General features: G+C 38.4%; 12 protein-coding genes and 3 non-coding genes across 20 annotated transcripts in view; 8 read left to right on the forward strand and 7 right to left on the reverse strand.

Annotated features, from left to right (window-relative positions):
* Nucleotides 1-2,382: 2,382 nt before the first annotated feature.
* On the forward strand, nucleotides 2,383-7,824 carry tbrg4 (transforming growth factor beta regulator 4). The gene is made up of 12 exons (XM_056763484.1): nucleotides 2,383-2,459; nucleotides 2,883-3,329; nucleotides 3,418-3,599; nucleotides 3,933-4,077; nucleotides 4,255-4,429; nucleotides 4,582-4,739; nucleotides 4,892-5,002; nucleotides 5,096-5,240; nucleotides 5,379-5,621; nucleotides 5,951-6,062; nucleotides 6,156-6,270; nucleotides 6,904-7,824. The coding sequence occupies exons 2-12, from the start codon at nucleotides 2,940-2,942 to the stop codon at nucleotides 7,003-7,005; spliced, it is 1,878 nt and encodes a 625-aa protein (XP_056619462.1). The 5' UTR covers nucleotides 2,383-2,459; nucleotides 2,883-2,939; the 3' UTR covers nucleotides 7,006-7,824.
* A 2,698-nt stretch (nucleotides 7,825-10,522) lies between these two features.
* Nucleotides 10,523-22,855, forward strand: nacad (NAC alpha domain containing). Its single transcript, XM_056762526.1, has 9 exons — nucleotides 10,523-10,881; nucleotides 15,824-20,425; nucleotides 20,533-20,787; nucleotides 21,004-21,092; nucleotides 21,249-21,320; nucleotides 21,431-21,577; nucleotides 21,841-21,972; nucleotides 22,058-22,180; nucleotides 22,257-22,855. The coding sequence occupies exons 1-9, from the start codon at nucleotides 10,797-10,799 to the stop codon at nucleotides 22,269-22,271; spliced, it is 5,520 nt and encodes a 1,839-aa protein (XP_056618504.1). The 5' UTR covers nucleotides 10,523-10,796; the 3' UTR covers nucleotides 22,272-22,855.
* Nucleotides 22,856-23,454: 599 nt separating this feature from the next.
* glipr2l (GLI pathogenesis-related 2, like) lies at nucleotides 23,455-26,971 on the reverse strand. Its single transcript, XM_056762527.1, has 5 exons — nucleotides 26,638-26,971; nucleotides 25,660-25,768; nucleotides 25,463-25,566; nucleotides 24,981-25,058; nucleotides 23,455-24,174 (listed from the first exon to the last, which is right to left on the reverse strand). Exons 1-5 carry the CDS (start codon nucleotides 26,648-26,650, stop codon nucleotides 24,014-24,016), a joined length of 465 nt encoding a protein of 154 aa, XP_056618505.1. The 5' UTR covers nucleotides 26,651-26,971; the 3' UTR covers nucleotides 23,455-24,013.
* A 1,183-nt stretch (nucleotides 26,972-28,154) lies between these two features.
* LOC130432965 (uncharacterized) lies at nucleotides 28,155-31,590 on the reverse strand. Of its 2 annotated transcripts, XM_056762591.1 has the most exons (3): nucleotides 31,330-31,590; nucleotides 30,928-31,055; nucleotides 28,155-30,292 (listed from the first exon to the last, which is right to left on the reverse strand). In XM_056762591.1, the coding sequence occupies exon 3, from the start codon at nucleotides 30,286-30,288 to the stop codon at nucleotides 29,398-29,400; it is 891 nt and encodes a 296-aa protein (XP_056618569.1). In that variant the 5' UTR covers nucleotides 30,289-30,292; nucleotides 30,928-31,055; nucleotides 31,330-31,590; the 3' UTR covers nucleotides 28,155-29,397. The 2 variants fall into 2 exon arrangements, with proteins under 2 accessions (XP_056618569.1, XP_056618567.1); XM_056762589.1 differs by lacking the exon at nucleotides 30,928-31,055.
* A 3,986-nt stretch (nucleotides 31,591-35,576) lies between these two features.
* Nucleotides 35,577-40,559, reverse strand: LOC130432330 (uncharacterized). Of its 2 annotated transcripts, none has more exons than XM_056761643.1 (2): nucleotides 40,472-40,559; nucleotides 35,577-37,173 (listed from the first exon to the last, which is right to left on the reverse strand). In XM_056761643.1, the coding sequence occupies exon 2, from the start codon at nucleotides 37,167-37,169 to the stop codon at nucleotides 36,273-36,275; it is 897 nt and encodes a 298-aa protein (XP_056617621.1). In that variant the 5' UTR covers nucleotides 37,170-37,173; nucleotides 40,472-40,559; the 3' UTR covers nucleotides 35,577-36,272. The 2 variants fall into 2 exon arrangements, with proteins under 2 accessions (XP_056617621.1, XP_056617622.1); XM_056761644.1 differs by lacking the exon at nucleotides 35,577-37,173 and adding an exon at nucleotides 38,479-39,891.
* A 1,887-nt stretch (nucleotides 40,560-42,446) lies between these two features.
* trnat-cgu (transfer RNA threonine (anticodon CGU)) lies at nucleotides 42,447-42,519 on the forward strand. Its single transcript has one exon. It is a non-coding gene; the product is annotated as a tRNA-Thr (tRNA).
* An 833-nt stretch (nucleotides 42,520-43,352) lies between these two features.
* trnat-ugu (transfer RNA threonine (anticodon UGU)) lies at nucleotides 43,353-43,425 on the forward strand. The gene has a single exon. It is a non-coding gene; the product is annotated as a tRNA-Thr (tRNA).
* A 2,187-nt stretch (nucleotides 43,426-45,612) lies between these two features.
* On the forward strand, nucleotides 45,613-45,685 carry trnat-ugu (transfer RNA threonine (anticodon UGU)). The gene has a single exon. It is a non-coding gene; the product is annotated as a tRNA-Thr (tRNA).
* Nucleotides 45,686-45,809: 124 nt separating this feature from the next.
* tmem67 (transmembrane protein 67) lies at nucleotides 45,810-61,466 on the reverse strand. Of its 2 annotated transcripts, XM_056763154.1 has the most exons (28): nucleotides 61,268-61,466; nucleotides 56,669-56,757; nucleotides 56,418-56,508; nucleotides 56,208-56,307; nucleotides 56,046-56,115; nucleotides 55,875-55,946; nucleotides 54,911-54,973; nucleotides 54,489-54,643; nucleotides 53,806-53,914; nucleotides 53,632-53,718; nucleotides 53,381-53,446; nucleotides 53,141-53,297; nucleotides 52,933-53,056; nucleotides 52,748-52,853; nucleotides 52,520-52,576; nucleotides 52,345-52,443; nucleotides 52,164-52,262; nucleotides 51,284-51,370; nucleotides 51,083-51,182; nucleotides 50,870-51,009; nucleotides 50,490-50,630; nucleotides 47,582-47,662; nucleotides 47,366-47,482; nucleotides 47,165-47,281; nucleotides 46,619-46,723; nucleotides 46,377-46,479; nucleotides 46,120-46,262; nucleotides 45,810-46,033 (listed from the first exon to the last, which is right to left on the reverse strand). In XM_056763154.1, exons 1-28 carry the CDS (start codon nucleotides 61,464-61,466, stop codon nucleotides 45,953-45,955), a joined length of 2,958 nt encoding a protein of 985 aa, XP_056619132.1. In that variant the 3' UTR covers nucleotides 45,810-45,952. The 2 variants fall into 2 exon arrangements, with proteins under 2 accessions (XP_056619132.1, XP_056619131.1); XM_056763153.1 differs by having other exon boundaries at nucleotides 52,933-53,297.
* A 17-nt stretch (nucleotides 61,467-61,483) lies between these two features.
* On the forward strand, nucleotides 61,484-64,400 carry rbm12ba (RNA binding motif protein 12Ba). The gene is made up of 2 exons (XM_056763155.1): nucleotides 61,484-61,662; nucleotides 61,832-64,400. The coding sequence occupies exons 1-2, from the start codon at nucleotides 61,484-61,486 to the stop codon at nucleotides 63,420-63,422; spliced, it is 1,770 nt and encodes a 589-aa protein (XP_056619133.1). The 3' UTR covers nucleotides 63,423-64,400.
* A 161-nt stretch (nucleotides 64,401-64,561) lies between these two features.
* si:ch211-197h24.6 (uncharacterized) lies at nucleotides 64,562-72,405 on the reverse strand. Its single transcript, XM_056763173.1, has 12 exons — nucleotides 72,344-72,405; nucleotides 72,010-72,058; nucleotides 69,751-69,781; nucleotides 68,207-68,287; nucleotides 67,361-67,500; nucleotides 66,466-66,591; nucleotides 66,336-66,381; nucleotides 66,192-66,266; nucleotides 65,663-65,979; nucleotides 65,464-65,565; nucleotides 64,985-65,081; nucleotides 64,562-64,871 (listed from the first exon to the last, which is right to left on the reverse strand). Exons 2-12 carry the CDS (start codon nucleotides 72,055-72,057, stop codon nucleotides 64,849-64,851), a joined length of 1,086 nt encoding a protein of 361 aa, XP_056619151.1. The 5' UTR covers nucleotide 72,058; nucleotides 72,344-72,405; the 3' UTR covers nucleotides 64,562-64,848.
* A 354-nt stretch (nucleotides 72,406-72,759) lies between these two features.
* tex10 (testis expressed 10) lies at nucleotides 72,760-87,635 on the forward strand. Of its 2 annotated transcripts, none has more exons than XM_056762106.1 (16): nucleotides 72,760-72,893; nucleotides 73,339-73,540; nucleotides 73,616-74,118; nucleotides 74,248-74,457; nucleotides 74,557-74,803; nucleotides 74,897-75,009; nucleotides 76,427-76,686; nucleotides 76,794-76,932; nucleotides 77,060-77,229; nucleotides 79,290-79,467; nucleotides 83,264-83,352; nucleotides 83,441-83,574; nucleotides 86,289-86,369; nucleotides 86,630-86,799; nucleotides 87,020-87,230; nucleotides 87,428-87,635. In XM_056762106.1, exons 2-16 carry the CDS (start codon nucleotides 73,361-73,363, stop codon nucleotides 87,536-87,538), a joined length of 2,796 nt encoding a protein of 931 aa, XP_056618084.1. In that variant the 5' UTR covers nucleotides 72,760-72,893; nucleotides 73,339-73,360; the 3' UTR covers nucleotides 87,539-87,635. The 2 variants fall into 2 exon arrangements, with proteins under 2 accessions (XP_056618084.1, XP_056618085.1); XM_056762107.1 differs by lacking the exon at nucleotides 72,760-72,893 and adding an exon at nucleotides 72,910-73,037.
* A 302-nt stretch (nucleotides 87,636-87,937) lies between these two features.
* On the reverse strand, nucleotides 87,938-108,697 carry invs (inversin). Its single transcript, XM_056762105.1, has 18 exons — nucleotides 108,542-108,697; nucleotides 107,700-107,811; nucleotides 101,731-101,815; nucleotides 101,456-101,622; nucleotides 99,433-99,606; nucleotides 97,904-98,071; nucleotides 97,018-97,198; nucleotides 96,835-96,944; nucleotides 96,539-96,710; nucleotides 96,053-96,208; nucleotides 95,733-95,962; nucleotides 95,546-95,652; nucleotides 95,262-95,471; nucleotides 93,088-93,323; nucleotides 92,312-92,993; nucleotides 90,911-91,116; nucleotides 89,912-90,016; nucleotides 87,938-89,055 (listed from the first exon to the last, which is right to left on the reverse strand). The coding sequence occupies exons 2-18, from the start codon at nucleotides 107,700-107,702 to the stop codon at nucleotides 88,937-88,939; spliced, it is 3,111 nt and encodes a 1,036-aa protein (XP_056618083.1). The 5' UTR covers nucleotides 107,703-107,811; nucleotides 108,542-108,697; the 3' UTR covers nucleotides 87,938-88,936.
* A 184-nt stretch (nucleotides 108,698-108,881) lies between these two features.
* erp44 (endoplasmic reticulum protein 44) lies at nucleotides 108,882-119,105 on the forward strand. Its single transcript, XM_056763272.1, has 11 exons — nucleotides 108,882-109,047; nucleotides 112,542-112,614; nucleotides 112,777-112,816; nucleotides 113,213-113,328; nucleotides 114,299-114,483; nucleotides 114,575-114,690; nucleotides 115,247-115,421; nucleotides 115,845-115,956; nucleotides 116,384-116,527; nucleotides 117,203-117,303; nucleotides 118,375-119,105. The coding sequence occupies exons 1-11, from the start codon at nucleotides 108,991-108,993 to the stop codon at nucleotides 118,477-118,479; spliced, it is 1,224 nt and encodes a 407-aa protein (XP_056619250.1). The 5' UTR covers nucleotides 108,882-108,990; the 3' UTR covers nucleotides 118,480-119,105.
* Nucleotides 119,106-122,221: 3,116 nt separating this feature from the next.
* Nucleotides 122,222-133,216, reverse strand: part of stx17 (syntaxin 17) — an 11,853-nt gene continuing 858 nt past the window's right edge. The window contains exons 2-8 of one of the 2 annotated variants that reach the window (XM_056763292.1): nucleotides 132,040-132,232; nucleotides 131,655-131,720; nucleotides 129,239-129,449; nucleotides 129,045-129,154; nucleotides 128,760-128,810; nucleotides 124,903-124,989; nucleotides 122,222-122,767 (exon numbers count right to left, since the gene is read on the reverse strand). In XM_056763292.1, the coding sequence (XP_056619270.1) occupies nucleotides 122,522-122,767; nucleotides 124,903-124,989; nucleotides 128,760-128,810; nucleotides 129,045-129,154; nucleotides 129,239-129,449; nucleotides 131,655-131,720; nucleotides 132,040-132,165 (897 nt within the window). In that variant the 5' untranslated portion in view covers nucleotides 132,166-132,232 and the 3' untranslated portion in view covers nucleotides 122,222-122,521. Of the gene's footprint in view, nucleotides 122,768-124,902; nucleotides 124,990-128,759; nucleotides 128,811-129,044; nucleotides 129,155-129,238; nucleotides 129,453-131,654; nucleotides 131,721-132,039; nucleotides 132,233-133,216 lie in introns of both variants that reach the window. The other variant, XM_056763291.1, reaches the window with a different exon arrangement.

Consider the following 133,216-nt stretch of genomic DNA (forward strand, 5'->3'; position numbering starts at 1 on the left):
AGAATCCTAACGCTTAACCCACTCAAATTCTGTCGTATCAATTTTCTTAAAAAAAAGATACTAAGAGATGTCATGAACTCTTGGCTTCTGGTGATTGAATCATTACCAGTGTAACTGACAGATACTTAACTTCACTTAACCTGTCCGACTAACTACCCCTCCTCTCTAATTAAAAGACATTCAACGCTCCTAAATTTTACAAGAGGGTAAGATCGAGTTTTAAAATGTCATTTAATGTGACTTTCTTCAAACGACATAATTGTATCTCAAGGATAACTATGTTTTAAAGCACCTAGAGGGACATTTCGGAAGATGATAGTTACAAATGACATCTGACTTGACTTACCATGAAGCATGTCAAAGTTCTGATGCTTGCATTTAAGATCGTAAAAAAGGGAGCAGCTGCTCTTCGTGTCTTATAATCTAAAACAGACCATTAACCAGGTAGGTACGTAAACTAAGGAGACCTTACAGAACGGAGCATAAATGATGGGATAAAGGTTCAGTCTGCGACTGTATCTCTCTTTTGCCTTCTCACTTGCTCTCTCGCTTTGTGAACAAAGTGCCACTTGATTGAGGTAGTTATTGAAACTGCTCTTTGACAAACTAGCAATAAGTGTTTACACTCTACATTCACATCTGGTCAAGCCTTCTTATTTATGAAAAAATGTTTCACTTGCACCTTTCTGTCTCTTAATCCAACACGGAAAGCAACAACCTTGTACCAAGTTGAACTTTTCCTTTGCTGTTGTCTGTCAATGTTATGCTGGGAGGAAAAAGATAGCAAGATTTACTGTACTCTTACGATTCTTTTAGGATGAAACTCAAAATGGCTCTCTTTACAAACCTGTGTATAATCTCCAGTCATAACATTCTCCCAAATGATCCAGTTCAATTTGACCTTTTACTACAGCAATATTTCAAAGGATTTGAACACCATATGATGTTACTACAAAAATATCTACAGTAAAGGAATATCTCAAGAAACAGTGTTGATTTTTTTCCGATTATACAACAATTAAAATAACTTAATGCTCTATTTATTTGTTTTTTATTTTTCTGTTACACCACACTACTATAGACACAGCATGTAGGTTGATTTAGACAATATCAATCTCTAAAAATGATGATGCAAAATCTCCATGTCAATGTTGTTCTGTTTTCGTCCTATTACGGAGTCCAAAAAAGACCATTATTGTTCATGTGAACACCCTGTTCCCATTAGGATATAACACCGCTGGGGTGGTTGATAAAAGATTGGATCAGTTCAATCAGTTACATTGTTTAGTGCACAAAAACTGGAGCTTTATGGCTGAGCTTCCCAATCACTAGATTCGCCCAAATATGATCTTAATCAAGACAGCCTTTTGAGAACGTAATAAGTCTGTGTCTTTTTTCATCATTCGAGATTATGTCTGATCAATAGGGATATCAAAGAAAAACTGACAATTCAAAATACAGATGATTTCTATCAATTTTTCCAAATAATAGCCTCCGCTATGCAAAATTCTGCATTATTAAACATAACACTGGAGTTCACCTTGTCTTCCAAATACTATATATGAACAAATCAATGTCGCCATCTTTTGGTGTTCTTGATGAACAGCTACCACTCGGTTTTCAGCTGTATTATATCAATACACTTTATATAATGTAATGTATAGGTACACTCTGAATAATGCTGTTTGTTAAGTATGTGTGTTAAAAGATTGCACTTATTTTCTGTTCTAACAAGACATAACCCTTATTACAACATGGAACAACCTTGATAAGGCGTCATTCATTCTACAGCACCTCATTGGTCGACACAAATGTTATATTATATATAATATATACTGTATTATATATAATATATATATAGTACAAATAACAGTTACCAGTATGTTTATGACCCACGGCCACGAACTACTTACACAATAACGTTTTTTTGTTCCTTGCCACAGGCTTGCTCACTGGGGGGTCTAAAGAAAAAAAACAATAGTTTAATTTAATTAATCCTAATCTACTTTGAATGTTGTGAAACGAACTATACAAATAAAAAAATCCTATGCATGATAAGAATACGTTTACGTGTACAGAAACTCGTTATCTACCTCTTTACAAAAGTATTCAACGTGATCGTATCAGCTTTTCTTGTTTATCGTGTCGGTCAAATTTAACTACCGACGTTTTTCTAGTTTATTCGACTGCGCAGAGCAGACCAACGTCAACGTATCGCGAGAGCGATTTGAATCCATAAGGAGCATTCTTTTCTCGAACTGCTATCGCGATATGTAATATCATACACTAACCGGTCTGCGCAGCTCCCCATGAAGTTCAATACACACTACGGAGACGAATGGCGACGCGCGGTTGAAATCACATGATACAGGTTCAATGACGCAAAATTTACGCGACTCCTGCTGGTTCTTCCTCCATGTGAATGTCGTCGCCGCTCTTATAAAAGCGTTTTTGACAAGGTAAGAAAGCGATGCTTGATTAATCGGTGCTATCAGCACAAGCAGCCTTAGCCATTATACATAATATGTGCGTTTAGCTGTGTACATTTATATTGAGGTGCAAGATATTATTGCTAATGTTGACAGTCACGTAACCAAAAGCCTCCCGCACGTCGGCAAGGTCAGAATAACGTTAGTCCTTAATTCAATGTAAGGCAGTTAGATCATTTTTAAATGGTAATCTTATTACCATATGACTATTAATAACTGATCTTAATGTGTTTTTCATGCAGTATAGTTTGTGCATGCTCAGTATTGTTAAAGGGGAAAGTGTTAATAAATAAGAAGTATTTAAATGGAATTAACTTTAATATCTTTCTGGTAATATTAATATTCTGTGATGTTCTATTCGCACAACTGAGACTTTTATTTTTCCATTTTTAGGTACTGGGGTCAGATTTTGAAATGCTTTGATAAGCTGTTGAAAACTAAGAGTTCAAAATGACTACCAGGCTGCTGAGCAGATGTGCACGACTGTTTGCTCGCTGCCCTCACGCCCGCATACAAGCCGCCACAATCCACCCCACAGAACCAGTGGGCCCGATGTCCTTGTCCTGGCATCAGCTTTCTGCCAGGAATCTCTGTCAGGGCAATGAACTGGCCAAGATGGAGGAGACACCAGTTCTTTATGAACGCACAGAACTAGTTGGGCTCGTTGAAAAGGCAGAAACGCCACAGGAAGTGCTTCAGTTGTGGGCAGAGCAGGGTAGCTCTGCAAGTGATGCGGCCAGATGTCTGGTGCAGCTGAGTCTGCGAGTCACAGAGAAGGGCGGGGAAGGAATTCTGCGGGATCCACGCTTTGAAAACATGCTGGAGACAGTAAACTCTCAGGTAACAATGACAACCAGTTGGGAATTTGATATTAGATTTTGATTGTCACTGATGCAGATGTTGAGATCTGTCTCTCTTTCTCTCTTAGGTGTCTTCGGTATGGAACGGATCTCTGGTAGCTCTTCTGCGTGCTCTCACTATGCTGGGTCTCCCCTCTGATGCCCCGCTATTCGGCTCGCTCCAGAACGAAGTGCTTTGGCGAATACGACGCCTCACTTACCGTCAGCTGACCTACCTGGTGGACTGGGTGGCATTTCAGCGCAGCAGAGGGTGGGGTTTACTTACTGACTTTTACAATAAGTTATCTTTTGAAAATCATAGACTGTAATAGGATTAAAATACTGAAATTTGTTAGAAATGGCTTTTTCCAAACTTCCACAACTCTCTCGGTGTACTTCTTTGAGATGACAATATTTCTGTGGAACTGTCTGATTTTAATAAGGGTAATCATGTTACATTTTTGTTTAGGCAGCGATACTTGGAATTTTTATACAAAATCATCCTTCAGATGTACATTTACTAATCATCTAGATCTTTATAACTAGCCAAAGCAGGCTTGTAGTTGCCAGTATCGTTTTGTAAAATTGCTTGTTTTTTTGAAAGGCAGGAAAATGAAGCTCTCACCACAACCGTGCTGAAACAACTAGAGCTGCGCTGGACAGAGCTGTGTGAGCCTCGTACCATCAGCATCCTCATGAGCCGTGCTTCATTTCTTACCCCCTCGTTCATGGACAAACTAGAGGATAAGGTAAACTGAAATTACTAAACATGCACACTTAATATGTGCTTTATTATAAGACCTTTCCCTGTCGTTTGCAGCTTTCCATTTTTACAATCTCACAAACCAACTACAGATTCAAACTCAGCATGTTGTATTAGGCTTGTTTTGCGTATCTAACACCGAACTCTATCTTCTGCTGTCCAGGCCCTGGAATTGGCTGAGAACTTCAATGCAGAGGATATTCGCAGGGTAACATTTGCACTGGCCTCCCAGAACAGGAGGGCCGTTCCTCTTTTACGTGCTCTCTCATATCACCTTAACCAGAAACCCTCCTCAGAACTGAAAACACCACTGCTGCTTGACATCGCATACGCTTATGGTCAGCGATACTTTTTCTTTCAAACACATTAAACAATCTTTAAGGAGTTTTGACTAAAAAGTGTAAAAATGAAAAAGAATTGATGTACGAAGTGTAGTTTTTTTTTAAATGTATGAAGTACATGCCTAATTGTGTCCTTTTTTTTTCTAAAGGTAAGCTTAATTTTCACCAGACGCATGTGCTCCAGAGAATAGCTGCAGAGCTGTTGCCTAGGTTATCAGAAATGAGCTCTTTCGATGTCACGCGATGTGCCAAGTCTCTTGCCTTTCTCAAGTGGCTCCACCTGCCTCTCTTTGAAGGATTTGCACAGGTTAGAAAACATGGCACCTCAGCTTTCTCACAGCTTGTATTCCTGTTGCATTGAATAAAAAAGCATTTTCCTTTTGATTAAAGACAACAAACGTTTTGTCTGGTTTTACATACAATCTTTGAATTTATATTTTCCTCCTCTGTTTATTTTAGCACTATGAGAGCAATAGTGTGAAGTACAGCACTCTGCAGGTCTGTAACCTCCTCATGTCTTTCGCCAAACTCAACTTTCAGCCCAGCAAAGTGGAGGAGTTTTACCCAAAGGTGACCCATAACAGACGTAACATTGTATTGGTATTATATGTGGCACGTGTTGTCTGAATTATATAAAAAAATGATGTCTTTGTTTGGTTGTAGGTACACAAAGCTTTGGAAGGTTCATTTCAGACTTTGGAGCCTTTTCTGAAAATGGATGTGGTTTGGTCACTCTGTGTGCTAAACCAAGCCTTACCTGATCACATTAGCTCTGTTACAAAGCCTGCCTTTCAAAAGAAACTTACAGGTTTGTAGAACTAACCAAAAATATTCTCTGGAACAAGAATCTGTATTTCCAATGTTCACCGAGATGCAACTTTAACATACGCTTTTGAAACAATTGATGGCAGTATAATCTCACTCTTTACTTCTATTCGGTCAACAGGTGGCAGTGTGGGTCGGATAGAGAACTATCGTCTTAAATTGCTTCATATCTCAGCCTATGCGCAGCTGGAGCCTCTAGGAGTCGCCGATGTCCCCACTGCTGTTCTGCTGCCAGCACCTCAGAACAAAGCGGGTTCCATCACCCCTCTGCAAAGTGGTATTCACACAGCTCTCCAGAGTCTGACCAACAGCAGGACGCAGGCTCTCCGCACTTCTGTCAAAACAGTGTACGGCTGGAAAATAGGTGAGTGTGAGCGATTCATTTTATTATATAGATGATAGTGTGTTGTATGACTTCCGAAAAAAATTATCTTCAGCACATTTTGTCTTAAATATCACTATTATATTTATAAAAAAATTACTTTGCAAGGAGCTGCTTTGCAGCAATAAAAAATTGTGAAAAGCTCCGTTGAAAAAAAATATATTTAAAAAAACAAAATGTAATGCTGAATGTCGAAATCATAGGTTTGATTCCATTTTATTGTCATTAGGAACTACACATATCATTGTGTATATGAACACATATAGTATTTAATGAATTAATCCGTGTTGGCTGATCCCCATATTCTCCAGATGGAGAGCTTGTGGTAGATTCAGAAAATAAGCCGATTGATCTGGAGAACCTGAAAGCCCCTCATTTACCAGGAGGTGGTGGTCCTGATGTATTGCCAACAGGTGCACGCCGGTGAGTGAAAGCACATCTGTGTATTATATGAACTGTGTTTTTACTGTTTCAGTAGCGTTACTGACAGTTTGAATATGTTTGTGTGTATTGCAGGATAGCATTCGTGGCTTGGGAGTATACAAACTTTTGTCTCAGGAGTAAGGATCTTTTGGGACGCTTTGCCATGCAAAAACGCCAACTACTGCTGGCTGGTTTTATAGTAGTTGAGGTGAGACTTCGAGGATGATGAGTAGTGAAAACATATTTTTGATATTAAAGCTGACAAATTGCCATTGTTTAAAACATACGACTTAAAAATCTCTTTGTTGCCTTTGATGCTGTTTTTTATATTTCACTGCAAGCAACTAAATGGCTCAAAAGACATCAATAATAATTTGAATGCATTAAATTAAAATATTGAAAAGAGTTCAAATTAGACCCAGTGAGTCATGAAATATTTTACTGTTTTCTAACTGGCAAAAACAACTTCTGTGTTAACGCTACCAGTGTAGTTAGCCTGATCAGCTCTATTCCTATTGTCGTACCAATTACCCGGCAGGCAGTCCCCTTTGGCTTTAGGTTATAAATAGCCACAGTTAGACAGAACTACAGAACAGAACAAAATCTCTGCCTGCTGCATGTAGGGCAATCCTGTTAGACTTTTGTCAGATGGAGATGGCTGGACTCACCTTGACTTCCAACTGAGCTCAAAGCAGTTGTCTATTTTCTGCCATTTAATACCAGCCAATTTAACAGCACAGAAATATTTGAAAAACAGAAAAACATTCTTGTTCCTTGGTTTTATATGCGTCTTGATTTTGGACTGTTGTGGTTCTTATTCTTCTCATGTGTCCCCCTGCAGGTGCCGTACTTCGAATGGGTGGATCTGAAATCTGATTGGCAGAAAGTGGCGTACCTGAAGGACAAGTTAGGGAAAGCCGTGGCTGAGGACATGGCTAAGTGAACCAAACCATCAAACCATCATTACCTTTTATGGCTTTTACGCTAACAGCACAGGCTGCTGAAGTCATCAGACCCGGGGCAAATAAACACGACTTGCAGATGAGGGAAAGACATTGAGTAATATATATATATTTATGCACGCATGCATAACAGAGCAACCACTACAGCACCATGCTCCAAACATCATGGTGGAATAAAAGAGTCAAAGTGCCTGGGAGCTGTGATTGATGTCGGTTTGAAAAGAGAACTGAACCTCCAGATATGCTCAGCAGATGCTTTGAAGCAACATAAAGTTGTGCATCCACTGCATTTCCGAATGGGAAATTAAGTGAAGGTGTGACGATATGACATGATGTTTACCACACTGGAGATCATATTTTATATTTATTTGTCATCATGAACAACATAATAAATTCACCATCCGCAGTACATAATAATAATAATGGCAGGCACCTTCTGTTTTTTTGATGCGTTGCTTAGACGACACTTAGGGCTTTCCTTGTTTCCAAGGAGACAGTTTTTAAGGTTAAACATATTTATGGAGAAGGTATTGCTCAGAAACTCCGAGATTTAGTACTTAAAATATACTTTCATTACAGCAGAAAGTACAACTTTGCAGTTACTGTTTATTAGTAAAGCTTGACATTGAAAACTGTTATATGATACCAACTCTACCTGCCTCACCTGATGTTTGTAAAATAGTGAATATGTTGTGATTTCACAAAAAATGTAACATGTAAACATATTTATCAGAAAAAAATATTTGAGAAATACAAAAGACATACTACGAAATAATAAAATGTTTTATCTGGATATTGTAGCGCTGTAGTCAGTATTCGGTTATTTGCTGTCAAGCTAAATTGAGGTTCTTTATATGTAGTAAGTCATTAAGAGAACATGAATTGAAAGAATTGAAGGTTATATCATATACCAAAGGCTGTACAGAAAGTATATTTTCATTTACCTCAAGCACCTCAGTGTGCGCATGGTGTATCATATTCATCATAGATCGCAGTGACTCATTGCTGTATTTTGGTGAAGATGTTTTCTCATAGTGGCTGTTTGTCAGCAGTCATGCTGTGGTGTTCTGTGACTCAGAGATGTTTTGAATGAGTGTAGCATTTTACAGAAAGATGAAACTGATCTTAATTTATCTGTATAATGTTTTGAGACGTCATGAACAGATGCTGAAATCTTTTGGTTTGCCGTGGTGCTGAGCTGATGTTGTGATTTAGACCAATCTGATGAACACATTTTAAAACAAGCATCTGTTTTATCAATAAATAAAAGAAAACATACAGAAGTTTCTGTGATGTAAGCTTAAATATACGGTGCCATTTACTTTCTCGCTAACATAATGCACCGGGTTTCGTGGTAATTTAGTACTCTTTGGAGAACAGTGGTTGGTGATGGTAATCATTCAGTATAGTATCCCCACCTTAAAACAATCACACTATACCGTGGTAATGCCACAGTATATTGTGCAAAAGCAAGCAGACTGGCTGAGTGTTCTGTTTTGGTGCTTCTGTGCCATTCGGACTCTCTAACCTGAAGGACTGGTTGACCCCAGCTTCGGTAAACTCAGTGAGATTCTATTATGCAGGGACCATTCTGAAGAGCCTTTGAGAATGAATGAGAGCTGAACTCTCTTCAGGCTCATCTTACTAGTACATGGGGAGGTGATGGGCAGTTAGACATATTTGTCACTTTGTTTGTATCATTTATTAAACTGTGACAGATGAACAAAATGCAAATGATTTTTCACAAAAAAATAAAAAATGTTATCTTTTGTTCACTCTCATGTGGTTTAAAACCTGTAAATGACTCTTTCTTCTGTGGAATATTTTGAGAAATGCCGTAGTGTTTTTTTTTGTCCAGACAATGCAAGTCAGTGGAACATTGTTGTTCTTCAAAATATCTTTTGTGTTTTAGAGAGAAAAGAAAATCAAATGGGTTTGGTGAGTAAATAATGAAATAGTTTTCACTAGTTGGAACTATCCTATTAATTAAGGGCAGACTTTACTCTTTTAAAAAAGAACACACCAACTTTGTTTTTTATTTTCAGATGCAAATTTTCTGTAATGATTTGAATATTTCTCTAAAATATCCATAAACCAAGTATTCTTTTGAAAACATTCATAGTTAACCCCCAAAAATATCGTCATCATTTACTCACCATGAAATCAAAACCGACTATACTTTTTATTGAAATTTTAATGTGTTTATTTTAAAAAGTTGATCTGTTCTGGCTAGTTTTAATGTGAAAAAAATGAATATTATCTGAAGGGCTCGCCGCTATATCTTCATGCCGTTTAAGGATCAAGAATTATGTGTTCATTCGTTTTGAAATCATTCCCCTTAATGGACAGTTTTGAGGGTTTCAGTTTGGAACAAGCACTCAGTACATTGTTCTCAACCCAAAATGCAGCAAATTTATCCTGTTGTGCAGCTATAATACCTATGCAAATGTCATGTTTACATTCTGTGCTTTTTCATTTTATTCCACAAAAAAACATCTATGGCATGTAGGTACATTTGATAATTATACATATGAATTTGACATAATGAATTACCCGATTAGATGCAAAGTCCGGCATGACTTTCTCTTTCTGTATATGGTGTGTAAACATTTGCAGTCCAATTGATAGCTAAGTTCTTTAAAATTCCAGCAAAAGTCCAGATTGTTTGAAAAAGAAACTGAGAGTAAAAAGACGTAGGAAATTCCCAAAGTCTTGCCACTACCGGAACCTGCTGAATATTGGATTCCCTTTCTGAAAACATCCATGAGTTCTCCCCCACAGTTGCCGTGGAAACATAGGCCTGTGTGCTGAAGCTAAATTTACTGCAGTGTCCCTCACTCTGACTTTTGCGAAGCTCGGTTTCATTGATTTTCAAAGCTGTTATGCGGTTCTTTTCGTGCACACCTGCAACAATTCCATAGGAATTATATTTCTACAACCTGCCATTTTTACAAAAACAGTACCACAATGTTTTCATGTTCCTTAAAATACATTATGAGTTTTATAGGTTATTTAGCATAAATATTTGCTTAATTATATAAAACATGTCTTTCCATAACAACCTGTCTGGTGGGACAAGCCCTTCTTAAACCCATGATGCTAAAATGGATGTCGGATGTTGTACTTTCTGGGAAGCAACGGCGTACCTATCGCTTCTAATAAAGAGAGCGATATGAACACTAAGATCTTATTCTGTTCCTCTGCAGTATGATCATATAGCTGCTTATTAAATTAGATACATCTCTCTTTTTCCTGTCTAACATCTCTCTCTGTCTTTTTGTATGCAGTGTTTTGTGTTACTCTCATCCAGCCTCCAAGAGATAGAGAAATCTGCTGACATCATTGTCCAAGACCCACTTACCGAAGAGAGAGGAGGATGGAGGGAGTGAGAGAGGGAGGGAGGAAGAGAGAGGACGACGGAGGGAGGGAGAGCGAGAGAGGTTACGAAGCAGCAGTGTGGAAGGGAGGGGTGAAAAGAGAGAGAGAGAGAGAGAGCGTCAGATTGGGACGGGCTCTCTCGTAATCAGATAGAATACTGCAGCTCACGCTCAGATATCCCATGCTGTTACCGGTGTGGCTTTGCAGCCCCCTCTCTCTCACACGCACGTATCCTCACTGGCATAAATGCAGACGCACTGAACACGGATCTTCTTGCGCACGCACTGGAAGGCATCTGAGGAGGCAACAGCCTACTCTCATTTCTCTCTACTGCGTTCGCTGGCTCCTGTTGGCTGGTTTTTAGGGAGTGCGTCAGAGGCTGTGGCACACGGATATGCCTGGTGAGACCGCACATCGGAGCGGCCCCTCGCAGGGCCTTGTGGACTCCGGAGATACACAGTCAGAGCTACTGGGACCAGGTGAGCAAACACTTACACATTATCATAGCATGTAACATCAGCGACAAGAACAGGGATAGAGTGAAATATTGGATTTGTGCATGAAGGATGCATGATTGACAGAAGGACAGCAAGATGGGAAGAGAGGAATCAGAAAGAGATCCAGCCGCACCCTGAAGCATCGTTCAGCATAGTCTAAAAAGCATTGTGTGCATTATGTGGTTGTAGTACACACACGCACACACACACACACACACAAACACTCCTTCTGCAATAACAGGAGCATGACACAGCATCACTCTCAGGACCCCAAGTTACAGCATCAGTTCAAATCAAGGCCGTAGAACAAGTGCATAGGTGTCCATAGCACGCCTGCATGAAAATGGCACTGATCTGATTTTGAATAAGATCGTAATGCTGCAAGTATGTGTCTGTTTGTTGTGAAAAAAGGACGAACTATGCCCACTAGTCACGACACTGCGTTATAACTGAGCGTAACAGTGTTACATCAGCTGTGTTGCAGTGTGTGCAAACACGCAGCTTTTGTTATGCTGTTGAAATGATCTAGGCATATGGTTTAATATATGTCACCAGTCAGTGATGGAGGTAATAGTCTTGTTGCAATGGAGAACGAAATATTTTCAAAATGACGATGCTGGGATGAGTGTTAGACACAATCAACATTGATTAGTTATAAATAATAAATGAATCAACTGGAGAATGAACCACAATTTGCGAAAAGTCATGGAAATTTCTAGTAACCGTACGGACGTGAATGTGTGTTTGATTGAGTGGAAAGATCGCCCTAAAAATTAGAACCCCCACGTGTGATAGTTTGTGTGCCATCTTTAGATGGCTGAGCTAATAAAGAAAAGGTAATAAGACCTAGGACACAGGCCCTCTGTGGAGTTGCTCAGTCCACCATGTTTCTGAAACACAACACTGTATAAGGCATGATGGGACAGTAACAGTTGGGGTAAATGATGATAAGGGTGTGGTGAATCACTGCTTTGTGGAATATTACACAATTCCTTACAAACCGGGTGATAATGTGTTTTATTGTCAGTATTAAAATGTTTGTCAAATGTAATGTAACATATTTTTGGATGGATGGATGGATTTTTGATAAATACAGCTCATTCACTGAAACATGCAATACAAGTCCTTTCAAGCTGTATTGAAAAAAGATGAATAATAAATTAGAAATAAAAAGATTTTCGTTCCTTTCATCTACATCTAATTATTTGCAATTTGTTGAGATTACTGTGCTTTTTAAAAAGTGAAGTCATTGCGTAAAGTACCAGAAATTGAATAGCTTGTTGGTACTTTGCAGTATAAGAGTAAGATAAGCTAAGTGGATGTTGATCGGGTTTGCTTGGCCAGATTCCATTCAGTCCTTGACGATTACGTCACACACAACAAGGGATCAGACAGGTCAGGCATTAGATGATCAGACTATTAGGGTCAATTTGTCTGAGATGAAGGCTTGTCTCTTTGACTCCTATGAACCATGAATTAACACTGACAATTTTAGAAATATATCTGATTTACAAACTGTATTTCTAAAGTCATACTGCAGCCTGCACCTGCCATTCGGGAGCCTCTTTTTAATGTTTCTTTTGATCAGAGCTCAAAGTTGCTGTCTTCATCATTTTATTTCTAAATCTTTAGTAATGCATGTTTCTTAGCATTGTAGTGACTACACACAGAGAATAGGAAATAAGTAAAGTGGTAAAGTCTCGTTCATACAAGAATGATAACTATAACCAAAAATATTGATCTTACTCTGAGAACAGTGCAATGACAAAAGTGACACAGAAAACCAATGTCATTGGGATTACATTGTATGTTTCCCAGCGTATGCTAATCAAAACAAATCCTTTAATGAATGAACAGAATGTCATCATTCATTGATGTGGACAGCCATAAGACTTTTTCTTATTAAGTGCATCTGTTACATGCAAAAGGAGACCTAGCCCTACCTACTGAGATTGGTTTCTGCCGAGGTTTTTCTCCATTAATTCATTATTGGAGTTTGTGCTCCTCACCACTGGGCCGTGTTGGCTTGTTCACCGGGAAACTGCTGATATTAGATTAGTTCAGGCCTCTGTAAATTCCATTAACATTGCCTTATTAAAATGGTATTAATCTTAATTTATTTCAACCTTCTTCTGTTTTTTGCTGTTATTGTTTTGTTTTTCTTCCTGTAAAGCTTCTTGGAAAACCATGCAACATTATAAAAAGCTCCCATTGAAATTAAAGACTCCCAAATTTATACCTCAAGAAACTTCATGGAGTTTCTCAGTTGTGTTTTTATATAAGCATCATTTATTTTCAGCTTTTTTCCCTAAAATTGCATTGGAGAAATGAAAAAAGAAACAAATGAGACAATTGTTAATAGGAAGATGATTAAAATGTAAAATGAAGGTAGATTATAGAAGTAACATAATCTGGATATGGGTAAATTTGATAAGAAATTATATCAGTTTGAGATGTCGAGATTTCTTCTTAAGCTCTAATGGAGACGTATGTGAGATTTCTGTCTCTAATTAAAATATCAAAGAGATCTTTTCTGTGCTTTATCTTATGAGAGAAAAAACACTGTGCTGTCAAAGTTCACAAGCACTTTAAATTCTTTTTTATTTGTTTAATATTTGCAAAACCCAGTGACAAACGTAAAAAGTGACTAATAATAATCATTTTTGGCAACAAAAAGAAGTGTTTTTGCTATGTTGTTATGATCACCGGATGAGAGTTGAATAACAGTTTTAGATTTTGCATCCAAATGAGGTGATAACTCTGGCAACATCTGCTCATCGTAGCAGGCAAACAGTAGGGGTCTGAACGAAGGGTACTTAAGAAAGAGGTCAGAAACACAAAAACAAACAAACAGTACTGCAACTTCTGTTAGAGAGATGCCCTGAGCAACCTGAAACAAAGTGTGCAAAAGACTCTTTCACACACATACATAAACAGAACAAACATATTTCTAGTTGTTGTTTCGTCCCATTACAATTTGGTTTTGCAGATGATGTTTTGAGGCAACAAAGGCCATTCTTACTCCTGCACGCACACACACAGCTTTGCATACAGCTCAAAAACAGTGCTGCCTTGTGCAGAAAACAGAAGGAGTTATGACGTTATGCATTCGAATCATGACTAAGCAGAACAATCAACCTACAGTCACACATACACGAACTGTTAAGCACCCACATGCACAATGTAGCCAAATGTTTTGGAAAATAGACACTGATATACACTGTTATGTAACAGTAATGTGCATTGGATTTCTAGGACACACAAAGAGGATACAGATAGTGATATATATGATGAGAAAGCCAAAGAATGTAAAAGAGTGAGAGAAAAACACAAATAGAGGTTAAGAGGATGCGTAAAGTGGTTTCGTAAATGCATGAAAGGTATGTTTGCTATCCAACTTTACATTACATGATATGTGGCTGTTTTAGGGGGCTCTGCTTGCCAGATTTTAAAAACAAACTTAGAAAACCTTTATTTACCTTAATTTTAAAATCTTTTTTTGAAAATGATTATACATAATACGTATCAGTTTTCTTGACACATCATTACGTAATGAAACTGAGAACATTAATAGAACAGTATGAGTCAATGTCAACAAGGAGAGGATGATAATTCACACACCGAGTCTTTTGGAAGGTCATTGGGACACAGGGAGAATTAGTGAAAGGGAAGTGAACAGAATAAAGAATCTAACAGCTCTTTATTTTGCCGCAGACGTACCTGTCGAGCTTGTAATCATTGAGGTGTGTTAATAGCTGAGAGGAACTATGCCCCACAAATCATATTAGAAAAACATGAACACACAAATACTGCTTTCATGCATCTATTGAGCATAATGAGCTGTCAGCGCCTCATAAAATAAAATCCCTCTGCAGCAGTTATCTCCCACAAGTACTTCCCGTTCTGAAATAAATATCTCTTAATTTTAGGACAAACTGATTCTATTTTCCTTAAATAGGAACATCATTCATTTCAACTAAATAATGGCTAAAAAAAATCTCTTCATAGATTGTCCGTTTATGAGGCTATCACTTCAAGAAGGTAGCGTGCACATATAAAAAAATAATAGCAATGCAATTGTCCTTGCAAGTCTTGGATATATGTCTTAAAGAGTTCCAAGCTTACACAAATTGTATACCACTGTAATACCATGCTCCCTTCAAAGTGAACTTCAAATGACACTTAAATAAAGGTATTAAAATCCAACTCAAGTGCTCTACCCTTCAAAGTGTATAGTCACATTCAAATGGAATACATCCATATTGTGTGTGCATGCAGATGTGTTAGAAAACCAGAGATTTCTGCTGACAGTGCTGCTTATTCTGCTTCCTTTAAAATCCATGCTGTCACTCTGAGATTGCCATGCAGGCAGAAAAGCCTTGTTTTCCAAAGACATTCAATTGCTCTGTGGACATTAAAATTCTCCCCACAGGGCTGACAATTCAGGCCTCATCACATACCAAACATCACCTCTTTTCTATTTATGTTACTGACAGTATTAGGCTTTAATATTATTATCATATAATACCATGTTTTACTGCCTGCTCAGTTTGGTTGTACCAATTGTGTGTAAACTATTTATACATTTATCTGCATGCAGATGACCTTTTGTGGTATTGATTTGAAGTACAGCATTTAATATTTCATACACCAAGAGATTAAAATGACACAATATAGAGGGATAAAAGGAGATCTATCTTTGAGGGGACTTTATCAGTAAATTTCTATTTCCATTCCAAAGAAAGAAAAGTTTAATAAATGTATAATAAGCTATATGTTGCTGTTATCATGTATTATCATGGAGGATTATATTTGTTATAATGGTAATCTTTTTTGGCCATGATTTATAAACATAGTTTCTTTAGTTTTTTTAGTTTTTTTTATAAACAACCACTAAATGCAATATTTTTCCCTAACCTTTCAGATCTGTCTGGTCAAACATCCAGCTCTTCAGCCTCAACTCCAACTGACAGCGCCTCCAGTCCTTCTCCTAGCAGCCCTCCCAAAGTCTCCCCACTCTATACACCATTTGGTCCCCGTCTGGTAATGGCCAAACCAGCCACTTCTCCTCGTCCACAGCCTGAGGGTGCAAGCTTTGAATTAGAAGGGTGGTCTGGAACCATCAGCCGATCAACAGGCCGGTTCGGTAGAGGAGCCTGCAGACGAGGTCCTGTGAAAATGGAACGGATTAAAGTCCTAACTGGAGCAGAAATAGAAAGTGACTTTCAGGAACCAGAGACCATGGACACAAGGGTAGTAATGGGGCAAGAGGCGCTACTGAAAAATATGGAAACACAGGGTGGAATGCCACTAGGAAAACAAAGAGTCCAAGAAACAATTTCAGGTGACCAGACCTCAGAACCTTCTAAAAAAGGTCAAATGGGACTTGATGAGAAAGCAAAACTTGACACTGGTCAACTGAATCCCATTGTGAACCAGGTCATAAGTTTGCCTTCAGCCTCAGAATCTGAGAGAATTATTGGTCAGCTACTTGAATTTCCAGTCCTAGAGCCCAAAGTAAAAGGTGCAGATTTGATCGACAACAGCATCCTTTTCACAGACAATGAGGGAGAGCCTCTGTCTTTATCTCAGGGTGAAGTGCCTTCCTTGTCATTTTCAGAGCCTACCTATGTTGTTGACCCACAACGCATTGGTCTCCTCCCAGGACTTGATCCTGACCGCTATTATACAGCACCTTCTACTCCTATTAAGATGGCTTACTGCTCACATCTCAAACAACAATGGCGACCAGGCAGCCCGAGCCAAAGTCCCGGTTCCCCAACTGATGAGTCTGACCTGTGCTCTCCTCCTACCTCCCCCTCCGGCTCCTACATCACAGCTGAGGGCGGCAGCTGGACCTCCTACACCTCTAGCACCTCCCACTCCTGCTCCCCGAATCTAACAGCAGAGGCAGAGCTACAAGAAGCTCCTGCTTGCTATGTCGGGTCCCTCTCAGAGATTGGAGACGAATTTGGGGATGAGCGAACTGGGACTGAGAGAGAAACTTGCCTGTGTAAACCAAACATACCAGAATTGTTAGAAGATGTTGCCTGTGAGGTGGAGATGCTTACAAGAGAAACATCCAAGCCTTGTTGGGTAACAGAACATGACAACACACATGCCAACAGGACCAGACACACAGAGTGCCATGAGGAGGCAAGGCTGCCTGGAGGCTCTCGGGGGTCAACAGAGATCCAGAAACCCCCTGATGTAACCCAAGCTTTTAATGATCCAGATCATAGTCTGAAACTGGTTTTTAATGCATGTGTGTCAGATCCCCTTGAAGGCCTGAACCCCACTTTGACAACAGAGGATAATGAAACAACTGCAACTGCACTCGACACTGGCAGAACAACCCCTGTCTCCCTCTCGTCAGAGACAGCAGATATAGACAGTAACAGCTTTAACCTTGACACAGGTTCCTTTGCTCCTCTGTTCCATGGGTACTCTATGGAGGATGGACCTGGGGGTGATCCAATGATTCCTGCTTCTATGCTGCCTTTCCATGGAAGCCTCATATTCCAGGCAGATTCCGTGGAAATAACCCTGTTCCCTACAGAAGATGACACTGGCAATGAAGAAGATGCATATGCTGCTGGAGAGGAGGAAGCAGATGTAGATGAGTATGATGATGAAGAGGATGAAGACTGTGGTTGTGATGAGGATGACAAAGATAAAGACAATGCTGCACAACAGCAAGAGGCACCTTGGAGGGGTGAAAGGACAGTGGAAGACCCCAATGAGGATGACACATCAGCATCTTTCCTCAACTCACTTTCAGAGAACTCAATAAATGAGGGAGTAGATGAGTCCTTTGCTTATAAGGATGACACTGAGGAGTCAATTGATTCCACATCTTACAATGAAGATGAAGATGACCATCTGTATAGCACAGAGAAGCACGCTGAACTTGCCCAAGCATTTCCTGGACCAGATGAAGCAGTGCAGTCAGTAAGCCATGCCAAACCAGAATCCATTGGCAGTGAGAGTGAAATGGAGATATCCTCTGGATCACCTGAGCCTCTGAATGTAGATTTGCAGGGACATGTACCAGACTGCAGTGTTCATGATGAAAGTGTTATAAAATCACAAAGCACAGAAACAGAATCACTGAAGGGTGTGCTTTTAGAGGAAGTGACAGCAAAGAATAAAGTACACAAGGAAGGCAACCAGAGTACAGATGCTTCAACAGTCAAAGTCACTGAAGAGAAAGGACAGCTGACCATCAGTGATCCAACATCGTCAGTTGATCAAGACAAAGCAATGGAACAATATAGTAGAGCAAATTTCTGTGTGGCAGGTGCCAAAGTAGCTGATAAGTGTAATGAAACTAACGCAGAAGATAAGCAGGAACTAGATCAGAAAAATGGAAATAGCATTGAGTTTATGGATACATCTTCACAGCTGGCTGAAACAGCAACCAATGACCTAAACAAGGGAGTTCCTCAACTGACATATCTTGATGAATGTAGTCCCACAAACATTCCAGTCTGCGCTTATCCTGAACTGTCCGATGTACCAGATAATTTAACTTCAACCGATGTTTTACCATTTGAAAGATCCATAAATCAAGATAATCTGACAGAGAATCAGCCTGGCAATGATGATCTTATCCCAGGCTCTCAAAATATGTCCTGTTTCACATACAGCACACTTGTTATTTCACCAAAGAAAGAGAACTCACAAAACAGCATGATCGAAAATGAGCTTTACTCTGAGGGTTGGACACCTCTCTCAAGAGATTCCTTGTCCTTGGGCGAATGCTGTGACTTTGAGGCTGAGAATCTGCTTATGTGTGAGTTGGCCAGATCAGTGCACAGTAAGGGTGTGTCTGTAGCTCATAACATTGCTGCTGGGGATGACATCATGGGTGATGATGAGGACAACAATACTTATTGTGACCTCCAAGAGAAGATGGCAGACATTGACGTTGGTGGTGTTGAGTCAAACATTGCCAGTTGGAGATCCATCCAGGATCTTTCAGAGGCAGGAGGTGGTGAGGATGATGCAAATAACCTTCAAAATCCAGACAACAATCAACTTATTCATTGCAGTTCTGAAAGGAGTCTGGTGGCATCGTGGAATGATCCAGAAACTGGTTCATCCAAACTTATGATGAATATGCTTTCAGATAATGGAAAGGAGGTGAAAGATCCGACTCAGAACACAGACTTTAACATTCCAGAGGACACACACAGAGATGAAAGTGATGAAATATCTTCCAAGCAGATGCCCCAGGATGTACAGTCTTGTCAAAGACCTGAGAAAGTTTCATCATCAGACATTTCCAAAGTAGATATTTCTGAAACTACTACACCAATGACTAAGACAGTAATTTCAGAAAATCTTGGTCCTGTTTTAGATCAATATCATGCAAACTTAGCAAACACTAACTCTGTCAATGAAAACAAGCTCATATTCAACTTACAAGGAGGATCATTCGGCACATTTACCCCCAGAAAGAAATCAACTGAATTAAAGATTCCTGGTTCATCAGAAGCTACAAAACAACATAAAGAGACACCTTTACGTTCCAATGACAAGACTCCTGAAGCTGTAGGAGAAAAAGTAAAGCAACCAGAGGCAAAAATAAAAAACGAAGAGCTTAATGATGAAGGTAAAACAGCTGTGAAACAACTCCATGGGCAAGAAACTATAACGGACCCCAAAGATCAGAAGAGAGCTGAAATTGTCTCGCATATTGTAGATGACAAGGAAATAAAAACATTTCAGAAGACAGAGGTACAAGACTTTACAGACAATGTTCCTTTTCTGGAGAGCAACAAACAACTTTCTGATGCTGAAAGAGATGATGGAACGCAAAAAACAACTATGCAAAATGCTAATTCAAGTCATGGCACCAAACCAAAGGTATTGTGTGCCCTTGAAAACAACAAAGCAGATTCAGGCTCAAAGGATAAAAAAGCGATCCAGCGCAAAGAGAGGGAAACTAAAGCTACAGCGAGTCAGTCAAAAGAGATGATGCAAAAAGTGGATGTCTCTATAGCAGAGAAACCTGAATCTCTTCAAACCCAAAAACAATCAATTTTTCACTCCTCTGACTCTAGCTTTATTGATCGAAGAGAGTCTGTGGTCTCAACAAAAACAACAGTCCTTACAAAGCCTGATGCTCAAGATCTTTCAGACAGTGTAGCTGGTTTGAGAGAAAGCACAAGAGACATCAATGACAATCATGTAGGGCGCTGTCCATCACTCAAGGTGGAGGTCTCCCCAAAACGTGCATCCTCAGATGTCCAGGAGGAGGACCTTTCTACCCCTATACAGGAGTCACAGCCTACACAGAACGCGTTTGAAACATCTGCTGTCTTCTCTCACATTCAGCAAGCTTCAGACAAACCCATTCAGCCTGACCCTCGTCCTCTTCAACCCACAAGAATTAGCAGAAGGGAATTCTCAGCTTGGGAATCAGAACAACCACCAACTTTGCTTCCTATTCAAGACACATACCATCATGAGGGTAACAGAACAAGCCATGCCAAGACATGCAGACATGAAAACCCTCTAGGTAAAGTTTAGTTTGTTGGATAATTTTTTGTATTAAATGCATGTTGGATGTTTTTGACCAGGAATGGTTGTCGTTAAATTACATACGTTATCGTTTTTTTAAAATAGTGTGTAAAGGACACCTGAAAGAGCCGTCCCAACCTACAACATCTATTGGACAAAGAGGCAGTACTGAGACAGCTCAGAGAACGTTGAATCAGTCAGATGAAAGGGAGCTCCTACCGTACATCAGTCCAAGACCAGACTACTTGGCAAAAACTCAACAGGCCCATGCAGAGCGCCACAGTAAAGAGCAAGATTTGTGTCCAATTAGCTACAGATCAAAAGGCTGTGATGACGTGGGTCTCTCCTTCAAAAACAACAGTAAGTGCATCATCTGCTTTAGCCATTAAGCATCAGCAAATTTCAGAAGTGTTTTCTTTATGGCCTTCAGAAAAAAAAAAATCTGCTGCTTGTATATATATTACACACATCAGAAAGTCTTGCTAAATCTCTGCAATCGTGCACAAAACAAGTATACTGCACAATAAAGACGTATTGTTCTACACCTTGGTTTATTTTCTCTATTGTCTCATTTAGTATGTTTAGGTAATGAAACGGATAGTGACGGTTCAGTTCCCGCGCTAGAGGAACCCAGTGGACCCATGCTAAGACCCTCAAACCCACAGGTGGGCTGAAGATTTACGAGCTTTAAAAACTGCATTACGTGTATACAGTAACCCACGATACAGTACACAAGCAAGACTCCAAACCTCAAACAAGTGTGTCAGTTTACATTTCCCTCTCTGTTGTGTACTCATCATCCTGCTTTATTTATTTCTCAGTTACCACATTCTCCTGCGGATGAATCAGTGAGCAAGGCTAAGCAGAGTCGAAGTGAGAAAAAAGCACGGAAGGTGGGACTGTTGTCTACAGTATATACCATATAAATGAAAAATACTGTATTGTGGATATAACCTCTTACTTACTCATGTTTTCCTCCATGTTGTTGTCTTGTCATAACAAGGCGATGTCAAAGCTCGGGCTGAAACAGATCCATGGAGTGACACGCATCACAATTCGGAAATCCAAGAACATTCTCTTTGTTATCAGCCGTCCAGATGTGTTCAAAAGTCCTGCATCAGATATTTATATAGTGTTTGGAGAAGCCAAGGTTGGAATTATTTTTACATTTTTACAGTAGGTTTTCCAAATGTGCCATGTGATCAGCAAAATATTTTTTTTAACAAAAACATGACAGAATTTTTTTATATTAAAATATCTATAAATTTATCCTACAAAAGAACAGTTTATCATAAAAGTCATAAAAATTAAATGAATATAGCAAAAACCTACAACATAACTTTAAACTCAAATTTTCAGAAAATGTTCATATGTTTAGTGTTCATTGATTTATCAGTGTTTTTTCTTTATCAGATCGAAGACCTGTCACAGCAGGTACACAAAGCAGCGGCAGAGAAATTTAAGGTTCCCCTCGACCCCTCACCTCTGCCGTCTGACATCACACCAAGTCTGACCATAAAGGAAGAGAGTGAGGAAGAAGAGGAGGTACAAACATCTATTTCTGTATTGCGACTGATGGAATGATGTAAATGAATTCTCCTTAACCTGATTCTCTTTCTGTGTTACTAAGCTCGACGAGGGAGGGCTTGAGCAGAGAGATATCGAGTTGGTTATGGCACAGGCTAATGTGTCTCGAGCTAAAGCTGTCCGTGCATTGCGCCACAATAAGAACGACATTGTCAACGCCATCATGGTGAGAGATTGTTTAACTTTCGGTATTAAGTGTTTTAACAGCCTGTGTAAATTATTACATCTTATGTCTTTTTTAGGAGCTGACCATGTAGAAGAGGATTAGACATCTTCTCCCTTTTCGTGTTTTCCCTTAAAGGGACAGTTCACCCAAAAAAAGAAAATTCTATCATCTTTTACTTACCCTATAGCGGTTTCAAACCTGTATAAATTTCATTGTTTTGCTGAACACAAAGAAAGATATTTGGAAGATTGTCAGTAATCAAAACGGATCTGACCCTGTTTACTTTTCATAGTAGCGAACATAAATACTATGGGAGTCAAAAAAGGATGAGATTGGTTTGGTAACTAACATTCTTCCAGATATCTTTCTTCATGTTTAGCAGAACAAAGACATTTATACAGTTTTGGAACAATCTTTGGGTGATGATAGAATTTACATTTTTGGGTGAACTGTCCCTTTAAGTAATGCTGCTATGTTGCACCGCTCAAATTCCTGCTGAAATAAATCTGTCTCAACCAGAGCTGCTCGTTTCCCAACCTTATCTCGTCTCATCCATGCACCTTATTGAAAAATTGGCAAACTATACAATCGTCATGTGTTTTAAACATTTAATATTGCAAAATTGGCTCAGTTGGTAGAGCAAATGATTGTAGAAATAAAAGCTGATATCCTCAAGATTGTTGGTTTGAATTTGATTTAAATATATTTAGAATATCCACAGGTTATCTCCTATTTTTCAAACACAATTGCTAAATTGTACACACACCAGATGACGCTGTATATACATTCAAATGAATAGACTTGTGATTTAAAAAGAAGCTTTGTTTTTGTGTGGGTGTAGTGATTATAATCAGCATATTAGTGATTTTCTCATTAAGTGAATTTAAAGGGATAGTTCCCCCCAAAATGTAAATGTTGTCATCATTTACTCTTTCTCAAGTTGTTCCAAATCTATATAAATATATTTGTTCTGCTGAAAACAAAGAAAGATATTTGGAAGAATGTTAGCAACTGACATTTCTGGGGCATGAAAGACTACCATGGTAGGAAAAATACTTATACATTTTTTGTTCTGTGTTGACACAAAAGAAGATATTCTGAGGAATTTAGGAAAGCAACAAGTTCTGGGGTACCTTTGAATACCAGTTTCAAATAATCTACTATGGTAGTCAAGGATGTCCCAGAAACATTAGTTCATATGTCTCTCTTTGTGTTTAACCAAACAAAGATTTTCATCTAAGTTTGGAAAAATTTGAGAGTGAGTAAATTCATGAGAGAATTTTTATGGTTGGGTGACCTATTCCTATAATTTGACTTCTGAAGAAAACAGGACATTTGTTAGAGCGTTTTGACAGTTGGCATTTTAATTCATATCAATATAAAAATACATGAGCACAAATAAATTCATTAAAATAAATTCATACATGTTTGAGAAATTATGAGTAAATGGATAAAGTAATGACCATTATTGAATCCCACTAATTCTGTAACAAATAATTGGATTCATGCTTTAATACTGTTTTAATCTACACATTCTCCTGTGAGTTGCATTGAAATGTTAATACATACACTGGTTATAGCATTACTGAGTTTATTACTGGACCTGACTCTCGGGTCCATAGGCTATGAAAATATTTTGGAACTAGCACTAATATTAGCATTTGTTTTCAAGTTATTAAAGGTCTCTGAAGTTAAATTCTTATTCAAGTCCTGTGTATCCAAACCCACCAAACCTTTTCTCATGCAATCAACTGCGTTGGATAGTATTTGACCCTCCAGGTAACGTTCAATCCAATTTTGGGAAAGAAAAATTAGTATCCAGCTACATTTGGATCAGCTTTTAGGGGGTAAGACATTGGCCTGGAAGTGGCCCTGATTGGTGATGTTGCCGGCGGGGAAATAACGTGCCACCACAAAGGTCGAGCCATCTGTTGCCACAGCTTTGCCCACGCCAAGTTTCTTTGAACCCTTCCACACCATTGCAGTGAAATGACCTAAAAGAGATTCTTGCATTATGCTTGTGTATTTCAGAGAAGATTGCAGTGTGCAGTTGTGAAATGTTTTACTCTTCAGCTACATGGTATTGATGTTAGTGGCGAGTTAAATATTTATAACCTGCTATGCCAGAGTGCTGGAACATATAAACAGTATTCCTATCCTTGTTTTACAGATTTTTTTACGGTTAGAAATGGATGTAAAATAAGAAATCTCTTATATGTGACCCTGGACAACAAAACCAGTCTTATGGGTCAATTTTTCGAATTTTATGTTTTTGCATAATCTGAAAAATGATTAAATATGCTTTCTGTCTATGCATGAGTTGTTAGAAAAGTAAAATATCTCGCTGAGATACAGCTGTTTAAAACTCTAAAAAATCTAAATATTGAGAAAATGGCATTTGAAGCTGTTAATCAGGGTCACTGTAGCAGGCCATCAACTCACAATTTTTTTTCCCCATATATTTAAGGTAGGAAATGTACAAAATATCTTCTTGGAACATGATCATTACTTAATATCCTAATGATTTTTGGCATAAAATAAAAATCGATAATTTCGACCCATACAATGTATTTTTTGCCTTTTACTAAAAATCTTCTTGTGCTACTTAAGACTGATTTTGTGATCCAGGGTCACATATGTGTTCTGCCACCTTGAGGTGGTCGATGGTTAAATGTTTAAAAAACACCTCCCCACATCTAGAGTACACTGTTAAAAGAAATATAATCTACAGATAAAACAGAGCATAGATGGGAGGCAATTGTGTCACTTCCTTGTGCGTTGTGCAGTAATTGGTTCTTACCAGTTGCAGATGAAAATCCCGCCTGGTTAAAGTTATACTGATTCACTTCATTATACCACCGATCAGACACATCTTTACCTGTTGGCACATGTACACAAACACAAAATGATTCTTAGCCTTAAACTTTAGGATTTATCCAAACTGAACATTTTTCTGGTCTGGTTGTAAGTATGCCATTTCAAGTAGGAGATCAGAAATATGCTTTCTGAGTTATGTTTCTATGAACTTAAAATGACCCACAATACTTTACATTTTGTGACACATTACAAATCTCCCTGGATTGGCCAGACATTCCATTGCACTTAGTAATCAACTTCAGGCCGAACATGGAGGTAGTCAATACATAATGAATCCCAGCTGCTGACCAGAGAACTCCTGCTTACAGAAGGATCAGTGGAAAGCAAGAGTCCAAATGGAGGGAAAAAAGACTGAAATCATACTGGACAATTCAAGTCAGAAAACACAAAGAATTGGTTTAATACCCGTTTGATCATAAGATGCCCAAGCTAAATTTTCTCCACAGTTTCCTCGACTTGACTCAACGCTGTGCTTCAGAATTCTGGTGCTGGCCAGGCTCTCCGCATATCTACAAGACATTATGTGTTTATGTGAACTTGTGCATTAAACTGTGGTGAAGTACAGAGCTATATTGATTCAAAAGATAGGAAACAGGTCTCACCTTGCTGCCTCACGGCTCAGTTTATTGCTGAGTTTTAATGATGGTGCCTGATGCTTTCTTCTGTACTCATTATGAGTTTTTAATACATCCTCAGAAAAAAGCTTGGAGGCTATAAAGTGAAGAGGATATCAATAGAAAGAGATTGAAATTAAGTGCAATTTCTGTTTTTGCTAGAATCTTCCACAACAGATTCAAGGCAAACATCTTTAATTACTATAAACAGAACTGAGAAGAATAGACTATACTAAGCTAGAAGATTAGTACAGGAACAAATACACAGGTTTTTTATTATATTTATTACCATTAATGTTTAATATTAGGATTATATTGTTTGTTCACGAATTTGCTTTGGCTTACAGCATGCTCTTGAGCTGGAATGGACCATTTTGTTGGTGATCTTTCTTTTCGGTATAATTTGGCAATGTTTGAAAGAGTATCTATCTTTCAAAGAATAGAAATCTGACCTTTGGTACAAAGGCATTAAGAATAAGATAAATTTGATTAATGAGTTACAAATTGGTATAACCACACCTTTACACAATTGAAGTCCTTTCATATGAAAAATTCCATTCATAACACCTTTGGCTGTTTTAAAATAAAGCCACACAGTGACAAAACATTTACATGTAATGTCCTGACTGCAGACAATGTTAGCTCCCTTTACAAAAGCTATTAAACTAAACAAATGTTGCCAGACAATTGTGCTTGTGACTATTGCAGGGATATTCACACAACTGCATGATGCTATTCTTTCAAACAAAGCAAGAATTGAGTATCTAACAATCCCGAGTACACATAGCAACTGACCAGCATACACACAGAAACAAACAAGCACTCAGTGTGGTAAAGCTGGCAATCTGTTCTGATAAAACATCTTTTTGAACGACAGATGAAATCGATGGATATTATATCTATTTGACTATAAGATCTATAAGATCACAGATGTTAAGAGACAATCATTTAGCAGTGTGCACTTACCTGACTTTCCCATTGTAAACAGAAGACTCCTCTGAGCTAGGCTAACGCTTGTGTGTACAATTCCCTCACTGTCAGTGTCTAACAGCTGTTACAGCTTTTCACCACAACCCCTCTCTTTCTATATTTTTCTTCAGCTTTTGTTCATATAGCACTAGTTAAACTAGTCTATTGTTTCATCTTCTACGATCCATAAACCTCAACACATTCCTAAAAATCATACAAATAAGCTTCCTTTTCCAACATTCCTTTATATAAAAATGTATCTTTTTCCCTGTTCTCTTTCTCCTAACACACCATACCTCCCTCACTTTCTTTCTCTTTACACTGTGTAAGGGCAGAAGGGATTCTCTACTCAGGACATGTGGCGATGACATCATCTAAATGAGCCATGTGACCTTATAGGGTGTTGTCATTTCTGCATGCAGCTGGAAACACTGAGCTTAAAGTCACCATGGAGTCAAACAGGATAAAGTGTTTTACTGTGTTGCAGTGACTATTATAAATTATTTATCCGTGCACACCATTCTTTTAGTTCATTTGCACTTGTAATCTTTAATCAAAAACACTAAGCTCCTCTCTCACCAACAACTCTTCACCACATGACGTCAGCAACAAAAAAGACGTAGGAGTATACAGACTGTCCAATGGCCAGGCATTTTTTTCAAATTTCAGAAGCCGTTTCACTAGGATACAAGTCATGATATGGAAAAGAAGTCAATCGCAACTTTTGTTTAATGGTGACTTTAAAGGGGTCATATGGAGTGAACACATGTTTTTCTGTGTCTTTGGTGTTTATAGGTTGCCCACGCGTGTACTTAACACGTAAAATTGCAAAAATGAAAGTGTCGGAACAAAAGATGCAATCTACCTAAAAGTGAATGCTCACCCAGACCTGCCTGAAACGCCTTGTGTAACCACACCCCCACTAATCTACATCAGTTCGTGGTATGATTTGACTAAGACCGCCCAAATTAATACGCAAGTAAGGTGGGCGTACCTTCCAGTACAATTGCTTTGGAATGTGAAATAACATTGTAAGAGTGTTACTCATCCGTCACATGCTTGCTGTATTTGACCAATCACTAAGCACTGGTTAACTGGCCAATCATACCACACCTCGCTTTTCAGAGCAATGAGCTTTGTAAAAAATCTGTGCATTTCAATGAGGTGATGCAAACATGCACGGTATGTGGAATATACAGCGTTTTAAAACCTTAAATCGTGTATATATTGCATTACATCTAAAACAAACAATAATATTTGTTTTAGCCATGTCATATGACCCCTTTAAACTGTCAAACATGGAGAATGTGAATTGCAAAAGCACAAGCGCTTGTAAGAAAACAGTTTGTTTTAAAGGGGTTTATAGCCAATTATATTTGAGAAAAGATAAGCCAATGGAATTTTAAAGTTTATTTAAAGGCACATGGTTATAGTTTATCAATTTAGGTAAATGATTATTAGCTTAATTTTGTTTCAGATGAGAAGGAAACAGAGGAAGGAGAGAAGGGGTAGGGTTTACATATTCATTACATTTACATTTATTCATTTAGCAGACATTTCATGAGAATTTTTTCAATGAGCTAACAATAAGTATACTCTACAAAGCCTTGTTTACAGATAAGACCAGAGTTTAAGGAATGAACAACACAGAAGTTTTTAAGTAGAAAAAGGGAAAATGTGGGTGAAGAACTATGCCATTAAGATAACTGCTTGAAACAGAGAAACACTTATAGTCACAATATTTGTTGGCTTTGGAATAGAATTAGGCATATATGACATAAAGTATGTTACATCATTGATCAAAGCCAAGCAAGATCAATCGATTAAAAAAATAATGCAGGATAATTTTTTGCAACAACCCATATGTGACATTTTATTGTCTATATAGCATTATTAAACACAATAAAAGAGACTTAAGGAACAAAAAATTACTTAATGTACAAGTGAATTTAATATTATTGATCGGGACAATCTACTATGGAGTTTGTATCACTGCAGATAAGACAAGCCAACAATACTAGAGATCCAACACAGACCTCTAGTGGACAGTTAAAAAAGTAAAGACCCACGAAATAAATAAATAAACCTAACCTAACCTTAATAAACCTAAGAGAGCTACAAGGCTTTTAAGCTTATTTAAAATAAATTAACTTAATTTAAAAGGTAATCATCAAGGTATATATGTTTTTCATTACGAATGCTGATTTTTCATTCAATCAGTTTTATACATTTATTGATACACTTGATACGTATGATTATCCTTTTTTTAACGGGATCTGTGATCCGTCAATAATTATCTTGGACAACAGGGTGCACTGGGGTCAAATATGTTGAGAAGGCCAAAAGTCTGATCAGTTCATCGCCCGATTTATCATGATTAAGTAAATATAACAGATACCACAATCTCTATATTTAACAATATGTATATTTAACAAATGAATAACATTACTTTAAATGTATTTCCCAAGCTGTTTTGTTATGGTCTTTACCTGTTTTCAATGGTTTACCCTTGTAAACTTATCAAACTTATCATTTGGATCAACATGTTTTTGCCTGGTTTTGTCCCCCTTGCGGAAAGATTTTGGTTTGATTCCTTTTTTTGAGTTTGTACTGTGTTTTCCTCATGGTGGGTTTTGTGTTCGTTTGAATTATTTTATAAAAGTCTTTAAATTTACAGTTTCCTGCCCACGCTTGGGTTCTGTCTCAAGCCTTTCCGTGACAGACAACATCTTTTTATCTGAAGACTGCACAGTCTGCCTAATCCCTAACCCCAGCGTAGCCCTTCCCAGCTTTAAGATTGGTAAGAATATTGTCAGCCTCATATAAACTCAGTGGAGTCTCCGGGGGTTTTATAAGATGGCGCTGAGACACTTCACACACATTCACTCTTTTAAATAGCCTGTCCTGATCCATATGCAACACCCAACCGGGCTCCATGTGAAGGGCTAAACACACATGATCCCAAACATAATACTGTTTGTTCCAGTTTACGTTCAAACTATGCAAGTAGCTTTCAGAGGGGGACTGACAGCGCCACCATATCAGCCCATCAGCATACCCACACACCCCTTCACCAAAATTAGGAAGTCGAGGATAATCGTCATAACAATGAATGTTACGAGGATGTACTACAATGGTATAGAGAATCTCTTGCTGGTACAACACAGTCTCATAAACACGTAGAACTGGACTATTGCCGGGACAGAACTGATTACCATAGTGATACAGGAGCTCTCTTATTGATAATGTGAAGCGGAAATTTCCATAGGGAGACTCTTTCTGGAAGGCCTTTGAGGTGAAGTACTGAAGAAAGGGTAACTGGTTGTGGGTAAGAGGAAGTAATGGCGTCGGAAACCGTTGTTCAGCAGAGCAGATCTCATCAGTTGTGATTGACAGTTCCCACCAGAGGAAGTGGGATGTGTCTGATGTCTGTCTAAATCCCAAATCCATAAAAATACCCTCAAGGCCACCTCTCCCAGTGACATGACACACCTTCTCTCCATGCAATTCCACAGATTCGGGATAAGCAGCAATGTTGCTGTTAAACAAGTACTTGTGCTCTATTTTCTCCCTTTTTAGGTCAGATAAGGTCAGATGCTGTCCATCAAAGTATGTCTCCTCAAATCCTCGGACATTTATGCGCTTCATCTTTCTGAAACAGAAAGTTCACATGTCCTTTCGTTACACTTCAACTCATGCCTGGCTCTCCAGCGAAAAAAGCAATTCACAAAAGCAGGTTAGATTGAAGCATAACCATCAGTTCGGTGACTTTATTCTGCTCTTCAGTTATTTCAAAGAATAGCACAATAAAATAATCCAACAGAACACATGAGACATTGGTTAAATGTAACTGAGTAGGTGATTTAATAATGACAAGATATGAACGAACAATTATAAATAACAATAAATAGTATGGTATTTTATTAAGTTATTATGAAAAGAGTATTTGGAGACAAGTTTCAAGCAAGCATTGACAAAAACAGCGAATTTACTATATGAGAACTGTTCCCTTCAAAACCAAGTCCAGGAGGATATTTTAAAAGAAATTGAAGAAAGTGCCATTTATTGTGAAATTGACTTTAACTTCAGTCTGTTAAGAACAGTCATCACTGTCCACATGACGTTAATGCTTTACACGCTTTTCACCATTGACACAGCAAACTTAAGTTTCGGTTTACAGCATCATACGGTTACAATTTCCGCCAAATTACTGCGGTCAGCATAAAACGATAGCTAAAGATTTAACCATATTGCGCCTATAAACACTATAGTGTTGTAAGACATTACTTTTGTCTAGGTTGAAAGTCGTTTTCAGTCGACGGAACACCCAGAAGCTCTGGATCCAGGGAAATGAGGACAGGTCCAATATATAGGTATAAATTAGGAAATTATGTAATGCTCTGACACAAGCACCTCTGTAGATTGAAAACCATGAAACATAAATGTTAGTACTTTTTGTTAAGGTTAGCATTATGTGAGTTCCGTGTTTTTTGACGTTACATCTGGCACATCCTGATACTGCTACAGCAATTCTCAGTGACACTTATAAGTGTCAATAATATAAACACAGGATATGGCATAAAACTATGTGGAATACCATGTGTGGGACACAAAACATATAATCTCACACATATACATAGTCAATTCTAATAAAATTAAGATTTACTAGTTTATTAAAAGTATTATTACCTTCTTCCAAGTCCTTTGACACTTTACTCTGCGTACAGTTATCTCCAGTTTTGGAGAAACCCGCGAAAAATGTGGGTCAATATTGCGTAAACGTGTACGGTTTCATCGACAAAAAACGTGTTTAAGAGATTGAATTTAGCAATATTAACGTCGATAAAAATCCCTTTACATTAAGTACGAAATCTAAACCTAAAATAATCTTCAACAAACCGGTTGTAGGTCAGACGTTATTGACTGTTGTTTGAACAAGTAACCAAAACAGAGCAGAGTTCCCAAAGAGCAATCAAACCACGCCCATTCGCGCGCGCTTCGTGGCAAAACGCGGCAATATTGGGAGTGGCACATGACTTACAATTTCTTAAATCAAAAATTGTTCTTTCTGTACAGCAAGGGAACAATGGATAAGATGACTTCTAAAGGATTCAGTACAATAAACCGGCCAGGGTGATTTTATCTCTCTTTTAGCAGATGTTAGTTTCACTTTCAAACGAAAAAAAGATCATTCGCAAACATGGGTTAAAGTTCATGTGCATATGTCTCAGTTTGGGTACAGAGCAACTGATCACAGCCCTTCGAAGCAACTTCACATTGGGGAAGAGTTGCATGTGTGTGTTTCTCTTCTCTCATACTTTTCCTTTGTCCTTTGCTATAGAATGCAGACTCGGGGATGGTCTACTGTGAGAATTTGGGTTTTGCCTGTGTCCCGCACATTGTAGCGCATATTGTTTTTGAGCAATATGTCCTGCTCATTGTTTTTAATACGGTGGCCGCTAGGTGTAACTGCCCTGCAAATACTCGAAACACAAACAAACACAGAAACACGCTGCAAATACTCGAAACACAAACAAACACAGAAACGCGCTGCAAATACTCGAAACACAAACAAACACAGAAACGCGCTGCAAATACTCGCAACACAAACAAACACAGAAACGCGCTACAAATACTCGCAACACAGACAAACACAGAAACGCCCTGCAAGCTGCACGGACGACAACGGAAGTGTTTCCGGGGGACCCCAAAAACGTATGCACCTTATTGAGACGCGCTTCATTTTGACTGTTCAAATTCGTTAGTGGAGTTGTCAGCCACATTGACTATGTCGACTAGAATAAGTTGACACGTTTTTAATCATTTAATCAAGTTTTTAATCATTTTTTAAACGAACAAAAACAGAAACGCTTTGCAAATACTCGAAACACAAACAAACAAAGAAACGCGCTGCAAATACTCGAAACACAAACAAACATAGACATGTCCCATGAGTATTACTCATCCTGAGAAAGATTAGATATGATTTTCAAAGTATTTAAACATTTCAGATATTGTGTGAGACAAAGACGAAATCCAAATTCTCACACTACCCTTATTAGAAAATACTAACTTTTTTTCCATGCCATACCTCACTTTGTCATTTATTCTCATAAATTAGACCTGTCCTAAACATTGGAATAGAGTGAACTAGAGGTAAAATATCACTCTCAGTCTCAAGGTAAAAAATCGCTCTCACAAACCTTCTCTGGATCGGTTCCACATTTGTAGAATGATCTGCCTGCTGCTAAAAGATCAGCAGATTCTGTCGCCATCTTTAAGAATCGGCTGAAAACACATCTCTTCCTTCAGCACCTGACTGATCATTTCTGATTAATATATCTTTTCTACAATAAGAAATAAAAAGCATGCTTAGATAAACTAAACTTTTCTCTGTACACTTTGGTAGGCTTTGTGAGAGATGTTTTTATTGCTCTTATGCTTTCTGTTGTCCTAATGTTTGACCCAATTGCTTCCATTGTTTATCCTGCTTGTAAGTCGCTTTGGATAAAAGCGTCTGCTAAATGACTGCATGTAAATGTAACTGCACTTTTGTGTCTGTGTCTTTCTTGGTCTCCAGTCCTGAAACTTTGTGTCTTCCATCGACTAAACTCTTCTACCTTCTACTAGACAAAAAGTAATATATAAATGTAATATGTAATAATCTTACAATAACTGACTGGGACAAAGGGGTCCGTGCCCCATTACTATGAGCCAGAGGGGGCCCTGGCCTGGGCTTCAAGGTTCCACCATAACGTTTGGTCCAGAGAACCCCCCCAAATTTTTTTTTTTATCTATTTTTAATATATGGGTCCCATTGCGTATACAAGGCCACTGTGGATATCCTGTAAAAATGAAATGATCAACAAATCATGGCAACATATGATACTGTGAGAATGTGGGTTTTACCTGTGTCCCTCAAATTGTGAGAAATGTATTACAATATACATTGTTAATCTGTATCCAGACTGTTTAAGCACTTTATCCTGCTTGTGATGTTTCACAATTATGAGTTATGTCTAGCCTTTACTAAATGTCGTTGAGAAGTTACGACTTCAAGTGTCTGTACCAAGATAACAGCATGTTCCAGATGCTGAGAACAAGGAAATAACTGCGTGCTGCCCTTTGCTAAAAATATGAACACATGATTATATATTGGACCCTTACTTAATAAACATTGGACTTTTAGTGAACTGCACTTCTGTGTCTGTGTCTGTGTCATTCTTGGTGTCCAGGCCTGAAACTTTGTGTGTCTATATCAATCAAACTGATCATTTATGAATGCATAAGAAAATCAAGTTTGGAAACGTTTACGTAATCTATGATGGAAATCAAGCCAATCCTGCACTCTGGGACATTTAAATAACTGATACCTGTTCACTGTAATTAAGATTGCTCATTTGCACTAATTCATTGGGACCTCGACTCCTCGTCTTCATTCCAGACCTGTATGACTTTATTTCTTCTGCAGAACACAAAAGAAGATATTTTAAAGGATGTTGGTAACCGAAAAACACTGGATCCCGTTGACTTCCATTGTATAGACACAAAACCACTGAAACATTTGACAAAATATCTTCGTTTGTGCACAGAAGAAAGAGCCATATAAGCTTTTTAACAGAAAGGCAGTTAAAAGACTGTCTTCTTTTTGCTGAAATATCCCTTCAACTGTTTTTCTCATTCACCACACAGGAAAGAGCTAAAGAGTCTTTCTGACAAACTGCTTCTGCATTTTGAATGTGGTTTTGATGAATAGACGAAAGTTGTGAATTGAGGCTATCACTCATATCTTCGCCATCAAACACTGAAAAAAAAATTACGCTGAAGTTTTTGCAACCAGTTTTTTGAGCCAGTTCTACATGAAATTTTAAGCAGCATTACCATCATTTCTTAAGTAGGCATTGCTTAAATTTTTGAGTAACATTAACCCTATTCCTAGCGAGGGATTATGCTTAATTTTTTAGGTCGGTGTGACTCAGAATTTTAAGTTGTTTTTACTAACACATTTGTGTTATTTCTACCAAAAAAGTCTAGTTTACCCTCATGATAAAATGTAAACTCATTTACATGAATAATTTTATGAATAAATTAAAACATGAAACATACAGCAATTCAGAAATTTACATTTCATTGTACAACAAAAGCAAATAAACAATGCTAAACAACAGACGTAACGACAACATTATAACAACAGTAACCATCAACATGCATAAGGCTAGTGGTTTTTAATGTTATTTATTATTTGTGGTGTTGTATGCATGAGTGTATGTGTGCGTTTTATTACAGTGAAGAGTTATATAATATTATACAATGTTTGTGTGTGGTCTTGTATGCTTGCATGTTAAGTGTGGTGTTGAGCTGAATATGGAGATCTGGAGTATCTGGAGATCCCCCCGCTGATGATTAGATTTCTGTGTGCTCTGCAAGGTTGATTCACCATTATTGTCCTGAAACAAAACAACATGATGTTAATGTATTATATCAATTAAGAATAGTATAAAATATATAAATATACAAACTGATAATTAAAATAATCAATATGAAATGTTATGTTGTACAAAATTAAACAAGTTAAATTTACTCACCTTTATCGTCTGAGGAGATGCTTTTCAGAAAATGGCCGCTAGCCCTGAAAGCCAGTTAAGTGCTGTGTCACATGATCTAACCAAATCTTTAAATGTTTAGTCAAATTGATTAAAAACCAGATTCATGCGACTTTACTAAAAATTACTTTTGTGTTTACTCGTTATTTTAAGCAAACCGCAGTCTCAATAAATGTTGCAACCTATATAGCAACAAATTAAGTAATGTTCAAAACTTATTTTTTTTAGGAAATTAGCCTATTTTATTGAGCCATAATTACTATGGCCATGAATCATTTTTACAGTGTATGTATGGTAATCTGAATAAACATAGGCAGACACGTAGGCTTTTTTTAAAAGCTTTTATTTATACAGACAGAGTGAAACACATCATTGAAAGGGTTAAAAAACAGACATTTGAAGTGGATTGTGGCTTCCATATAACTGACATAGCGATTACAAGCCTATATACAACACTAAATGGTGACCTCTTCAACAGGATCTTTGTCACTTTTATCATTGGGTCAGCTGAAGGTGATTGATCTGGTTATCTCTGTGAACCCTAGGTGACCTTTCAAAAGTTTGCATTCTCAAAAAGGAGTCACCACCAATATAAGGAAAGGATGCTTAGCATTTTTTATAGAAAACTTAAATAACCGTTTGAAAGAATAGTTAAACAACAAATCAACAAACATGGTCTCATGTTTTTCATTAATGAAAAGTAAAATGGCACTAAGCCTGTCAAAATTACAAACTAGTACTATAAAACACTGTTACTGCCATCTACTGGCATCAAGATGATACATGTTACACGTATTAACTATAAATTATGAATAATTGCATGAAACTAATCCTAAACCAAACTCTAATCCTAACCCTATAGTAAGTACATGTAGTTCATTTTTATTACTCTGTACTTAAATATAAAATTACACTGTAACACGTGTTACATCATTTTTCTTTGTTACTTTGTTTCTTTTAATTTGAATGTAATATCTGCATCATCTGCGGACTGCCTAATCCCAAGCCCCAGCACAGCCCTTCCTGGCTTTAAAAATTGGAAAGAATATTCTCAGCCCTATGTAAACTCAGTGGAGTCTCCGGGGGTCTTAGGAGACAGGGTCCAGACACTTCACACACATTCACTCTTTTAATTAGCTTGTCCCGATTCACATGCAACACCCAACCAGGCTCCATGTGGAAGGCTACACACACCTGATCCCACACATAATAATGTTCATTACGAGGACTAACATGAACACTGCCACGCCTCCAGTTTACTTTAAACCTATTCATGTAGGTTTCAGAAGGGGCCTGACAGCGCCACCATATGGACCCATTAGCGTACCCACACACCCCATCATCATCATTAGGAAGCCGAGGATAATTGTTATAAAGAGTAATGCTACGAGGATGCACTATGATCCTGTAAAGAATCTCTTGCTTGTACAACACAGTCTCAAAAACACGGAGAACTGGACTGTGGCCGGGACAGAACTGATCACCATAGTGGTACAGGAGCTCTCTTATTGAGAATGTGAAGCGGAAATTTCCATAGGGAGACTCTTTCTGGAAGGCCTTTGAGGTGGTGAACTGCTCAAGGAAGGGAATCTGGTTGCGAATTCGGGTATGAGGAAACAATGAGTTCAGAAACCTTTCCTCTGCTGAGTCGATGTCATCAGCTGTGACTGACAAATTCCACCAGAGGAAATAGGATGTGTCTGATGCCTTGAATCCCGAATCCTCAAAAATACCTTCAAGACCACGTCTCCCAGTGACATGAGACACCTTCTCTACATCGAATTCCACAGATTCAGGATAAGCAGGAATGTTGTTCTTGAACAGGTACGCGTGATATATTTCTTCCTCTTTTAGGTCAGACAAGCTCAGATGCTGTCCTTCAAAGTATGTCTCCTCAACTCCTCGTTCATTTATGCGGGTACTCATCTTTCTGAAAAAGACAAGAAACAGCTTTTTTGTAAATTCATATTTCCTTCTTAAATGTCCTTCTACTGTCACACTTCACGTTGAACAACTTTAATCTGGATCCTCAAAAAGTGATAATTTTACAAAAACATACAATTTACAACCAATTGCCTACAAGCTACACAAAGGTATACATTAACTTCTAGTGAAAATGAAGACTTTAATGCTTCCAGGGAGACTTCATTGTTTGCACTTGACTAACTCTTCTGCTGCTCACAAAACAGCAAAGATGCCTTCGTTTTTTTCCTCCTGTCCGATAGAAACACTTTGTTGTGTAAACCAAAGTACACAATGTAATGCAACATGAAAACAAATGTGTCTAAATAAATCATTCAACTCGTTAAAAGTCGTCACATAATTAAAATCTCAATTTAATTGAATTTTGAAATTTTGAAAACTTATTTAGGTTACTGGCGTATAACATGTGACTATCTGGATTTATTAACAAAAACAGTTCAATTCTATGTTTGTATGATACATACTGTACATGCAAGTAAACATAACATTTTCTAACACTTCTAAGTCGAAACAAGAGTGGGGGTGTTTCTAGGGGAAGAACAGTGGGAGCAAACTCAGCTATTCATGTTTCAGAGATAAAACAGAGACACCATAAATTCCGGCTCTCCCCTAACGTCACAAATCACAATCTTATCTCACAGGAATTATGACAATTTTTACAAGGTGGCTAATTCACATGAATTATGTCGCAAATCTTTATGAAAGACGAGCATATTCAGAAGAAACATTGGGACATGATGTTGCAATACATCCAACCTCAACTTGTGATAAGCTGTTGACCTTAAATGCTGAAAAAAATATTTAATATTGTTGGCTATTTCTTTTAGTCTTGCATTGTCATTTGAATTAGCTTTTCTGTAGCTCAGTGGTAAGAGCATTGTGTTAACAATGCAAGGTTGTGGGTTTGATCCCAGGGGATTGCAAATACCTATGTATAATGTATAGGATAAAGCAAAGTCGCTTTGGCGTCTGCCAAATGCCTAAATGTAAATGTAAAATTTGTTTCAAAATAAAGTATTTCAGAGCCTATTGCTTCTTTTGCAAACAAGAAGTGGCCTACTATGCCTACTAACTAACTGAATGATCTTCTGACTCCATGTATTAGATATTTGCCTGCGGTTTTGTTCAATATAACCTGGTGAGGGTGCAAAAAGACTTTTGCTGGCGCTGTGTGTGTGTAAAAGCTTTCTTAATCAAATATTATATCTTTGGCATCTTATGTATGACCATCTTGAATATACAGGGACCTGAATCATTTTTCTCATCGTGTTCTTTATTTATACAACAAAGACAGAGTAAAACACACACTCAGATTCAAGCAGTAAAATAAAATAACATCCACCACTATTGATTTTTATAAGGGCCATCTGCTGGTAATAAATCTATCTGGACCCTAGGTGACCTGTCGGATGGAGTCCTACACACCGAAAAGTAAGGAAAGAAGTAAATATAACAATTTGTTCTAACAATTAACAAAACCATGACAATAGTCAAGATTATGTGTGAAAGAATAGTTCAGCCATACAAAAGCTGTCAATAAACACGCTCTCGTGTTCTTCAAAAAAATGAAAGTAAAAGAAATCTTAATGGTTATAAATTTTTTTTGGATAAACTAATTCTAACAAAGAAAATTGAGCTGTATTTATGATCTTACTGCACAGCAAATATGCCTTCTGTTTCTAGTTGCAAATGAACAGCCTACAGTTTCAGACCTGCCATATTTATCACTCAAGGCCTGATGCGAAAAAAATCACAATTCAAAAATTCCTCATTGTTAATTTTTGGCTCTGCTCCATTACAGAGCCTGAGATTCTCAAGCAATTTTTCTTTGCTGAAGCTGAAAACCTCGTCTTGCGGAACATGGAATGCGACTCCAATGTGATCCCACACATAGTATTGATGTTGTTTCTTAGGCAAGCGATATGCTTTCATGTTACAAGACAGCCTGAAACGATGCGTTTTACTCATTGCCTGTGCACGCCAAATAATGGTATCGCCACGCAACACACACACTGCATCTGGGGTATCCTGAAGTAGAGGATACTCAGAGAACAGATCTCGTGCATCCGGACCATGAATCACAATGGCGTACATCACTTCCTGCTTATAAACCACTGTCTCAAAAACACGAATGTCAGGCTCCTGGCCCTCGCAGAACTGATTCTTGTAGAATTGTAGCTGCTCATCGATCGACATGCTGAAGCGGAAGTTCCCCAGGCAAGATGATGACAGGAAGGCTGGGGAGGAGGTAAATTTGTGCAAGAAAGCTTTACCAGGGTCGACTCTGTGCTCTTGTAAGTACTGATTCTCAGTGTTTGTAATATCACTTCTTGAAATGTCCAGGCTCCACCACACCAGATTTGGTCTTTCGGAAACACCTTGCTTTTTGAACCCACAATCGTCCATGATGCCAAACAATCCATTGACGTTAGTGTCATGTCGAAGGTGTGACACTTGAAACTGCACATTCTTAGGGTAGTTTGGGATCTGAGAATCTCTATAAAGGTATCCATTCAAAAAATTCAATTCACGGAGTTCATCAAGCCTCAGGTGCCTCCCTTTATAGAATTTTTCCTTATGTCCTCTTTCATTTTCCCGACAATCCATTCTTATAGTTTGGCAGATGATTTGAAGATGAAACCCCCTCTGGTAGATTGTATGGTATCTTATTTAGCACAAGAATACAAAATATTTGTTTTAAGCAAAACCAGCCGAAACAATAGCTTTGTGCTCAGGTTTGTACATTAGTAATATTTTTCTATTCTCAATGCACTGGTGAAAGTCTTCATGAAAGTAATCAAGAGCAGAACATTTTTTTAACCCGGTAACCATCAAAATTACTGCTACGTTATTTGAAATATAAATATGATTTTGAATATGATATCATTTGAAATATTTGATTTCGGCTACCAAGGCTAGCTAATATAACAAATATGAACGAATTACTAATGTGGTTGCTATTCTGCTTCTGTGGAAATCGAAACTTAACAGACTAAGTCCCTACATGCCCAGTGTTCACAGGAAGAACAAAGCAACAAATGTTTCCCTAATGCAACTTCTGTATGTAATTCTGTATAGTTAAAAAATGATAGAATTAAAATAAAATAAAAATAATTGTAATATATATTTTTAATTTGAATAAATATTGGACAATCTCTAATCAAATTAAAGAGAGCTTTTTTCCAAAGTTGTAAAAAAATAGCTTTAAAAAAATGCTTTAAGATTCAAAATGATTATTTACTTACCAAATTGCTTTCACGGTTGTGTCTTGTTCTAACACCGACTCAATGCAACTGGTGGGAAGGGACCAGGTACCCCAAAGTTCAGTCTGTGCAATGAGGCGGGTCAACTTTTTCTTGAAAAACAGGCAAATATAAATTCAAAATAAAAGTCTTGTAGGGAAATTTACCGTAAAAGACCATTTATTTTTTTATTCTGAATAACCTTTTTTCACCATAAAGAATCTTTTGTGAAACACACAAAGCAAAGCCTTAAGTTAACAATTTCTAATCGGGTAAACACGTTTAGTGGTTTAATAAACTGAATCTTACAAGATTTACATTACTTTTACGTTTGTATGAAATATATCTGCTTAGCATGTTAAAGGAAATACATTTACATTTATGCGACATATAAAGTTGCAGAGAGTAGGTAGGTAACGTTATTATGTTAAACAAAAACAACTTATGAGCTGAGTCTGATATGACATGGCTAGGAAACACCCACGTTTCAGTGTTCCATTTGTTTCAGCAAATTGCAGCGATATTCACTCGAACAACAACTTTATCCTGTTATAAAAAGAGTTGTGGTGAATATATTAGTTTAAGACATAACACTTTTTATGTGCCCTTTGTCCCTATGTTAACATGTTCATTGTCCTTACAGGAAACTGTGCTGAAATTTGACTTCCATGTGGCGATTTATGGTTTCGACCACTGACCCTATGTCTCACTGATAGTGACATTCTAGATTAACCCAATGGAGAAAAACAACTAAGATGAATTTTCCTTTAAGTACGATCTATAAGGAGGAGGAATAGTTATTGCACGGCGACAAATAGCTTCCTGTATTGGATGTCTCAGGTATATGAGTTGTTTACTCTCTGCAGACTGACATTGTTTTTTTTCTGTGTGGCTTTATTGTATAGGACCTAAGAACTAAAATAACAAAGACAAATAGTTGAATTCTCTTTATTCTAAAAAAATACCACGACAGAGTACAGATAGCGGTAAATACTGCTGCATTCAGTCATTCTGACACTCAGTGGGCGTGAGTCGTACTGTGTCCTACAGTTTGTGCCCAAACTTGGTATTCTACTTGGTCTTATGCTAAATCCTATTTAGGTTGATCTCTATAAATGTCACTAAGAAATAAGGGTTTAAGTGGCTATATCCGTATCAGGATGGTCCAGATGTAGAGAATGAGGAACTCACATACTGTTAACCTAAGCAGAAACACTAACCTTCATGTTTCGTGATTTTCCATCTGACCTAAGTGTCTAGGTCAGAGCATTACATCATTTCCTCATTGTAAGATTCTAAATCAATTGCTTTTAATTCAGTCTTACTGTCCCCTAAAAATCTAATGTTTGAATAAGTTGAAGAGTCTTGTCTCAGTCGATTGGATCTTCAGAGTTTCGGGATCCCGGAGAACAAGAATTGACACAGACACACAAAGTGCAGTTCAATCAATGTCCCACTTTTTATTGCCATAAGGGGTAATATTTATATGTCAATAACAGGAAGTATCATTCGGTCATGGAAAATCACCAGACCTCGGATTCACATTATTTGGTAAAACAGCATATATTTTAGTTCCCTGTTCTCCATCGTCCAGAACATTTAGGGACATGGTGACCGGATTCCTGTCATCCAGTCCGGTCCAGACATGTCTCTTGGGTAATGTTGATCATGAGACAGAACAGATGTATTAAAACAAAGCATATAGTCATCTCAGGTTACGTGTAGGACAAGGCCGAAATCCACTTTCTCACAATCATTTGTTCCTATATATTGGACCTGTATTCAATAAACTTTTGACTTTGAGTGAACTGCACTTCTGTGTCATTCTTCGTCCCCAGAGCTACTGGGTGTTCCATCGACTGACTCTTAAACTCAACCTAAACAAAGTTATATCTTAACAGTCATATAATGGACACAATATTACTTTCTTATTTTCATAAAGGATATTTTCAATGACTACATACATTTATACAGGTTAGGCTCCATAGCTCAGTGGTTAGAGCACTGGTCTCGTAAACCAGGGGTCGCGAGTTCAATCCTCGCTGGGGCCTAAGTACAATTTACAGTTGCTTTTAAACAATAATGTTCAAAAGCCTGTATCACTGGCAGTCAAATACCAAATATAAAACTGATGTTTATTGTGCAGTACTGCTGATGACACCGTCCCTAACAATAAGATGATATACTCCAGAGCACCTATCAAAAAATCGAAACAATGCAATACACAACTTCTCAGTAATTTGTACAATATCTAATCCAACAACGCACTGCAAATTTTTATTGGTTAGTAAAATTGCTTTATGGGGAATTTACAGTGCAGACCCATAAAAGCAATTATGAATGAAGTTAAGGAGTGTGTGATAAAGTCAATCGAAGAAAAATGTTATATCATGATAAGTATCACAAAAGGTTAAACACTAATTGTATTTATCAAATACATAATCAAATCATTATTTTGTTCATAAAATAAATCTTATTATTAATTGATTAAAGGTTTTGTCCACACAAAAGGATATATTTGAAGCGAAGTGGAGCCACGACACCTTTCCTTTCAGTTTCTATGTTCAGTTTCAGGAGTTGGTGCTCTTTGGTGCTATTTACACGTAAGAACTTTTCCCCTGTCCCAGAAGTTTTGTCTGATGGAGGATTTTATGATAGTTTGAAAGTTGGGATAGATGCTGATTCAATGTCATTTCAGATGATGTAATGCACAATGAGTAGGCTGTCATTCTTTACAGATAACTCATCTGCCTGTCATTCCTCAAACAATTGAATGTCAGATTTTTGCTAAAGCAGCAGGTAAACATTAGACACGCCTCTTCAAATGCGCAACAAGGTGTGACTACCTTTCATATGGTACAAAGGACAGACATGCATCAGGTTAGGCTCCATAGCTCAGTGGTTAGAGCACTGGTCTTGTAAACCAGGGGTCGCGAGTTCGATCCTCGCTGGGGCCTTGATGAAATTTCCAGTTGCTTTTAAACAATAATGTTCAAATACCAAATATAAAACTGATGTTTAGTGTGCAGTACTGTTTATAACACCGTCCCCAACAAGAGTACTGCTTCACTATTGACGGATGCTCCATAAAATCCTCGTCGTCAGCTAAGAATCTTGGCGTTGTATTCATTAGTAATCTGTCATTTGAGAGCCATGTCGCCAACACCTGAAAAATTGCATTTTTCCATTTTAAGAATATATCTAAACTACATCATAAGCTGTCACTGTCAGATGCAGAGAAATTAATTCATGCATTCATGACATCAAGACTAGATTACTGTAATGCACTTTTAGGTGGTTGCCCTGCAGGCCTATTACAAAAACTGCAACTGGTTCAAAACGCGGCAGTTCGAGTTCTTACACATACAAAAATGTATGAGCATATAACCACGGTTCTGTCAACCTTGCACTGGTTACCTATAAAGCATCGCATTAACTTTAAGATCTTGCTTATTACCTATAAAGCCCTACACGGTCTAGCGCTGCAGTATTTGAATGAACTTCTATTGTATTACAGACCTCCACGTACATTACGCTCTCAGGCGTCCTGTCAGTTGGTAATACCTAGAATTTCAAAATCAAGTGCAGGTGGTAGATCCTTTTCTTATCTAGCGCCTAAACTTTGGAATATTCTTCCCTGCAGTGTCCGGGAGGCAGACACACTCTGTGAGTTTAAATCTAGACTTAAGACACATCTTTTCAATCCTGCATACACTACACTTCCATAATATTAATCCTCAGAGGATCTAGGATACATTATTTAGATCAACCGGAACCAGGAACACATCCAAAAACAAATGATGTACTTCTTGCATCAAAGAGTGCAGAACAGAACTCTACTCTCACCCAGTCTTCTCTCTTTGTTCCAAGGTTACCGCAGGATGCAGTTCATGCCCAGACCTGATGGCAGAGCTGAGAATGGGAAGCGGTGAATTGACAAGAGCTGAGATGATAGAGGTGGATAAAGGACGCGGCAACTTGACACGATTTTCCTACAACACTTCAAATGCTATTAGATTGTTAATGATAATCTTAAATCTATAATTTACCTTATTTACCGTTTATTTTATTTTTTTATTTAGTCTTGTTTGTGCAAGCACTGTTGAGCTTGTGCAGATGCAGCAGCTTTTGCCAGAGGGGAACTGGAATCCCCTGGTTGGGCCTGGGTTCTCCAGAGTTTTTTTTCTCGATGGGAGTTTTTGGTTCCTCGCCACCGTTTGCATATTGATTGGCACTATTTGCCTGGCCGGGGGGCTGCTTTAGAATTCAGAAGTTAGACATAATTAATATTGCATATAAGAATTTATAGTCCGTTTAATATTTGACCTGTGGTTCTCTCTCCTTTATCTCAAATGTGTGCTTTCACTGTGCTTGTGTGCGAGTGTGTTTGCGTGTGTGCGTCTATGTCAATGTGTGCAAGTATGTGTGTGGAGCATTTGTATGTCTGTCTTTTGTTGTTTTCACCTTTTTCTTGTTTTTACAGGTATATGCCTTTAGTTGTTTTTCTTGTATTCAATCTGTCTGATGTACAGCTGCTTTGTAACAATGAAAATTGTAAAAAGCGCTGTATAAATAAAGTTGAGTTGAGTTAATGTTACTTCCTGTTTTATGCATATAAATATTGGTCCATAATTCAATAAACTTTGGACTCTGATTGAACTGCACTTCTGTGTCTGTGTCATTCTTGATCTCCAGGATCCTGAAACTCTGTGTGTTTAATGTGTGAAAATTGTGTGAAAGTAATATTCTTACAGTTTTGTCCACACAAAAGGATATATTTGAAGCGAAGTGGAGCCACGACACCTTTCCTTTCAGTTTCTATGTTCAGTTTCAGGAGTTGGTGCTCTTTGGTGCTATTTACACGTAAGAACTTTTCCCCTGTCCCAGAAGTTTTGTCTGATGGAGGATTTTATGATAGTTTGAAAGTTGGGATAGATGCTGATTCAATGTCATTTCAGATGATGTAATGCACAATGAGTAGGCTGTCATTCTTTACAGATAATTCATCTGCCTGTCCTTCCTTAAACAATTGAATGACAGATGTTTGCTAAAGCAGCAGGTAAACATTAGACACGCCTCTTCAAATGCGCAAGAAGGTGTGACTACCTTTCATATGGTAAAAAGGACAGACATGCATCAGGTTAGGCTCCATAGCTCAGTGGTTAGAGCACTGGTCTTGTAAACCAGGGGTCGCGAGTTCAATCCTCGCTGGGGCCTAAAAAGTGGTTGCTTTTTAGAAAACTAAAAACAGAACTCTACTAGATATTTACTCGCAGCTCAGACAATGTTTTAAAATTTGTATAAATTATAACTAGAAACAACAAGACTAAGAACACAGCCGTTTATATAACAGTTTCTTATTTAATTAAACTATTTAAATACAAAAAACACAATAAGAACAATACAAAATTCTGTAATAAAAAATCTTACATAAAAGTCGAGAGAAGAAACAACATCAAGGTAACAAAGTAGATAAAAAAAAAACTAGATAAGAAATCTTTTGTCAACTAGAGTTTTGGTGGCGAGGTTCCTGCGGCCTATTCCATTTCGGATTAGCCTGAAGATCTGAAGGAGAGAAATGTATCCTTAGTAATCATCACTAAAAGACTGCAGAATAACACCAGTCTACTAACAAACACATAAACACTAACCAGTTGTTGAAGGTACGTCAATACTGCTGCTAGAATGAAGTTCTGACTGCCCAGGTCCACCACACAGAAAAACAATGTGTCAAAGATCAACAGCACAGCTTCATTACCATAAAATAGAACATCGGCGAATGAGTGAGAATCATCTAAAGAGAGAAAAAGTTATAATTACTAACTCAAAACAATCAATATATGAAACAATATATACAAATGTATTGACTGGGTCTTTCTTATATGTATGGGATTTTCTAAATATTTACCATTGTAAAATATGCTTTTATCCAATGGCTCTATGAACTCCATTCCGACCAGTCTCTCAAACAGCAGCTTATCTTTCACGATGTAATCCATCTCACGATGTGCCTGAGATAACAGCATACAGAATGACCAAAATATTAATCAAATACTTAAAGCAATAGTTCATTTAAATATGGTTGTGCTTATTGGCACAATCCCTTTAAGTTAAATTACAAGGACAGGTCAATTGGCTTGCAATCCTTACATGATCGATGATAGAGCCGAGAAATCTGTTCATCGTATGGTATGCTTTTGTGCTCTGCTCACATGAATTGGCTGTTGCATCCATCAATCTTGAGGGCCCGTTTCTCTGTAAGGGTCGAGACAATATAGTCTTGTGTGTGATTTGGCTAAAACAATCAAAGGTTATAACGATTCATAAGTAAATAGGATCATGGCACATGTAACACCAGGGAACACGCACAACAATTAAAGGGATTCTTCACCCAAAAATGAAAATCTGATGTTTCATATCTGTATAATTTTCTCTGTTTTGTTTAACACAAAGGAGATATTTAGAATAATGTAGAAAACCAAACCTGGGGCACAATTGACTACCATAGTGGTTTTGTTTCCTACTTAGGAAGTCAATGATGCCTTTTCGATTACAAAAATTCTGACAGTATTTTCATTTTTGGGTGAACTACCCTTATAGAGCACAATAAGTAATTTTGGATACAACTGACTATCATCACATTTCCATAAAAACAATAGTTCTATTGTAGCTAAACATAAGTGCATGTGTTTATACCCTGCTGAGTGGCTCAAGTATCCGGTCATATTGTGCTCGTAGTCGGTTGGTAATTGAGATCTGAAATGTCTGAGTGTCTGAGTTGGGCAACAGTCCCCTCTGGCCACACAGATTGTCCTAACACACCAACACATATCAACAGTGAGCGTATCATTCATGCTTAAGCTATGAAATGTTTGTAGGACCCCAACTCTGCCTCACCGCCTCTCGCTTCAGATTTGTATTCATCTCATCCATGTTAGTGTCAGCATGACCATGAACAGAACGTCCATGGATGTAGTAGCCAAAACAACGATGAGAGAACAGCAGCACGGAGATCTATCCAATGCACACACATTTCAAAGTACATTCGACATTTACACACGGTGTAAACCTGCACATAATTGGAGTTAAAACATTTTTTAGCCTAATACTTACATTGCTGATTGAGCATAGATCCACAAATTGGCGAATCTTGTCTTCAATGAAACGCTCATGAAACACTGTGAAGAATATTATCTAAAAATGGCACAAAAAAGAATGTGAAACACACACACACACACACACACACACACATATTTAAACAGATTTTCCTTGTAAACTTGAGTTCTGACCACAATTGACCTTTGTATTCAGTCATTTGTGAAGCAGATGACCTCATGTGACCCTGTCTGTGAAAACCAGGGTCTCAAACTAATTATGAAACAAGCATTTTGCACTGGTAATATCACAATGATATTAATCTTTGACATGGTGTTACTCAGTCAATAATAAAGATATCAATGTTATATATTTTTATAGAAGGCTCTTTACATTATATAGGATGGTTTATGTAAAAAAAGTGAATCACAAAAGTGAATAGTTTTCACAGACTGAGTCACTTATTTCGGGTTATAATAGTGTTGTATTATATATAGTAGTGTTTATAATTGTGTTAATTATTGGCTTAACATGAAAAGATTAACATATAATCATTGCAGATGCAGAGTAAGCTAAATTGTAAAGGACATGCATGAGACATGTAGTTATAGCAAACCAACATCTCTCTTTCCATTCAAATGCGTTTGAATCTCTTTGGTTACTGACATTTTTCCAAATATCTTCCTTTGTGTCTAGCAGAACGAATACATTTATACAGGTTTGAAATAACCTGAGGGTGAGTAAATGAAGACAGAGTAGTCATCTTTGGGTGAACTTCTTTTAGCCTCACCTCCCTGCTCACCGGTACTTTACCATCCACATTCATTTAGATTCCACAGGCCCAGGGCACGCCCCTACTGAAGAAACCCACATTGGACCCCTCTACCCCAAACAGTTCAGACCTGTCTCTCTCCTTCCACTTATTGCTAAAATACTTGAAAGGGCAGCTTTCCAACAGGTGTCTTCCTACCTATCCCAGAACGAACTACTGGATGACAAGCAGTCTGGCTTCAAAACAAACCACTCCACTGAGACTGCACTGCTATCATTCCCAGAAGCACTGCGGCTAGCCGAGGCGGAATCTAAATCCTCGGTCCTGATTCTGCTAGACGTATCTGCCGCATCTGAAATGGTCAATCACTAGCGATCTCACCATCCAACTTGTTAATACCACAATCACTCCTTCCAAAACAGCCAGGAACCTCAGAGTCATATTTGATGAACAGCTGTCCTTCATTGATCACATTGCAAAGACAATCCGGTCATGCCGATATGCTTATTCAACATTAGAAAGGTAAGACAATATTTCACTGAGAATGCGGCACAACTACTTGTGCAGGCCCTGTTGATCTCAAGGTTGGATTACTGCAATGCTCCCTGCTGGTCTTCCTGCAAAGGCTATCAAACTGCTCCAGCTGGTTCAGAACGCAGCAGCACATCTTTTCTTCCAACAGCCCAAAAGGGCTCATGTGATACCCCTTTTCATCTCTCTCCACTGGCTACCAGTTAAAGCCCGTATACGATTCAGATCACTAATGCTTGCCTACAGGACTATCACTGGATCTGCATCGGCATATTTCACACTGTAGCGAGGAAGGCGTGGCGAGAGCCGTCAGACAAAGCGGCGGTTGTTTTCCGGTTCCCGACTCCTTCCTCCCGGGTTTCGGCACCACTGTAACATCTCAATAAAATGGAAGGAAGGAGTCGGGAACCGGAAAACATTCAAAACATTTAATAAATTAATATAACAGCCGGCGGCCCCTCACGGACGACCGCCGGCAAACATAACATGAACATGAATATAAATACAAACATAACATAAGTTCGGGCCCGGTCCTCTCTCCTCGTACCTTCTGTCAGCTCGTTTCTTTTATGCTTCCGATCTCCACCGTCAGAAATGCGGAGCCGGTCCTTTGTCTGACGGCTCTCGCCACGCCTTCCTCGCTACACACACCCTCCTACACTTCTAGACCCCATCAAGATCCCTGCGTTCAGCAAACCAGCGGCGTCTTGTTTTGCCCTCCTATAAGGCCAGAAAATCTCTTTCCTGCTCATTCTCATTCACAACTCCTTCCTGGTGGCACATTCTTCCTTACTCGCTCCGGTCAACCTCAATCTCACAACATTAAAAAAACTACTAAAAACCCAACTCTTCTGTGAATATTCGACAGACAAATGGAAAAAAAACACTAACCCTCTCTTTCTCTCAACAGCTTTTGTTGAAAGTAGTAACTTTGTATTGGCACCTATTGTAATATTGCTCCTGTATGACATATCACTTATTGCTCCCTAAACTCTTTGTAAGTCGCTTTGGATAAAAGCAACTTGTAAATGTATCCCTTTAACTCTTTCACCGCAATTGACAAGTTATCTTGTCAATTAACATTTAGTCATTTGGCAGACGCTTTTATCCAAAGCGACTTACAGTGCACTTATTACAGGGACGATCCCCCTGGAGCAACATGGAGTAAAGTGTCCCAGAACCTAGAACGTATATGTTTTAGCGGTTTTTAATGATAGTTCTGAGTGTAATCTGGGCGCAATCTTGGACAAAAAAAAGTTAATTATTTCAGCTGTTTAATCAAAATGATGCATTTTTGAAGAAACCTATCCACATCTACGGAGTGATAAAAAAACGAACAAATGATGATAGAAGAATACGGTTTCTTTTGTTTAAACTCTGAGACTCTGTTCTTTCATTTGAAATAAAGTATGTCCATATATTCTTTACAGAAAATTTACTGTGAGCCATTACAGTTGGGTGAAAATGTTAAAAAACGATGGTGTAGACTTTGTTTTTAAAGAGGCTGGCGGCAAATGAGTTAAGAATAGGAGCTGTGAATTGCATTGTTGTTTTGGCATTGTTTAGAAAGATCTCTTTCTGAAAATTAGAAGATTTCCAGAACACATGCATGTATGTTTTCACCTGTATTAAGCCAATGCTGAGCCACAAAGCAGAAGCCAAACCATAGCGGAGTATAAGGCTGTATGGCGGTGTGTATGCATCAGGAGATCGCAGGAGATTAGACGAGGGATCCCTTAGGGCCAAGCTTGAAAAGCCCACCACCTGAAAGCACAACTCATTATAAATACTATGTATTTGACACAAACAGTAAACAGCATGTCCAAATTCATTTATAAAGTATTCTTTGGTGCTCAGAATGTGCTGTTCTACAAACGAGACAAAATTGTTGTTGGAGCTCAAATGGTAGTGCATTGATACACAGAAAACACACAAACCAATATTTATCCTAACAAAAGCATCTGCTGACTGCATAAATGTAAAATCTGGCCAGGGACCCTTACCTCTAGAAAGAAGAGCACAGCCATGACCTGAAAAGTTGGGCTGATCTTGCGAATGGTCTGAATCTCATTCCACTCATTGGCCACAAAGTATGTTCTCCAGATACTAACGGGAGATGCTTGACTCTTTCCCTCACCAGACCCTCAAAACAGAACAACACCATTATAAAATAATGTCTCCTGCAAAGTAGAGAAAAATCATAGCAATCTAATTACCTTCCACATGTTTACTGGCTTTACTGCGAGGTCTTTCCCAGTCTATAAAGAAAATATCCACAGACAGCTGCACAAAGAGCTTATGAAGAAATTGCACTGTCTGCAATAAAGAGTAAGAGTTGGGTTTAGGAGGTTGGGAAACTGGAACAAGAAACTGTTTTATTTGAGTTATGTCAATCTGAATGAATGTGATCTAATCACCTTCAATGCGAAGGCACAGCCAACATAAACAACAAAACGCTCCTCCTGAGCTGCTAATGGCAGCAACACGGACACAAATTGCTGAGCCTGGAAACACAAAAAAGCCATGTTGATAGATCTTGCTATACTGTGTATATTAGTTCTAACAATTTCAAACAATTAAAGGGAATAAAATCACAGAAACAAAGAAACTGGACTGAGAAGAAGTGGGTTGGCAACAATAGAAAATTAACAAGACAAAGAAAGGTTAATAGACTTGCCTCCACAGTCTGGTCAATTAGAAAAGAGAGAAAGAAAATTTGAGAAAGAGACCAAGTCAGTGAGAGAGAAAAAAGGGAAAATAAAATTATATTTAGAAGGAGCTAGACAGAGCCACCCAAAGTCATACATGTACACACACAAGCATAAAACCCACTTAAAGGGATAGTTCACCCAAAAATGAAAATTCTGTCATTTACTCACCCTCGGGTTGTTACAAACCTTTATAAATTTCTTTGATCTGCTGAACATAAAGCAAGATATTTGGAAGAATGTCAGACACAAAACAGATCTTATCCTCATTTACTGCAATAGGAGGGAAAATAAATACTATGGGAGTCAATGGAGGATGAGATATGTTTGGTTTACTGACATTGTTCCAAATATCTTACTTATTCCAAGAAATGTATACCAGTTAGGAACTATCTGAGAGTAAATGATGACAGAATTTTCAACTAAAGTTTGTAATAAATTGAATGTAATTCATTGTTTAGTCCCTCTTGGGCTCTACAAAAGATAGTAAGTCATACGCTTTTTTTGTGACATGCTGGGAAAGAAATATTTTTGGATGAACTATTAAAATAATCAAAATGATCAAAATTCATGCCATGTCAATGCTGACCTTAAAGAAAATCAGCCAATAGAGTCCTGTTCCCACAGTGATGATGAAGAAAACATTTGCCAGATCACCAGCATAGAACAACAGAAACTTCAAAATGGTCTGAAACAGAAAGGACCATTAATACATAACCAATGTTGTGAATTGAATTTGTTTAAAATGATCCTAGGACCTGAACCATTACCTGCAGATCAATGAGGGGAGAAGCAATTCTTCTTTTCCAGCTTGCTGTCTTTAATAGTGAGTGGACAACAGCCACCCCACCCAGCACACCTAGAGCAATCTGGATACACAGTATTCCAAGTAAACCAAATCTCTTAAAACACCAAATTGATCTTTGTATATAACTTTGCACTCACATCCGTTTTGATCCGAGCTTCATTCTGGTCCATCGTATACTCCAAAGAGAATGACACCTGGAAACACACCAACCCAATCAGAAACTGCAGAAAAGTAATTAAGATGTCTAGACAGTTGTCATCATTCATGTTGCCAGAAAGGAATGACTTCTGCTCACTACCCTACCCAATGACTGTACAGTAAGTGTAAACACCGCTTATAAACTCCTTAACTTGCTGTATATTTACCGTAACAGTCTGTGTGCTGGGGTCAGTGATAAGTATATCAGAGAAATCCACGGTCAGCAGAGGGGGGTACACCTGTCCTTTCTGTGTATTCGGCACCAGCATAAACCTGTTCAATGCAGCACAATAAGAACTCTGACCTCACACATTGTCCATTTCTTGTGTTTGTAAATGTATATACAACTTACCCAATCTTTATATTAGAGGCCACACGTATTACTCTAGGTGTAGAACTCAAAGACTTCTCTCTGCCACTCAATGTGTCCACCAGCATCAGCCTCCGGGTCAGATACCAGTTATTCATGTTAGATCCTGCAGCAAAGCAAAGCAAAGCTAAAGCCTCTATACATACAGATGATATGATCATGTAAATGCTTGCAGCATCTGTAACTGTACCCTGGTTAATAAACTGGCCATTGAACTGCTGGTTGACGTTTAGGAGAGGAACTGCAAGTAGCCGTCTGGTCTCCTGAGCACTCTGAATGACCAGAAAGACATCATAGAACACAGGTTCTGGATAACCAATCAGGAGCTCAGACACCGAGAGCACACACTAAAGACAGATAAAAACAACTTCAGCAACACATCCACATGCATATGAATCCATGACAAAGGGGACAGAGAAAAAAAACTCACAGTCTGTTTGTAAGCGGTCCCAAACGTGAAGGCAGATTGTTGTCTGGCAGGTGTGTCTGGACAGAGCTGCAGGCAGTAACTTTTTGTTACGTTTTTCACAATACTTTAGTAATATTTGAAGAACTGTTGCTTCAGACCAAATGACTAGTTTTGAGACAGAGAGAGGATTTTCTTCAAAAAACCCTTATTGAGTTTGATGACCCCAGATTAGAAAATATGGACCAAAACTGGCACTGGTCTTTCCTGCATACCTGCAGGTTTCCTCCACCGACGCTCTCCCACCTAAGAAAGTCTCCACGCATCGAGTACACAGCAGCCAGCAGCTCAATGTTGGTGTTCTAATGCAAGTTGACAAAAAGAGTCTGTGAGACTTTACAATATGGAACATTTTCTTTAATTTAAGTTTAGTATCCAGCACAGGATACCTTTTGTGCACCCTTAAAGCTGAAACCAACAGGAAGTGGCTCTGTCTGTAAAATCCGTGATGCTAACCCAGACTGTTCTCCGTAATACAGCCAAGGCAGGTTGGACCTCCTAGAGTCACAAGTCATAAAAACAAGCAGTGGTTTCTTTTGTCTGTTGTTGGGATTCTCATCATAACGTGTGGTACTTTTGATATCTAAAAGGACAGATAAAGACTTAAATAGTGTTTTAATACTTATTAGGCCGATACCTCAGGAAACTGACTGAAAAATATTTTTTTACGCATTTTTACAAATTCTGGGGAAAGGGTGACTACTTTAAAGTTGCTAAAAAAAGATAATTTCATTAATTCTTCATTAATATCACTCACACATAATTCACAAATAAAAAAATATCCATTTTATGCATTTCAAGCGGGTGATCCCAGCGAGGTCACAAAATACAGAAATCCGTATTTATACGGAAAAATCCCATCCCTGAAGATATTCCATAGTTTATTACCATTATAAAATGTGGGGAAAAAGATTAAAGAATAAGCAAGTGACCCTAAACTTTTGAACAGCAGTGTATGTTGCTGTTAGATTAAATCAAATTAAACAGATTATAAACGGGTATTAAAGTCAATGTTTAAATTACTTACAAACGTAATAAATAACAGATTTTATGTTATCTGCATGTGTGTTACCAGTAAGAGATGTCCTGACTGCTGCCCTGGGCAGATGTTGCTCTGTAGATTGTGTTGTAGAGGCCACAGGCATCATTGGTGATGCTGCTGAAGGAGTGCATGTTCATCACACACATGTTCCCTAGAGCCTGACATGCGGTACGGTTCGAGAACAGCTACAGAATAACAACAAACAATTAAGTAAACATACTACAAATGTCTTAGTTGCTAAAAAGGTTTCAGTAAGTTTAATGTGATACTCCTAGACATCAGCAAGATATTTTGAATAATGTAGGGAAACAAACCGATCTGGAGCACGTTTGACTACCATTTTTGGACTACCCGGAAATGTCAATTGCTAACTTTTTCTAAATATCATTATTTCTTCAACAGAACATAGAAATGTATACAGGTTTCAGGTAAATTTGTGTGTGTAAACTTACCAAACAAGCAGCTGAAGAAGAATACATGAAGCTCGAAAACCAGGCTGATGGGACAACGAGAGCCTGTGTAACAGAGATGAGAGTAAATTTAAGTACTTGAGACTTGCTTGACATAGATTAATAAAAGACTTGACTTTAACTTGCTTTAAACTTTAACATTTAAATTAAAAAATATCTGCTTTTGAACGCGGCGCAGCCTAACCACGTGACACACCAGGCAAGCTAACGAATATGTATTGACAAGAATAATTGACTCTGAATACTAGGATTATGTGACGGTGCTAAAAAGAGATTATACAACCACCACCACCAATTCAAATTTCATTTGACTTCAAATCCCAGAACTGATCTCACCCAATAGTAAATGCCTTTTTGATCATGGATCTTGATTTGTATACCTCTGTTCATTTATGATTTTGCTGATTAATCATTTTTATTTGTATTTAGTTATTTATTTATTTTGGATTTAATTCGATATTGGGTGGATACAGTTGTACCCAAATACCTTTCATGCTTTTATGTTGGCCTAATTTCAGTTACATTCACAGTTTAGACTATATAGTTTTAATTTGTATTTGTTTTTAATTGTTGATTTTTATTGTATTCACAACTTCGATGTATGTGGCCACCTTTTGAGTTGAAATGAATATTGCAATTTTTTCATCCATAGTCCACAACTACTGTAGTTTTCACTTATTTTTATATATAAATTTAGTTAAAACATCAAACATTTGTATGACAGGCTTTACCCAAGCTACGACTTGACTTGAATTGCTTGACATATAGCAGTGACTTGACTTGCTCGATTCTCACAAAAATTGACTTGGACTTGCTTGAGCCTAGAAGGTTAAGACTTGAGACATACTTGTGACTTACTCCCACCTCTTTTCGGTGTTATACATCCACATGTTACGGTGCAAACCCTTGCACAAACACATACACAATCTATGAAGTGAACTCTTACCAACTGAGAATAGGTGACACTGGAGGCTACTGAGGTAGGCAGAATATTTGGAGAGAAGCACATCCCTCCTGCCTAAAAAATTGCAATAAACCTCTAGTTAAGCTCCTCTCATCATTCCACCTGCATATTAATAAAAAATAGGCAAATGCATTGCACAGTTGAGATTCTCACCAGTATGTTAGAGGTCCCGCAAACACAAGATTGAGAAGAATTGATGAAGGAATTCTCGCACCTCACACACCTAAACATAACCACACAAACCAAAAATTATTCAACCGAAAGAGTCTACAATAAATTCTTTCTTGAGACATTTAAGTCTACAGCAAGCTTTACCTGCTGCTGGTTGTATCTGGCGCAGAGAAAGACAGCTCTGTTGCACTGCATGCTTCACATCGGGCTATATTTAACAGATTCCCATTTCCATCTCTTTCCACTAAAAAACACAAACACGTTGTAATTGTAATTACAAATAATGTTTAAGCGATTCTTGGGAAATGTCAAGGTGCAATACGTCTTGAATCATACACATAAAATTAAACTTACCAAGCACGCTTCCCTTAGGACACTGACACTTGCCATTCTCACTCACACTTCCTGGACATTGTATACACCCATAGCCATCCTGTGTGACCCCCTGTGAATCACGGTAATCACATTCTTCTTAAATAATATTTCTTAATTATATTAATACAATGGCAATATAGCTTGAATTAGTAAAAATTGATATGACACCTAAAATGTTAACATGATAGGCTAGCTGAAGACATGAAAGCTTGAATTAAACAATGCAGTACCTGATTATCATCAGGACACTGTTGACAGGTGATGGACTCTCCATTACTGACTAACACTCTGAAACCGGTCTTACACTCACAGGTCAGTCCTGTAAAGCAGAGATTGTACCAAAATATAAACACAATGGTGAAAAGTATACAGCAGAACATTAAAAGTTCAAGTGAACTGGTGAAACTGATTCTATTGTGGCATTACATTTTTTAATTTATATGTTCATAAAAAGTAAAACGTTTAGTTTTAAATGCTCATAAAATACAAAACAGATTAAGTGCTATGTATATTGATTATTATGCAATTTCTATACTATATCTTATATATGGATGTATTAGGATTGCACCAATATGTCAAATTTGGCCGATAACTGTTAATTCTTTAACATTGGAAGCCGATAACCGATATACTGGCCGTTAAACGGTGTTTAAATATATTGATTTCGGAAGCTGGAACAAAAGGCAAATGGTGGGTGTGGGGGAAATTTGCTTATGCAAACTAATGTAAGAATATGTATGCATTTACCATTTTCTATAGACACAAGTATGAGCTTGTTAGTTCCATACAGAGTTTTGATTTATCTCTTTTATGTAGCAAAACAGAGGCCTACGTGAGGTTTTGGTAGAGGTCAAAGAACAAACAGTTTTATAGAATGAATAATGTCTTGTGTTATTAAGAAGGGAGGTTGTGTTTGGCCTTGGAGCTGTGGATAAGAGTGCTCCACTTGAGTTGATATGCTTGCAAGCAATACAATCTTTTTTAGGACAGTTCTTGGTCTCATCTCTCAGAAAAGTTTCCACAAATGTGGACAACAGCTTTTATTTCAAAACATTCACTGCAGTAAACAAGGTAACCATAACCTCTCATTTAGACTGTCCGCATGAGCAGTACGTACGGCTCTCCATGCGTTCCAATTCGCTTACTTAAACTAGCCCTAATAGTAGGTACTGTTTTTGTGTTGGAATAGTTACTTTTGAGTGCATGGCAAAATAGATTTCACACACTGGGACATGCTAACAGGAAGCGGAAGAGGCCGTTGTTGTCTAGACAACGTTGTGTAACAAACATCAAAATACAGCTCTTCTTTCCATAAAGGTATTTATTAATTCATTATTTCGTATGTAATGGTTTAAATTTAGTGACGGATCAGTTATAAAACGTATTAATGCAGTGGAGAGTTACTAAACTCCGCCTACTTGTGTTGAGTTGTGGGTAATATCAGCTGTCAGAGTGTGTACATCACTCTGCACTTCGAATTTCTACCGAAATTAGTAGACCATCCGAAAATCTTTTTCATTTTCCTGAGCTAGTTTATCACATAGGAAGTTACGTATTGCTGTGCTCGTTTATCACATAGGCAGTCTTGTTTTGCAGAGCTAGTATATTGAACTAACCCATTACTGTCTATGAATGGAATTATTCCTGACTGAGCATTATCTTATATTACTTCCCTCTTTTCAATATAAATGAATATCCCTCAATAGATTTTGACCAAGCAAACTAAACTTGTGTGTCTGTCATTCTTTGTCCCTGGTACCAGGCGTCTGTAGCCTTGTGTAAAGCCTAAATTTTCTAACTTAAAGCAACATTAGGGAGTTTTTCGACCTTTCGACCTCTCTAAAATTATTTTAGTGATAGGAAAACTCTTTACTGGACAAATTTTACTGCTGCTGCAACCTAAACAGCCCTCTATCGGCTGAAATCACACTTGTAACTTTGCTGTGCGGGTAGGTACACAATCCCCGCCCATCACCTGCTTTACGGCATACGTCACATTTACTTGTTCCCGAATTCTTCATTTCAATTCTTAATAGCAACAAGTTTCACAGGTATTATGGTGGTTTTCTATTATAGTATTGGGTTTTCTTACATAAAATGATACATTTAGTAAGTTCTAGGTTTCATATATTCCTCTGATATAATATATGATATGGGCCTCATGGTTAGAGCACCAGGCTCCTACACGTACAACACACACACTTTTGTAGACATTAGTTTGTTCATTACTTAATTTATTGCACAAAGTCACAAGCACTGTTTTTTTCATTATTACTTTTTCTAAACAAACTCACGGGCACTGGGTTGCACAATATTACACTTAAGCATGAACTCATTGTTACGTTAAAGTAGCAACCAAAAAAGGGGATTGGCTAAAAAATGTCATATATTGTGAAACCTGATTTGTAAAAGGTGATATCATGTGAAACCTGATTGGCGGACAATGCAAAACAACATGAGATTTCTGTAAAGAAGTATGGAGTCAGATGTGTGAGATCACTTCAGATGAACTCTGAATATCTCACTTTGCTCGCTCGAACAAATAAAGATTGAACACTTGGCATCTGGAACCCTTGTCTTGTTGTTGCGAATCGGCCTTCCACCGCAGAAAGAAATCTCAGAAACAAGGGTTCCAGCAAAGTAAGACACTCAAACGAATACATATCTGACTCCATCTTTTACATTTTTCTGAAGTTGTTAGCACTGTTTAAACCAATCATGTTTCACCTGACATCATCTTCTATCACAGTTCACATGATATCACCTTTGTCCATCCCCTTTCTGAATTGCTACCATTAAATCCTAACCAAGCCCCCACCTGCCTCAGTTTAATGTAAGGCTCTCTATATTAGGATTTAACCGTGGCGAACCCCCTTTAAGGTTCTTAAAAATAAGTTGTATACATCTTCTCTTACATGAGTCGATGTACACCAAGTTCTATACCATATTTGTCTTTTATTACCAATGAGCTCATGGTTAGGTACATACCATGCACCCCAAAAAGGTAATATTGTCCTTCACAATAATACTAAACACACTAGCAGATTTCTTTCTGTGTTGGAAGGTCGATTCACTTCAACAGTCTCAAGACAGAGAGCATTCAGACAGCACACCAGTCTGATTCAAACAAGACGCTTTTGTTCCCATAATTTACACATTCATAAATATCAACATACATCAACAATGTTTTGCTAATATAGCAGTAAGTGAATGATCACATGATATGAGGAGTATGGGGGACAGAGAGAGGATGGGCTAATACAATAAGGTGAAATCATGGTAAAACCTGATTTGGTGTAATGATATTGGAGTCAGCTGTATGCAGCTGTATATCATGTTGTCATTTACTACACCTGGCTTAGTGTTAAGTGTATTAAAAGGGGTAAACATGTACTCAATCAATATAATAGTGTATACAATCAGTGTTCGTCTGTGACAAATACCAACTAGTGTCTTCAAAAGTGTAAGTGTATACAAAGCATATGTGTGTGTGTTATGCGCAGCAGAAGTGAGGTCATATCTGCTTGGTGCCCATCTTATGAGGCCCACAGCCCTTGTTTAAATTCGAGAAATACATGAACTTCTATAACTATCTTAAATGTATATAAGAACAAAATGTAATATATTTAGAAACTTTATATAAGAAAACTCAGTAATATAAAGAAAACTCAGTAATATAGGAAAACCACCATAAGTGTTTCTAAAATATCTAAAAAGAAAGACATATGGGTCAATGACGTGACATGTATTTTTTGTGTCCAAATTCATTATTTTCCTAAAAAGAATTTGAATAAATACATGTCATATATCAAATGGATCTACAATATGTCCTTTATAAGAAACCCTTTTCATTTTATTGAAATTCAATAGATTTTTTGAGTTTTGGTGTTTGAAAGACCAAAAATGTCAGGTGGTGCGACCGTCCGAACATACAAACAGAGAACAAAACTGAGAAATAAATGTTAATTTTCTCAATAAAATTCTTAATAAAATATTTTGCCATGATTTTATGTTAAATTTCTTATATATGAGGGGAAAAATACTCAGTGCTAAATACATTAAATGTATATTATTTTAAATTAATATATGGTCGCACCACCTGACATCTTCTGGGTGGTAAAATCAGAAATCTTGTTTAATAATGAATTAATGCTCCCTAAAATGCTGTAAAACCAATATAAATCAACACAATACATTTTTTTGGACATAAAAATACATTTTCAAACTGTTTTGCTTAAAATATTTTTTTTTTCTTCTTGAAAATCGTATTTGTCATTGACCCATATACACATGCATCTCACCCGCTGAGAAAAACATAGACACCACTATGTAAGGAAATCATATTTGCCATTGTGTTATCTCACCATATGCACTTTACGTGCCATCATATGTTCTCACAGCCTGACTCCAAGTTTGCTCTAAGCCTTTCATGTGTAATAAAAACATATTTTGCACATAGTATATGTGCAGCTCATGTCTTCAGTGCTTAAACACATACATATAGTGTGTGCACTTATTATAGTTTGTGCATTTAGTTGTATGTGTTGTGCAGTGCAGAAAACACACCTATTACATTACAGATTCCACCATAGTATGAGCTTCAATAAAGACAAATATACACATCAGGTAAACAAACGCTTTGGTCATTTTGATATCGCAAACTAAACAAAAAGCTTAACGTATCGGTACGTGGTCTAGTCAGGACAGGGAAAGTAACGCTAGCATGCATGCTAATTTAAAATAAAGTTATAATTAATTGTGAATAAATGAAAATTTACGGGCTAACAAACCCACTTGTTTGTAACGTTACTTCAGCACACCGCTCTTACCTGATTTAACGTTACTGCTGGTTTGATTCGGTCCACATTTCAAACAAGACAAGCTCGAAATATCAAAATAGTTTTCCCCTCGACAATCTGAAGGCTGCTGAAATGCTATAGAGAACTGCTGGCCAGAGAAAATCTTCAGTTTTAACAAGAATATCACGAACAAGACATACATAAAATCTCTCAGCGTCCCTGTCGCCATGGTACAGATGACGTTCGATGACGCAATTCCTGCTTTCTACCCACAAGGCTGAGCGCGGCGCGCGGGGGTTTATAAAGTCCTCCTCAGAGGAAGTGAAGCGTTTGCAGCAGACGGCGTGGGTAGTGATGCTTTCGCGCGCTTACTCTGACACAGTCGTTGGTCCAAACAATCCTTACTTTTTACAGAAAAACGAACGGTAAGTGGACGCGTTTGAGGAACGACACTTTCCGTGGACTGCAGGAAGTTTTTTTCCTCACTTGAAGAAACAAAAGTTATGATATCTGGTGTAGTTTTTTAAATGTTTTTGCTTTGTTGTTGAGATGATTCCTCTTGAAATCAAGCTGATTTTGCCTTTTTTTTGACAGATCCTATTGGTTTGAAAGAAAAATCATGACCGTAGTGGTTCTACGTTTGCAAGGTTTAACCACAGAAGCGGGATCTGAAGACATCCGCAGATTTTTTCATGGCTTACACATACCTGAAGGAGGCGTTCATATCACTGGCGGCGAGAAGGGTGAAGCTTTCATTATCTTTCCGTCCGAAAGACAAGCTCAACTAGCCATGCACAACTCTGGGAAACGTCTCAGAGGCTCCTCTGTTTCGTTGCATATCAGTAGTGTGGATGAATTGAAGCAAAAAATGGAGTCGAGGTTAAGAAAAGCAAACACCCCTGCAGTGGAAAGTAAAACCGTGCCATCAGTGTCATTCTCACCAGAAGTCAATGGAAAACTTTTGCTTAGTCTAATGGCTGCCATTCAAGGACAGCTTTCGAATAACAAAGTGAATGAAAACCAGGCTCCTAACCAATTGCCAGAAAACTTCAAACAGACCGCTCCACAAACCTCACCTGCAGACCAAACAAATGCGTTTGCTCCGTCTGGAAGAGTTGCACATGGATTTGCATCTACGGCGCTGGAAAGCAGTGGACAAAACATCAATTCCAGTAAGCCAGGATACCTTCGGCTTTATGGACTTCCAGACTTCGTTGCTGAACGTGATGTCCGCCATTTCCTACAAGGACTCTCGGTTTTGGGAATTATAACAAATGTTCGCTTACCGCTGGGCTTTTGTTGCCTAGTGAAGCTGGCCAGTTTTGTAGAGGCTCAAAAAGGACTCAAGTACAACCATACGAAATTTAAAGAATTCAATATCGAGGTTAGACCTGCCCATGAGAAGATGTGGACAGATGCCATGGAGGAATCCGGCAAATGCATGCAAGGCATGCGATCTCACGCTTTCTCGGAGCCAAAGAAAATCAACTTGGATAGAAATACGCATGGAGATTTTGCCAGGAAAAGAAGTGTTGAGGAACCGACTTCATTAGGATCTCCTAAACGCCACTGTCAAAACTCTCCTCCTCACACAGAACTTTACGTCGTAGTCAATCATCTTTCAACGAATATAACCAAGACTGAGATCAAGAACATTTTCAGCTGTCCTGAAATCCCTAACAGTCGAATTAAACATTTATTGAGCAAATGGGGGGAAAGGACAAGCACTGCGTTCATTACCTTCGAGCATGCAGAAGATTACGCCACCGCTCTGAACATGAACGGGACCACCGTAGGTTTAAAGAACATCGAAGTATCGTCCATTACTAGGGAGGAGATGTTAGCTATACTTGGCAGGAACAGATTAATCAAAATCTGGAGACCACAGCCCTACGTTAAAGCTAAAGACAATTTGATGTGTATATACGCAAGGAACTTTCCTGCAAATGCCATGAAAAAAGATGTGATGGATTTTTTCATGGACTTTCAGGTCTGTGAGAATAAGATCAGACTGCTTATGGACAGTCGGGGCAATGGCATTGGAGAGGCCATAGTGGACCTTGGATGCGAAAAAATTGCCAGACAAGCTCAAAACGTCCTACACGGGAGGCATTTCATGGGAACCAAAATTCTGCTCGCTCGTATTTCTCGCCAACAGATGAAGGAGATACTTGGAACACTGTGAACAACTGGAGGATGTGAGCACCTTGAATAAAACAATTGTGTACAGTTTTTGTAAACAAAGACTATATATATTCTATAGAATCACAAGATTAAGGCTCTCTGGCTATGCAACAAGCTCTGTGAGCTTTTCAAAAAGACTTGTCATAAATGTGCCGGATAAGTTGTTTTGGCCTATACAATTAAAGATGCTTAAACAAAAATCAAAGCAGTGTGTTAAAAGATTTTGAAAATATTGTCTTCTGGAGAATTTTTTTTTCTACGACTGCCAAAGTTCACACTTCTTCGCTTTACACCTCTCATTGGTTTAAAGTTAATAATGCACAGCATGTTTGTTTGCTAAAACCTTTAAACCTAACTCCGTCAACACCATTCACATGTTGTTTTCTTCCAACTGTCCCTGCTGAATAAACGGCTTCATCTAAAATTGGATGTCAAATATCTTGTTCTGCACACTGTTTGTCTCAATACATCTTGCATTCATAGACCACCTTTTTAATGAAAAGACTTTACTCACCATGGTCAAGACGATTGAAAAGTTGGGCTGTTCAAGAGAACCGAAGCAGAAACTAGGAGCATGCAGCACTTTACAAAAGTTTGTAAATATCATAAAAATTGTGTAGGGAAACGGTTTTGTTTTCTGTCTCTTGGACATGCCAAAGTCACTGGATTCAATCCCATGGAATGCAAAGTCTGAATGCACTATACAGGATTTTGGATTAAAGCATTAGTCCGATGCACGAACAAAGGATTGTGGGAGAGAATTCTGCGTGTGTACTACTATGCCAGCTAACAAAAACATTGACCTATATTTGGGTTAAAAAGTACAAAGAAAATAGTATTTTCTAAAAGTGCACACATTTCAGTCTATCTGAAAGTCGGCTTTTGATGAAGATAAACTGAAAAACACAGCAAATTTATCACAAGTGTGATAAAAAAATCCCAGGTCCAGCCAAGATTGGAAGAAAATGATGCACCCCTACACATATTGTAGCAGTGGACAGTAACAAAAACTCTCTCTTTGCAAAAGATATGGCAACCACAATAAGAGAAGATATTTCTGCATCTGAACAATCTGAAAACCACAGTATAAATGTAAAAATGGATATATCAAGGAACGACATAATAAAAACAGACTTTTTTTCTCAATTTATTTCAAACGTTATGGCAACACAGCTTTGGAACAAGATGACAAATGAATAAGAAATTCTCTGGTTTAAATACCATTTTACATTGTGTTGCTATTACAAAAAAAAACGAAGTTGTCCAACCGAAAACCAAAACACTTTAAATGAGTGTACCTATACATTATAAAAGCAAAGCATCTTAAAAGTCAAGAAAAAAGTAGTTGGTCATAAACGGTAAAAATAAACATGTCAGAATGACTACAACAGACAAGCCCAGAAAGGTAAGCCAAGTCTTATGAATGTTCAGTTGTAGAATCTTGAGGAACCTGTAAGGGCAGAGAAATTAAAGCGTTATACGTTTTATGCAACACTAAATATTCTAAAAAGTTTACATAAAAATAGAAATTAATCTATGAAAGAATTATAAATGCTCTAATACCTGGCATGCCACCAGAGTATCTGTCATTAGAGCCATGTGAGTGACGAGACGATGAGTAATTAAAAGAGCTTGAGGACAACGGCTTCAGACTGGGCACCTGTGAACATTCCACATACATTTAACTGGACCAAGGTCTTGGGTTTTCATTCCAAGACTATTTTCCACCAAAATAGTTATCATTGTTACATTATTATTTAATTTATACAAGTCACCAAATGAATTCAGTTCTTTTGAAAACTCATAATAGGCAAGGGAAGTGAGTATATAAAAATCACCACATCCTGTGTCAATCAAGTGTGCAAAAGAGCATTTAAGCTTGCAACCCTTATGGAATCAGTCATTTCCTCTCTTCACCGCATGCATTAATATGAACCAGTTTAAACTTTGTTTCATTCATCATCAACCAAACCTGAGTTTATTACACTTGATTAATCCGTGACAATTATAATGAATGACAATCGATTTCTGAATAAAGTTACCGAAATACTCCTGAGCCGGTAATCCATGAGAACATCTGTGAGCTTCTGTGTAACCTTTAGGACAATCTGAGCATCGTCCTCATTCTCAATACGAAAATTGTCCTAAAAGTAACAAAAAGTTTAATACCTCGAAAGGGTTCATAATATTCACAATTTATATATTCAAAGAAACATTGTACATGCAAAAAGCAAACAGTACCAGATATTTAAGCAGTGTTGAAGGAATGCTTTCGCCCGGACCCATTATTCTGTCTCCGCCCCTATTCATGGCATCATCATCATCGGGGAAAGGTCTGTCCATACGCTCACAACGCTGGCCAATTTCAAAGCCATCTGCACCCATGTGCATATCATCAGAGAATTGTTGCATGTCCTCTCGTTGCATCATCTCCCTGTCTGGGATGGCCATGTAATCTTCATAGCCACCTTGGCCAGGGAAGCCCCCCATATCAGGCGGGCCTCTTCTCATGGGCCCCATACCACCATGACCCATAAACTGAGAATCGGAGAAATGATCTGCAATGAAATCAATAATTCTGATTAGGATCATCAGAAACATCAAATCTTTATATAATAATTGTCTTTACATAATGTGCATTAGAGGCAACGTCTGGGTTAGCACCATTGGTTGGTGCTTTCATCCCCAATGTTCTTAATGATAAAACCAGAGACTTTTGGTTTAGTTTTGAAGCAATAAGTAAATTGAAGTCAGATACACAAGCACTTACCTCGCTGTAACCCTCGAGGAGCAGGCCCATGGATACCTCCATTTCCTGGAAAACCTACCCTGGGTTGAGCAGATTCTAAGAAAGACAACAAGCGTCAGGCATTGAAAAGTTGTAGACCACTAGACAGGAAGACATCTGACTTACTCATCCCCTGAAAAGCAATCACTTCACAAGGCTCCCTCAGCACAACCTGAAAGACATCAGATAAATCGTATGATTAGACATCGCTGTTCTCGAAAACGGCAGAATATTCATTTCAGTGTTCGTCTCTCACCTTAATTTGACCTCTACCCTCTGCATTTTCCACCTCAGCAGCAGTCGCTTTAATGGCTTTTCTGACAGATGGATCTTTACCTGCTTCCTCCTCCTCGTAAGGAACCTTGTCTTTGTGGAGGTGTTTCTGTTTACAAGAAAAAAATACAACTATTACACATTGTGTTCACGTGCCAGAGGAATAGGACCTTCATAGAGGATTGTAAAAATATAGATCACGAGTATAGTTTTAGTAGTTTTATTAGTCTATAATATTTTTCACTGCATGCTGTATGAACTGAGCGAATCAGACACTGATTTGAAGAGAACTACTGCACAGATCGATAAGAGTCATGTGCTACCATCTGGCTTGAGATTGATCAGCTTCCCCCACAATGAAATGGCTTCAAAACAAAGAAACATGTGTATCTATAGGACGAACGTGTCAACTAAGCAACCAAGACAAATGGTCGTAAATGTAATGCAAATGAACAGATCGGGACTTGATACAAATTCATGAGTTAACACCAGAGAGGGGCCTGATTTGCCCCCAACCATAAGAGAGAACAGAGATAAGAGAGATAACATTGTGACGTCTTCGTTGCAGCCTGATCAAATGAGCGCTGGATGATCCATTTGTTTGATCGTAAAGAGTCACATTCTTTCAAAATTCCCTCTACAAATAATTACTAATAAGCTTTGAGATAAATGGTTGTGTGTGTGTGTGTGTGTGTGACCAATAAAACCTGAAATAATATTTTGATGACAAGAACACTTTTGAAGCAAGACCAGGTTCCCGTATAAGAAGCTACAAAAAGTTTGCAAAGGGATTTCATTTTTTCATTGGTTGTTTAAGGTTTTATATAACCACTGCAAAATGCAATTGCATGGCTAGTAAAATGTTACCAAGTTGTTACCAAGTATCTGAAGCAGTGCTTCCAGCCCAAGATGTGAGAGACAATTTCCTTCTGCAGACGCTGAACTTTGCACAGTTTACACTGATAGTGGGGAGGTGCAGATTTAGATGGGCTTCGATACTCCCAAATATACTGGAGGCCTAAAAATGCAAAACAAACACACACAGACTCACACAGGTGCACAAGCAAGCGGTAATTCTTGTTTTCTGAGCTACAGCAGACACAAAACCTTCATGATGAAAACTATTTTTTTCTATTCTCTATAACATTTATATTATTTGATCAAATATAGTCATTGTCCCCATTAGTTTCACAAAGCATGTGAAATTCCAGTGTGAGCTAAATTTCTACCGAAACAAACCTCAGGAATAACTAACTCATAGTCACTCAACAGCAATGTAAAAGACTGAATGCAATGACTATGAAAAAAATCTGGGTTATTCCATCATATATTCATTTTTTAACCGATCATTAAAACATGTAAAAATATTAGTATTGTGTTGTTGAAGCATGAAAATATAATTTTCTTAGCAGAAAGCTAATCATTTTCTTTACTCAGGATCTGCAAACATTGCATCTTTTTTGTTATTCTGACCAGTTTGTCCCGTTTCAATTTTCTACAAATAAATATATATTTCCATTTGGTATTTGGGAGAAATGCTGTCACTATTTCACAGAATGACGCAAAAATGATCATTGTACTGAAAAATGTGTATAGTACGTTTTCTTATACAAAAAATTTAAGTGGTCTCTTATTTTTTGTGTGGCTGTAAAGACACCAAAAAACTGCAATACAAATGTGTTCTAGGATAAAATGGTAATTTGGTCAAATAAATCATGACTCACCAACTACTGTCTCTGTGACAGATGTCAGATGTTTCTGTAAGGAGGGTAGGGTCTGGATAGATCCATTCCTGGCAGAGAATACTGTTGAAAAACAGATAGAAATAAATAAATAACACATTTTAAACATTAAGCATTAGCCCCTTTTACACAAACAGGAGTTCTGCTCTGAGTCAAATTCTGATCAACGGTATTGATTCATTGTTTTCGCAATCCAGTAATTTAACAGTTGCATGTGTGAAAGGGGCTATTGTGAATCAAAACCGTAAAAAAAGGTCCTCGCATTACCAAAACAACACCTACCTCATCTCCAAAACACTACCAGAGCACTAAAAGCACTCGGCCATTAGTTAATCACAGGCCTACATGTAGGCAACTATCACAGTTTATAAAGATGTGGTAAAACAAGTCAACCACAACTATAATCTTAAAAACTGAACAACATAAAAACTCAACAGTTTTAAAATGAATCTGAAAAGCTGCAGCAAAGCTCGCATCTAGCAACATAAACTGCTTCAGATAAGGGTTACATTCCTGAAAGGAGTTCAAGGCTAACCGTGCTTTCATTCCGTTGAATCTTGATACTTATGCAACTCACTCCAACTCATTCCTTGTGGCAACTTGATGCACTTCTTGTGCAAAATGCCACATTTTGTTACTCCTTGGCATGACCCAAATGTGCCCAAACAGGAACCAAAGGTACCAAAGACAAACAACCTGCATGTGTATCGTGTCTTGTTGGGCTTATTTGAGTTAAACTATACTGGACTGCTACCGACTGGCGAGATCTGACGGTTGCAGGTGGGGGAAGAGTAAAAAAAGTGGTTGTTGGATACTTTTTGCATAATCTTTGTGCGTTTATTCTACGGTAGACCACGGGACTTTGCTGCCTTTATTCCTGGAGATATTAAAAATCTGCAAGATCATTTTTTGCATTGAGATCAGTATATTATAATTAAAAGATGATATAAAAGCACATTTGTGCGAGTAAGCTTAACAGAATTGGTCAGAATAAATATGCAACATGTCACATCTATACACATGTACAGTCTAACCAATAATAATAAAGGGTGTCATCATTGAGGCTCCTGCAGCTCATTTGGGGGCAACTTCAATGCCTGCCCAGGCGGCTGGTCAGGTTTACCCTCACCTTTGATGGCACATATGATTGTAAGGTGAGTCAGACAAATCTTCTGACCATTTTTTTGAAAATTTTCCGACGTCATTTTGCGTGAAATAGAACACACATTAAAGGACATAGCGAGAACAGTTAAAGAGCACATAGGCTGGAATTTTTAAACACTGCGCAAAGGAGCTCTATGTTGAAGTTTCTGATGTTGTTCAGCATAATTTTGTTCAAATATATAAACAGGTGCAAAGCATTTGTTTGGAAAGGTGCTAGTTTGCACCAATATGAGAACAATACTTGTGTTTAGGATTAAAGATCCAAAGCTCTGAAAACCCAGAGGTGGCACAAAATACCTTACCAGGGTCAGACAGAGCTTAAGGTCAAAGGCACAGAACAGGGTTCTGCATGTAGGACTTACCTATGTCACTATTCGCGGGGGCCTTCTTTTTCTGTCATAGACGACAAATATAACCATTGGTAGAGGAGAGAAATAAAAAGGAATTAAAGCGATGTAACAGCATTGGAGATGAAGAAGAATCTTCAGTCTCCCGCACATACTAAATTCCCCCAGTTCCCCTCTCCACTTCAAGAGTAGAGTGTGACAGTCCATTGAGAGTTGGACACTTGAGCAATCAAAGTGTCTCATCACTAGACACGTTCACAGGAGATCTCACACTACAGTAACAAACACATTGGGCCTCATTCATGAAAACATTTGTAAATATATGAGAAAAGTAATTTGTGCGCAAAACAGACCGGGAACTCACCTCCGGATTCACAAATACTTCGTTAAAGTCAGATTTGATAGTAAAATGCGTGTATGTTAATGAATTCCAATCCCAATTCCAAATTACGTGTCTAGGAATGCTGGAATCATCAGTGTCTCCATCTTCACTGAGCTTGTCTAAATTGGCTGATTGGTTCTTGTCATATGACCTGCGGTTCATGTAAAGCATTCTGAAAAGTTGAAATAGTTTCATCTCGATGCGCCTATAACAAAGGGAGTGTCGCACGGCTCGCACCGCAAGCACATTGCTCAAAAGCCCCTATTCCAGCACTAAAGAGCTCCCCCACAATGCATGTATGAGTAAGTCAAGTTGTACAATGTTAAAAAAAAATGATTTGACCTCGGTCCTTACATAACTCTGCTTTTTAAAGGAGGCATGAATTAAAATCACAAATTTAACCCGAGCTTTTGTATACAAGAGGAAATCGTATTCACGCGAACATCATGTAAGTGTAAGAACTCAAAACAATTTGTTACTAAGATTACATCAGTTATTGACACAAGGCCCAGCGAACGGCAGGTTCTGGAATGCTCCTATCTATGACGACATTGATAGGTTGAACACCGCCTCAACAGAAAAATATCAATGACACATTCTCTAGTCCCGCCCACTTGTTGTCGCATGACAATTCTGAAGTAACACAGGTGGCGCGGAACCAGATGGAGCGAGCTAGCAATAAACATACATGCCTTTAAAGATAATTAAAAATAAACTTTAACCACGCGTTAATGGTTAAAGACGTTCCAGCTCCTGTGGGAAAAACATGGAGCGTTTGTTCGTTTCATTTCTCCGAGGATTCCTTCGTGAACAAGGCAGCGATTGACACTGGATTTGTGGAATGACTAAAATTAAAAAGCAGTGTCATCAATATTGGATCCGATAGGAATGGTGCAGAAATCTTATGCGAGTGAAACATTTTTGGACTATGCGTCACTATTGGTTTGTTAAAGATCGCTTGACGTGCTATTATCTGGGGACCTCTAGTCATTTGTATTAATTCCAGAGGTTGTCTGCGATCTTAAGCTTGTGCGAATCAGCATCTCAGCAATTTGGCGGACTCATATATCCTTTTTCAAGGTTTTATCCACCGTTTGCGAATAATGGAGGTTGTTTTGAAATGTTTTGATATTATTTCAGGTGCTGGGTGATATCCATAAGTTACCAGGAGTCTCCCGCTTGTTTATTTATCATGGAAACTCTTGAAACATTTCAAGAGTTCTAAAACGGGTCTCAAATGATTACAGGTACAGTCACGTATCATTAAACACCATACAGGACATAAAAACTATACGCAAAGCCTAACCATCACATTCAGGAAATATTTCAGTAAATTTGAGTAAAAAATAATCCCTTGCGAATGCATCACATGAAAATACTGATGTGGGGAGGTCATTTATAAATCACAGGGGGTCTCCAGATAATAGTAATGCTAATGCCATGCGAAAACTGTGAATGATGCTAATGTGTAACCTAACGTTACGTCTCGAACCAAATTCGCAGAAGCCTCCAACTACGCAAACTGCTAACCAATCAAAGCAGTGGGCGTTTACTTATCAAGTCTTCAATGCTGCACGCCCATTAAAACCGAGCGTTTGCACAGCTGGCCAGCTTGGCCTGACTATTACTTATTGACTTTGATGTTTTTGAATATAAAAAGCAAGCGAACGTCATAACTAGACCTCACACAACAGTATAAAACAATAAACAAGGCCAGCTCATGAGACCTTTAAAAGAGACTAAACCGTAATGACTTAATAAAATCAAACTTGATAATTCAAAAAGTAATAATATAAAAACTAGGTAAACATTACCTAAATCACACGAACATCAATCTTTACAAAATTGACAGAGTGAAAAAATAATTAAGTACAAAATTCTTTAAAACTTACCTTTCCCTGCCTGCCCCTCTTATTATTAGGAACTGGTCCTTGTTCCATACTGTGAGAAATCAACAGCCAGGTTAGTATTACATATGTCGTCAATAATAACGAATATCCAAATCATCTGCAAAACTAATGCATTTCATCCTTCTACCAACGAGTTTTTGAAGAGTTTCCAGATCGTTTTCAGTCGCATATAATATTGTGGGAAAAGATCATGCAACGTTCACTTACTGCGACAGATCTCTTTATACTATCAGAACGCAGTCATAGTGGATTCACTGACCGAGTGAACGTAATTCTTCTCCTGTATAAACAATTCACATTTGCGTTATTATCTTACCTTATATTTTGCAGACGATTACTTGTATTGTACTACCAATATCCGACGACGATCGAACAGGAAATGATATAGTAAGACCCAAGATCTTTTCCGTGTGGCGTCAAAAATAAAAGTCTAATATTTGGGTGCACTTTCTTTTAACCGTTTGCTGCAATATTATTTTTGCTCCAAGCTTTACTACTATTGTTTTTCTTTGTCAATATCAAATTAATAGAATTTTAATTTTTGAAAAACCAACGTCAAAGACAACGGGACGGAAAACCTTTATTTTGAAATGCCGACAAAGACTTGCCATAAAATATTTATAGTTAATAAGTTAGATTTACTTATCTATATTTCATCAATTATAAAGCTATTTTATATTTAGCCCCTCTAAATTAGTAATTTTACATTTTTGAGTGGTCCGATTTATGCAAAAAAATAGTGAATGCTCAAGAAAAGTGTTTCTTTCCATAATTTGATCAGGCATAAGTTTAGCCGCTATGGTAGCGCGTCCACAGAGCTTGAAGGACCTCAAAAGACTCAATTGCAACACGAGTGATCGCCTCTGGTTAGTGCAATAAACTTAACAAAATTGTTGTGCTGTGTGATGTTTTATTAAATCTGTAAGTGTATTCCTTAGTGTAATGGGTTTGATCGGACCTTTATGATTTTACACAGTTACGTTACGTGTTTATGCTTACTGATGAAAAGAGTAAGTTAACCATCACATCAATAAAGCATTTACTATAGATTTGTGTAGGCATCACCTCATACACATGTTGTACACATTTGCTACAGAAATGCATTGAATTCTGGGATATCCAAGTTGTGCTCTGTTTGCATGACAGTTGTTGTGAAAGTCTCATAAATGCCCGTTTTTAATGTGTAGATTTTAAATGATTTGAATATTATGCATAATTATGCCTTATTTATTTACCTATTTCTGTTATATTGCTATTATTAACGTTGTTTTTTAATAATATGACACTAAACATCTTTTATTTTGGTTACAGCCTATTCTCTTTCAACTGAAGAATGACCAAAAAGCGAAAACGGCAGGATGATTTCCAGAAAGTTAAGCTAAAGGTTGGCAAAAAGAAGCCGAAAGCAGACAATGCAACAGACGTCAACTTCAAATCTAAATCCATCCATCTGCCAGAGCAGCTGAAGCAGAGTAATGCAGGCCCGACCACACACAGGCACCTCAACATTAAGGTACGTTGTTAATTTTCAGTCCTTATCATTCCTCTCAACTATTAAGTCATGTACTACCCTGTGTATTTTCTTCAGGATCTGCTGTCCCAGTTACACCACTACAACAGTAATGTCAAGCAGGGAGCTCTGGTGGGTTTACGGGAGTTGCTGTCAGCTCACCCCACTTTGGTTGAACAGCATACGTCGGCGATTCTTTCAGAGGTAGCCGCACTCTTCACAGACAAAGACGGCACCGTGCGTGCGGCCGTGGTGCGCCTGCTGCGCTTCGTGGCTCAGTGTATTCCCGTCGAGCGTGTGGCGCCCTTCTTCCCCCTGCTTAGCGCTCACCTCACTTGTGCCATGACTCATATCTCAGAAAGTATACAAGAGGACGCACTCCGTTTCCTGGACGTGCTGCTCGAACACTTTCCTGGACTTCTGTCTCAGAGACATAATGTTCTGCTGGCAAGTTTTCTCGAGCTCATCTCGCAGAGGCGAATGGGCAAAAAGGATAAGTCTGCGAAAGGAGGCTTTGTTTTGTCCATCAATACAAATCGATCTGTGACAGCTCAGCAATGGAGACTCACTGTGCTGCTAAGGTAATTTTGTCATATTACTTTGTTTTGAGAAGGTTCAAATGCCATAGTACATAGAAAAAGACATAGAAAAGTCATAGTTCATTGTTTTGAAGTCATTTTTGTCATATAATTTTTTATGCATGGCTGCAGGCTGAGCCGTTTTCTGCAGGCGGTGGTTGAGGAAAGGCCGCTGGAGGAAGGCATCACTAACAGGAATGCTCTGGAAATGTGGGTTGGGGAGAAAAGCTTGACGACACCTATAGAGGTGAAGTGGGAAGAGCATGGGTTTGGGAAGGGCAGAATACAAATGTTTGAACATTCTGGAGCCACGCCCACGCCACACTCCACATATCGGTTAAGGTAAGTTTGATAATGTTATAGTAACATGGTTTAGCTCTTTGTCTTTGACTGTGTCTCTGAATATTACATGTGCTGCCCTCTTATGTTGGTTTTCCATAGGCCGGACTCTAATCTGGCAGCTGGAATGAATAAAGATCTAAATTCAGCTGAGACCGTGCAAGGCTTTGCGGGAACACTCGTGCCTCTCCTGCTCGAGATCTGGGTGGAGGCGGCAGGTGGAGATCGTGTGCAGATGGACAGTGGTCACCTGCTTTCGCCAGAGTCCATGGCTCTTATGTTCCAGATTCTGACCATCCTTCAGTTGCTCAGAAGACTCACCCCACAGGGAGACCAACAGGACATTCTGGTACACGCAATTATACATACTCAAATCTGTGTCATACAGCTAAAATTATAATGTGGAACTGGGAACAAACCTCACTTGTGTGATGTGTTGCAGGATGCCTGGTTTCGGAACACGTACCTAGCTGACTTCAAACAGCACTATATGAAGAACTTTCCGTATGGTCTGCTAGAAGTGGCAAGACATAGGAAAAAAGTTGACGGAAAGAGGTGATCTATCAAGATCGACAGTGAAGGAGACTGTTTGCATGTGTGTGAAAGGCAGTTGTGGATGTCTGGGGTGCAAGCCTAGGATAAAGGGTCACAATTGTAGCACCGTTCAAAATAATGACGGCGAGAGACGGAGAAAAAACTGTTCAGGAAACAGATAATAGTTTGACAACTGTTCTCTCTGGCTGCACAAATTATGCGTTTCCTTTTAAAGTGTGTAATTGTTAGGATGGTAAAATTGAATTCAATTCACTTCTATTGTCAGATTTTTGACACGAGGAGTGAAAATCTTGTAAAAAAAATTGATGTATTTTTGTTTTTCAGTACAAATAAAAGATTGAAATCAAGATTAACGAAAGTGCGAAATTACCTAATAAATTAAGTTTAATTAAAATTATGCTTAAAAAAGAGATATCTCAGGTTTCTACTTGGGTATCACATCTCACTTAACGTCTGGAAACATGTATCTTGATCTAAGAGTGTTTAGATATTTGTACTGTAAAGTACAAGAAAAATAATAAGACATTAGTCCTTAAAGTCCTTAATATTTAATATTAGCTTTTTAGTTTCTATGTTAATTTAGAATTTTTAGCAATTTTGTTAAATGCATTTTTCGTTTTATTATGTACTTATTATTTTTTATGTTGCCAAATGAGATTCATTTTTTAGTTTTTGTTATTATTTTATTGCCTCAAACTTGTCAGTTTATTCTGAGGCAACGTTTACATTTTTCACTTAGTTTAAAGAAGTCATGTGACACGGCTGAAACGAATATGATCGATTGTTTTAGATGCAAAGCAACGTGTGTACATCATTACGGTTAAAAAAACGCTGTATTTTCCACATACCAGCATGTTTGTATCTCCTCTACCTCCCTGATTTGCGTGGATTTGTAACAAAGCTCATCGCTTTGAAAAGCGACGTGTGCTATGATAGATCAGTTAACCAGTGCATACTAATTGGTCAAATACTGCAAGCGTGTCACGGAAATGTAACGCCTCTTACCATATTAGGAACATCAGGTTCCAACACCTTACTTGCATATACATTTGGACGGTCTTAGAACTGAAGTGTATTTGTGGTTACATGAGGCATTTCAGGCAGGTTTGGGTGAGCATTCGCTTATCTTTTGTTCCGACACTTTCATTTTTGCAAATTTACATGTATAATACATGCATGGGCAACTTTTAACACACCAACGACACAGAAAAACACATGTTATGACCCCTTTAAGTATTTCTATAACTTTAAAGCCAATATTTTTACAAATAACAGGAAGTTTTAGTCAACTAAAATGACCTTGCCTTGCAATAGTTCAGCTGATGGTGACTTAAAGTTGACGATACATGTCTCTCCAGTGTGTAAACAATGTGGGTTTAGTGCATTTTCAAAACTTTGCTCTCTTTGTTATCTTCAGGTTTCATCAGCAGGCAGTTGTTGGAACTGTCGCTGGAGGCAATGTGGAGCCTTTGGCCTTAAACGTCACATTGTGCCAAGTTATGGTGACTCTCAGTCTTAAGGGGTGCAGTGACGGAGTGGGTCAAGATGCAGACTGGCTCGGACCAATCAGAGCCTTCATTAAAGAAACACTGTCCAGTGGGAGCAAGCTGAGCTCAAAGCACCTGGCAGCTTTACTGGAAGTCGTCTGGAGGATGATTGTTACCCAGCGCAGCCGTGGTGAGAACCTGCTGGAAGATATTTTGTTGTACAGCATATACGAGAGAAGTCTGGTTGTTGAGATATGGATTACTATATTTAAAGCATATGTATGTTTGTGTTTGCAGTGGTGACAGACGAACTCCTGCAGGCCGTGTATGTGCAGTACCAGCAGAGGAACCTCGGTGTGACTGTCCGCACACTGCTGCTGAGCTTTTTCAGTCGACTCTACATTGAAGAACATCAGAACCACCCTCATATTGCCAGGTACACACCTATATAAAATGGGAAAATTGTATCTGAGGTGGATTGTGTGACATGATAATATCACCTGCGGCCGAAACCAAACCATGCTAGGAAACTATACCTTCAATGAGGACTCTCTCTCACACAGGAGTAAGATTCTGGCTTGCTGGTTGGCATCACTACCGGTGCAGTTGATTCAGTTAGGCAGTAGGAATCCTCAGCTCTCCGCACATCTTCTGAAGACGGTCCAGTCGGCTGCCGCCAGGGGCAACAAGGACCTTCTGAACATTCTGCAAAAACGTGCCTGCAGTCTTTATGGTAATTGTACATGCTCACAAATAAGTGACCGTGGAGGGCACTTCAGTTCATGAGAGGCCTGTGCTTGTGTAAGAGTTCGGCTGGTTCGGAGAGAGAGAATAAGACCGGCGGCGTCTCTGTAGTTTTGTGTTTCAGGACCACAGCGCTCTCTTTGTATGCGGTGACATCAGCAAAGTGCGTCAGCGCCTAATAATGTCTGTCTATCTGCGATCACTGACAGGACAGAACTCGCTGTCTCTCTCAAAGACACAGAAAATAAAGACATACATTCATGCCTTGCACATTGCGCGGTAGATGTGTCATACTTTGGTCACAAGGGGGAGCACTTTCTTTGATTTTGGAATGAAGTGTTGGATACTGCATTAAAGGGACAGTTCACCCAAAAATTCAGTTCTTGTCATTTAAGCTCACCCTCGAGTTGTTCCAAATCTGTTTGAATATCTTCATTCTGAGAGAAAGATATTTGGTAGAATGCTGAAACAGTTCTCAGTCACGATTGACATATTTGGGAAAAATGACAGTGGTGGTCAAAAGTGCCCCAGAACTGATTGCTGTCCTACAATCTTACAAATATCTTTCTTTGTGTTTATGAGAACAAATACATTTATTCAGATTTTGATCAACTTGAGGGTGAGAAAGTGAAGAGAGAATTTTCATTTTTGGTTGAACTGTTCCTTTAATGGGGCGTGAAAACCTGTTTTTCTGTGTCTTTGGTGCGTTCCAAGTTGCCCATGCAAGTATTAGACGTGTAAAATGACAATGATGTGGTCAAATTTGACTAAGACTGCCCAAATGTATACGCAAGTAAGGTGGGCGTACCTGTCAGTACAATTGCTTTGGAACCTAATGTTTTAAATACGGGTACATCTCATAAAATTTGAATATCGTGAAAAAGGTCAGTTTCATCGTTTATTTCAGAAAGTGAAACCCATATATTATATAGATTCATTACACATAGAGTGAAATATTTCAAGCCTTTATTTCTTGAAATTTTGCTGATTATGGGTTAAAGATAATGAAAACCCCAAATTCAGTATCTCCGAAAAGTAGAATATTACATAAGATTAATAAAAAAAAGGATATTTTAAACAGAAATGTTAGGCTTCTGTAAAGTATGTTCATTTCTATGCTCTCAATATTTGGTTGAGCCTCCTTTTGCATTATTTACTGCATCAATGTGGCGTGGCATGGAGTCAATCAGTCTGCGGCTCTGCTCGGGTGGAATGGAAGCCCAGGTTGCTTTGATAGCGGCCTTCAGGTCATCTGCATTGTTGGGTCTCTTGTCTCTCTCTGACAATACCCCAATAATACAATACTTGACAATAATATAAGATTCTCTATAGGGTTCAGGTCAGGCGGGTTTGCTTGCCAATCAAGCACAGAACCATCATGGTCTTTGAACCAGCTTTTGGTACCTTTGGCAGTGTGGGCAGGTCCCAAGTGAAATCCGCACCTCCATAAAGCTTGTCAGCAGAAGGAAGCATGAAGTGCTCTAAAATGTCCTGGTAGATGCCTGCATTGACTGTGGACTTCAGATAACGCAGTGGACCAAAGTCCTCTTTTCAGATGAAATAAATTAAGCATTTAATTTGGAAATCAAGGTCACTGGAGGAAATGTGGAGAGGCACAGAATCCATGTGGATTGAAGTCCAGTCTGAAGTTTCCACAGTCGGTGATGATTTGGGCTGATTTATCATCTGCTGGTGTTGGTCCAATTAGTTTTCTGAAGTCTGCAGTCAACGCAGCCATCTACCAGGAAATTTTAGAGCACTTCATGCTTCCTTCTGATGACAAGCTTTATGGAGAAACTGATTTCATTTTCCAGCAGGACTTGGCATCTACCCACACTGCCAAAGGTACCAAAAGCTGGTTCATGGTGGAGCTGTGCTTGACCACGGAGGTCTTTTTAACCTCTTTTGGTCACTATGATCTTCCACTGTATGATTAGAGCAAGGAGTATTTCTTAAAAACATCCTTTAATAAAAATCAAAATGTTTAATATTTCATTCCTTTAATATTTCTCTCTGTTTGTTTTGTATAACTCTTCATCAATGTCACAGATCCACAGGATGGCTGTGTGGTGGTGTTGCCTGTGGAGTCCCAGAAGAAGCTTGTTCAGATTCTTTACTTCCTGCCGGTGATTCCTCCAGAGCTTCTGTCATGTCTTAGTCAGGTCTGCAACGCTGGAAGAGTATCAGCTAGCCTGGCCACCGCACTTATGCGCACTATTCATCTGAGGTATGATGGGAGTGACACGTCCGCATACATCCATGCTATCACACGTCCCTAGAGATGGGACCTAATGGTCAATATTTGAACATGTAGTGAACTTATTATTTTTTGTTTTATGTTTAGTGCAAGTTTAACTTCTGTTTTAGTGTAGTTCTCTGATTTGACAAATTGATGCCTTGTGAGTCAAGTGACACTGAATATGATTCAAACAAAAAGGGGAAAATAAATAAATTGGGTTTTTGTACCAGACCGATTATGCATGTGCAGCTCAACCCTGAAGGGAAGCTGCTGTTTGTGTCTGTGTGGTGTGTTTAGAATGTCTGTCTGTTTTCTTTGACTGCCGAGAGGACACGGAGACCTCTGAGTTTTCACTGCAAATAGAATCAAACAATTTAACCTATCAGAAGCAGCCAAGCAATGTGCCGGTCAGAGGATGGTCAGTTCTCCCACTTAACTCGGATTGGCCGTGACCGTTAGACGTGATTGGTTGTATTGGGGCAGACCTGAGACACGAATCACTGTGAAGTTAAGCAGAGGTCAGACTGCAGGGTTGTTATTTATAAGATGAGCCATATTTCTTTGCGTTATTTGTAAATGGAATAAGTATATTTTAGCTGTGGACAAGAAATAATAAGCAGCAGCAGATACATGAAGGTTATTTTAGATTTTTGCCAGATTTAATCTCCGTTCTCTGGCAGGTTTCTGTACTGCTTTACTTAAAATGTAAAGTGAATTCAATTTTTTTTTAAAGAGATTCACGCAAAAATGAATTTTGGTTCGAGTTGTTCTTTAAGTACAAACTGCAAATTATACAGGACTGAAAGCCTCAGTCACCATTCACTCTCATTGCATTTTCCAATACAATAAAAGTGACTGGTGACATAAATAAAGTTCCGCTTAACATCCTCTACTGTGCTCAATTAAAGAAAACAAGTCTGGGGATTTGTAAAAAAGACAAAATGTTTGGGTTTGCTCTCTCTTTAAAACAAAAAAATTGTGTTGTGGATGGTTGTAGCATACAAAATTGTCAACTATGTTAGACAGGCCTTTAAAGTGATAGTTCAGCCCAAAATACTAATTCTTTCATAATTCATTCACCCTGTATATGAATCTTACTTCTGTGTAACACGGAAGAAGATATTTTTCGAAATGTCTCTGTGGTTTTCTGTCCATACAATGAAAGTCAAAGAGGACCATGTTGTTCGGATTACCCACGTTCTTCAAAATATCTTCTTGTGTGTTCTGCAGAAGGAAGAAAGTCATACAGGTTTGGAATGACATGAGGGTGAACAAATAAACATATAATTTTCATTTTTGGGTGAACTATCCCTTTAATCGATAATAGTTTAACCAGGGTTGTAAAACTTCTCTTCAGTGTTCCTGCTTTACGTAAGCAGATGAGATGCTGGATAATCGACAGAACATTCCTTGGTGAATTCCTTTGCATGCTGAGGGCCTTAGGGTTTGTGTGAGTACATTTGCATGTGTGTCTTTGTGACATGCTGTGTCCCCACTGCGGTTTTTTAGACACTAGCCTAAAGCCACTCTTCGATTTGTTTTTCCTCAAATCCTAATGGGAAGGATGTTTAAGAACACAGCGACAGTGTGTTACATGAGCCTTTGCATGATGTGTGAGTGCGTCTTGCACACAATGCCTTTCATGTGGGCTCTCTGTTGGCTCATAAGGAAACAGAAAGACCGAGCGGAGGGGTAAAAAGTAAGCTGATGCTAGAGTTTGTGATGCCTACAGGGGGCAGTATTACTCTTTTGATGAAACAGGAACTTATCGGCAAGACATCTATCGATGTCTGAGTTTTGCTTCAGGCTCCCCGCTCAGTCACGCCAGAATTCAGAAACGGAACACTATGGCAAGCAAATTAAAAGCGACTGCGCTTTTAAAACAGTCTGGATCGGTGACAGAATTCCATGAGAACCGAAGCATCATTCAACACTGCTTCTGTTCGCAGCAGGACTGCCTGACATGCCTTTCATGACTTCTGTCCTTCATGAGAATTTAATTTTCATCACATCAGCGTAGCAAGACTCATGAAGTTTCTAAACTTAGACAAGAATGGTTAATGGTTGAGTTGATATTTTGTGTTAAATTGGTTAATGTGCACACATACGTACATGCAAACTGTAGCACTTTTTTATCTCTTTGTGACCGTGTGCATGCGTGAGTGTGTTTTCAACCCTTTTAACTAATAGGTTGATGGGACGTAAGCCAGTCGTTGTGTATTAAAGAAATCCAGCACATGCTTGTTTTATGATCACAAGAGTAACAAATTCAAACCAGTTGAAAGATCAGATATTTATTCGTTCATTGGCCTCAAGACTGATGCACATCTTGAAGAGAGAATCATGGGACTGTGTAGATTGTCCTTGAGTAGCTTTTACACAGTCACTCCTTTACACACACACACACACACACACACACACACACAGGCTCTCTCAGATTTCCTTCTCAGAAAAGCATGACTGAAACACTCAGTTCTAACAATATCTTGCCATCAATGTGCACTGAAGCCTTGAACTCTCTCTCACACACATACACAGAGAAGAACAGCAACACAAATGCAGCTCATGCTGGTTTGACCTCCAGTTCTTTGTGCTGGCCTCCTGGTTCCCCCGCTTTCTGTATTTCATTTACATTAGTGATTCTGCACAGTTACAGACCAAAGTACATGTACAGTATCTTTTAAACTGCAAAACGGAAGGTTTGTATTTACAATATGTAAATCACAAAGATTTTGCTTTTATATTTTACATTTATGCATCTACTTAATGAATAAATGTAAATGCATTATCATTTAAGCTATTCATTTTAACAGTTTGAACTCACAACGTTTGCTTACTGATCTACAGGAAAGTGAGCTACAGAAATTGTACTTTTTGTCTCATTTGTGTCATGCAATCCAAAAAGCTCAAGCTTGTCAGAATTATTTGCCGTATTTAAGATGCTTTCTTTATTAGGTCATTTTTCTAGGCATGTTATTGTATGGACAAAATGAATGTATATAATTATGTATATTCCAAATTTTGATTCCACATTAGTATTTCTAGATGTACTGTGATCATTCTGGTCCAGTGTCTGTTGAATTTCAACAAAATCAAACCTCATGAGTGACAAAGTCATCCAACAGCAATGTGAAAGACTGACAGCATGACAAGACACATGAAAACTGTGGTTATCATGCACAATAATACATTTTGAACTTCTCCTAAATACATGTAGAAATATTACTGCATTGCTTAAAAGTGATGTTGACCAAAAGTAAATATGCTAGAAAGTGAACGTGAAGTTGTTTTCTTTAGAGTATTTGAGGTCTGAAAAAATACGGAGCGTCTTTTCTGTTATTTTGTTTCACGTTTTGAAATAAAAATGATAATTTCACCTAAACACGTACCTATACAAAGTCAACTCGGACAATTCAAACTGAAAATAACTTTGAAATGGTTAAAGTATAGATGGATGGAGTAAAGGTGGAGGTTTTAATGAACCTTAAAGTCTGCAAATACGGGGAAAAAACACTTGGAGGCACATGGAATGTTCTTAACGCTTCTCAGTTCACCCGGTGTGTTGTCTGTCATATTGGCCATGATTGAATCTATAGTTTAAGGGTGTGTGCTGCTGTGGCGGGAGGTTGATTTCAAAGGAAATGGAGGATCTCGGATGGCCAGTATTTTTAGCCTGACATTCTCACTAAACGCGCGCGCACACACAGATACAGTGTGAGGTTGTAACGGGAGAGCGGATCAGTGCCAGCCCGCTGCACAGTAATGCATGTGTGCTTCCCCGCAGGTCTCCTCTGAGTGGCTGGTCGAGCGGTTCACAGGATGTGCCAGTGAAGGATGTCGATTACCTCAGTTTCTTTTTCACCACGCTAACAGGTGCGCAGACACTCGCATCAGACGTACCATTCAATGATATGATTGCTGACAACAAGCATGATCTCATTCCCATGATCCTTTGCTGCAGGTTTCTCCTCGGAGACTTTGCAGGCCCTGCAGCACACGGATGAAGACTGTCTCATGCCCTCGTCCACCCTCTCTCCGATCAGCGTGTTTGCCACCAGCCTGGACCAGTTCCTGCACCATTGGGATGTGGTGGAGGTGACTCTCTCTCTCTCTCTCTCTCTCTCTCTCTCTTTTATTGTAGCTTATCTGCCAGTTTCTTTTTCATATTCAGTCCAACAACTTGTGATATGTCAGTTGATCTCCTGTCAGTCAGTGGTGATCGTCTCTAATCCTTCTGTCATCCGTTTTGTCCCCCGTGAGCTTCTCTTTTATTTCTCATCTGCTCTGTCAGTGACTATGGCTTCTGTCAGTCAGTCATTCATCATTGAGGGTTGGCTGCTTTAGTGTTATTCTATTTGTCTGTTGTCGGTTGGCTTCATTCACATTACACAGCCTTAACTTGGCTCAACGCAGAATTTACATTTACCCATCATTGAAGCTAAATGGCATAACGCAACAAAATAACGGCCAATCAGAGTTTATTTTCATGTTTATGGTGCATCTGTATTTGTTTTTATTTGGCTGATTCATACACTTCATAGACAGTGTTAGCGCACCCGTGTGCATTAGTTTTAACTCCTTTATTCCTTTAAGCATCTATATGTTCAGTTCAATCAGTTTAGGGCTACTCGGGTTGATATTCCATGCACAAGTACGTCTGAGTTTCCCTCCGGAGAGAGGCAGTCTGTTGAGCAGGTGGAAGGTTTATCGCATTGCAACGGTGTAGGTGTCTCCATATTTCAATAAGGGCTGGTTATCAGAGCGCACCTGGCTAAAGCAAATGCTAATGCCAGCCAGCGGACAGCATCGCCAGCTGACATTTTACACGGAAATTAAAACCTAACAAAACCACGCCCTCGGGCGAGGGTCTGACTCTTAGTGTCCCCCTCCCACTGCTACATCCTCATGCACACGCGACTAATACAAACTAATTTCGTCAAGCTGAATTTTGTACGGACTTTCATTTTGGTGTCCGAGTCAATCAGACAGGACACGTATGAAGGGATGGCTGACATCTCTGTGGATGCGACAGGTAATGAGAGGGGACGTGGAGATGATGCCAACGGGAGGCTCTTAAAGGAGGTGTTCAAGTTCAATATGTCAATTCTGTCATCTTTACATCATCATTTGTCATTTCTAACATGTATGACTTTTTCTTCTGCAGAACACAAAAGAAGATATTTTGAAAAATGTTGGCAGCTGAACACCACAGCCCCCCATTCACTTCTGTTGTAACCAATGCAAGTGAATGGGGGGCTGTTAACATCATTCTTCAAGATATCTTCTTTTGTATTCTGCGGGAGGAAGGAAGGGTTTGAAATGACAAGAGGGCGAGTAAACGATGACAGAATTTTCATTACAAAAGTGAATTACTTGTGATAGTTCACCCAAAAATGTACTCAATCATTTCAAACCTGTTTGACTTTCTTTCTTCTGGAGATCACAAAAGAAGATATTTGGAAGAACGTTGGTACCCAAATAACATCTGTCCCCATTAACTTCCATTGCATGGGCACAAAATCACTGGGACATTTCTCAAACTATCTTCTTTTTGGGTTCCACAGATTAAAGAGTCATATTCATGTTTTGAACCAAACAAGGGTGAATAAATGATAGAATTTTTATTTTGGGGTAGTAAGATTTTAATTTTAATTTATTTTTAATAATACGGTTAAATCAGTCTCATGTTCACAGGCGGACTTACACTTTTCTCTCAATGCAATATTTTGACTTGAGTTTAATTCAAGATTGTATTTTAAAGCCCTCAACATTAAGTTCTTCAAAAACGGCAAACAAACTTTTAGATAATAAAAACTTAAGCAAACGTTTTAATTGCCCTCTTCACCTTACTAAAATACTAAGCTTTTATACAATGAATTTTAAAAAGTGTTTGCATTGTTGGAAATGCTAAACAACGGAATTCACAGAAGTTATTCATAATAATACATTTTAGCACCCTGTTCACAGCTCTGCTGAAACATCTTAAAGTGCTAAAACGTAAAAAAAGAAACAAAAGAGTGGTGGTAACCCCAATGAGATCTCCGATAGTCACACTTTTAAATGAAATTCACACTTTGTCAGATATTCTCACTATCAGATATATAGCTCGGCAATAAACGTCAAATCACATTGTGTGTGTTTGAGCGTGTGGCTGCTGGGGGTCCTTTCCTTTATTGCCAATCAGGCGTGTCTAATCTAAAGCATGTGTAATGTGTTCTTAACACTGTTAGTCTGATTAATGTCTGATAATAACCTGCTCTGAATGACATTCCGCTCCGTCTTTCATTTAAACTAATCAGCCCTAACGCTATTAGCACTATTACATTTCTCACATACACTCGCACACTTATTTATTGTTTGGGCTCATAAAATATCAGTTCAGAGTGGCAGGCTATCGCTAATCTGTCCAGTGTCAACTTCTATTATGACGAAATGAGCGCAGCGGTATTGTAACTGCGTGTGTGCGGTGTGTAGGATTCTTTGTTCTCTGTTGAATTCTGACTTATATTACATTTTATCTTTCATTCTGTAATATAACGTACCTGAACTTTTCTTTTGATGACTCCGATGCTTGCTCAAATCAGTATGTAGAAAATATGTAGAATTCTTTTGGGAAGATTACAAATATATTTTAATTTTCATAGTTTATTATAAAGGAAAATTCTGTCTTTGGCTCACCCCCATGTTGTAACATTGGTGCGCAACAATTTGAAAATGAACATTTTCATTTACATAACTATTGCGTTAAACACCTTGAACATTCACACATCTTTGGGTTTACACCCAATTTATCTGTTTTGTTTATTTAGGAGGTGTGTCATTGCCTGGAAACTCTGGGATCTCGTGCGCAGTGTTTTGATGTATTACAGACTGCCATCATTAAGAATCTGGTGAGTTACCAATGTTGTTTCATTTTTATTTTATTACATGTGCACCATTCTCAAGTTAAATTATATTTAATTCTTATTTAAATTTCAGTTCAATTCTTGATTTTAGAAACTCAACAAAAATGTCATTTTTTATTTGATTCTTCTCATATTTTAAGTTTAATGTCTTACGGGGTTTGGCCAATACAAATCCCCACTGGACCACATTCCCGTGCCAGCAGTAGGTCATTGTGTGTATTCTGACTTATTCAATCTCTTTGTAGTGTGGACTAGCAGTGGTGCCCGACTGTCTGTGTACAGCAGTTCTAAGGTGTATTCCTCGGTTACTGGATGTCAACTTCCTGCCCAGCGACACTCTTCTCCACTTCCTGTCTGACTGTTGCCTGAGCATGCTCAATCTCCTGCTGCAACTGGAGCAGAGCGCCCGCAAGAGGTTTGAAAAAACACGCTTGCACCCACCCACATGTTGTTACACATATTTGCAAATATTACTTGATTATTTTCATATAGCAATTGTATTGCTGATGTCGGCAATTACATATGTAGGGTTGTTGTAATAAAATGATTAGTTCAGCCAGAAATACGAAATGTTCATATGGGAATGAAATTTTTGCCATTAGTTTTTTTTTTAAAGTTGTGTATCTTTCCTTTAGGGATAGGGTTTGGGAGGCATGTTTCGCCGCGCTGAGCGCTGTACCAAGGCTTTTGCGATTGGTGCTTCAGTCTTTCCGTGTTTGCGACTTGTGTGAGGAAGAGCTCCCAGTTCTGGCACAGATACTGTCATTACTTCTTCAGCACACTCTGTTACGCAACCACATGATGGCCAATGCCAGTCTTCTGCAACACATCATACAGGACTTGACGGTATAGTCTATATAAAACTATTTCAAGTTCCTCGCTGTTCTATAAAGTTTACATGGGTGTGCACATGCACTCTTTCAGATACCATTTTTTGGCAGATTATTTTCAACAGTTGGGCCTTTATTTGGCTGTGAAATGTATTTTTATGAACCCTTTAAATTTAGGATGATTTCACTCTCATTGTGTTCCTGTTTTTTCAGCATTTCTACAGCGGGGAGACGCGAGAGCAGTGGCTGACTGACTTGTTGTACTGCTACAGCGTGACGCTCTCTGGTCCCCGTGCCAACATGGGCATGAGAGAAATTTATTAAACATTATAGTATCCATCGCTACAACCTTTTTGTTTGTTTTTTCTAAATAAACAGTTGTTTTGTATAAAATGAGGATAATAAACCTTGTGGTAATTGATTGATTTGTGGACTCGTTGTCTTTTTTGACTTTATTACAAAGACATGTTTGCACAGTTCACCCTAAAGTTGTTTCAAATCCGTATAATTTCTTTGTTCTGATGAACACAGAAAGATATTTGGAAGAATGCTTATAACCAAACAGTTCTTGGCCACCTTTGACTACCATAAGAAAAATGACAATGGTAGTCAAAAGTGCCCCAGAGCTGTTTACTGTCCTACATTCTTCAAAATATCTTTTGCATTTAACAGAACAAAGACATCTATAAAGCAATTTTCCTAGTCAAGGATGGCCAAGAATAGTTTAGTTACAAACATCTTTCTCTGTTAATCAGAACTAAGAAATGAATACAATTTTGAACAACTTGAGATTTACTTAATAAATAAAGAATTTTCATTTTTGGTTGAACTGTTCCATTAAATATTTACAAAGTTCTGCAAGATTTTCTCTTGGAATCAACAGACAATAATAAATGGTGTGAAATTGCTTTTGGCTTAGAAAATGCAACAGTGCACGCAGACATCAACTGTATCAAATTTTGTTTTTATAAAAGCATCTAAAAATATGGAAATGATCCTTTTAGTTTTCTTGCAGGATAGGCTTTCATTGTTTGTCTTTCAAAAACAGATATTTTCCATCACTCCTTTTGACATACAAGACTGTGCAATTCCCCCCCAACATATAAACTGATGTATCTTTACCAGCATAACATTTTAAATAATACATCAAAATGATGTAAAAAGTATTATTATAATGGATTATAAAACTATAAATAATTTAACCCAATTTAGTGTTGCAGTAGAATAATACGATGCAATGATTATATAGCAGAAACCGACTGAAAATATTTCTGGAAGAGAGGTCAATATAACTTGTGTATTTAACACTCTTTACTCGCCCATGCAGGTGGTTTTGTAATGCGAGGTGTACATCAACTTTATGACAGGTATATGACCTGCTGATGATAGAATTAAAGGTTATCTAACACATTTGTTGTGTTTGTGGTCTTAACCTCTAAACCCTGGGTGACACTGCAGATTCAGACGTGAACCCAGATGATGCGGAGCACACGAGGGCTCTCACTTTCATTCTCTTGATCTCCACCCACTCATTCACTCAACATATCTCCCACACATCATAAAGATCTCCCTCCTCATGTTCTTTCAAATGAGTTTTAAGTGCATTGACATATCACCCTCGAGTCTGTTAGATCAGTCAGGGATAGAGTTATTCCCTGCAGGAATCCAAACATTTTTTAATGAAAATATTTTGGCACGAGTGCATGTGTTTTGGGTCAAGTCTCAGTTCTTGGTTTTGCTCTGCCCGCTTTGACTGCCCACACTAGATGGACGCAGATGATAGGAGTATTGCTTCGCCTGACTCAAAGAGTCTGCCAGGTTCACACACTCGACGGCATTCACTGAGGATAAAAAACAAATTTGCGTATGACACACATAGTTATGCATTTCGCAAGAGCTTCTTTCCGAAGCGACTACGATTGTATCGAATTGTGTGTTTCCTTAGAAACCCCCTGACTTCCAAGGGGGCCTCAAGATGACCAATTATTTAAAATGAAGACAAATGAGCACTGAAATACATTTAAAATTATTGTTTGGCCATTTTTATTACGATTAAAAAAAATTCAGCTATTGTCAAGCTCTGAAATATTTCTGTTTTTGTAATTGGGAGGGGGCCATTGAAAATTATCGAGTACAGTGGGGGTCTTTAGAGCTGTGCATCCAGAATAAAAGTTGCATAATGTGCATATTAATCTTGTATTTATAAACACACAAACATGTATATATATTTAGGAAATATTAACATGTATTTATTTATATTTACCGATAAATTACATATAAATATTTATAAATAAACTTTCCTGTAGCTCAGTGGTAAGAGCATTGCGTTAACAACGCCAGGTTGTGGGTTCGAGCCCAGGGGATTGCAGATACCTATGTAAAATGTATAGGATCAAGCAATGTAAGTCGCTTTGGATAAAAGCGTCTGTCAAATGCCTTAATGTAGATATAAATGTAAAGAATTGTTCTATTTTCTATTATTCTTAAATATATGCATTATTTTTATAAATACAAAATAATTCTACACAATTACGCACAAACTTTATTTCTGGACGCAAATAATCAAGATTCATCTTTCGACAGCCTTTCCTTGAAATCAAATCAGTTGCTTTCGTGTTGCTAATTCTGTGTTTGATTGAGCTACAGAAATACACATATAAAACCTTAATGTGTGTGTGTGTGTGTAAAAATACTCACACTGTTTGTTTGTTTTGAGTGACAGATCCAGCAGTAGTTGGCTTTGGCTCTGTGTCCTGAGCGCAGTGGCCCGTAACGACTGCCCCCTTTTCGCTGAGGCTCCACCTATACCAAATAAAACACGATTTGTGATCCTTAAATGTAATAACGTGTATTTTTCGTCAGACTTAAATAGACATCTCTGTTATTTTAACCACAACTTGTGACGTTAATGCAAAGTCTGACAGTATGGTTTTGGTATCAAACATGCAGGTGTTTGAGCATGTGTCCGTCTGGCAGCATTGAAGAGGTTGGGGGGATTGGACGAAGTGTGGGAGACAGCTCGACATTCCGACTGACAGCAATGAACTTTTCAAAGCGCCGTGACTGTCGGGGAGGAGCGGGGAGGGGAACAAGCCTCCGTGTGTGTACATCTACGTGCGTGTTTGAGAATGAGAGTGTCTGCCCCGCGCACCCGTCATCACCTGTTCATGTCTACTGAAGGTCAGTAGCGTTAACTGGGTCGAAACTCCACCTTATCAACAGATATGAAAAGGGGAGTGAAAGTGTCTCGGTGTGGAAACGCCACACCCCCTTTTAATAAAAGTGTAGTTCTGCACTGTTTGTGCTTTAGATGTACATGATGCCTGAAATTATGTGTCTTCTTTGATGAAGGGATTACATTTCTTTCATCATTTAATCATCTTCATGTCATTTCAAACCTGTATGACATTCTTTCTTCTGCAGAACACGAAAGAAGATATTTTGAAGAATGTTGGTAAGCACAAAACATTGGCCCTCATTGACTTAATACATCATTTGTGTTTCCTTAAAGAAAATAAAGCACACAGGTTTTATATCACATGAGGGTGAATAAATGACAGATTTTTTATTTTTTGGTGAACTGTCACGTCACGTCAAACTTTATTTCTAAAGCACAAAGTCAAAGTGATTGAAAGTTATATTTGCATCACAGTAAACAACAAAGCTGTCGGCAGAACATCAGCCTCAGAAACTCACCGTAAATATTTTGAAGCACTGAGCTCTTTTTTCCTGTGTTCCTGATGGGAGGAGCCTGAACCTCACAAGTTGTTGAAAGGTGGGTGTGGTCATTATAGGTCGGCCACTCCCATAACAACTGAATAAGCAGGGCGGTGACTTCAGTTGGCGACGCCCCTTTCACTGTCTTGCACAGTAATTTATGAACACGACCCCGAATACAAGACCTGAAGAGAAAACAACATTTTACAATTGCAAACAGACCAGTCAATGCAGGGCTTACATAACATATCACGGCTGTCCTTCTAAAAACATGTATCTTCATATTTTTTCATAAATCATTTTATTACGTCACTGGGTTTTACAAATACCTATAAAACGTAATTACAAGTGCTTAGCAACTTTGAAAACACCGTACTTAAATGTAAAAAGTACTGTGTTTTCCATGATCCCCATTCCTAAAGCTTTAAAACCATTGCAACTTAGTTTGTACAAAACTTAAATAATGCACAGCACCTATTAATATTTCACATTGAAGGGATCATATTACACGGCTAAAATGAATATTATCGTTTGTGTAGTTTTGAATAGTACCATTTAACGCTATATTTTCCACATACCGTGCATGTTTGTATCTCCTCTTAGCCCCGGCTCTCTGAAACGCGCTGATTTTTTACAAAGCTCATTGTTCTGAAAAGCTTTGTGAGCTATGATTGGCCAGCTAACCAGTGCATAGTGATTGGTCGAATACTGCAAGCGTGTAACGGAAATGTAACGCCTCTTACCATATTGGGAACATCAGGTTCCAAAGCAATTGTACTGACAGGTACGTCCACCTTACTTGCGTATCATTTGGGCGGTCTAAGTCAAATCATACCACGAACTGACGTAGATTTGTGGGGGTGTGGTTACACGAGGCGTTTCAGGCAGGTCTGGGTGAGCATTCGCTTTTAGGTAGAATTCATCCTTTGTTCCTATTGTTTAATTTATGGTGCAATTTTACATGTCTAATACATGCATGGGCAACTTACCACACACCAAAGGCACAGAAAACACATATTCGCCCCATATGACCCTGTTAATAATACCTTTTAAACAGTATGTGTATGTTTGATATTAGGGCTCTGAATCCTATTATTTGGAAAAGCCATTAAAAGCTAAGAAAAACGTAAAAAGCACTCTTTCAGCCTCCATTCCCTGCACAAACACACGCAACTAAATAAAAGGCCTATTCAGGCGACCTCCCCCTTAGAGGTGTTGATGTGCAGGTTGGAAAAAAGTCCATGCCACAGCTCAAACAAGCACATGTGGGCAACATATGAGCACGCACTAAAGGAATCTGCCAATTTTTTGCTTTCTCTGCACTTATTTTAAGAGGAATTGTGTGGCGATAGCAGAAGCAAAATGAAGAGACATGAGTACCTCCTCCATGCTCTCTGAATCACACTGGCTGCGTGATGTTTACTGTGCACACTCTCTCTCCTCTTCTCTTTGTCCACTTGTTTTCTTTTTGCTTTTTCTCTCTCCACCCCTGAACATTTCTCATTCTCTCTCTCTCCCTCTGACCTCGTTCTTTTCTCCTTTTCTCTCTCCGTCCGTTTCTCTCCCTCTCTCTCTGAAAGTCGTTCCTTTTGTCGTGTACCAGAAACTCTTTCTGATCTGGGGATGTTGGATCGCTGGGTCCCTGCAGATTGAGGTCCTGCTGGCTTGATTCCTTTGGATGGTGATCTATGAGGGCCATCTGCTGCATGATTTGACCTGACTGTTGAAATGGTGGGAGAAGGTTCAGATAGTGAGTAGGACCCTGTGTTCCTGGGTCGGGTGTGTATCGCTGGTTTAAGGGTTGCTGTGGTCTCCATGTGGTTTGATGGTCCATGGGTCCCTGTGTGAACTGGTTTGGCACTGCCTGGGCGGCTGGAGCCAGCGGGCGATCGGCGCTCATATGTGGAGCAACATTCTAATGACGGACACGTGTCCGTAACACACGTTTCACCTAGAAAGCCTAAAGCCTTCTTGCTCAGTGGGGTCACTGTGAGGTCAGAGGTTACTGAGGGTTCTGAGGGGAGAGAAGACAATGATGTTTTAGCCTCTCTCATTCTGCGCTCTGTAGAAGAAATAAAATGAAAGAACGGGTTAGAAATCGATTTATGTTCATATTAATATTTTACCTTATAATGTTGCTCATCTCATACACCCACCAGTTCTGTGTTGTTTCTCTCTCCTGCTCTGTGATTGGCTGTTATGAGTAGCTGAGCTTTTCCTGTGTTTGTGTCCTTTAACCGTTATTGGATCTTTCATCTCAACATTCTGCTCTGCTACATCCAATGACAGTTTTTCCACTCTGGCAGCGGCCAATGAGATCTGCTGTTTCTGTTTCGCTCCGGTCAATGACAGCTGCTGCTTAGCCTCGCGCCTGCGCTCCACCTCTCTCTTCCTAGAAAAACAGAAACTTAAAGTAGTCAAGGAGTAGTTTATAATGAGTGTCATTACAAATATTCCAATAAAATTCTAATTTTAATAATAATAAATATTAATTAATTCATATTAAAGTAACAAACAAATTTATTTCTAAAAGTTAAGCACTTATATTCAATATTTGCATGGCCTCTGTTGTTCATTAATACTGCTTTTTATAATATGCTTTTATAAAATGTTTATATTAAATACTTTTTGATAATATACCATGAATGTGTCCTAGGGTGTTATATATATATTTTTTTGCAATAAATCATTATCATTAGTCATCATTTATGTTCTGGCAAATATCTAATCAATAAAAAGTATTGAAAAGTGATTGTCAACTTTGACAACACAGTTTTTAATCATTTAAAAAGTTAAGTATTTTTTAATTTCCTAGACAGATTTATTTTGGACATCAGAGGTTTTGGAAGGACAACGCTGATATTCATCATAGTGTGAAAAAAAAACATTTCGAAACATTTAGCCTACAAAAAAATTAAAATATCTGTCCGACTGAAAGAGGAGCTTTGAATAATGACCTGACAAAACTGTTGCAGAAATCAAATCACATGAAAAAGTCACAAAGTATCACCCAACGGTTTAAATATACATGGTTACTTTCTTTCATACAGGTCTAAATCTGACATTAAAAACTACAATCTGAAACTCCTTTTGGTTAAAAACCGTTGCACCGTTGCATGACCCAGATTCCCAACCAAAATAATATTAATAAAATTTTAATACATTTTTCACAAAATCACGTGAAAAAGATATGATTGTAAAGTATCCTGCAATTTTATAATTCAAACAGAGCTGGCGATAAAGAGGCAAAAGTTATGGACTGCAGCTTTAAATGGATATTTAAGAGGCTTAACTAAATTTCCCCATGTTTCACTCGCCCTCAATGCATCCTTACTGAATATGAATTTCATCTTGATAGAAACATCTGGTTAACGCTCAGGGATTACAGAAGCTAGACATTATTTTCACTGTCAATATGGAATTTCTCTTACACAAACGCATCGATGCGCTCAAGAAGTCCTTTGTTAAGACCAAGGAGCCGTGTGGATGCACATTTTGGAGCTTTAAAAAATTGCACCGCATTCACTCCCATTCTACGCCTTGGAAGTAAAATGATACGTGGTATTAGAACTCCGACTGCATTATTCTTCAAGAAGAAAGTCATATTCAGTCAGGATGCCTTGAAGGTGAGTATAACATGAGGAAATGGAGTTTGCCTCTGAAATATCCCTTTAACTTGCAAGCTTTTTTTGACAAAAACTTAATAAACAGGAACACCTTTGAATGTCATTAAGCAAAAAAGAACAAACAGACGGATAGAATGTAAGCAAAATAACAGATTGGCAGACAATGCAAACAAGTTTAAATGAAAAGAATGTATGTTAATGTCGGTACGCAGATGCTGAGGAAAGGTGTGTGTTCATTTATCCCGAGAGCTGACAGACTCTAAATGTCAAGCTGTTGAGCAGCTGAGCTTTGGCCAATTAACAGGAAATGAGGGAGGCTCTCTCTCTGTCTCTCTCATCTATTTCCATTATTGACAGCAAGAAATTGATGCTCATATTCCTCAGCAGGCAGGTAGATAGATGAGCTGCTACTGAGCAAACACACATAATTAAACAACACGTATTATATTCATGCAAACATTCCGTGTCAGCTGTGCTGAGTATCTGAGAGCACTCTCGCGAATCTGATGCCACATCAATCAGCGCTGGGTGTGAACAGGGGTTAAACTGGACACCATTCAAACACCTCCCATTGTGATCTTCATTTGTTCATGCATCCCATTTTCTGTACGCTACGGTCTAGTTTTGTCCAATACAGTACACACGTTCCATCTTAACTCCCTTCCAAACCCTAAAAGTTGAATACAACATGCATGTTTACTCACTTAGCAGCGTCCTTGCGCAGCTGTTCGTGTCTCATTAGGAGCTTCTTGCGTTCTTTGAAGGTCAGCCGGACCTTGTAGCCCTTGTAGAGAGCCTGGATGGATGAAGCGGCAATATCCTGGATGGCGGCGATGGACAGAGCTCCATGCTCCAGTAGAAACTGCGTAAGTTCTTGATGTTCTCCGAGAAGGGCGTAGTCTAGAGGAGTGTACCTACATACACAGAGCTTATATTTAACAGCCATTCAGAAACACGAAATGATCATGCGTGTGTCAGTGTTTGTTACCTCTCCTCAGTATGCTCCATGTGGTTTGGGAAAGTTCCGCATCCCAGGAGCAGCTTCACGGCATCAAGATAACCATTATTACAGGACCAATGGAGCGCAGTTCTCCCCTTAACACATACACGAAGATAAAATTAGGCTCGGCTTAAAGTCATGGGTGGCTGGGTTTGGGCGTGCTTTGGAATCATACCTCCTTGTCCTGGATATTAGGGTCAGCATCGTGTTGGATAAGCAAGGCCATGCAGTTGATGTAGCCGGCATACGCCGCACACTGTAAAGGAGTGCGTCCGGCGTGGTCCTGTAGATTCGGACTGATCCCGTTCTCCATCAGCAATTCACACACCTCCGCATTACCACCAAGAGCCGCCCAGTGCAGTGCAGAGTGACCGTCTATATCCACCAGATCAACGCGTGCCCCTCCTGAGCAAAAGCATAGATATAGTAAAACCAAACTCACCATAAACACTGTGAACTGACTCTAAACATATTTCCAGGTGTTGGTTGACAAACCTTTGATGAGTGTGAGGATGACGTCTCGATGGCCCATCTCACAAGCACGAAACAGAGGCGTGTGTTTCATTACGTCCAGAGGGTCCACCATGGCTCCTTTTTCCAGCAACAACCGTACAGTCGACACGTGACCTGAGAGTGCGGCAGCATGAAGCGCTACACACAAAAACGAGTCATATAAACTTTTGACCCTAAATTGCGGATTTGACATTTTCAGTCAAATCTTAAATACAATTCAGAGAATGTACAGTATTGACATTTTCTAAGATGATGGAAACATACATAAGTAATGGATGTGACAAAAATTGACACGTTTTTGAGAGAGAACATACTTTGTAAGATTTCTGTGAAATAACAATATTTTTTACGGTAAGTTTGACATTGGCATGGATTTGCACTAGATAGCATATTAAACTCATAATTCGTATTATCACTCGGAAATGTTATTAAAAATGTCAAATCTGTGATTGTGTAACTGTTCCGCACCTGTTCCACCATACTTATCAGTCATGCTGATGTCCAGGTCTTTTTTTAGGTCCAACATAATCTTGATGACATCATCACTGCCCTTCCCAGCAGCCCACATGAAAGCTGTTCGTCCCTCCAGATCGGGCTCATCCCGCACTGAGTGATGTTTCAGAAACACTGCAACTGTATCCTAAACAACCGGCACGCACATGAAAAATAGCTGAAACAACAGCTGGAAGAAATCCAATGTGCAAATCAATTGAGAAAATATTTTACAAAGCGCACACACAACCACACAATCACAAAAGTCTTACAGCATAGTTGCTCTGAGCACCATAATGCAGAGGCGTTGCTCCCTGACTGTCTGATGGAATCATCCCAGACTTGTTTCTCTCCAACAGGAGATGGACAATCTTTGCGTGACCTACACAAACACACAACATGCATTCCTGAATGCAGAAGTTGAACTTAAAAACTGTGTTGCTTTAAAAGCGTACCCAGCAGTGCCGCCCAGTGCAGCGGAGTTCTGAAAAGGTTGTCGTAGGCCGTCACGCTGCAGCCCTCGTATGACGTCAACACTTCAACCACTGCTTCATTCCCATCAGCCACTGCAAAGTGCAGAGGGGTTCGGCCTTCATAGTCCTGCCAGTTCAGCAGAGACTCCGTGGGAGCCGCATCCTGCCATACAGAGAAATAGTGGCGTTGAGGTCGTAAATAAATCAACTGGTTTTAATGAATCTGCTAGAATGTGAGAGAAGGGTATTAATTCATATAGACGGTTTCAGTGGCAACAACATAAACCAAACATTATCAGGCCCAAATTTAACTTCCGGTAGAACTCCCCAAAAAATCCATAACTGTTGAGTAGATTTCTTTTTAATTGAATATACAGTATATATTAATATAAATTATTATTAACATAAAGAAAATAACAATATAATATCATAACTAGGGCTGTCAAACGATTAATAGCGATAATCACATCCAGAACAAAAGTGTTTATATAACATATTTCTGTGTACTGTGGATATCAATTTTGTATTTATAAACACAAGCACGTACATGTATGAATATTTAGGATTTATTTATTTATTTATAAAAGTATGTATTAATTTATATTTAACAGTAATTCAAATGATTTATAAATGATTGTTTGTTTTATATTTTTCTTTTTCTATATGCATGCATTTGACTGCGGTTTTAAACACAAAATTATTACGTACTGTACACAGACAAATATTATGGAAACACAAAACTTTTATTTTGGATGTAATTTAATCGCGATTAATCGTTTGACAGCCCTAATCACTACAATTTATTATATATTATATAACAAGTCAATAATTTATAGTGTGAGTGAAATGGAGAGCACTAGGGACTCACCAGGATACAGCGCACAGTGCGGGTGGCATTTGGGTTTTTGTTATGTGCTGCCCAGTGTAACGGGATCTTGCCCTCGCTGTCCGGTATTCCGATGTTTGAATCATGCTTGATGAGGAGCTTAACATGCTCGGGGTGATTATAGAACGCGCTCCAATGCAGAGCTGTTTGCTGGAGAAACAAAAGCAGTGAACAAATATGCAAAAATGCATGCAGCCACCCTTCATTACCCCCGAATAAATCATTTATTCACCCTAAAACCAGTAAACCTCTACTGTAGAACACAAAAGAAGATATTTTGAGAAATTTCTCAAAGTGGTTTTGCGTCCATACAATGGAAGTTAAGGGGGGCCAATGTTGTTTGTTTAGCAACATTCTTCAAAATATCTTCATTTGCGTTCACCCAAGTCATACAGGTTTGGAATGACATGAGGTTGAATAAATGATAAAGGAAGTTTCATGTTTGGGTGAACTGTCCCTTGAAACATTTAAACTCAAGGATAAGCCTACGTGGAGAGAGAGGTCTTAAGGTGAACTAGAAGAATTGAGCTATTTTCTGCATCTAGACACAAAATAAGACCCATCATGAGAAATCAGGATTATACTTATCAAATTATTACAAAGCCAACAGACAGATAAGAGCCTGCAAACCTACCTCCGTTTTGTATCTCAATGAGTGAACACACACACACACACACACACAATGATTTAAAACAGGAGTCTTAATAACCCTGGTAGCTTTGAGCAGTTTGTCTGTGGAATGAGATTTTAAATGACGGCGTATCTAAAGAGTCCCTGTATGTGCGTAGATCATCGGAAAGTAAACCGGAGTGAATGTTTACAGTAATTGGAGCCAAAGTGAATAAAGCTGCATGTGGTCTGGTAATCTGGTGCCGTTGATAGCAGTATTTCCCAGGAAAGCACAGCTCCCGAATACATATCTCCTTAACCTCTTTCGTTCTATGGTCGTGCATTTTCTCATCAAGGTTATTTCTAGAAATCGTACACACTACACCTAAGTCTAGTCCATGCAGCCTTCACAGCACCGAATATTAACATTCTGAAGTTTTCTGCCCCAGTAAAAAGCAATAGTTCTGTCATCAGTTTTTATTTACCCTGTCAGAATTTGGTGTTTGCTGTATTTCTTTACCTATATTGTGAATATATTAAAGCATATTTCTAATCAGCAACTATGATCTTAGGTTGGTTATGGGACAAGTCTGTGGTACGCAGCGAGGGTGCGATCACGTCACACAAATGAGGTTAACATCGCGATGAGACCCCGAGCCTACTCGGCGCCTGGCAAGCTCTTGTAGTAGCGCTGAGAAAATCACTTTTATTAGACAATTTAAACAGAACTCATATCCTCCAGTGAAACATCAGAGGGTGCGGAGACCCCCTGCTGCTTTATGGCATATATATATAAGCAACCACAAACACACAAACACACACAATCTAACCTCACATTCACCCCATTTCCACGGGTACCGTTTGAGGGGGCAACGGAGGAGTCAGATGTATATGTCTGGTACCTTATTTCTGTCCTGTGTGTCCACCTCACCAGGTGCCATGTGTTTGAGGAGCAGAGACAGAGGCTTGAGACTGGAGTGACGGGTTGCCAGGTGAAGCGGAGTCATTTCTTCCAGATCCTTCAACCGCCAATCAGCATGACGTGACAGCAGCAGTTTCATGAACCGCACATTTCCCTAAAAATAACAATTGTAGATGGTGTCAGCGGCAATAATATAAACAACCGTTACGTGGCCAAAGTTAACTTTGGGTAGACCTCTGCAAAGAATAAATACCTGTTGAGTAGTTTTCCTTTAATACAATGAATATTAATAGAAATGGAAATTTATATAGATTAATTATCAAATAAATTGTTATATTATAGCCAAACACAGATCGGAAGTTAACTTTTGGCCAATAGTGTGTCCGATAACACCGCCTATACTCTAAAGGTAATTGCACAAGTACTAAATTTTAAATAAATACTTCATCACGCTGTGTCAATCATATTTACACACTGCCTCCGATATTTTTGTAAGTCATAAAAAAATTGTGTTTATTTCTCTGTGGTTTTCACATCCATAGCAAGCTTCTTGAGAGATTTTGACAATTCGGAGAACACCGCGGGAAAATCCAGGATGGCGTCTCAGTGCACTTTGTCTTGCAGCACAAAGTACTGTATGAGAAAGTTTTGCGTTTTTATTCGCAACTGTTTTATTAAAAGGCATTGGACTCAGTGTGCAAAGTTTCGGTACGTGACAAATTTTTTAGATAACGAATACGAAAAACATTTACGAAAATTTCGGACTGTATGAGCAAACACCTTAAGCTTCTTGGTTATATCAGAGTCAGTTGCAGGTGGTATTAAAGGGATAGTTCAACAAAAAGTGAAAATTCTCTCATCATTTATTCACTCGCATGTCGTTTAAAACCTGTATATGAGAACACAAAAGAGGATAATTAGGTGAAATGTCTCAGTGGTTTTGTTTTCATACAATGAAAGTCAATGGGGAGCAATGTTGTTTGGTCACTTTTGTGTTGTGAAGAAGATCAAAGATCATACAGGTGTGGATTGACATGAGGGTGAGGAAATGATTCAAGAATTTTCATTTTTAGGCGAACTATCCCAGTCCCTGTTTAGAAAAATGTATGTGGTGGAAGATAAGTAACCAACATTTTGATCCAATTTTGCATTTTATAAGACTATAACTTTAAAAGTGTAAATCAGCTAAAATGCTAATAATTTTTGAAATGCTAAGGAATATAATAATATATCAATATATATATAATATATATAATATATATATTTGCAGTCAAAGCTAATGCAAATAGACTAAAAAAGTTTTTTTTTAACAGTAATTTTGATTTCATGGGACCCCTAAGCTTTCTATCAGCAGAAAACAGCAGATTTTATATCTGGATTTTACAAAAACTGTGTCAATTCTGTCAATTATGTCCAGTGTCTCGCAGGGGGACGTTCATCGTTGTGCCACAGTTTGAGGCTGAGGCAGCTGTTTATCCATCTAAGAGTCTGAATGTGGCTATGAGTGAATGGCCCTCCCCTCTCATCAAGAATCCTCCCAGGCCTCCTTAGCTCCCGTGTAAAACATTCTGGGGAGAACCCTTGTGTGTGTGTGTGTGTGTGTCAGTGTTCTCAGTCTCTATTCCCAGCCCAATTAGAGTGTTAATCCCTTAGCTACAGCTCTTATTGATCTAGATGTCAGAGTGTAACCCATCAATCCATTCTCTCCCTGTCTGCCTCTCCTCATCTTCAACTGCTCTCTTCCCCTCATTCTCTGCCCATCCTCAACTAGTCTCCTCTCCTCATCCTCCATTCTTCATGTCTCCTCATCCACTCTCCTGTTCTCTCTTCATCTTCCTCGTCTAACATTAACCTTCTCTCTTCATTCACGACATCAAGTTTAAGTCAAAACAACAAACGTTGTCATATTTAAATCTCAGAGAGAAATGTGACCGTCACAAACACTAGAGGGCAGTAAACGCTAACAACACAAGGTCAGAGGCAGACGGGTGAGAGTGTGTCACCTTCTGTGCAGCCAGGTGCAGTGCGGTTCTCTGACTGTGGTCAGTCTTGTTGACGGCGCCACCGGCCTTAAGCAGAACTTCAGCACAATCCAAGCGGTCAGCAAGCACACAGTACATGAGAGGAGTCCGTCCAAACTGATCCTCACTGTCCCACAGACGTGGCTCCGCTGGTGACAACCATACGTAAATAAGTCACAATTTTAGTTTATAAGTTAACTCCAAATCTGAAAAATGATAGGGGGTTATTGTTTTGCTTTCATGTATGGGCATCATACCTGTGATCAGTTTCTGCAGGGTATTCTTATCTCCATTCACAGCGGCCGCATGGACCTGCGATGGATTCTGGGGGAGCAGCATCGCCTGGTGCGAAAATACACATCGGCAGTCAGTCATGAGCAGATCATCACGCTTCCGCGCTAAAACAACATATAGGTGCTCTTTTTTTAAGTTAAGCTTTGAATGGTGACCATCTAACCATCACATCCGCTCACAGTGGCTCAGCTGGAATTCTGGGTAATCCTCAGACAGGAAGTAGCAAGGAGGGGGCAAATCCCCGCTGGGACACACCCTGCTTAATTCATCTCTTATTTATGCTCATCAATATTGCAAGAGCATAAAAATCAATTACATAAACAGATACGTGTTAAATGTGTATGTGAGCAGTTAAAGGGACAGTTCTCGCAAAAATGAAAATTATGTCATTTACTCATCCACATGTCGTTCAAATCCTGTATGCATTTTTTTGTTGTGCGCAATACGAAGGAAGATGTTTGAAAGAATGTCAGAAATAGATCTCATCCCACATTTACTGCCATAGTAGAGGAATAAATACTGTGGGAGTCAATGGGGGATGAGATCTGTTCGGTTACTGACATTCTTCCAAATAGCTTCTTGTTTTCATCAGAACAAAGAAAGTGAATCAGGTTTGGAACTATCTGAGAGTGTTTAAATGATGACAGAATTTTCATTTTCACTATCCCTTTAAGAAACAGGATACTATACAAAATATCATATATATACAATTTTTTTCTCAATGGCTGCATCTCACATTCATTCAGTCTTTCTTCTTGACTATTCTTTCTTTCTCTCTCACACACACACAACTAATTTAGCCTCTGTTCTCACGCACCTCATGAGAGGGTAATTGGGGTTAGTTAATGCAGACTCATAAAACTACTAAGAGTTACAACTACTCCAGTAGCATGTGTGTTTGTGTGTGTATCTTCTGATTAAAGCCTATAAATGCTCTCTGATACACTGTAATTCAGATTTATGTGACTGTGTACTTAAACTAAGGAAATCAGACATCACAGAAACACACAAACAAACAGTCTGCTTTTTGGATTCCAAACTTGGAAAAAGACAGCAGGGGTACTTTCTTTGAGAAAGGTGTGCGCACCGAGGAGTGTACTATACGTATACTTCAGAGCGTGTCTCGTCCGACCACAGGTTAAGACTGTGCGCGAGCAATCGCGTGGGAAGTGATTTTCCGTGAGAGAAGGTTTTTATGGAGGCTTCGCTCATATCGACCACAAGCTTTCCTCAATCTCCTACAGACTCGTACGCGTACATACATGCAGACGCACACGCTGAGGCTTAATAACAAAATTGCCTGGCATACAAATCAAAGAGTCTTCTCTCAAATACACGAAACAAAGGTATTAGTTTGTTTTTAAGAGAAGACGGTTATTTTCAACATGTAGATTAAATGTTTAAAAAAGTAAGAAATTCTCGGGGCACTGGCTAAATTTATAATCATATATGCATTATTATTTTGACTCATTTAATCAAAAATATTTGTATTAGTTAATAATTTAGTTAATATCAATCATGCTTTTAGCAGTCCCAAAATATATAAAAGCATCTGTTATATTAATATATATGAGTTTAGTTTTTTTTTTTAAATAGAAATAGAAGTAATGTCATTTTTTTACTATTTTTTTTTGTTTCAGACAAAGGTCAATTACAAGCATTATACAAAAAACAAAACAAACACACTGATCGCTGTTTTAGACACACTTTCCCACTCAAACTCTGGAACGCATTAAGCATTCATGCGATCTGCACAAGACAGAGAGCACTTCAACTTCGATGTGTGTGTGTGTGTGGGCAAACATCCAGCCTGTCTAGCCCAGCCAAATGATCCCCCACCAGCATCTTACTGAACAACCAGCTGAGTCAGGATTTAGGGAGAAATAGAGACAAAGAATAAAAAAGAAACAAATTATGAAAAATAGGGTCAACAGTTGAGCCATGATCACATTTGTTTATAGCATTGCATTAAAACATCTCTGATTGACAGCAATCTCTCCCATTCCAAAAACATATTTTTTTCGTTCAAAGTATCAAGCTAAGAGACTTTCATCTCCTTTCATCTAATGCCCAGAGGGCAAATCTTCCATACTTTGTCCAAGGAGAAAAGGCTTCATGCTGTGGATGCATGGAATCATCCCTGTGGATACCATCCGTAGTGTATCTTGAGTGACATGATCACCTTGTGCCTCATTAGCTGTGGTTTCCCATAATGCTGAGCGACAAATGAGCCCCTCCGGTGAAGGAGGTGTGGCTTCCAATGGGCAAAGTAATGCAATTATGTAGTTCCAGGGGTGTCAGTCACAACAACTGAACAACATAAATGCTATTACAGACACAAACAAACTCTGTCTAACATATGTGTTATGTCTACAACATGTTTGCAGGCGCTCATGAAATCTGCCCACACAGAACTGGTCCTTGCCCACACAGATGACTGCAGAGTGGGATTGCTCGCATTATGGAAAGTCTGTTATTGGTAGTCTTCAATACATCCCCAGCACTTTAAGCATTTTTTTATTCAATATTTTGACTAAATTTGTCTTGTTTTAGGTACCAATGAGTGGCGATCTCTCACATCTGTTTAATGGTTAAATCTGAAGAGTTTAGATGCAAAACCTTTTCATTTAAATAAACATTTTTCATCATTTCCTACATTTACTTTTAATTTCAGACCAGGCAGTGTGTGGTGGTATTCAGTGGGGTTTGAAGCAAATTTATTTGAGTAACGTATACTACGCGAGGAGAGCATTCATTCTACATCGTAATCTCCTTTTTGACGGAGGTGGCTTTTGGAGAGTTTTGGATCTCTTCGTTTATTCCAACAAATTTGGTTAAAATATCAGAGAAGCAAATAAAGAAAAACAAGTAGATAAACCCCGAAAAAGTATTTTTGTCTATATCTGCCAATTGGGCCAAATTAATAATTTAATAAACTTAAATTAAGTTTATCCACTTTAATACATTCATGATTATTTTACCTAACCCATAGGCAGATATTTGATCTGGTTTTAAGCACAACACACTTAATTGTGATTGTTTTCATCAATTTTCGTTCAATTTCATTCTTCTCAACTGATACGGACTAGGCGGTCTAGAATAGACTTTGAGCATGCGAAATTCGTCCAGACTGCACTGAGAAAATGGGTGGGAGAAAGATATCCTCTATCTTTTAAATTGCTGTACAAAGAGGTCAGGCTGTAACGTTTTTATCTTCTAGTGGTCTTACGCACTCACATGATGCAATTTCGCAGGTCTGAGTTCACCAAACTTGAACTTTGCTTAGCATCTTCGGACTGGCTTCCATTTCCAGACTGCCGCATTCGCATGCGTATAAATGGAAGGCAATGCACGTGATCAGCGCATAAATGTATCTTTTTGACTTAAGAATGTTTAGATTTGTACTAGAAAACAAAGATTCATTTTTGATCGCCGAGACATTTTTGCCCGACAAATTGTTTTGCTTTTGCCCCTTTAAGAGATCTATGAGCAAACAAAGATCTCAATCAAGATCTGAAACTTTCTTTACTTTAGTGTTTGTTTCTATATTTGAACAATTTTGTAATATTTGCTTTTTTCTTGTTGTTCTCGTGATTATTTTCTCATCCTAATTTTGAAGGCACCGTCTCGCTTCCCCAAAAAATTTGGTCTGTATGTTTTCATCAATGGCATCAGTCGATGATGAACTGAAGCTGCGATCAGAAGCGGCTCACACAGGTAGGAGAACAGCAGTGATTTGAAATGCCCTGGTCTGGGTCCCTGGAGCTCACATGGGGCCGGGTTCCTATCATGGGTCTCTTGGGGGCCGACTCAGGATGAGGGGGAAGTATTATAGCAGACCCTATCTGACATCTCTAATGAGGCAGCCTAGAGAGAAATCTCTCTATTCCCCCCTCCCGTTCTCGTACTCTCGCTCATCTCTGTATCTATGTTTCTTGCTTTCTCTCCCTACCATCTATCCACATAAACACATGCGAAGACTCGCACAGCCCCCTAGGCTATCCCCTCTCCTTCCTACAGCGACTAATTGGGCTAAATCTGTGATCTAATTAAACGTCCAATTAGTAGGAGAAGGGGCCATTTAGCCGCTGGCTACACCGCTGTGCGCGGGAAATAATGTGATTGCAAAACAAACAGAAAATCAATGAGAGATACAGGGGTGGGGGGACAGAGAGAGAGAGGGAGAAACAGAAGGGGGAAAGGGAGAGTGAGGGAGACAGGAAATGAAAAAAGATGAAACAACATTTGAATCGGTCGGGTGTTTATAAGATTATAAAGCGATGTGCCACACACTGTGGTTATCTCAACGGAACAGATCATGTAGATGTGCATGCTTGCGTGATCTCTTTCAGTCGTGACCCTGTTAACACACGCTAATTAAATGATTCTCAAAACACACATGTTAACTGCATTATTCTATCCATGCAGTCAGTAAGTACATTATTCTATTAACACGCTCAAAGAACCATAAAAATCAGCACATCATCAATTATTTACAGCTCACTTAACCCTAGAGAGCCAAGACTCCCTCAGAAACATTCACTTACCCTTCACATGATTAAATATTAATATAGGGGTTACATTTAACATTGAGCACAATGAATGGACTGTCTCCATTCTTACTGTACATGCCGAGGCTGAAGACAACAAGAGTCATATAAAGTCTTGCAGACGATCTGACAACATCGATGACATCATCAATTAGCAGGTTAGAAGCATGCACTATTATACTCCAATTAATTGTATTCTATTTTAATCCATTCAAGTTGTTTGAATTATGAATTCTTAGATTCTTCGTAAAGTAATATATCGCTGCTGTACTTCTAAAACTGTGTATGTCTATAATTTAAGTTTTTTAGTTTTAGTCACCCTTCACGTCCCTCACTGGGTTTTGCCAATCCAACCAATAAAAAGCTTTAAAAATTGCTTCTCAACTTTGACAACACAGTATCTAATCCTTTACCGGTCCAGTGTGTCATTTTTGGAAGATCTCTTGACAGAAATGCATTATAATATACATTGCTTTCTTCAGAGGTGTATAAAGACCTTACATAGTGAAGCGGTGTGTTTTTCTTACCTCAGAATGAGCTATTTCTATCTACATACACCGCGGGTCCACTTGCATGGAATTCACCATGTTGTTTCTACAGTAGCCCTAAATGGACAAACTGCTCTACAGAGCATGTTTTTTTAAATACGTTACGTACTTCAGCTGAGAAGCAAAAACGTGACATCATAGCCCCATGACAGCCACCGTATGGCTTTGAAAAGGAAGGGAAGGGGTTGAGACTCACTGCTAGATGCCACTAAATTTCATACGCTGGACCTTTAAAAAGCTTTCATGTGGCTCAGGGGTTAGAGCATGGCGCTAGCAACGCCACAATCATGGGTTTCGATCCCAGGATGGCACATACTATATAGAAAAATGTATAGTATAATGAAATGTAAATTGCTTTGGATAAAAGCGTCGGCCAAATGCATAAATGTAAAAAGTACTGTGTTTTACATTACCTGAAAAACAGCGGGTCCCCTTGCATATATATATATATATATATATATATATATATATATATATATATAAATTAATTTGAATCGATTATTTTGTGTAAAGACAAATATATATAAATAATATATATAAATAAACTTCAGGCGACCTTGCAGTCTTTTCTGAGGCCCTGTCTCTCTCTACCACTTGCTAACAGTCCTCTCTACCACTGTACAGTTCAATTTAAGGCAAAAGCCCCAAAATGTATCTTATCACAGCTCATCTTCTCCTATTTCTCACAAGACATGTCTCATCGTCTTTTTTCACTCTCAGCATTCCTCTCCTCATCTCCACAGCCATCACACCCAGCACCGCACTCCCCATCTCCACAATTACTTAAAGCAAAGCACTATGTTTCTTAGCAGAGCCTATGTTTCTGATTCTTACCATGTTGATGTCCAGGAGGCAGGAGAGGACTCAACAGATGTTACCCAGCTAAGCGAACCCTCGCTGGGCTTGGCGCAGCCACAGGTCCCCCCAGCAGCTATGATCTTGTGTTCTGCAGGAGAGAAAGCAGATCACTCACACACAGAGCACAAACCACCTGCTCTGGCCTACTGTGCCAAACACTGCCAGTGCCCTATGCCAAAACTGAATTAAAAGAGTGTGATAAATAAATAAGGCGGTCAATTAAAACTAATTCAAGAAATTGAAATTACCATTTGCATTAGTATTTGGAATTAGTTATATATTTGACTTATGTCCGAACATGATATTATGAATAGCAAAATCATCATCATTACAGTATTTCGATCGTTATTTATTGCGCATACAACAATAAGAATAAAAACATTTCTTCATTAGATCTCCCATCACCAAAGTTCAAACAGCAAAAATCGCTTTGCACACTTTGTGATAGTGTGATTTACAGTAATAGAAACAATAAAGTTTTCTTAACGTGGTTCGTACGTAATAGCGAATGGGTTATGATTTCTGAGGCAAAACAAATAAAAGTTGAAGTACTTAATTTCATCTATTTATTAACACTTTTGTCGGTGTAGTTCATCTCTTGATCTCTTCATAAACACTTAAATAATGTTAATAAAATCCTTTTAATAAATTAACACGACACTCTCACGAAATAACAGCAAACCTTCAGCTAAGAAAGTCCATTATTGGTTTATAAATAAGTTATACATCCCGAAGCTGGATGTGTTCGCATGTAGCTTGACGGCTAAATACTTTTATAAATCTACGTTACACAGTTGGGAAGCGATGATGCAACTTACCACATTTAGTGTGAAACACATTTATTCTGATACGTCCATTTCTGCCATTTAATAAATGCCACTCGTTTCTAAAAGTTTGCAACGTTTCCGATGCTCTTGTACTTTTTATCACTTTAGCCCCGCTGCGGTCAATGATACTCCAAAATATCTTGAGACCACAACACATCTGGGCACGTAAGTAAATAAAACTACACTTACCACGTACGGCGCTCTCCTCACACGAGCTTTTATGGGATGTGTAGTTTTAACCAACCAAAACCGCATCGAGTTGACGCAAATCGCGTAAGGGTTTAACTACGTTTCCCACAATTCAGAGCAGACCCGGAATTCCAGTTCCCGGAGTCCTGGCCGTATGTGCTGCCTGTTTCCTGCAGCAGACGAGAAGGAGGTGGTATCGAAAGACTGACGAGATCCAACAACAGCGCAACCTCAACCAATACCACTATACAATGAAATTATCATCAATCATACCCGCTTCCGAACTGCATTACTTCACCCTTCTACTGGTACGTGGCTGAGCATTTCCCCTAACACTCGCAGGTGCGCTTGTGCTAGCTCATAAAACGTTAGCTGTAGGGAGCGGAACGTTATGTGAGTTGGGTTGTGATGCTCCTGAATAACGTCGTTATTTAACGAGTCATTGCAAGAGGGCCTTAAGATTTGAGCCAACTAGTCAATTATGATGGTTCTTAGTGTCTGGTGTGCTTTAATGGATGTATGTTAAGCACGAATAGCTTAGAAACTGCTGGACAGCTGGCTAATGTAACGTTAGCTAACCAGCTATCACACTGACCGGACTTGTAGAAGCCGCAAGTGTGGGACGTTTTGAGAGTTGCGGGTCAACTATTTAATGCGTAACCAAAATGAAGGAGAGATTGACAAATAATGACGTCATTAAGTGTGTTTACAGGCAGACCAAGTGCCCCCTGCATTATAAAACCTTCATTTTGGGCAGTTTAGTTGAAAGTGTTTAACTGGCCAGTGGAATGTTTGGTTTCAGTGTTGAAAATTATGAAGACAAGAGATCTCATCTCATTAGACCTCATCTAAACTCAATGCAGGTTACTTTTAAAGCTTACTGGGGTTCGATTATTACATGTTACTTGTCGATAACGATGAGTTTGTTAGCCTCATGTGTCCTTTTCCCATTCATAGCTGAGAAGTTTCCGGGTGTCAACAGATAGATTCGGACGTGACTCAACTAAATAATAAACCCTTTAGCAATACGTACAATACGATATAACGCTGTCAGCATTGGTGTTTAGAGACCTAAAGTGAACGTGAAATATTTTAGAATGCGTTTAGTGTCCCTTCACTGACTGCGCAGGGGAGAAGCCGGTTGGTGAAGTTCTCTGTTGTGGCCGAATCCTATTGGCTGTCAACCCGGAAGCGGTCTGCGCCGCTCCGCTTATCGCAGCGTGATGTGAAAGACACAGCAGCGGTGCCTTTGCTGCAAATGGGCTTTAACCGTGATGTTATTTTAATGATTGATGGGAAAGCTGAAGTTGTTTTGTGATAAAATTGAAACAAGAAAACTTTCATCTGAACACAATAAACATCACAACAGAGCATTTGTTGTTTGTTTTGAAAAGCTGATAAAAGCGTCTGCTAAATGATGAAATTGAAGTCAAATTGCTTATTTAACATTTTAAAAACGCCAGGGCTGACATGGTATACATTCTTATAATAGCTCACGTCTTGTTTTGGCAAATGAAATAATAAATCAGAATGGGTGAAACACGTAGTTGAACTTTGTGTTCTAGTACAGAAAGGAAGTGCCTTAGAATTGAATTGTGAGTCATTTTAGTAGATTATTTGAGCCTCGCTGTACACATGGAGCACGGTGATGGATTCTTGACAGTACACACTTTAAGGCTGAATTCCATGCAAAGTTTTATACAAGAGGCCACGGGCCTTGAACAAAGGTCACATTAACCTTGTGTTTTAAACACGAACTGCTGCATACAAAAGAAAAGTGCTTCTCGTTTCAGGAAGTGAACTGTACCTTAACTAGCTGGTCAAACCTTTTAAAGTCTCTATTTACAGTATGTGCGACATGGGAAAAACATTTGAGATGTTACATTTCAGTGTGAGTTGGATATACGTGGTACATGTTTCTGAAACCATTGCCTGTGTTGGGTCTAGCTGCGATATTGTGATCTGTGCCCATATGGAGTGATGTGTTTGTTTTGTTTATGTGGCTGTGCTGTGACAGTTGGAGATCTGAGAGATTAGCCAATGATTTTAGGCAGCATAGTGTAGCAGCTGCCAATTTTTTGTAGAGGATCACATATGGCTCTGTGTGTGTTGTTGGATATGATTTTAATCAAAATGATGAGGCTTCAACAGGTTCATTAATAGACATAATAGACAACATAGTCAGTTTCCCTAAAATGAGACATTTTCATAAATTATTTACACATTTGTCATTTCAAATCCGACAAGGTTTTCTTTTTTTTATGTTTTAAAGAATTTTATTTTACAAAATTAAAGTGTTAGGCGACCTGGGTCTGAGAGTCATTCATTTTTGATAGACATGATGATAAAGAACATAATAGAGACAGAGATTAATAAATTAATGTGTAGTCCTTTTGACTTTAAGGAGGTTAGCATCATAATGACCATAAATTAAGCAGTATTCATCCGTCACCATTTGTCTCTGTGTTTATTCAAGGAGGGTTGTAGACCTCCTTCGTGTCTTCAAAGTCAAACAGGATGCATTGGTATAAGGAAACTCACCAAACATGTCAGCAACTGCTCTAATAACAACGTAAATTCACAAGATTATTCATACCGTCAGCCACAGTGATCTAGACATCACTTGAGAATAAAGTATAAGATTAAAGTTGAATCTAAAGTTGCGGTATTACTAAGATTTTACTCTTTATAAATGTCAGTGAATTTAGTGTAGCCAGCAAGTACTTTCCTGTTACAGGGGGAGTCGTAAGAAGTAGAAAAATGATTTCTGTTTATTAAAGGTCATCGCAGGTGAAGCAGATTGATGCCTGATAAAAAGGCAGAGGGAAGATTAAAGTCTGTCAAGTGGCAAAAGCTACACAAATACAGTAGGTGTTGTATCACAATGACAGAATGAAATAGTGGCTAGACTAGTTGTCACAGACAAACCGTGCATTTTTCTGCAGTTTATGCTGTTAGCAATTGAGTTAATATTTGGGTGAACTAACCCATTAAGGAAACACAATATCCCTTTTAAGTAAATATAATAAAAAGGCACTAATACTGGATTCCATATTTGTGTGCATGTTTTAATATATGACCTATAAGTAACGGCAACAAAAACAATAACAGACATACAAAATAACTGAAGAAATTACAGGCCCGCATCCTATTTATGCTTTTGGAATCCGGCCCTCTAAGAAAGTTAGTTGAAGACCCCCGGCATAGAGACAGAACAATGCGTACTTAAAATACTCTTCGTGTCCAGTGTTTCTGGACAGCTCAGTTTTCTATAGGGTTATTGTACTTGTTGAAAAGTTTTGCATGAAGCCTATTTATGTCTTTCCTTGTCATGTGTGTTTTTCCTATTTGTGTATCTGTGTTTGCTTTGCAGTGACCTATGTCATGGAGCTGACATAAGCTTTTCAAAAGAAAGACATTAACTGTTTTGAAACTTTCCTCAATTACAACTCAAAGGAAAATGTGGTTTATTTTGGGTGAACTGAACTATTTTTAAAAAGTGACACGGGCAGTGTTTTTAAAGAGATTCTGTAATGAATTACTCACCTTCCAAATTTGTCTAAATGACATTTATAAGATATTTGTAAGCAACTGACAATTTGACAGGTCTGGAACAAGTAGAGAGTAAGTCACTAGTGACTGAATATTTCGTTTTTGGATGAAGTATCCCTTTAAATGAGAGTTTGATTATAGATGATCAGTATTCGCTCCTTTACAAGCACTGTTATGGTGTTTGCTCATGCACACATACCCAAAATACTGAAATTTATCATTTAATCCCACTCCTCTCGGTTGTTGCCAGGTAACGGGTCTGTATAGTCCAGGACGAGGGGAGATAACCAGTCTGGATTCTGGAAACATCGATGACATCCTTAGTGAGTACTCCGTATGTTTTTTTGTTTGTTTGGTGTAGGCTGTGACTGCATCAGACAGCTGGAGCACCTGTGTAAGGGACATGGTGTGTGTTTGAGTCTCGTTGGGGTGCTTTGTCATTGTAGTAATTCATCTGAAATTAAACCACACATTTCTCTCCACAGACAATGCAGGGGTGGCTCTAGTCAACTTCTATGCAGACTGGTGAGTGTCTGTCTGTCTGTCGGCCGCCTCCAGATGTGTACATCAATAGGGAGATAGTTGTTGTTCATTTTACAATGCATTATACATATTTTAATAATAGCAAAATATTTGCTGTATGTGTCCGTTGGGTGCTTCCAGAATAATTGGCTAAATTATATTTAAGGATGACATAAGAAATTTGGTTTACATTTAACAGTTGGTAGAATGTTATGGTGAATAAACTAATATGATTTCACAAGTTAGATTCATGAACTACCACATCTGTGTAGGATAAGACTTGAGATAGTAGTTAATGATTCATTTCAGCATTATCTAGCAACACAATAATTTTTTTAAATATCTTTTATCTGTCTCGAAAATCACTCTGAGCTCATTTTAGATACTTTTTTTTTTCAGGTGTCGATTCAGTCAAATGCTCCATCCTATATTTGAGGAGGCGTCGAATATAGTGCGGGAGGAATATCCAGAAGCTACACAGGTGGTGTTTGCGCGGGTGGACTGTGACCAGCACTGTGAGTTTAAACACACGCGCACACACATTCGTTCTGCCTTTGAGATAAAGCAAATTAAAGAGAATTATTGATGTCTTGTAAAGTGTTTGAAGGTTTAATGATAAAACTGCATCTTCTGTGAAGTCAAGTCGGCTCAAAGATACCCCACAGCGTGGGTGTGTGAGAGAGAGAGAGAGAAAGAGAGAGAGAGAGAGAGCTCATGACAGATTCCAGCCGATCGGCTTTGGAGTATTTACCCCCCACATTAGTTTACTTTCATGTCTCGGCCCTCCCCCTTTCCTTATATTCTCTCGTTCTCTCCTTTACTTTCTTTCTTTTAGTTCTTTCCTCTCTTTATCTTTTTGTGCGTTGTATTGACTTCAGTCCATCTCTCTTTGAAAGAAATCAAACCCCCACCTCTGACCTTCATCTTTAGTCTGTCCCTCATATAGCTTTAAACACTGAAAAGGATTTTTGTTTGCTTAAAGAGACAGTTCACCCAAATTATTTAATTCTGTCATCATTTCCTCACCCTCAAGTTTTTTTTCTTTCTGAAGAACAAAGAGAAAGATATTTGGAAGAAAGGTGATGAGCAAACACTTCTTGGCCACCAATGACTACCATAGAAGGAACAGTAACAATGGTTAAAAGTGGTCCAGAGCTGTTTGCTTCAACAGAACACATACATTTATCAAGCAGTTTTTCCTACTATTGTAGTCAATGGTGGCCAAGAACTGTTTAGTTACAAGCATTCTTCCAAATTCCTTTCTCTTTGCACATCTGAACTAAGAAATGTATACAGACTTGGAACAACTCAAGGGTGAGTAAATGAAGACTGTTAAGCCAAGCATGCTCAAGTGTTCTCCTTTCCAACACAATTCCACAATTTTGTTCAAAAATATTGTTTTTAAGCTTTCTCATGGATGTGTCAAAAGCTAAACAAAAAGCAGTGCGAACAGAGAACTCATGGCACCTCATGTATGTTTTATAGCTGACATAGCCCAGCGCTACAGGATAAGCAAGTACCCCACGCTGAAGCTGTTTAGGAATGGCATGATGATGAAGCGAGAGTACAGGGGTCAAAGGTCAGTGACCGCCATCGCTGATTTCATTCGCCAGCAGAAAGTGGATCCAATCAGAGAGCTTCAGAATCTGGAGGAGATCAGCACTTTAGACGTGAGTATTTCACAATCACAAAGAACAGCAGAGCCTGGATTATCCTGAGTGTTCACTGCCATGTCATCTTAATTTTCCCCGTCTCTTTCAGAGGAGTAAACGCACCATCATTGGTTACATAGAACAGAAAGAATCAGAAAACTATCATACCTATGAGAAAGTGGCCAACATCCTGAGAGATGACTGTGTTTTTCTGTCAGCTTTGGGGTAAGAGAACTGTTTACCTAAAAAATGAAACTGTCACCCTTAGAATATTTGCAGAATCAAACAGAATACGATAAAAGTTCATTAAGACCATGTATGTCAAGTACCACTGTAAAAACACTGTTAAAATAGTCTACATGGTACATTGAATATTCTCAAGCGCTAAAATGTAACATTCAGATTGAAAAACGTTGCGGCTCTATTTTACATCTATGATGCCAAACAGCGTTGGTTTTTGTATGTGTCATAACCAAACTGCACCAGTTCGAATATGTGAAACAAAGAATAATATTTGAGAGCTGAAGTAGAGCATGTTTAGTGAATGATGCCTTAAATTTTCAGCTGTCGAGTGGTTTCAGAAGACTTGAAATCAAACACATGAGTCACATTGATGACTTTTGTGGTTCTTTAATAGTGATGTTTTGCATAGTTTGAAGCTCGAAAGACAAGACAAAATAAACTGATGAAAATTGTTCTTAAAAAATCTTGCATTTTACAGAAAAATAATCAGCATGCATGTATACAACGACTTGAATAATTGTTCTTTTTGCCTTTTTAGTGAGATTTCTAAACCAGAGAGATTCAGCGGTGATAATATTATTTATAAGCCAATTGGAGAGAACGCTCCTGACATGGTCTACATGGGCTCGCTCACAAACTTTGACTTGAGTTACGCCTGGTCGCAGGACAAGTGTGTGCCGTTAGTCCGAGAAATCACCTTTGAAAACGGAGAGGTATCATTTCACCGTTCATCTTTATTTTCGTGGTCTTCGTGGTCCGTTTTGTCTGCATTTTGATTTACGTACAGCCCAACGTTAGATTCGTCATTTGCATAAGAAAAGTCCCCTCCCCCTCAGTGTACTTTTCCCACACTCGAGCACATCCGATTGTGTGCGTTTCAAGTGTGTTTGTGTTTTTAAGTAGTCCACATGCCATGTCCTTTAGTGGGTGTTGGTTTTTTCTTTTGATTTACTCGACCACATGTTTTGAATTGTTTTGAACTTTTCAAAGCTTCCCTGTCTGTCACTTGGCGACGGGGCAGATTGTGCACCACTGGCCCGCCTATAGCTCAGCTATGCCATGCATATTTTCCAGCAGAATTGTAAATCTCAGGAATGAACGCTGTGATGGACACGTGTGTTTTTGTGTGTGTGAAGGAACTGACAGAGGAAGGACTCCCGTTCCTGATCCTCTTCCATGTGAAGGACGACACGGAGAGCCTGGAGAAGTTTCAGCAGGAAGTTGCCCGCCAGCTGATTAGTGAAAAGGGTATGTGCAGAGTCACGGGAGGTCAACATCAGTAGTCAGCATTTTCAACACAGGAGGAGAAACTTTTCATCTTGTGCAATGCAAATTTTGCCTCTGTTTTAAAACAAAGCTGCCTACCTAGTTGCATGTAACAAGACCTTAAACTAACAGCTTACTTTGGCCAAGAACCACCCACTTACACAGGAAGAAGAGATTGTCTGACTTATATGTCTGTTTTCAGTTTTTTTTAGCTGTTTGTCCAGTCTTCATTTTCTGCAAATACATGCATTTTTTTTTAATTGTTATAGTTCACAGAATGAAACAAAAAGATCATTCTTCAATATAATTCATAATAAATAAATTCAAATATGTCTCTTAATTTACATATATAATGTATATATATAAAAAGCACATCTGAATTAATAAAAAATCTCTCTCTCCCTCTCAGGTTCTATAAACTTCCTTCATGCTGACTGTGATAAGTTCCGACACCCTCTGCTGCACATTCAGAAGACCCCCGCCGACTGCCCTGTAATTGCCATTGATAGTTTCCGCCACATGTATGTCTTCCCAGAATACAGCGATCTTGCGTAAGTATTTCAGTTTTCCATACTGGCTTTCTGTGTGTTTAATGTGGAGATGTTTCAGCCTCCCTCTCTGCAGGTTATCTCTTGTTCCAGACACCTACCAATTAAACAACGATTGTAGACTCAGCCCCAAAGGAACACACACACCCTCCCACAAAAAAAAACAGTTTAACAGAGAACAAGCTTCAGGGGTCATCTTTTAACCTGTTTAGTCAATTAATTTAGCAACTCCTGACTCTAAAGCTTTAATACATGAATGTGAAAGTATTACTTCAATTTCATTTGTTTATAAGCATGTTATTACAGTATAATAATTATTTATGACACCAGAGGTTGTATATGACAGGATGCATCATAATTCAGCGCACACCTTATTTCATTACCCAATTTTGAGGGTATCTCTACATATATCCCATTATCCAATCACGGCCTTATCAGCCCTGCCTCTCTTCAGTCTTTGATGTAGCTGATTAGCCAGGGGGTTTAACGTATCCATGGCGTCTCTGACAGTGCAGATGATGTCTTGATCTTGTTAGATTGCTGTGCTTTTGGAGACTGTCGGCTTTCTCGAGACTCTTATCTGATCACTTTTAAATCAATGATGCGGCTCATGTTTGTTGTTGTTTTTATTTGTTGTCCGTTGAGCGACTTGTTTATGATGCCTTGTGTTTATGTACAGGTTCCAGGAAAGCTGAGGCAGTTTGTATTGGACCTGCACTCAGGAAAGTTGCACAGAGAGTTTCATCACGGCCCTGACCCCACAGACAGCACTCCAGGACAGGTCAGAGTGAACATAACTTCAGCTGGCTTTTTTACAGTTTGTATTTGGGTGGAAACTCGTCCTCTAAAATATCAACAGTGATAATACAGTAATTGTGTTACTTTTTCTAACTTCCAAAAATTTAACACTGATCAAAATCCAGCGACAACTCTAAAGGAATGTTCACACCAAGGACTGTAAATGGTTTTAAAGCAAAAACATAAACGTTACCTCGCATGCATGCTTTTGTGGCCCAAACTTAACTTCCAGTACACGTCCACAAAGAATAGAGTCCCTCCAGATTATTTCCAATAACAAGAACGCAAGTTAACTTTGGGCCAGATGCGTGCGTCCAACCGTCTATAAATATAAAATGTTTAAATTGTATAGTATTGCTGACAGTATATCGGAGAGCTTTTTTTCAGTCAATGAATTATAAAACATGGACACAAAATGCATAAAAATTTAAGGGGCTTTTTTATAAATAAAATAATAGTTAAACTGTAAAATGTAAAGCAACAATCAAATACATCTATCGGACACATTGATTAATTTGTAAAAGACTTACATAACCGAAAAACGTCGAACAATTTAAAAATGAAGCATTAATGTCTGTTATGGAGTTCATCATTATGCCATATTAAGTAGTTAGCAGTCAATTTCTGTTTTGCTTGTATATATCGAGGTGACATTTGGCAAAAAATCAGCGTTGTCCACTCCGCACTGATTAAAGTGTCCTATTATGAAGAACACTTTACTGAGGTTGGGAGTTCAGCACGCTCCCTGGACCAAATCTGTGAAAAGAATGTGTTAATCTAAAGTTATTATTGCAGACATACATTAATTAAGATGATGTCTGAATGAAATGCGTGTGCTGACATTTGAGTTAGCGTGCTGCAGAATGAACCCTGTGGCCTTGATGCTTAACAGTCTGCAGACACCAACATGATTCTTGTCAGATCAGTATTTTATGGAAGGATCTTATTGGTCTTTAAAAATAATCAAAATGAACTCATTCAGTCCACCTTTAGACAAATTGATTTTTAATATATGTTGTTTGGCACATTCCTTACACCTGTGGCGTTTCAACAGGAGGAAGATAGAGAGGTGGCCAGTAATCCCCCAGAGAGTTCATTCCAGAAGTTGGCGCCCAGCGAGACACGCTACACCATCCTTAGGGACCGGGACGAGCTGTGACGCATCAAGACCCAACCCAGCAGTCAGCCAATGCCTACAAAGCACTGCTGCTGACTGCACAACCTCTATTTTCATAATTTTATTTTAGATAAAAAAAGTGAGAAGGTGAACCCCTGAGCTTTTTTGGGGTGGGGAATGAAGAGGAGCGTTTTTACTTTTGTTTTTGGAGCTTGTAAATATCTTTGTGCTCTGTGGGTCAGTCTTGTCTAAATTAAAAACATAACTTTTTTTGTCCCTACATTTTGTCAACCCAAGGCCCCCTTTTTTGTAGGAAGATATTGGTACAATGGTGGCCCTCTTTGTTGGGAACGTGCATTAAGTTGACTATGGATCTTGAGTGTGGGGGAGTGGAATCATGGGAAAATGTAGTCTAAGAACAAATCTGCAGTCAACCTGTCGGGTTTCACTCCAGTCCTTAACAGAGCGTGCCCAGTGTGTGTATGCGTGCGTGTGTGTGTGTGTGTGCACATGTATGTTACATGTGCTTATTAGTCTGTATTTGTATGTACTGTAATGTTCCCGATTTGGTCAAATTCACGCTCTCGAAGATCCAGACTCACTAGTCTCATATCGGCCTATTCCACCTGGGGATTGGTCAGGGGTGGGGGTTCGGTTTAGAGGGGTGGGGATTATTTGTACATTTGTCATCTCAGAGGGGACAAGGAAACCAAAAGAAGTAAATTAAAAACATTTTACAAGATTTTGCTTTGTTGGTGTGTTTCATCGTTGGATTTTTTTCTCTTAATTCACTTTTCCACTCAACATGAAAACATGACATCTCATCTGCACCATGAAATAGGATTTTATAAAAAAATGTAAATAGTTTCAAAAGAGTATCACGTAATAGTGTACCACACTCATTGACATCCATTGTACATAAAAAAACACTGAAACGTTTCTCAAAATATATATTATTGTGCAGGTTTTGGATGACATAAAGGAGTTTTTCACTTCAAATGTGTTTGAAATGTGCCAACAGAAAAAGCCAAACTAGCAGATAGGCTACTGAAAGGCTAAAAACTTGATGAATTAATATCACCAAAAATACACAAAATATGTAACTTTCTATAACTACAAACTGTTTATACCTTCCAGGGAAGCTGACGCACTGTAACCATGGTTTTTCCACATCCTTTCTTGCAGACATCAAAGAGAGACTTTATCATCTTTATTTAGTCCTTTATAGTAAAATGGAAATGATAAGAGGTGGGAGTTTCAGTGAGACTACAAAAACGGTTCCTGACGTCATGTTACATCTTCCCACCCACAGCAGAAACCCATGACATCGCCTATGGAGATTACATCACAGATGGCCTGCTATATTTTCCATTAGAGTACAAGTCGTACAGGCAGTATATAGAAAGTGCAGCACATTGCTGTCTTTGTTCAGGTCAGTCATCTGGGACTTTCCCTCCCGAGCAGTCAAACGCATGCATGGCTCAGCACTCGTGTATCACGCACAGAGTGGCTTGCATGTGCTGCTGAGGACACGCTCGCTCGCCCCTTCATAGGGGAAGTCCATCATTTTGTGTTATGAGGAAGGCGTGGGGACCGGCGTGCGTCTCAGACCGGGTTTTGTATTTGTGGGGGGATCCCCGCACACCCCACAAAACAAAACCAGCGCTAATGTGTGAGACTGGGGGCTGTTTATAGTGAAACAGATGAAAACAAAATAAAACGTTTTTTATTGACTTATTATTATTTTTATTACAGCAGCTTTTCAATACCAATGAATCCTTATTTGACTTTGACGAAGTGTTGATTGTAGTTAATTACCAAAGAAATATTGTAACTATAGCTGATTCTGAATCCGTCAAACACACAGCAAATACAAAAAAGGACACGATGGAGCTACTGTTGGACAACGCAGTATTTTATTTTCCTGTTTTTGACAAGTGCGACTAAAATAAGGATCGATAAACCACAAAAGGTTATTGTTCAGCTAAGCTGCCAGTCCTTCAGGACTATAATCAAATAACATTTAAATGCTGTTTGTGCTGAAGGAGCTCTCACACTGCATTGATTTCAGTATTAGATTTGCCTCTCGGAGGCCTGCGTTATCAAAGCCTTACAGGGAAACCTCACCAAAATCTATCACCTATTCCTTCATCCCAGCAGTAGCAGCGGTACACAAAGACATGAGTAGCCTGGACAACAATAAACCTTTATGAGGATTTTTCAACTGAGCTGTATCAATCATATACATCTCGACAACACAAACACTTTTGTGAGACGAATTGCTTGCAAATAAACAATATAATCATAAAGAAATGACAGATTATATAAGGACTCATTTATATCATTATTTTTGATATATAAATGATATATAAAAAATTTCACCACAACATTACTAACATAACAAACATTATCCCAAAAACCAATTCTTCCTCATGTGCTACAATGATTTATTCCTGGGTGACTTTTATTATAACTTGTCTGGTAAATACTTGTAGCTATAAATCACACGTTTCATACGTGTTGTACGTATTGCCATAAAGCCCAATAATGGTAAGAGTAAAACAAATTCAGTTACATTCAGTCCATTACGATAGCTTATCATATAAAAGTGTTATAAACAAAACTGTCTAAGCAGCCTGAGATTTTCTGCGATATTGGAAATGTTTAAAATGAAGTATCACAATTAAAGGGATAGTTCACCCCAAAATAAAAATTCTTTATCATTTACTCACCCTTTTGTCATTTCAGACCTTTATGACTTTATTTCTTCTGCGGAACAGAACACCAAAGAAGATATTTAGAAGAAATTTGGTCACAGAACAGCACTGGCCCCCATTCACTTCTATTGTATGGAAATGAATGCAAGTCAATGGGTGCCAACTAAAAACATTTTTCAAAATATCCACTTTTGTGTTCTGCAGAAGAAGAACATCTCACATGTTTTAAATGACAAGAGGGTGAGTAAATACTTTTTGGGTGAAATATCACTAAGTAGTTAAGGCAAAATAACTGATAATTTGTAAATATAATCTCTCAACTCTACAGTGGCTAGCTGTTAATTACCATTTAATACCACATGTTAATAGTTTTATAGAGGAGAGAGATGTTATTGGCCACTATTATGCTTTGTCTTCAATCCCATTCCCAACAGTGCTGCAGAACATCAATATTTCAGTTTATATACCTTCACAAAAACCAAATGAAAAAAGAACCCCACCATGGTTACAATACAGCATGTGTGAATTTTGGGTACTTTGATCATTTTTAAAGTACACTGTTAGCAGCCTAGCAAAACGTTCTTAAAGGAACAGTTCACCCACAATGAAAAGTATGTCATCATTTACTCACCCTCAAGTTGTTCCAAATCTGTATACATGTCTTGGTTCTGCTGAACACAAAGAAAGATATTTGGAAGAATGCTTGTAACCAAACATTTCTTGGCCACTTTTGACAACCATTGTAATTTTCCTACTATGGTAGTCAATGGTGGCCAAGAACTGTTTGGTTACAAGCTTTCTACCAATATCATCTTCTGTGTTTATCAGAACAAAGGAATTTATACAGATTTGGAACAACATGAGGTTTAGTGACATAATTTTATTTTTGGGTGAACTGTCCCTTTAAATGTGTTAAATCAGGCCATGATACTTGATTAGTTAAAATAAACTGATCCTCTATTCTGAAGCTTCTCAGTCTATATAAAGATTCTTGTTGTACATCTCTGTAATCAATACATTATTTAAAAATACCAAAATTCACATAGTCCTTAAACAACAATCACCTATAATTTTGCACATTTTTAATGCTAATATCACATGACAAAATCAGCATAAGGCCTTCTTTGCTTTGGCATAGAGATGATTGATGAATTAAGGCAGTTTAACGTAAAGAAAATCAGCAAGTCCACTTGGTGCAGCATGTTGCCATGCATGTGCATGTTAGCATTTCATGTAGGAGTTCCGCTGCAGTTGTGGTTATGTTATCTGGGTTATGTATGTTGAGGGTATGGTGTTTTTGTCTGAAAATGTGTGGGTCGCCAGCTCCTTCGTGTTCTGTCTACAAAAACAAATGTGCTTTGAGTGCGTTATTGACTATGTTCGTGGTCGTTGTTACTGTTGTTGTTGCTTTTGAGCTGTTGTAGATGCCCCTCGATTCGTTCTTTCTTCTTTCGCTGGATCAGGTTGCCCCCGGCGAAACCGAGAAGTCCACCCCCAACGGCAGCGGCGACCCCCGCCACTTTAAACCCTGCTAACAGTCCCAGCGGTCCCCCCAGAACTCCCCCCACGAATGCACCGGCTATCGGCAGAACCGCCAGCTTCGAACGGGCTGCCTGAGGATAAAGAGAGCGAGATGAAAAATGGTAGTAAATGGTCATTTACAAAAAACACATATCGTTCAGACACATGAGAAATGCGTATGTGGCATCAATGTCCAACTAGCAGCATTTGAACTTATGCGCCTTTCATGTGCTGTTTTTATGATAACCAAACAATTACCCGTATGTCTTTCATGTCCACCAAAAAAGAAACATATGCATAAATAAACACGCAATAATAATCATAGATAAAAACATTCAATTTCATATTCCCTGTCTGCAGATCAAACCATAGCTGGTGAATTAATTGATACCAGGTAAAAAGAGAAACTCCCTTTAGTCAAAGTGTACTTTAATTAGTGCATGAAGACAGACCCCATGGTACACGCGCGTACAATTTCAGTTCTTTTCAGATATGTAAACTTTAAAGGCAGGGGCGTCCATCAAATGCCACCTTTCCTCTCATCTCAACTTCTTTCCTTCTTATTCTCTCTTTCTGTCATCTAATCATCTTCACAAGGCAGGGTTAACAGAGCCGTTCATTACGCTCAAACAGAGATGAGATGAGAGTGTACGAAAGCAGGAAGGCCACATCAGAATCCACAGTTTGCATAACCAGTCTATAAAAATGCCTCCATGTAGTCGGTTTTTGATGGCAACATGAATACATCATCTGCTATATATATCCCATACTCCTGTTTTTATATACAGTAGTGGCCAAAAGTATGTTTTAATGCCCCCTCAGGTTAGATTAAACCAATAAAACATATATTATATGACACAAATATACACAATCTGTATAATTTATATAATTATATATTATATAATTCTGATAGGCCGATCGCAATATTTGCATGTTCGTTATTCCCATATAACAACCTCTCAAAACTAATTACACACGGTAACCCGGATGCAGCAAATCGTTTTGACATTTTTGTTGTACAAATTAAATATAAATATGTATTTTAAAAACATATATGACATTATATTTACAAATAATTAAACCAATTGCCTTAAAATCTGAAGTAAACATCGTTTCATCATGGAAGGTCTCCATTCGGTAAAAATGAGCTAATAAAATATTTCAAATTCACATTTCATGTCCAGTTTTTTCTCATGCGGCAAGTATAATTTTTTCCCAATCCCTCTTAAATTCTTCTCAAATATGAGCATCAGTACAACTATGCCACATGAATACAATGGTTTCAATACACCTTTAATAATATTTTCGAATGAAAAGTGAAAATATAAATTGGACAATCTTACTTTTGGCCACTACTGTATTTTTTTGTATCATTTTGATACAACTTCCTTTTACACAACGCTACGTGTGCACAAAGTATTTGCTTGGTTATCTTCAAAGCTTAGTTTGAGTTTGTCAACACATATCATGTAATGGTGTCCTGGAAGCCTTTAAAAAAAAAACTTGGTATCTTCATACGCGAAACGCCATCTGTGACTGGGCAGCGAGGCAGCTGGATTAGGTTTTGGACACAACCAAGGAATTACCTCTGTTACTATTATCAAGACATACCTGAGCAAGCACTTTAAGGAGTGAGTGTGTGTATATGTCACTTAGGACAATATCTTTATACTTTACTAGTGTGTGTTGGCCACCCCCTGTCCTTTTCAGAAGTCACAGAGGTGGGTCCACTTTCAACACGGGCATCAGACCGAATACTCAATAGAACTGCATTAACTCTCAACTCCAAAAAATAGAAACATTTCAATTCAGACTCGATCAATAAAACACATACCCACACACGCCCCGGCTACATGTTACGCCCTTCCCATGCTTTTTCTGCTAAAACTTGGCGCTCCGGAGCGAGTGCGTATGTGTGTGTATATGTATCGAACCCCCAGCGGGACCTCAAATGCTGTTTATAGACTCTCTTTTACACTCTTTAGACTTCCATGCGCTCGCGCACACACATCGACTGCCCGCGTGGGGCCAAGCGACATACATCGATCCCACTCTGCCCGGTGCCTTCCACCAGCATCACCACCTCCCCCCTTCTCTCTCTCTCTCTCTCTCGTAATTGTGGTTTTCTTGCACTCTTCTGAGGTGAATCAATGGTGGGGTAGGCCGAGTGAAGCAGGGGGGAAGAGTGGAATCGATCCCCTAGCGGGAGTGTCCCCACTCCCCTTACCTTCCCCAGGCTCTGGGTCCCCTCCTCCACATTAGCGGCTGCTATGCTAACGTTCGCCTCGATGGTGTCAATCTTCTCCTGCTGAGCCTGAGAAGAAAAAGAGAGAATTAACAGACACTCAACACACAGACAACACGTCGATTTGTTTTATTTTTAAAGATCCTGTGTGTGAAATTTAGCGCCATCTAGCAGTGAGGTTGCAAATTGCAACCAACGGCTAACTCCCTTTAGAAGCCAGGGGTGATGACATCTTAGCTGACACAGCTAAGATGTCATCACATTTTTGCTTCTTTGCTGAAGGAGATAACTCATTTACGAATTGTGGTCTGCAGAGCAGTTTGTCCGTTTAGTGCTACTGTAGAAACACTATGTAAGGGAACCAGCGGTGTATTTAGATAGAAATATACATGCTGTATAAAGTATACTGTAGTATACTGCACACTACATTATTTGTAGTATTAACTGTAATCTGATAAGTTTGCGCAAAAAACTGTAGTATAATATAATATTTACTGTGGTAATATTTAAAAATACTACTGTCTAGTCATTTTAGCAACGTTTACTGTAGTAACTTCTAAATCATTTTTTTTACATTGGAACTAATTCAATCAGTGTGTGACAAATTGCATATATATGAACGCTTATGAAGGAAAATGTTAGGCTAACTTTAAATTGTGACTAAAACGGTCAGTGGGTGGAGGCAATTTTTTTTGTCAGTGATTCTGACAATATTATGGATTATGGAAGCATAAAAGGACGAGCGGCAGAGTGCACGACGAGAGAGGAACGGGCCCGGAAATGTGTTTAGTTTGTATTTATATTCTAGTGGCCGGCAGTATTTTGATTAATAGAGTTTGTTAAATGTTCGCCGGTTCCCGCCGCCTTCCTTCCCTATTTTGAACTTTGCTACAGTAATAAAAAACAAATCAGTATTTATTGCAATATATTTATAAAAGAATGCTGTTTGAATCTATTTTAGATCATTAAACCACACCGCATGACACTGATAAACAGTAAAAACTGAACAAAGATGTGTTCAGTAATCTTGGCGGTGGGTGGCTGGGGGTTTGAGTGGCATTCTGCTGTGTGCTGGGGCAGAAGGGTGAGTGGGAGGGGGCAAGGCTGCTTGTTCTGAGGGAGTTGGGGGCTGGTTGTTGGGGGTAACTGGGTGGTCTGTCGGAAGCCTATGAAATATTCAAAGAGTGGCAGCTGTCTCTCTGTCTAAATCAGTGTGAGTCCAAAGTAATCACTACGCACACGTGTACACAACACACACAATAGGGAATGCTGGAATAAATCTGCCTTCACCATCCACAGAGTTACTCAAACCTGGCACCTGTCCCTTTGCAGTATGCTATAACGTGTTGCGTAAAAACCAATCTGGCTTAGCATTGCTCTCTGCAGCTGGGGCGACTGTAAAGTTGGTGATCTTTTTCCTCTTTTATTTTGAAATAATTTGTGTGTATGTAAATCTGTCTCAAGTGTGCTTTCTCAGGACTCAACAATAAAGGTGGCCCGCTGGACTTGGGCCAAGGTGAGATTTTCGGGTCAGCTGATGGAACTGTCACTTGCCAGATCGGGCCAGTGCTGTAGTAAATCTTTAAGTAAGTCTTGCGAAACTTAAACATTTGGTTTTCTGTAATATATTTTAAATAGTCAAGGATTTAAGCTATTTATACGTCACCAAGGTAGCGTTATCTAGATGGTTGACATTGCATTTTGTTGAAATTGCAAAAATAACTTAATATAGTTTAATTTAATATATTAATTTTATATTTATAGTATAATTTTATATAAAATGCAATTGTTTTATAGCAGAAGTGTGATCAACATAATGGCTGTATAATTTTCAACTCATTCCACAAAATTAAAAAAGAAACAAACAGGAACAAACCTAAGGAATGACATTACGTCACCCAACCGCAAATTGACTGTAAGAGAGTGTAATGATCCTTGAAAGTTGGCTTATTCAATCATATATTCATTATAGAACTGATCCTAAAATACATGTAAACATGAATATGAACTTGGGTTTCTTTGCAGTATTCAAGATGAGCAAACATTGCAACTATTATGTTATTTTGATCTGTTTGTCCCGTTTCCATTTATTTTTTGCAAATAGAAAACAATATTATTAATTGTAATTTGGGAGGAACATTGTCACTAGTTCATACAATGAAACCAAAATTATCAATTTACTACGACACCAACCAATAATTAGTAAGTAAAAAAACTGAGACTAATTTTGGAGTGATTTTGGATATTTCCATGGCTATATATACACATACAAGTACTCTCTAGAAAAGGTTTGTAAAATAACTGTCCTAAACCATCACACTTATCACTAATCCACATCCTATAAGCATTTATTAATCATTCATAAACAACTTAACCCCAAACATTACTTTAAAACACCCACTTATGACTGGGTTCAAAAGCTATTGAAGTCCCTCCCTCCCCTCAGGAGTATAGTCGGTAATCAGCACCGTCTGTTCACAAGCTCCACGGATGCTCAGGAGAACACAGAAACACATACAGAGACCTCATGGGTGCAACTCTGGCTCAGTGTTAAGGGAATCAATTATATCTTGTGCCCTAGGAGTGTTCTCTATAGAGACGCAAGTGCTAACAAGGTTGATCTTCATAACTATTGCAGCCCAAACAGGGTGTCAGGTGAAAAAAACAAGATTTTCATTGATAATGACACTTTTGTAGCCTTATTGTAACAGTTTATATTATACAGCACAATGTCAGCTGTGACTGTCTCAAAACTTTTGTGGCATTACGAGACAGGCCCTGTTCATAGTTGATGTTCCAGTTACCCATAAAGATATTCAGTGGGGTTCAAGATCTTGTTTTGAGTAACCAAGTCAAGTTCGTCCACATTTAGATCTATATTTTCTTTTTTTACAGATGTTTGTAAAAGTGAGTGACCTGCTTAGTTTTTATAAATATGTATATACACAGGATAAAACTTTGCATTGCGAAGATTATTTTATAATTTATATATACTATATATATCGAATTTAGCTCTACAATGATTCATCAACTTTTTATAAATAAAAACCTTCAGTTAAATAAACATTTATGAAATATTTAATATATACTGTATATACTATACATATAGTATTTCTAAAATGATACATAAACTTTTTAAAACAAATTTTTTTTTAAATAAAAATGTTTTCATATACTATATATATTACTTCTGTTTCATCAACTTTTTTAAATAAATAAATATTTAAATACAAATGTAATTTTAATCTGTGGTCCCCTCCACCCAGAGGAATATTCATCTTTAAAATGAGAAGGCGTCCATCAAAAATTTATAATATAGATTCCCAGTTAGTATTCCTAGCTATGGGGCTGTCCATGATGTCCCATTTGAGCTCAGCTTTATGACAGAAGTGTGATGTTCTTCCTATGTGTTATCATTGGGTCTTTATTCAGCATAATCTCTTAATTTCCATAATTCTTTAGAGACAGAAAAGAATTGAACAACGTCCATCTTTCCCAGGATGACAGAACACACATTATCTCCTAAACCCAGTTTACAAGCGTGCGCTGTTCCAATAACGGCTGTTAGATGGCGTGGACTCTCATTAATCCTCGCTGGTTAGCACATGGCTGACAGACTGTCACCGATCTCTGTATGCCTTCTCAATCACACGCACACACACAACGATGGGATCAATACCACCTTGTTGGCTCTCAAGAGACAAAACCGTTTGTCTGTCAGCTCTGCCAAACCTGAGGGTTTTGGTGTGTACCCTTTATCTACGTCCACAAACACATATACAAACACCATAAATACTTTCTTCCCTGTCCGTTCTTCCCCTCCCAAAAGTGATACTTACATGAACAATGGTGGAGAACTCATTCACTAAACCGTCCAGCTCCAGCAGATCCTAAACAAAAATCAGGCGAAAATCACAGCGTCACAAACAAACTTTCTGCACTTTGTGTATTTAAATATGTGCATCTGTTTGTGGAGCAAACTTTTTAATACAAATATGTGGGATATCTGAAGCGATATGCATCTTTAAATCGGGTGCTTAAATAATGCAGAGAGCAAGTGCAAATAAAAGCCATTATTTATGAGCAGCATTAATTCTTGGTGAATTTCCCTCTGCGTGTGTTACCTCTGCTAAAGAATCCCAGGACTCGGCTGCGTTCTGATCCACTGGGATTTCAGGTAGAAGCAGCTGTTTTTGAAGAACAGCGGAACCAGGAACACCTGTGTCACTATCACCTAACCAATCACATTGGATCGACAATTATTTTTAAAAACATACACAGTAATTTTTACAAAATGTGAACATTCAGAAACACATACTGTGTGATGTATCTGTGGCAATGTGCTCGTCTGTGCTGATAGTTTCTTGGAAGCAGGGCCTATTGACAGCATCCGAATGCATCCTAAGGAACTCTTGTATGGCAGCTGAGGCACGCTCTCTGATTGGCTGAACAAGTTTCTCCAGGTCTGCGGCATCGGCACTGCGGACACGCCCACACAGCTTCTCCATCTCCCGCAGGTTAGACCGCAACTGCTGCAAAAAGACGACAGTCTTTGTGATAAAAAATCTATAATTGATTTTACACACCTTTTGCTGTAGAAAAAATAAGAGACCATTCGAAATTTTCATTTCAAATCATCATTTCTAGATGTATTGTGCCCGTCTTGTGTTTGTTGTATTTCAACAAACTCAAAGTCATCCAACAGCAACGTGAAAGACTGACAGCTTGACAAGACACATGAAAACCAGGGTTATCACAAAAATAATAATACAAAAGTAATTTTCAAACTTTTCCTAAATACATACACAGACATTGTTATTGTTTTCTTTGCAGTATTTGAGGTCTGAAAAATGTATTTTCTGCAAATAAATACAAATTTAAACTTTTTTTTGAGAAATATCATTAGTAGTTAACAGAATAAAACAAAAATTAGTATATTACCTAAACACATACCTATAAATAGTAAATTAAGAAAAAACGAAATGGAGCTTGCAATGGTCTCTTTTTTTCTGCGGCTGTATATATATATATATTATAAAGATTGCACTCACAATACATGACTTTTTTATTAGAATCAAACTTGTCCGAAACTTCAAGCAAGTGCACCCAAATGCATGTTTAATTTCATTCACTTCTAACAACTTTTGATTCCAAGGTGTAAAAATCTAAAGTATTAAAATATTTATGTGAATGATTATTTTGCCCAAGTCTGACAGTATATTAAATCCCTTCAGCTCTGATCCGGCATCAGACCTCTAGCAGGTATTACAGATCAATTTATAAGAATCGAACAGAGGGGTCAAAAGTTAACAGCAGATCAATCAGTGTTGCGCTCTACTGCAGTCATTTCACATGCTGAATAATCATGTTCAGATTCATGCCTTCTAACTGATTCACGAATGCAAAACATATTACTCACATTTTTTAGCTTGCTTTGATTCACAAGTCAATCCAAACATATAACATCAGAGACATCCACAATAAATCTTAATTCTGGGTCAACACACTCCACTTCCACACCAACCTCTCATCTGTATGTTTGTGATGAGAGCAATTTTAAGGGTTTTTGCTCATCCCCGGGGAGCTACTTTAACAATGTCTGTCTTGTTTCCGTCTATTGTCAGATGTCCACATCTCGCTGACATAGAAACACTTGCAAGCTCTGCAGTGGTGGACACAGGAAAGCTCTCTGACATCTCGGGGGGATGAAACCTGGGTGCTAAGGTCACGCATACATGTGGCACATAACACACTCCACCGACTGCCCCGTGTGATCCCCGGACAGACACTCAGAGACATTAACGCAGGGGTTACATGTTTGTCTGCTCATAACGAAATGATGAAACATCACACGTACACCATACGGTACACCAGAGAGCTGAGACAAACACTACTTAATATATACACATTTTACAACAATGGCAGAAAAATGGTGTGTTTTTGTGATATTCATTGTGATACACATAATTTATTCACCCTCATGTTTTTCAAGTCACTGTTGCTTCTGTGGAACAGAAAATACGATACTTTAAATAAATGTCTCTTCTTACAATGGAAGTCAATGGGGACCCATTTTTTTTGTTTAACAACATTCTTCAAAATATCTTCTTTTGTGTTCTGCAGAACAATGAAAGTCATACATGTTTGAAAATGACAAATAAATGAAAGATTTTTAGTTTTCCTGTGAACTGTCTCTTTAATTGTGCCATATGATGTTAAGATTTGTTGTGCACTTTAGCCACGGCAACAGCCTATTAAATCACAGAGGATGTTATGTTCTAACAACAATCCACATGTCTTGCAGCACATGGGAATATTTTCAAACCAAGTCATTACCCTGAGAACATCAAAACCAAAAGCTATATGGACCGACATTTTCCATTAAAACTAGAAACACAAAGATCCTCCTTTTTCCTCAACACAGAGGTACTGGCATCCCGATTTCACTAAAGAACCCCATACAAGACACACAAAGATATGTTGATCGATAACACCACCAGATCAGAGACCAGTTCTTTGTTCAAATAAAAAAATGCAAAGAACACAAAATTGGAAAAGCACGCTTGTTTCTTCTGCTGTAAAGACATAGAGCATTTTTTATATGAAGGATTCCTTAGAATACAGCACATGTTGAATCTAAGCTCATATTAATTATGTCTCACTGTGTGTGTGAAAGTGGATAGTTAAAAGGTTAATGAATAATAACCACATGCTGTTGGTATAGTGTTGTATACCTGGACTGTGCGACTGGAGTTGATGTGCTCTTGATGCAGTTTGTCCCACTGTCTGCTTTTCTGAAACTGTGACAGAAAACATCAATGAATTTCACAACACAGCTTGAACAGCTTAAAGACATTTAATAAAGTATCCCCTGTCTCGCAGCCTGGTAACTCTCTATCATCTGAGCAATCTGTTTCAATGGCTATGGAACACCATGTTATCCTATCATATGCTTTCCAAACTGGCTGACTGTGTGATTTCAGATACATTTGACCATTTTTAGCATTTTACTCAGAACACACATGGCCCTATTTACCATATGCTGAATTTTGCGTGTGATGCCCATGTGTGTGCTATTCTGTCAGTGTAGAACCTTTGTATGTGCGTCCATCTCTATACCTTTTCTATGTTGTGCTGATGCAGGTGCAGTCTTTCTAGGTCAGTGGGGATGGCCACTTTAATGAATTTCTGTATGGGTGGCTCCAGACGCCGGAGCTGAAGCTTACCAGCTTCCTCCACCATCATGACCGTCACGTATGACCTCTTTTATAAGGTCAGAGGCTCAAAGCATCCATTCATACAAAGTCTTGTTCTAAAAAAGGAATACAAAAATGACATCTTCACATATGAAAATAAAGTAAGAAATAGACAAGTATATTCATTTACTGTATGATGCGGAGAATTGTAGAATTAAGATTTTCATGTTATCTGAATAATAGATTGAGTTAAAAGTAATGGTTTGTGTATGTCCACATTTGATGTGGTGACATGATTTGAGTCGATGGTCTTGTTTGTGTAAAACCCGATAATACATGTTCTCAGTATGATTTGGGAATGTTTCAAAGAGCATCTTGTGAGCTTCAATGGAAATGAAATAAAGTGTAACCTAAAATGTATATAAAGTTATATAAAATCTTGTTTAACACTTCAGTGCACACAAATCATGATAATTCATTTGCATTAGAGGATGAAGGTCTGCTGTGACAGACCTAGAGAATAAAACGTTAGACCCACAGTTACATGTCCAATATGTCTTGTAATATATCCTGTTTAAATGAATGTATTTCAAATATATTCATTTTAATTTTCGGTTAGACTTTGTTAGCTAAAAGGCATTGGCTTTCCATATGTTAGAAGATGTGGAAACGGCCTATATTTAAAGGTTGATTGTAATTTGGAGAAAGGTCTTTCAATACTAAATTGTAGGAGGAGGATAAAGTTCAGAAAGGCATGTTTAAGGAATACAGTCAGTTTGAAAAAAATATGAACATATGAATATGGTCTTTTGATATATTTCTTATGTAAATGGATATAAAGTTAAAATAAGAATTTAAATATGTGAACAGTATACTATCCCATAGGAAATCCTATTGGGTGTCCCCCAATAAATACTTGGAAACCTGCCAGTCTGGGAATCAAACATGCAACCTTAAGGCCACAAATATCTTTGACTCAATGCATATCGCGTGTGGACCAGAGTAATGATGTGCAATTGCTCTGCAGTTAAAATACTTCACTATTAACATCCTTTAAGTTTTGGAAATTGAAAGGTTTGCATACATCCAGTGATATTTGG

The sequence above is a fragment of the Triplophysa dalaica genome, chromosome 12, assembly GCF_015846415.1.
Source record: "Triplophysa dalaica isolate WHDGS20190420 chromosome 12, ASM1584641v1, whole genome shotgun sequence".
Classification (NCBI taxonomy): domain Eukaryota; kingdom Metazoa; phylum Chordata; class Actinopteri; order Cypriniformes; family Nemacheilidae; genus Triplophysa; species Triplophysa dalaica.

Excerpts from the sequence above, each read along its gene's own strand:
- tbrg4 (XM_056763484.1), top strand. The coding sequence starts at position 2,940 with ATGACTACCAGGCTGCTGAGCAGATGTGCACGACTGTTTGCTCGCTGC. Across the intron at positions 4,078-4,254 it reads TGGACAAACTAGAGGATAAG|GCCCTGGAATTGGCTGAGAA; the intron begins GTAAACTGAAAT and ends TCTGCTGTCCAG. Across the intron at positions 6,271-6,903 it reads CTGGTTTTATAGTAGTTGAG|GTGCCGTACTTCGAATGGGT; the intron begins GTGAGACTTCGA and ends GTCCCCCTGCAG.
- nacad (XM_056762526.1), top strand. The coding sequence starts at position 10,797 with ATGCCTGGTGAGACCGCACATCGGAGCGGCCCCTCGCAGGGCCTTGTG. Across the intron at positions 10,882-15,823 it reads GTCAGAGCTACTGGGACCAG|ATCTGTCTGGTCAAACATCC; the intron begins GTGAGCAAACAC and ends CTAACCTTTCAG. Across the intron at positions 21,973-22,057 it reads AGAGTGAGGAAGAAGAGGAG|CTCGACGAGGGAGGGCTTGA; the intron begins GTACAAACATCT and ends TGTGTTACTAAG.
- glipr2l (XM_056762527.1), bottom strand. Across the intron at positions 25,059-25,462 it reads GGCATCTTATGATCAAACGG|GTAAAGATGTGTCTGATCGG; the intron begins GTATTAAACCAA and ends ATGTGCCAACAG. Across the intron at positions 24,175-24,980 it reads GGGATTTTCATCTGCAACTG|GTCATTTCACTGCAATGGTG; the intron begins GTAAGAACCAAT and ends AATCTCTTTTAG.
- LOC130432965 (XM_056762589.1), bottom strand. The coding sequence starts at position 30,288 with ATGAAGCGCATAAATGTCCGAGGATTTGAGGAGACATACTTTGATGGA.
- LOC130432330 (XM_056761643.1), bottom strand. The coding sequence starts at position 37,169 with ATGAGTACCCGCATAAATGAACGAGGAGTTGAGGAGACATACTTTGAA.
- tmem67 (XM_056763153.1), bottom strand. The coding sequence starts at position 61,466 with ATGGCGACAGGGACGCTGAGAGATTTTATGTATGTCTTGTTCGTGATA. Across the intron at positions 51,010-51,082 it reads AGCCAGTAAACATGTGGAAG|GGTCTGGTGAGGGAAAGAGT; the intron begins GTAATTAGATTG and ends TTCTGTTTTGAG. Across the intron at positions 47,282-47,365 it reads CAAATCTGAAGCGAGAGGCG|GACAATCTGTGTGGCCAGAG; the intron begins GTGAGGCAGAGT and ends TTGGTGTGTTAG.
- rbm12ba (XM_056763155.1), top strand. The coding sequence starts at position 61,484 with ATGACGCAATTCCTGCTTTCTACCCACAAGGCTGAGCGCGGCGCGCGG. Across the intron at positions 61,663-61,831 it reads TTTTTACAGAAAAACGAACG|ATCCTATTGGTTTGAAAGAA; the intron begins GTAAGTGGACGC and ends TTTTTTTGACAG.
- si:ch211-197h24.6 (XM_056763173.1), bottom strand. The coding sequence starts at position 72,057 with ATGGAACAAGGACCAGTTCCTAATAATAAGAGGGGCAGGCAGGGAAAG. Across the intron at positions 65,082-65,463 it reads ACCGGCTCAGGAGTATTTCG|GTGCCCAGTCTGAAGCCGTT; the intron begins GTAACTTTATTC and ends GAATGTTCACAG. Across the intron at positions 64,872-64,984 it reads ATACTCTGGTGGCATGCCAG|GTTCCTCAAGATTCTACAAC; the intron begins GTATTAGAGCAT and ends CTGCCCTTACAG.
- tex10 (XM_056762106.1), top strand. The coding sequence starts at position 73,361 with ATGACCAAAAAGCGAAAACGGCAGGATGATTTCCAGAAAGTTAAGCTA. Across the intron at positions 74,119-74,247 it reads AGACTCACTGTGCTGCTAAG|GCTGAGCCGTTTTCTGCAGG; the intron begins GTAATTTTGTCA and ends GCATGGCTGCAG. Across the intron at positions 79,468-83,263 it reads ATGCGCACTATTCATCTGAG|GTCTCCTCTGAGTGGCTGGT; the intron begins GTATGATGGGAG and ends GCTTCCCCGCAG.
- invs (XM_056762105.1), bottom strand. Across the intron at positions 96,711-96,834 it reads GTGCTCAGAGCAACTATGCT|GATACAGTTGCAGTGTTTCT; the intron begins GTAAGACTTTTG and ends CCGGTTGTTTAG. Across the intron at positions 95,653-95,732 it reads CTAATATCCAGGACAAGGAG|GGGAGAACTGCGCTCCATTG; the intron begins GTATGATTCCAA and ends GTATGTGTTAAG.
- erp44 (XM_056763272.1), top strand. The coding sequence starts at position 108,991 with ATGAAATTATCATCAATCATACCCGCTTCCGAACTGCATTACTTCACC. Across the intron at positions 112,615-112,776 it reads AAACATCGATGACATCCTTA|ACAATGCAGGGGTGGCTCTA; the intron begins GTGAGTACTCCG and ends TTCTCTCCACAG. Across the intron at positions 116,528-117,202 it reads AGAATACAGCGATCTTGCGT|TTCCAGGAAAGCTGAGGCAG; the intron begins AAGTATTTCAGT and ends TTTATGTACAGG.